At 37.9% G+C, this 144,179-nt stretch overlaps 1 protein-coding gene across 1 annotated transcript; it reads left to right on the forward strand.

The window, feature by feature from the left end:
* The first annotated feature begins 45,055 nt into the window (after positions 1-45,055).
* Positions 45,056-114,735, forward strand: LOC118630594 (testis-specific gene 10 protein). The gene is made up of 16 exons (XM_036262450.1): positions 45,056-45,149; positions 45,434-45,589; positions 50,279-50,449; positions 50,535-50,612; positions 52,037-52,188; positions 73,728-73,843; positions 76,459-76,613; positions 80,397-80,452; positions 81,642-81,810; positions 84,784-84,894; positions 89,018-89,203; positions 96,454-96,459; positions 97,169-97,378; positions 112,315-112,517; positions 114,295-114,399; positions 114,582-114,735. The coding sequence occupies exons 1-16, from the start codon at positions 45,099-45,101 to the stop codon at positions 114,733-114,735; spliced, it is 2,079 nt and encodes a 692-aa protein (XP_036118343.1). The 5' UTR covers positions 45,056-45,098.
* Positions 114,736-144,179: the final 29,444 nt, after the last annotated feature.

Raw genomic sequence — 144,179 nt, forward strand, 5'->3', positions numbered from 1 at the left:
CCCACTCCTGCCCAGTGACAGAGGCAGGGAAAGCAACTGTAGCCGTCAGGGACTTTCTTCAGCCTGGGGCACCAGGGACGTAGCTGAATAACCAGGGAAGTTCTTTCCACCTGCCCCTATTCCCGGAGCCCAGGGATGAGGGGATCCTGGGTCCTCTCCCCAGTCACTCGGATGGCACCTCCTCGGGAAAGCTGCCCTGGGACTTGGACTTGGCGGTCAGCTCGCCGTTTGCCCTCTCCTGGGAGAGCCTGATGGAGGCGTCACAGCACTGAGCTGTGTCTCCGGGATAGACAGTGGGGACCGAGTGGGCGTGGTCCTGTTCATGCCAGGGCCGCTCAGTCTCCATTTGTACAGGGCTATGCTGACACCTCGGGAGGGCTCTGAGAGGCCCTGATGTCTAGATTTCATTTTATTTTTGTTTTACATTAAAACATATTTTTGTAAAGGTGATCATGAACCTCCTTGAGAGTTCAAATTGCACAGAAAACTGCAGAGTAAGAATGAAATCTCCACTTCACCTCTAACCAGCAGCTGCCAGTGTCCCTCCCGGAGGCACTCTGTTACCCCAGCAGATTTAGTAAACCAGAGTTAAAGATCAGAGTTAGTCTAAAAGGGAGCAATGTCAGATTACGTTTCAGTATTTGGAAAGGACACCGAATCGTGCACAAGAGCCTGTAAGTTATTTTTTAAATAAACACGATTTATCACACCTGGAGATGAATATGCACGTGAATGAGTCACCCTGGTTCTGGAATGATACCGACCTCATCACCCCTGGGACTTTAAATAGGGTTCTTGTTGGTTCTGAATGTGCAGGCAAAACAAACCCACAGACCTCACACCTTTCTGATGACGCCACAGCCTTGGTGAGACCAGGCCGGGCAGGTTCACATTGAGGTGGTGAGATTTTTGGTGAACAGGAGATCCCACCATAGCTCAGGGCTTTAGTCAAGTGTCCTCGCAAGAAGTTACCCTGGAAAACTCCAAAGAAAACAATCCCTGCGTCCCCTTGTCATCCAGCCTGCCTGGACCTGTCCTGCCTAGAGCTGTTGCTAGTTGCCACCCTGGAGGGGTCAGCTGTGAGTTAACCCCTGTAGTGCAGTCCCTTTGGCTGGGGAGAAGGGACAGAGGAGGGGAAGATGAGGGGAAGATGGGCACCATCCACAGTGTGGGGCCACCGCATGCTCTCGGCCCCTGTGAGTGCAGCTGGCCCTTCCTGGCCCTCAGCCTGCCCACGCCCTTCTTGTCCCTCTGTTCCTTCAACAGGCAGTCTCTTAGGGCCTGTTTTTGCACAGTTCTGGCTGGTCAGAATGTGAAGATGAATTAGGTGTGGACCTGGCCTCCAAGGGGATGACTGTCAGTTAAGAAGACACCACCGACTGGTAACCAGAGTAAGAGGAGGAAGCGATGGCTGAGTCTGGTGGTCTGGTGGGAGTCAGAGGAGGGTGGTGGGCACCCTTCCTGGCTGTTTCTGTGTGCTCTGCCCTCTGCCAGGGCCTATGGAGGGATCAGAGCCCTGAAGCCTTCTTCCAGGGGGCCCGGTGTAGTGGCCTGAGCAGCATCTGGGTGCTTCTGAAGTCCAGAGGCCTGAGTTTCTGGGGCCTGGTGCTTGTGTACCCTGAGGCCAGTCTCCCTGCCCCACCCCAGTCTCACATGCTGGGGGTACTTGGTATTCACCTCCCAGGGTGATGGTCACCTGAGTTAACTTCCCCAGCAGGTAACTGATGAATGGTGGAGCCTAAATTCTCTGAGTGATGCTCTCTGCCCCCTTGACATGAGGCCACGTGGTAGGTGTACACAGGGTGCGCTTGCCTTGTCCAGTTACCTGCCTTGATGTCTGGACTGGGGTGATGTCTGGCTCTCCCACCCTGCGATCCTGTAAGCTGGGGATAAAGCCTCAAATTTTGTGGTGTGTTAAAAATACACACTGAGTGGTAGGGGTACCTGGGGAAGGGGCTTATAAAACTGGAGTTGGGACAACAGAGTACATTTTGAAGGGGATTACCAAAAAGTCCCAAATTGAGTCTGGATATAAGCCTCCTCTCCTTAGCAACCTGTCCTGACTAACGGTTTTCTTCTCCAGCAAAATTGATTTTATGCCACAGCCGCCTGCACATTGTACAGGCTTTGCCTTCATTGCTCAGGAAATTGTTGCTGGGATTGAGGGTGAAAGTTCTGATCACCTGCCTACTGGTCAGAGCGCACCTGAGACATTGCCCTCTACTACCACAGAGCAGACGAGCGAGGTCCGAGTGGCCTCAGTTCATTTCATGGAGGGTGATGACGAGCTGGGGGAGGGCTGGCTTGGAGAGAACTTGGGGGGTCAGTAGACTGTCCTCAGAGTCATGGCTCCCTGGCAGACCAGAGTTACCCCTCCACCAGAGATGACTGGGTCACCCCTGAGGAAGCCAGGTGTCAGTCCCTCCCTAGAGGTGTCCCGCAGATGCTGCAGAGGCTTTCGTGTCTGGGGTGACTGGACTTCATGGGTCTTTCATTCCTGTTCAGCCCTGTGTTTCTGCAAATTCCACGTGGTGGCTGCTCATACACTTTACAGATGGTGACGGTGAGAATCTAGTGGTAGGAAGCTTCATTGGCCATCCTCTGCTGAATGAAAGGAATGGAAGGCAGAGAATGTCATAAGAACAAAACCAAGTCCTTAACTTCATGGAATTTGTTTGTAGTTCACCTCCCCCGCCCCCAAAAAACCCACATTGTTTATAATTAATTGCTGAAAATCCTTTTTAAAATGACCCAGCAGGTGTGGCTCAGTGGTTGAGCATTGATCCATACACCAATAGTTCGCCAATTAGATTCTTGGTCAGTGCACATGCCCAGGTTGTGGGCCAAATCCCCAGGGGGGGGGCATGCAGGAGGCAGCTGATCGATGTTCTCTCTCATCAGTGTTTCTCTCTCTCTCAAAATCAATAAAGAAAAAAATGTTTTTAATGTGAAAACAAATCATTTCCAGAATCTCAGAACTGTTGATAGTGTGTTGAGTTGGCCTCATTCAGTACCTTGTACCTTCTCACTTGAAATGTTTCTGTGGAGAAATCAGCTGAAAATCTTATGGGAGCTCCCTCATAGGTAACTGTCTTTCTCTTGAGGTTTTTAAGATTCTTTGTGTTTAACTTTTGGCATATTAATTATAATGTGTCTGGTCTGGGCCTCTTTGGGTTCATGTTACTTGGGACTCTCTGTGATTCCTGGACTTGTGTGTCTTTTTTCTTCACCAGGTGAGGGAAGTTTTTAGTCATTATTTCTTCCAATAGGTTCTCAATCCTTTGTTCTTTCTCATCCCTTTATGATGAGGATGTTGTTATGTTTTATGTTGTCCCAAAGGTCCATTAAAGAGTATCCTCGTTTCTTAAAATTCTTTTTTATTTTTGCTGCTCTGATTGGGTGTTTTCTTGCTACCTTGTCTTCCAAAATGCTGATTTGATCCTTTGCTTCATCCAATCATTTATTCCTTCTAGTGTATTCTTCATTTCAGATATTGTATTCTTCATTTGATTGGTTCTTTTTTATGGTTTCTGTTCTTTTTATACTTACTATTTCTTTGTTTAAGTTCTCATTGATTTTATCCATTCTTGCCCTAAGTTCCTTTAGCATCCTTATAACTATTTTTTAAAACTCTATATTTGGTAGATTGCTTGCCTCCACTTCATTTAGCTCTTTTTCTGGAGGTGCATCCTGTTCTTTCATTTGGGGCATGTTTCTTTGTCTCCCCATTCTGGCTGCTTCTATGTGTTTGTTTCTATGTATTAGGTAGATCTGCTATGATTTCTAGTCTTGGTAGGGTGGCCTTATGTAGCAGGTGTCCTGTGGGACCCAGTGGCACAGTCTCCTTGATCACCTAAGCTGGTGCTCCAGGAATGTCCCTTGTGTGGATTATATGGGCCCTCTTATTGTAATTGAGTCTTGATTGCTATTGGCCCATTCATGTGTGGGGTCAACCCTCAGGCTGGCTGACTTTGAGGATCAACCCCAACCATAGTGTACAAGCTGTTGTGCTGGCTGCCCACACGGAGTAGAATTTGCCTCAGCAGGGTCTGGTCCTACTGAGATCTCCCTTTGGATATTCCACTTGTGAAGCTGATTGGATCCTGCTCTGATGTTGTCTGAACCTGTCCACTGGGTGCATTGATTCTGGGGTCTCTTGGGATAAACTCTCATGCTGGCCAATGTCAGATGCTGCCCGTGACTGGCCCTGGGCAATCTGATTGAGACTACAAAGTGATCCACAGTTTGGGCCTGGGTGAGTGTGGAAGGTCCCAGCTGTGCATTAAGTCTAGCGTTTACCAGCACAGGGCCTGGGGAAGGTCAGCAAATATCCCAAGGCATCCCGAGATCTGCTTCTGCCTGTTTCCATTAGGCTCAGTCACTGAAAGAGCCTTTGGCAGTACTCGAGTTGCATGAGGTAGGTTCTCAGTGAGTCACCAGGTAGGGGCAAGTGATGTTCACTAGATTGATACAGGTTCAAATTCAGTGTCAGGGCTGAGTATGAGGCCATTCAGCAAATGTCCCAGGGTATACCAGGTCTAGCTACCACCCTCTGGATGCTTGCACAAATTTATGGTGAGGTGGGGTCTCAGGGAGTCATTTGGGTGAGGCCAAGAGAGTTTGTCAGGCCAAAACAGACCAAGATTTGCACCACTTGGGCATGTGAGGCAAAAATGACCCCCATCCTTAAGTCATACAATTCAGTGTGTCCAAGATTTTGGTGGGAGGCTGAGCTCAGCAGGGCAGGACAGTCTGGAGTCAGGAAGGTGGGACTAGTAGATCTTTGAAGGGGAGGTGCCAGTCAGGCTAGGGGAAGGCAGGGGAGCCTCAGAACCGCACAATTCAGTTTGTTCCTTTTTGCACCTCTGCCCTTCCTGCCAGTCTTGATGTGGCTTCATCTGTAAATCCTTGGTTATAAGACTTCTCTCCAGCTAGTCTTCAGGTGATTATTCAGGTTGCTTGCTCTATATTTTAGATGTAATTCCAGGAGGTTAGTGTAACATCCACCTGCTCTGCCACCATCTTGGATCTCTCACAATGTCTTTCCATTTAAAGAGGAATAATATTCCTTTGTTTGGATGGACCATATTGTGTTTATTCATTTATCAGTGGAACACATGAGTTGCTTCCATGTTTTTGCTATTGTGAATAACAATGCTGTGAGCATGGTTGTGCACATATCTCTTTAAGATTCTCCTTTCAGTTCTTTGAGTAAACATCCAAAAATGGAATTGCTGGATCACATGGTAGTTTAGTGGTTTTGCAGTATTTCATCTTTTCTTTCTTTTTTTTTAATCCTCACCCAAGGACATTTTTGCATTTATCTTCAGATAGAGAGGGAAGGAGAGAGGGAGGAAGAGAGAGAGAGAAACATCGATGTGAGAGAGACACATCAAGTGGTTGCCACCCACACAACCCTAACTGGGGACAGGGACAAACTGCAACCGAGGTACAGGCCCTTAGCGGGAACCAAACCTGGGACTCTCCAGTCCATGGGCTGACGCTCTAGCTGCTGAGCCAAACCAGCCAGGGCTCATCTTTTCTTAAGGCTTGAGATGTGTCTTGAGAGCACAGGTAGGTTTTAGACATATGAAGAGGGTGAGATGTGCTTTAGGTACAGAGAGTGGGCACATGGCCTGCAAGCAGGAGATGTGAAGACCAGAGACCAGAGCATTTGCCCCTCAGAGACCTGTGAGTGAGGGGATAAGGCAGGAAAACAGGAAACCCTCTATGGATGGGACAAGGTAGAGGGAAAAGAGGATCATACATGAATGGGGTAAGGCGGGGGGCAGCAATGGAGACAGGGTATCCTCCATTGAGAAGGTAGATCATGAGGTACAGATGACCCTCCACGGAGAAGGCAGTGCATGGGGAGAAGTGATCATGGGAGGTGGCAGTGTAGGGGAAACAGAGGACACTTCATTAAGGGGTCAGGGCATGGGGTGTGGATGAAAAAGGGGCCACATACTAAACCTGATAAGCTCAGGGAAGGCCTGCATGGCTGGCCTTACAAACTCAGAGGCTGAAAATAACCAAAAATATGGTCTGAAATTAAAAATTACTTTAAAAAAAAAAAAGGAGAGTCATGGCAGATAATGATGTACTAGACTTAATAAATGAATTTGGAAAAGTAGCAGGATACAAAATTAACATCAAGAAATCGATGGCATTCTTATACACCAATGATGAACTCACAGAAAGAGAAACTAAGAAAACAACCCCATTTACCATTGCAGCAAAAAAAAAATTAAGATACCTAGGAATAAACTTAACCAAAGAAATAAAGGACCTCTTCGCAGAAAACTACAGGTCATTGAAAAAAGAAATAGAGGAAGATATAAAAGTGGAAGCACATACCCTGTTCATGGATTGGAAGAATTAACATCATTATAATGTCCATATTACCCAAAGCAATCTATAGATTCAATGCAATCCCCATCAAAACACCAACGGCATACTTAACAGAATTAGAACAAGTACTTCAAAAGTTCATATGGAACCAAAAAAGACCTCGAATAGCCACAGCAATCTTGAAAAAGAATAACAAAGTTGGAGGGATCACATTACCAGATTTCAGGTTTTACTACAAAGTCACTGTAATAAAAACAGCCTGGTACTGGCACAAGAACAGGCAGATAGACCAGTGGAACAGAACAGAGAACCCAGAAATGGACCCAAGGCAATATGCTCCAGTAATATTTGACAAAGGTGGCAAGAGCATACAGTGGAGTAAGGACAGCCTCTTTAATAAATGGTGTTGGGAAAATTGGACAGCTACATGCAGAAAAATGAAACTAGACCATCAACTTACACCCTACACGAGAATAAACTCAAAATGGATAAAAGACTTAAATGTGACTCATGAATCTATAAAAATCCTAGAAAAAACTGTAGGCAACAAAATTTCAGATATCATACGCAGCAGAATTTTCACTGATACATCACCTAAGGCAATAGAACAAAGGAGAAAATGAACACCTGGGCCTACATCAAACTCAAAAGCTTCTGCACAGCAAAAGATACAATCATCAAAACGGAAAGGCTACCCACTGTATGGGAGAGCATCACTGCCAATGATATACCAGATAAGGGGTTAATTTCCAATATATATAGAGTGTTCATACAGCTCAACAAAAGAAAGACAAAGAACCCAATTAAAAAATGGGCAGAGGAACTAAATGGACACCTCTCCAAACAGGACATACAAATGGCTAAGGGTCATATGCAGAAATGCTCAACATCACTAATCATCAGAGAGATGCAAATTAAAACAACAATGAAGTACCACCTCACACCTGTCAGAATGGCCGCCATCAACAAATCATCAAACAAGTGTTGGCAAGGGTGTGGAGAAAAGGGTGACTCTAATACACTGCTGGTGGGAATGCAGACTGGTGCAGCCACTATGGAAAACAATATGGTGTTACCGCAAAAAATGAAAAATTGAACTTCCATTTGACCCAGTGATCCCACTTCTAGGAATACACCCTAAGAAGCCTGAAACACCAATCAGAAAGAATATATGGCCCTGGCCGGTTTGGTTCAGCGGTTAGAGCTTCGGCCTGCGGTCCTGAGAGACCCGGGTTCGGTTCCCGCTAAGGGCGCGTACCTCGGTTGCAGTTTGTCCCCGGCCCTGGTCGGTTGTGCGAGTGGCAGCCACTCGATGTGTTCCTTTCACATCGATGTTTTTCTCTCTCTGTTCCTCTCTCTCCCTCCCACTCTACCTGAACAAAAAATGGAAAAATGTCCTCGGGTGAGGATAAAAAAGAAAGAAAAGAAAAGAAAGAATATATGTACCCCCATGTTTGTAGCAGCACTATTTACAATAGCTAAGATCTGGAAACAGCCCAAGTGTCCATCAGTAGACAAATGGATAAAAAAGCTGTGGTACATATACACAATGGAGTACTATGCAGCTGTAAGAAAGAAAGATCTCTTATCCTTTGAGACGACATGGAGGGACCTGGAAAGTATCATCCTAAGTGAAACAAGCCAAACAGAGAAAGACAAGTGTCATATGATCTCACCTATTGGTGGAATATAATGAACATAACAGTCTGAGGAATGGGGTAGTACAAAAGACGTGGGAGTAGGGTACAGACTGACAATCTCCAGAAGAGGGGGTGGTGGGGAAGAGATAAACCACAGAACTTATATGCAGGTATGCATGAACTATGGACATGGACAACAAAGCTGGGAACAGGGCAGGGAGGGAGGGGGAGGAGGGACTCAGTGGGGGGAAAAGGAGAAACATCTGTAACAAAAATTATTAAAATTAAAAAAAAGAAATCTATTTTATCAGATATGAGTATTGCTACCCCAGCTTTTTTTTCCCTTTCCGTTTGCTTGGAAGATTTTTTCCCATCTCTTCACTTTCAACCTATATGAGTCTTTTATTGTGAGGTTGGTCTCTTGTAAACAACTTATATGTGAGTCATGCTTCTTATCCAGTCAGCTTCTCTGTGTCTTTTTATCAGAGTATTCAAACCATTCACAATTAAGGTGATTACTGATATGTACTTATTTATTGCCATTTTTGTTTAGTGTTGTTCTATTTTTCTTCCTAGTTATTCTACTAATTACAGCAGTCCTTTTAGCATATCTTGCAGTGTTGGTTTGGTGTTAATATATTCCCTTAACCTTTTTTGTCTGGAAAGCTCTTTATTTGACCTTCTATTTTGAATGATAGCCTTGCTGGATAGAGTAGTCTTGGATTCAGATCCTTGTTTTTCATGACCTTGATTACTTCATGCCATTCCCTTCTGGCCTTAGTGTTTCTGTTGAGAAGTCAGCTGAGAGCCTTATGGGGGTTCCTTTGTAGGTGGCCTGTTGCTTATCTCTTGCTGCCTTTAGGATTCTCCCTGTCTTTAATTTTTGGCATTTTAATTACTATGTGTCTTGGTGTGGCCCTGTTTGGGTTCTTCTTACTTGGGGTTCTCTGTGCTTCTTGAACTTGAATGCCTTCTTCCTTCACCAAGCAAGGGAAATTTTCTGTCACTATTTCTTCAAATGTAGTCTCTAAACCTTGCTCATTTTCTTCTTCTTTGGGGACTCCTATGATGCAAGTATTATTATGTATCCAGTTGTCCCAGAGTTCTCTTAAGCTGTCTTCCTGTTTTTAAATTGTTTTTTCCTTTTGGTTTTCTGATTGGTTGATTTTTTTCTACTCTGTCTTCTAATTCACTGATCCGGTCCTCAGCTTCCTCTAGTCTGCTGTTTAGTCCTTCCAATGTGTTCTTTATTTCTGGTATGTCATTCTTCATTTCTTCTTGGTGGTTTTTAATTTCCAATTGGTTGATTTTCAATGTTTCTATGTCTTTACTCATGGTGCTCATGTCCTTACACATGACATGCTGTTTAGCTTCCTCAAGATCATGGCTCTGAATTCTAGCTCTGTTACCTTGCTTAACTGCATTTCATTTATGTCATCTTCAGTAGAGGTCTCTTGTTCTTTCATTTGGGATTTGTTTCTTTGTGTCATCATTTTGGCTATCTCAGTGGGTTTTGGAGCCTGCCAAATTTTTCCTTGGGTGTTGGTGTTCTGCTGTTTGTGGCTCCCTCTACTGGGTTTGGATGAGCGAGGAAGGACCCATGTTAAACACCACTGTCAACCCTTACTTTCCTGGGTAGAGTTGCAAGCCCAGGAAATGTTGTTATCCTCTAGCTTTTTGCCTGGAGGCTAGTAGTCAAGGTTACTGGAAGAGCCTTGCTTTCTCAGGTGAATGAAAAACTCCCTCAGGTGTTCAGAGTAAGGGGATTTCCCAGAGGGTGGGAGCAGATGCTGGTTGTTAATGAGCCTCAATTTGCAGTTCAATGGCCCACAGGGTGTGGTTTAATCTCTGAGGGAGGGGCCACCGCCTCTCCCCAGAGCCCTGGGAAGGAGTAAGATGGCCATAGTCCTGTGTGGCCACCACTCAGCAAAAGCTCTTAGTGCCCTCCAAATCCCGAGTGTCCCCACAGAGTTCCAGTCCAGTCTGCCCTCCCTCTGCCGGAGCCCAAGGTGAGTGGCTGTGGCTATTTTAGCGTATGTCCTGGCTCTGCACTGTGGAGCCACTTGAGAGTGTAACCCGGGGGCGCTGCTCACAGCTAAGACCACTGCTGTTTGTGGGCTCCTAGCCCCCCTCTCATGCCTCCTCCATCCTACCAGGATAGATCTGTGTTCCTGGGTATATGGTCCTCGCATGCTGTTTTTCTGTTGCTTTTTCTCGACGATTTGTCTTTATTTTAGTTGTAATTCCAGTTTGGTCCTGGGAGATGGTCTGTGTAGCTTCCATCTCTCTGCCACCATTTTTCTCAACCAGGGCTCAGGTATTCTTAGGTGACTAAAAATCTTTGTTTAGGTGTCAGAGGATATCTCTCATGACATGTTGGAGTTACATAGGAAATTCCAACTCAACTCTAATTAAATAGTCGACTCATCTGAGTACATGCACATAAAGGTTGGTTACCTAACACCAGAGTCCTCATAGCTGTATTAGACTGTCAGGGAGAGGAACTGAGAAACATAAGAGGGTGAATGTGAGTAAAAAGTTGGCAGTCCCTTGGAGCGCAAGCCATAGGCAGCATACTTCAACCCACTACACAATATCTCTATAAATTTGTTCAGATTCTGAAGATGTAAAAATACAAAATTAACCCGGGAAATCATGTCTCCAAGGTGAGAAGCTCCCAGACCTCAGCCCCCATTAATACTCCTGCAGGTATACAGTAAGTCAGAAGCCTTTACTTGCAAGTACTTACCGAAATTGACAGATTTAACTAGAAATGTTGTCAATTTAAGATGCCAAAATGGAGTTAAGTTATTTTAACACCTGAATTAATTTTTGCATGCATAAATAGAAAATGAGAGAGAAACATTGATTAGTTGCTTCCTGCACGCCCCCTACTGGGGATTGAGCCTGAAACCCGGGCATGTACCCTGACCAGGAACTGATCCAGGACCTCTCAGTCCATGGGAAGATGCTCAATCCACTGAGCCACACCAGCTGTGGGCCCATGTCTGTTTTTTAAAAATCAGAACCTGTTTCCTTCCAACTAGGGAATGTTACAGGACAATAATCTGCTTCAACTCACCTGATAGGTTGAGATTTTCTTGAAACCAATGATGCCCACGTACCTTTTTTTCCAGATGGGTGAAATGTGTTTAGAACTAAATAAATCAGAAACTGAATCAATTGAGAAAATAATGATTTTAAAGGAAGCTCCACAGGAGGAAACTAATCTTGAAATTGACTGATTGTTTGTTACAGGACGTTCCAGCGCAACTTCAGGCCATTTTCAGGTACCAATATATATACTTTATACGTGAGCTGAAATTGAGCCCATTTTACAAGATTACTTTAAAAGGTGGGCCAGTAACTTCCAGTCAAGATGGTGGCATAGGTAAATGCAGTACTCCTCTCCTCCCACAATCACATCAAAATAACTACCAAACGACAGAACAACCATCATTCAGAGCCATATGAAATCTAGCTGAATGAAAATCCTACAACTAGGAATTTTAAAAAGAAGCCACATTGAGACTAGTAAGAGGAGCAGAGATGCGGACCAGGCTGGTCCCATACCTACATGTGCTGGATAAAAATTGGGGTGGGGGGGGTTTCAGGTGTGGAGGTCCCTCCTTAAGAGCAAGAGGTTTCAGCCCCATACCAGGTCCCCAGCCCAGGATTCTAGTACCAGGAAGAGAAGTTATCAAACTTCTGGCTGTAAAAACGAGGGGAGTGTGGCTGAGTGGAACAGAGGCTTCTGGAGTCCCAGGCATTTCTCTTAAAAAGCCTGTGCACAGACTCACTCAAACTCCCTTCCTCTGAGGCTCCAGCACTGGGGCAGCAGCTTGAAAGGCGCCAGAGACATACAGGGAGAAGCTGAATTGCCTGGCGTCAGGGGAGGAGCTGAAGGAGCAACTTGCTGCCAGACACAGGTGCTGACAGAGGCCACTGTTCCTTTGAATAGCCCGTCCCCCACAGAGCCAGCGGGTGGGCACCATATCTGAGTCTCCATCACACTGTTCACCCCACCCTGAGGATTCCCTAGGGCCTGTACCCCACCCAACCTGTGGGCCCACCCAAGCCATTTCCAGTGGCTTTTCCATACAAACTGCCTGTCTGGGCTCTCACAAATTGCAAACAAGCAGCATCTGGCCTTGGTATGCTCCATACCTCTCACTAAGTGGCCCCAGGCCTGGCACTGGTGGTAGCTGGACTTGGTTCACAGCTTGGCCTCTCCTGAATACCTCTAAGCCCAACACAAGTAGCAGCCTCTGGAGATTGCTCTGTAGCCTATGCTGGGTGGCCCCCGGCAAGGCACAGGCAGTGGCTGACACTGTAACTCTTGTGAGGCTTCCTTCTCCATGCAAGGTACCCTGTCTTTCCTGCCCCGCCCCAAGACCATCATTAGCTTCCCAGGAATGGGTGTCATGGGAGAGGACATGACTTGGGGTCCTCTGGGGCCCACAGGAGTATGCACTGCCTGTTAGGTCTCTTGTCTGGGACAATGGGCACCCCATGAGGACACTGCAGCCATCACTGCTGCCCCTTTGTCACTGACCTTCTCAATTAGGAGGAGGGGATGTGACATGTGTGTACCCACATCGGAGAAATGGATACAGAACCTGAGCCCCACTAACACCACTGCTAAAGCCCCTGGTGGCAGCAGCTCACCCAGCTGCCCATGTAAACAGGAAAACATCTTTGTTTGTGGCTTTGCTTTTGGGGGACACAACAAAGGCCACGTAGGGCCTTGCTGTGGCTTTGTCATGTGTGGAGCACTTGCTATTTGAGGGGCATGGAGTACAGCATCATCTTTAATTCCATCACCACAGGTTCAGGTATCACTCAGTCTAAATGAGGTGAAACCCCTGAGGTCTATGCGGAAACTTCTCGAAACAAAGAAAGGGGTTCTGTGTTGGGGAACAGCCTCTGGCTCACTTTGGAATCTCAGGCTCCAGGGGTATTTGTCAGACATGGTCCAAGTTGACACTTTGGTGAACACAACCCTGTTTGTTTGCCTGGCCCACCCCATGTCCAGTGCCTGGCTCTTGGCCGGCCAGCTTGAGTTGGCTGAGGCTCCTAGGGCCTTATTTTTCACTGGATCTGCCTCTCTCTCCTCAAGTACCCATGGCCCCTCTTTACAGGAATTGGCCCCTTTCTTTTCTTTTTTTTTTTATCCTCACCCAAGGATATGTTTATTGACTTGAGAGAGAGAGAGAGGAGACATTGATGTAAGAAACATCGAGTGGTTGCCTTCCTTATGCACCAGATCGAGGATAGAACCTGAAACCTAGGTATGTGCCCTGACCAAGAATTAAACCACAACCTTTTTGTGTATGGACTACTCTCCAACCAACTAAGCCACCTGGCCAGGGCTCAACCCCTTCTTTCCTTTACAGTGGCTTTGCGCATGTGGCTGTGATCTCCTTGAAGGCAGAGAGCACCCACCTTAGAGTCTGCCACAAACAAAATATGCCTGGATTCAGGGACCCAAGTCTGTCACCATGAACAAGAATGTGGAAAGAACAAATGAACTGAATCTATATTAGAAATGTGATGTGGGCGACTTTACTAGCTCTGACTGTCTTTATTCTAAGACATCAACAAAGAAACATCCTCTAAGCAGCAATGATGCTGCAGCACTCTCCCTGGGCTCCTGGGCTCCATGCTGCCTCCCAAGCAAGCAGCCCGGGACTGTGCTGCAAAAGCCCTCAGACTGGAGAATAGGGGTGAAACGGGGTAGGAAGCAGGCATTCTGGTCCCCAGAACCCTGAGCCACTGCTCCTGGCAGCAACCGGGAACACTGCCTTCCCAACACATGCCTGTGGAGCTCAGCTGAGTCCCAGGGAGCTGCACTCAACTCAGGAGAGGCATGTTGTTCAATGTTGTGGACACAGAATGTGTCCATCCATGGGCTTCCTCTCTGAGAGCCTCTGAGAGAAGCCTCTTGCATATGGAGAGCAATTCAGTCGGTTACCATGACTGGACACCATCAGAGGAGCTGCTGCTTGTGGCCACTTGTCTCATCCGGGAGAGGCAAGGCCTTGGCCAGGCTGCACGCACTGTCTCTTCCCTGGGGGACTCTGTCTCTCTTCAGAGTTGACAAAGCGGCTGGGCCCTGAGAGGGTGATAGATGGGCCAGAGTCCCTGGGTTGGGAAGGTGGAGGACACGTGAACACACCCACATTCTCATGTGAATCCTGGGCTACTGATTACCCCCCACCCCCAAATCTGAGAGCTCTTTCCTGTGGTTCCATGTCACAGCTGTGAGGGTGGGTGAAGAGAGAGCTGAGAGGTGGAACCAATCTCGTGCCAGGGCTGCTTGTGAACATGGATGTGAATTCAGTGTTTGAAGCTCAAGACACCAGAATATACTAATGTAAAAAGTTAAAGGGAGGTAGATTTTATTTATTTATTTTTTTATCCTCACCCGAGGACATTTTTCCACTTTTTGTTCAGGTAGAGTGGGAGGGAGAGAGAGGAACAGAGAGAGAGAGAGAAACATCGATGTGTAAGGAACACATCGAGTGGCTGCCACCCGCACAACCAACCAGGGCTGGGGACAAACTGCAACCGAGGTACGCGCCCTTAGCGGGAACCGAACCCGGGTCTCTCAGGACCGCAGGCCGACGCTCTAACCGCTGAGCCAAACCGGCCAGGGCAAGGGAGGTAGATTTTAGCTTAATAAGAAAGCAACCCAACCCTGGCCAGATCGCTCAATTGGTTAGAGCATCCTGGTAAGACAAGAATGCAGTTGGATCCCAGGTCAGGGCACTAACAAGAATCAACCAATAAATGCATAAACAAGTGGAACAACAAATAGATGTTTCTCTCTCTCTCTCTCTCTCTCTCTCTCTCTCTCTCTCTCTCAAATCAATAAAATAAAATAAAATAAAATAAAATAAAATAAAATAAAATAAAAAAGCAACCCACTGGTCCTGAGAGTGATGCTCTATAGGAGGATGCCCTGTGGTGCGTGTGCACATGGACGAACTGTGGGGCTCTGAGCCATGAGTCTGTGTTCCTGTGTGGGGTGGGAGCCCACAGCTCTGGATCTACCACAGCATGGTGGCCAATGGCCTGGTTCCCTCCTGGTGTCACTGATGTTCTCCCCGCATTCTCTGCAATGAACTCATCTGCATTACCTACTCCCCATCCCATTTCTCCTGGGAACGACCTTCTGTGATCAGGACACAGGAGCCTCTGAGTTATGGCCACATGCTGGCAGGCACTCAGGAACTCATGGGCCAGCCCTTCCTGTCACACTGGGGAGGGGACAGAGGTGGTGCGGGTTGTTGGAAGCCAGGGCCCTGCTCCTTGCACCAGAGGCAGAAGAGACTGCATAAGACTGTTCCTGTGGAGACGCCTGTGTCCATGTAGCTTGTGGTCACTATTTCCGACAGGGCAGCTCTAAAGGATCAAATTATTTCCAAGTAAACTCAATGTTAATCAGAACAAAGCCTAAATATATTGAAAGAAAAACAAAAACCTCCCACACCCAACAGTGTAAAATCAGCAATATCTGTAGCCAATGAAAAGTTATGAGCTATGAAAACAGCATAATAATATGGCTCATAAATAGGAGATTAAAAAAAATCAGTTGATGGAAACATATCTGGAAATGACACAAATGATAAAATTAGTATGTACAAATGTTAACAACTATTTTAATATATATTCCATATTTCCAAGAAGGTAGAGCAAAGCATGAGCATGATGAGGTAAGGAATAGAAGATATTTTTAAAAATCAAACTTCCAGAAATGAAAAATACAGTCTTGATGTGAGAAAATCCCACTGTAGATGGGATTAACACCACCAAAGGTAAGAATAGTAAACTTGAAAATATATCATAGAAACTATCCAATTAAAGAAAAATAAATAAAAAGAGCATCAAGCAGTTTAATATATGTGCAACTGGAGCCCCAGATTTTTTTTTTTTTTTTTTTTTTTGATGAGACCAGGGAGGTACTTGGGAAAAACCAGCAAATAGGGGTTTTTCATAGTGAAGCTTGTGAAATGATGGAGACACTAAGGTAACAGAAAACTCAGAATCGTACAGGAGTATATCACAAGGGAGAGCACAGGATACTATGAAAGGTTAGTTGGGGCAGGATGGAGCACTGAATACTCTTTGGGTTTTCACTGAGGGAAGAAAATTTTCACTCTCTTGGGCTGGAGAAGGAAATCAATAGTCGTTGCTATGAAAAAAAAAAAAAAAAAAGGAAAATTTTCATGCCCTGGTTTGGCTGTTAAATGATCTCTCTACGTTACTTCCAAGGAATCTTCAGTAACATCTAGGTGGCATACATAGATGCTTAAATTTTTATTTTTTTCCTTTAAGGGAAGTGTTTTCCTACCTCTTATATTAAAAATCCCCTCATCTCTCCAAATATTCAACTCTGAGAGTTTTGCGGTTTGTATATTATTGCCCTATTTCTTTTAAATAATGCTAGATAATGATAACATTTTATTCAAGATAATCTTAGTATCTGAAGAGAAAATGAGATTACACATTGTTTTTTCTAAAGCAACTTTTCAGGTTGGTCTTTGAGAGCTCATGCTTCTTTGTAACTTATTCTATCAATTAGGTATAATTATATTTCAGAGGAAATGTACCTCTTCGGATCTCTGACTTCTTTATCTAAAATAGCAGCAACACTCAAGTTAATTTTTCAGTATCTAGATATATTTACAAAATATATGATATCTCAAAATAAATACTACAAAATATGAGAAAATGTCATGACATACACAATAATGAAAAGTCAGAGCAGAGAATGAAAAAACATATGGCACTTACAGTCAAACCTTGGTTCTTGACCATCTCCCATCTCAAAAAATTCGCTTCTCAACCTGACAACCCTTTCATCCTAATGCCTATATGATCATTCACATGTCTCTCAGGTGACAAACAAAAGGACTGTGCGTTTATGAGTCAGTTTACTGCTGTTAACATCTCAGGAAATTGTGCTGTGAATGGAAGTCAAGGCCAGAAGAGAATGGCATGAAGTATTCAAAATAATAAAAATTAAGGCACTGAATCCAAGACTACTCTATACAGCAAGACTATCATTTAAAATTGAAGGCAAAATAAATAGTTTCTCAGGCAAAAAAAAAAAAAAAAAAGGCTATAGGAGTACATTACCACCAAACCAGCGTGGAAGGAAATGTTAAAGGGACTGCTTTAAGAAGAAGAAATAGAGAGTGGAACATAGGTATAAAGAAAAAAATGGCAATAAGTAAGTACCTACCAATAATAACCTTAAATGTACATGGATTAAATGATCCAATCAAAAGACCTAGAGTAGCTGAATGGATAAGGACACATGACCCACACATATGCTGTCTGCAAGAAACACACATCAGAACAAAACATTCACACAGACTTAAAGTGAATAGAAGGGAAAAAATTCATGCAAATGGAAACAAACAAACAAAAAGCTGGGGTGATAATACTATCTGACAAAATAGACTTCAAAACGTCATAACAAGAGACAAAGAAGGTCACTACATAATGTTAAAAGGATACATCCGACAAGAGAATATAAACATATATTCTTTGTATATATGTTTGTATATACATATATGCCCCAATATATGCCCTTTGTAAACATATATGCCCCAATAGGGGAGCACCTAAATATTAAAAACAACCCCTCCCCCTAAAAAATAACTTTTGGTGGACTTTACAGGATAGGTCAACAGCAACACAGTCATAGTAAGAGACTTTAACACCTCACTGACATCACTGTATAAACCTTCAAGACAAAAAAAAAAAAAAAAAAATCAACAAGGAAATAGTGACCTACAATGACACACTAGATCATATGGATTTAATTGATATTTACAGAACATTTCATCCCAGAACTACAGAATATACATTCTTCTTAAGTGCACATAGAACATTCTCAAAGATAGACCAAATGTTAGGACAAAGTAAGTCTTAACACATTCAAGAAGAATGAAATCATATCAAGCATCTTCTCAGAACACAATGGCATAAAACTAGAAATGAACCACAGTAAAAAAAAAAAAAAACACTCAAAAACATTCAAACACATGGAGGCTAAATCATATATTATTAAACAATGAATAGCTTACCAGTGAGATTAAGGAAGAAATAAAAACTTCCTCAGAATGTATGAAAATAAACACACAACAACCTAAAATCTATGGGACACAGCAAAAGCAGTCCTGAGAGGGAAGTTGAGCAGTACAGGCCTACCTCAAGAAACAAGAAAAAGCTCAAGTAAACTAACTGTACAACTAAAAGAATTAGAAAGAAAACAATAAAAAAGCCCAGAGCAAGTAGAAGAAAGGAAATAATAAAGATCAGAGATGACTAAAGGACATAGAGATGGGAAAAAACAACAATCAGCAATGAAACCAAGAGCTGATTCTTTGAAAAGATAAACAAGGTGGATGACCCTTTGCCAGACTCATTGAGAAACAAAGAGACAGTACCAAATAAATAAAATCAGAAATGAAAGAGGCGACACAACAACTGACACAGCATAAATGCAAAGGATTATAAGAAAATACTATGAGCAACTATATGCCAACAAATTGGACAACCTAGGCAAAATGGACAAATTTCTAGAAACATACAATCTTCCAAACCTCAATCAGGAAGAATCAGAAAACCTCAATTGCTGATAACAACTAATTAAATTGAAGCACTAATAAAAATAATAATAATTAAAAAAAAAAACTTCCAGTAAAAAAAAGTACTGGACAAGATGGTTTTACAGGCAAGTTTTACCAAACATTCAGAGAAGAACTAACACCTATCTTCCTCAAACTATTCCAAAAAATTCAAGAAGAGGGAAAAAACTTCCAAGCTCTTTTTTAAAAGGCCAGCCTTATCCTAATTCCCAAACCAGACAAATACACTATATATAAAAAAAAAAAAAATTACACATTCTGGCCAGTTTGGCTCAGGGGTTAGAACATCAACCTGTGGATGGAAGGGTTGTGAGTTTCATTCCTGGTCAAGGGCACATACCTGGGTTGCAGGTCCAATTCCCAGTCCCCGGTCAGGGTCATGAGGGAGGCAACTAATCGATGTATCTCTCTCATATCGAAGTTTCTCTCCCTCTTTCCTTCACTGCACCCCGCTTCCACTCTATCTAAAAATCAATGGAAAAATATCCTTGGGTGAGGATTAACCAAAAACAAACAAACAAAAATTACAGGCCAATGTTTCTAATGAACATAGATGCTAAAATCCTTAAGAAAATATTAGCATAGGATTCAGAAATACATGAAAAAGATTATATACCATGACCAAGTGGGATTTATTCTGGGGATGCAAGGCTGGTACAATATTTGCCAATCAATAAATGTGATATACATCACATAAACAAAATGAAAAATAAATATCACATGGTTATATCAATAGATGCAGAAAAGCATCTGATAAAATCCAACACTCATTTTTCATTAAAAACAACTATTAGCAAAGTGGGAATAGAGAGAACACACCTCAATGTAATAAAGGCCACATATGACAAACCCATAGCCTACATAATACTCAGTGGGCAAACACTAAAAGCATGTCCTGTAAGACCAGGAACAAGACAGGGATGTCAGCTTTTATTTAACACTCTTATTTAACACAAGAATAGAAGTCCTAACCACTTCAGACAAGAAGAAAAAATAAAAAGCATCCAAATGGAAAGGAGGAAGTAAAACTATCATTAGTAACAGATTACATGATATTGTACATAGAAAACCCTAAAGACTCCACTGCTAGATTTAATAGATGAATTGGGCAACTAGCAGAATATGATATTAACATCCAGAAATTGATGGCATTTTAATAGATAAAGAATGAACTCTCAGAAAGAGAAACTAAAAAAACCAATCTACTATCATTGCAAATAATAATAATAATAATAATGTACCTAGGAATAAACTTAACCCAGGTGGTAAAAGACCTATACTCAGAAAACATTGAAAGAAGAAATAGAGAAAGATACAAACAAGTGGAAGCATATATCGTTTTCATGGATTGGAAGAATCAACATCATTAAAATGTCCATACTACCTAAAGAAATCTACAGATTCAATGAAATCCCTATTAAAATACCAAGGGCATATATCACAGATCTAGAACAAATATTCCAAAAGTTTATATGGAATAAAAAAAGACCCCAAATAGCCTCAGTGATCCTGAAAAAGAAAAACATAGTTGGAAGTATCACAATACTGGATATAAAACTATATTACAAAGCTATTGTAATCAAAACAGCTGGGCACTGGCACAAGAACTGGCATATATGTCAATGGAACAGAACAGAAAGCCCAGAAATCAACTCATGCCTCTATAGTCAGTTATTATTTGACAAAGGAGGCAAGAGCATACACTAGAGTAAGGACAGTGTCTTCAATAAACGGTGTTAGGAAAACTGGACAGGTACTTGCACAGAAATAAAATTAGACCACCAACTTACACCATATACAAGAATAAACTCAAAATGGATAAAAGACTTAAATGTAACTCCTGAAACCATAAAAATCCTAGAATGAAACATAGGCAGTAATATCTCTCTCACAGGAATATTTTTGCCAATATGTCTCCTCAGGCAAGAGAAACAAAAGAAAAAATAAATAAATGGGACTATATCAAACTGGAAGCTTCTTCACAGCAAAGGAAACCATCAACAAAATGAAAAAAGAACCCACTGTATGGGAGAATATATTTGCCAATCATACATCTCATACGGGTTAATTTCCAAAATATATAAACATCTCATACAACACAACAACAGGAATATAAAGAATCCAATTTAGCCCTGGCCGGTTTGGCTCAGCGGTTAAAGAGTCGGCCTGCGGTCCTGAGAGACCCGGGTTCAGTTCCCGCTAAGGGCATGTACCTCAGTTGCAGTTTGTCCCCGGCTCTGGTCAGTCGTGCGGGTGGCAGCCACTCGATGTGTTCCTTTCACGTCGATGTTTCTCTCTTTCTCTCTGTTCCTCTCTCTCCCTCCCACTCTACCTGAGCAAAAAATGGAAAAATGTCCTCAGGTGAGGATAAAAAAAAAAAAAAGAATCCAATTTAAAAATGGGCAAAGGACCTGAATAAACAATTCTCCAAAGAGGACATACTGACAGCCAACAAACGAAGAAATTTTCAACATCACTAATCATCAGAGAGATGCAAATTAAAACTTCAATGAGGTATCACTTAACACCTGCCAGAATGGCTACTATCAATAAATCAACAAACAAGCGCCAGTGAAGATATGAAGTACAGGGGACCGTAGTACACTGCTGGTGGGAATGTAGAGTGGTGTAGCCACGGTAGAAAATAGATGAAATTTCCTCAAAAAATTAAAAATGAAACTGCCATTTGACCCAGGGATCCCACTTCTGGGAATATATCCTAAGAATCCCTAAACACCAATCAAAAAGAATATATGCACTGCTATGTTCATAGCAGCATTATTTACAATACTTAAGATCTGGAAACAACCCAAGTGCCCATCAGTAAATGAGTGGATAAAAAAGCTGTGGTACATTTTACACAGTGGAATACTATGCTGCTACGGAAAAAAAAAGAAAAAAAGAAAAAGAAAGATCAATCGACCTGGAGATTATTGTGCTAAGTGAAATAAGCCGGTCAGAGAAAAACAACTATCACATAGTCTCACTTATATGTGGAATCTAATGAGCAAAATAAACTGATGAATAGGTCCGGAGGCTTGGATTCAATGAACAGACCGACAAATCTCAGAGGGGAGGGGAGTGTGGAGGTTGGGAAGAGATTAAGCAAAAAACATATATGCATAGCCCTTGGACACAGATTAGAGTATAGGTGGGGCAGGGGCTGTGTGGAACGGGGCACAGGAAGGGGGAAAATGAGGGACATCTGTAATACTGTCAACAATAAATAAATAAAACTTTTAGGGGAAAATGTGGTACATGTTAAATATTAATAAATATTACAAAGATATATATTTTTAATTTTCATTAAAAACTCATTTTTGCCCTGATCGGTTTGGCTCAGCAGTTAGAGCATCCGCCCCCAGACCAGAGAGTCTCGGGTTCGGTTCCCACTAAGGGCACATACCTCAGTTGCAGTTTGTCCCTGGCCTGATTAGGGTCATGTGGGTGGCAACCAGTCCACGTGTCTCTTTCACACCAATGTTTCTCTCCCCACCCCCTCCTTCCTGCTCTATCTGAAGATAATGCAAAAATATCCTCAGGTGAAGATAAAAAAAAAACCAAAAAACTAATTTTCCCACTTTTAGGTAATGTGGTTAATTTTAACATAGATGGGCAGAAATAATGTACCTGTTTAAGTTAAAATAGTGTTCCCTAAATAGAAAACAAGTTTAAATTGTATTGAACAGAAAAACAATCAATACAATATTAAATATCAATTACAGAGTACACCCTTTCCTTTTTTTTGTTCACTGTCACCAGTTTTTCTGGAAAGGGATTGGCTGGTGGAGAAGGAATACCAATCAGGAATCTGCACTTTCATTGTTAGTTCTGCCACTTCCAGATTCAACCCTGGCTAGACCACACAGAGCTGACTGGGGTTTCAGAGCCCCAGGCTCTCCAGACTGCAGGCCGCTGCCGCTCCCAAAACAGGCTCCTGGGTGCTGTGGCAGGACCCGACCTGGGAGGTTCCCCTACACCCTGCTGCGGGAGGAGATCGCGCCAACCTCTCAGCGCCCAAGAGCAGCTCTGGGAAATAGCGAGTTCATTGAACAAGGGTGCAGAACGGTGCCTGATCTCTGGGGAAAGTAATACCAAAGCCTGGGCAGCAAAGCAGCCGGTGTCTCAGAGCTTTGGAAAGGCTGCAGGTCACACAGGCGCATGCGTGTTCCATCCAGGTGTGGCCACAAGCGTCAGGGATTGAGATCTAGAGAAGGCGTAGTAGTTGGTTACTAGGAGACGGGACGCTCCTGTGGAAAGTCTAGGCGCTGCGTGGGTGTGCGCCTGCGCGGTGCGGATGGCCCAAGGAGAGGCTTTTCCTAGGCGTCTGCTAAGGCTGGCAGGTGGACGTGCGCGTCGCTACGTGCTTGTGCGCGCGCGCGCAGGACTTGTAGTCCCCGCGAGAGGGCGGTCGAGCCAGGTACGCGTGCGCACAGAGGCTGCGGGCACGCGAGACGGAAGTGGAGCGAAGGCGCCGGGGAGATGGAGGACAAGCCCCCCTCAGGTACAGAGCGTGAGGGCGGAGCCGAGGGCGGCGCGGGCCGGCGCTAACCGCCCCCGCCTCCTTCCTGCCGGGTTTTGTCTCACTCCGACACCGGGGCGGGGCCAGGTTGACTTGGGCGTGGGAAGGGAGGAGAAAGGGGCGGAGGATGGAGATGGGGTGGGACCTGGATCCCTGGTGGAGAACAAGGTCTGACAGTGGCCGGGTTGAATTCTGAGGCGGTCTGCGGACTAAGAAGTCCTCGGAGGTACTCGGAGGTCCAGGTACAGGCCGCGGTGATGGGCCGGGTTGGGGTAAAGCAGCTTCTCGGCCGGAGAGCCCCGGAGAAGGCAGCTGCAAGAGGCGTGTGTGTCGGGGGTCGGGACTGTGGGGGACTCCCAGGTAGGTTTTCATTGCTTGAACTGCTGTGCGGGGCAGTAGCAGGCAGAGTGGCGGTCCCGGGAAGCCCTCCAGAAGCAAACTTTGCTTCTGTTGCATTACTTAGGAGTTAGGGGTTGAGCCCAGTTCCTATGGAGACCGCTTGGTTGTTGGGGGGACTATTGAGTTTAGAAACACTCTGGAGTGGAGCTGAGGAATTTGGAAGTCAGAGATTTGGGAGTTCAACCTGGCTCGTCCTGACTCCCAACCTCTCACTTCTAAGCCTCTTTACGGATTTGGGGAGGTAGAGGGCCGAGATTACATAGGCATTCCCACGAATATCTCGTAATTTCAGTACACAGGAAAGGCGGGGTAAATTGGCTTTTGTTTGAAAAACTAGTTGAGACAAATTGAATAACTGAGGCCATCATGGACCTAATACCTAAATACACATAGGAATACTTCTTCTTCTTCTTCTTCTTCTTCTTCTTCTTCTTCTTCTCTTCTTCTTCTTCTTCTTCTTATTTCTTCTTCTTCTTTCTTCTTCTTCTTACTTCTTTCTACTTTCTTCTTTCTTCTTTCTTCTATCTTCGTTCTTCTTCTTCTTCTTCCTTTAAAAAAGAGTTAAGGATCGCGGATTTAGGAAACGTTTCCAATATGAAGGTACCCCAGAGGTTTCCTTCTTCCACTACATGTCCTTATGTCTCCGGATATTCGGTGTTTTAAATGCCCTCTATGGGCATTTCAACTACACTTCGTTTGTTTTACTTGTAAGGAAATAAACAGAAAAAAGCCGGTTTTTAAGTAGAAAATAGGTTAGTTATAAATATACAAGGAGAGTGTCACATCATTCAAATCTGCCTCCAGGATAAAACTGATTTTTGTTTATATTTTAATTAATCAATGAACTAATGAACCAAATCAGCCTTAATTAGAAAGGTACATTAATGAAATGTTTATTTTAAATAATAAACTTTGGCGTTATTTAGTGGTTACTTCCCAGATATATCTTATTTTGTTTCTCTTCTGAATAAAATCACTGCTTTAGCCCAGCATATGTTCAGTTGTAGAGATTTTCCAGGCTCACTTCCTGTCTTTTTCAGTAGCTTAGTTTGTTTCAGGATAATTTGCTTTTAAAGTACTCCAGATACTGAGACAGAGCAGGTGTTATTATTTATTCCCTTTTCCCATCACACACCCTTTTTCTCCCCATATGTATCCCCTATAATAAGCCCCACTTCCTTGCTTTTCCTTATAGTTCCTCCATCCTTGAATGTGAATGTGCACATTCTAGTTTGGCTTGTTTGTGAACTTTATATGTGAAATTTTACAAAAGTATTTCTTTGCATTTTGCTTCTTTACTTGACATTATTTTAAGATTTATCCATGTTGTTGCTTATAGTTTGCTGTTTAGTGTTCTAATCTAAGACCATACCACAATTTATCTTCTGTTCTATTGGTGGACATTAGGAATTTTACAGCTTTTGGTAAATGTGAACAACACTGCTGTGAATTTTCTTGTACACGGTAATCTTTTTCCCTCACTTGGTAATCTTTTGAAGTGAGCTAGTTAGTAAGGCAGTTCCATATCTTAGTTATGTTAGTAACATCAGCTTATATATTAAGTTCTTTAAGTTCAGAAAAGCGTCTTGAAAACAGCTATTTAAACCCTTATGTTTCTAAGATAAATGGTACCTGATATTTTGCTCAACACGGATGACACTTTTCAGCACATGATCTTACCTCTTTTTTCACTGAAAAATTAAAATTCACCAGGCAGGAACTTTTTCAGATTTCTACACTTTATCTTAATCTTCATCTGACTTTGCTTTTCTCTTTCTTGTCTCAGAGGAGACAACTTTCTACCCTTTATCTAACTCTTCACCTGACCTTGCTTTTCTCTATCTTGTTTCAGAGGACAGTGCACAGCTTGGTACCTGGGTTTCCTCTTATTAGCCCAGTGGCCTTTCTCCATTAGTTAGTATTAATCCATGTCCTAGAATCTTTATTGTGTTTACACTATAGAGCTTCTTAACCTGAAGTATGAGAACTTAGGGAGTTCTTGATCCCCCTGAAATTGTAAAGTTTTGTATGTGTTTGCATTTAGGAGAGGACCCTGGGCTTTTGTTTAATTCTGGAAGCTTTCCTTGATGTAAAGAGAATTAAGAAACATGTTTTTTTTGTTGTTTGTTGTTGTTTTTTTTGTAACGACCCTTCAACAGCTTTGGTCTTCTTCTAACTTACTCTTTACCTCTGTTCTCACAATCATGTTTCCTAAAAGAAGTCTACATTTTCTATTTCCTTTTTCTTACTACCAATTAATTTATTAGTCTTCATCAAACTTGCTTCTACCCCATCCCTACCATTAAAACTACTTTGTTTCAGTCATCAAAATGGATTATTTTGAAAATGTTTTACTGAGTACCAATTTTGTGCTGTGCATATTTGTAGGCATTAGAAATATAACAGTGACCGGATAAGAGTCTAGATCTTTTGGAGCTTACCTCCTAGTAGGAGGAAGAAATAAATGACATAATTCCAAATAGTGTAAGTGTAAATAACCTAATAAGAGAGTGACTAGAAGAGAGGTTACTTTAGGTTAAGAGGTCAGGGAAGACCCTCTGACATTTAAATCGAAGAGGTGAGCTGAGACTAAGATGGAGCCAACTATGGGCTGGGCCTTAAAATGGAATGAGATTCGCACAGTAGAGGAACAGAAAGAAACTGATAAAGCTGGTATGAATGAACAAAGGAGAGTACTAGGTCTGCTTTGGGAAATTAAGGCAGGGGCCAAATCACATAGGAACCTAAAACACTTGGATTTTATTCTAATTGCAGTGGGAAGCTATTGGAGTGTTTTTGGGTAGGATCTCATAGTTTTAAAGTGATTGTTTTTATTTCAGTTTGGAAAATATTTGTAGGGAGCAACAGTAGAAGCAGAAAGACCAGTTAGGAAACGGTTGCAGTAATCCATTTGGGAGATGCTGGTGAGTTGAACCATGGAGATGGTAATAAAAATGTAGCAAATTGGGCGGATTTGGAGTTAGAACCAACATTGTTGATGGATTTGATGGGAGTCAGAGATAGAGAAAACAAAGACAACTCCTCAGGGTTTTTTTTTTTTTTTTACCTTGGGCACTGCCTAAATGATAGTGCCATTTGACATGGGAAAGACTGGGAAGGAACATAGTGGAGGTGGGGTTGAGAGCAGCTCTACAGGTGGGAGAATTAGAGGTCTGTTTTAGACATGTTGAAGTTGCAATGGCTGTGGCCATCCAGTAAACACAGTATGTGTTATGTGCTCTGATGGGGGTATGTTCATCGTTTTTTGGGAACATGGAAAATATATTCTAAGTCTTTTGGAGGGAAGTAGAACTCAGAAATACTTTTTTTAGTCCTGTTCTCTGTATTCCTTAAGCATCCATGTGCATTCCTCTGATGTACACTAATCATGATGTACTCTGATTTCTGACTTACTTGTTCTGGACATCCCTAGATTTATTGAGGTTTGAAATTTTAGCTTTTTATTTGTTTTCCACCTTTCTATTCCCCAAATCTAGTATTGGTTCACATTATTCTAGGTATTTATAAATTTGTTTGAGAATTGAATAAATGTGACTGTTACAGTCTGATAGTATGAACTGAAACAGGGCATAGGGATGGAAGAAATGTTGAACCCAGCCAGTGTGGCTCAATGGATTGAGTGTCAGCTCATGGACTGAGAGGTCCCAGTTTGATTCCTGGTCAGGGCACATGCCTGTGTTGTGGGCTTGATCCCCAGGCGGAGGTATGCAGGAGGCAGAAGCTTGATGTTTCTCTCTCACATCGATGTTTCTATCTCTTGCTCCCTAAAAAATCAATAAAAACATATTTAAAAAAAATGTATTTGAGAGAGGTTTTAGTGAAAAGATCAGTAGGACTTGATGGCCAATTAGATAAGTTGAGTCAGTGAGAAATATTAGTAATAAAACAGTAATTATAAATAATAATAATAATATATAGCACTTATTTTAGCCAGGCACTTTTTAAAGTGCTTTATGTATATTCATTCTTACAGGAGCTCTTTGTTTTTATTTATTTATTTTTTTATTTAGAGGAACAAATTTATTTTATTTTATTTTATTTTATTTTATTTTATTTTATTTTATCCCACCCGAGGACATTTTCGCTTTTTTTTTTTTTTTTGATTCAAATAGAGTGGGAGGGAAAGAGAGGAAGAGAGAGAGAAATATCAACGTTAAAGGGACACATTGAGTGGCCACCACCCGCACGACCTAATCAGGGCCAGGGACAAACTGCAACCGAGGTATTTGCCCTTAGCAGGAACCGAACCTGGGTCTCTCGGGACCGCAGGCCAACACTCTAACTGCTGAGCCAAACCAGCCAGGGCGGAACAAATTTATTTTAAAGAGAATGTTTCATCTCACAACTGAAAGTAATAATGGGATACGCAGAAGGAGCCGAGCAGTTCTCTGAGACAAGTACTGCAGCTGGGGTTCAGTTTACACACTAAAAATATGTTCTTCATATAGCAAAGATTATTGGAGCTTCTTTGAAATATACTTTATGTCTTGTGTTCATGAGACACTTCTGTGAAAATGGAAAGATGCTCTTGTCATGGCAGTGTTGAAAAGTACATATATGTATATGAAAACAACTGTCATGCAATATAGCAACTTGACATTCAGCATTTAATGGAAACGCTACTGACAGACTAACACTACCAGCTAAATATAACCACTCTTCCTGTTTTGTTTGGTGGGGGAAATTGTAGTCTGATGTTTGATGTATATTTCATGTGTGCATTAGGCTGAGGGAGATCAGTTGGTCACTGAGTTTCGGCTATTCAGGGGTGGAGTAATCTGGGAATGAAAGTGTTACCCTAAAGTAGCTTTGAGCTAATCAAGAACAATTTGGTTAAAGGCTAAATCATTTTATTCCTATTTTTAACTGCTACCCAATACAATAGTTTTCTTTTGAAGTTGATCTTGGTAGAGGTTGAAACATTTCAATGATATAAATTCAAATTATTGCTTCTCATAAATAGAACATTGAGGAAATGATTCCATAGTCCTTCTTAACCCCTAGTATGACCTCTCCCCTGCCAGTTTTCTGTCTTATACATTTGCTATCACAAATTATTTCTCTCCTTATTCTACAAATTCCAAACTTTATATTTTTTCCTCACATCTTTTTCACAACCCTTTACTCTCAACTGAGGACACAGCCTCATACTTTATGAGAGCTCTTTGAAGCATGTACTGTTATCATTCTTATTTTATAGATGAAGCTATGGCCAGAGAAGTAATTTGCCTATAGCCATGCAGCTAAAAGCGGCAGAACATGAGCAGTCTGATGCTAATAGACATGCTCTTAACCACTCTGCCATGTTACTTCTCAATTGAGAATGATTTTGATTCTAGCTTGGATGTTTATGATAACGATTTGCTGCTTGTACAGCACTTTTACTTGCATTTCCTGAGATGTGTACACAAATTCCATTCATAGTTCCATTTAGAGATCATGGGAATGTGGAAGATATTCAGGTGGAAGACTAGGCACGGGCATTTCAGATACATTGATTTCTCTCCATTTTTATTGCCTCCAAAGCTAGTGCAGGGAATGTAGCAGCTTTAATACGATGCTCACAATTGTGAGGTAGTCGGTCGCTTGGCCTCTTCCTCCTCCTAATTTCTAGATTAGTCTGATGGGTAACTTTACAGAATTCCCACTTGACTGTTGATTTTACCAAAGAGTAGAAGGAAAATTCAATTTTATTTGCTTTAGTATACTGCTACTTTATCACCTCTACAAATTTTTATGACACCTTCCAATTATATAGATAACTCTGTGTAGGTTGGGGCAGTACAGAAAACTCTAGGACATTGCTTGTTCTTAACATTCTAATGACCGAGTGAGGAAGATATATATCCAAAAAAAACAAATAGTTACTCACCCAATATATGCAGTAGTCTCATTGAAGAAGTGATCACTGTTTGAGAATATGGAATTCAAGCTGAACCTTAGAAGTGTCTTTAGTTAAATGGAGAAAGGGGTAAGGGCAAAGCTTATGAATAAAAGATACCATGTTTCTGACTGTATAAAGAATGTGTGGAGCCCTGGCCGGTTTGGCTCAGCGGTTAGAGCGTCAGCCTGCAGTCCGGAGAGACCCGGGTTCAGTTTCCGCTAAGGGCACGTACCTCGGTTGCAGTTTGTCCCTGGCCCTGGTTGGGTCGTGTGGGTGGCAACCACTCGTTGTGTCCCTTTCATGTCGATGTTTCTCTCTCTCTCTCCCTCCCACTCTATCTGAACAAAATATCAAAAAATGTCCTCGGGTGAGGATAAAAAAAAAAAAAAAAGAATGTGTGGAGTAGTTTGAAATAATTTATCTTTAATAGAGGGATTCTTGGAGGTGGTAAGTAGGAGATAAATTTGTAGGCATGGAAAGGGACCAAATTGTGAAGAACTCTGAACATTAGGCAGGTTTAGACTTTACTTGATTTCCCTGAATTGATTTGCATGGGGCCTATTTCAGAATAAGAAGATGGAGAATAAATATTAATTCAGTGCTTGTTTTATGGGATTTTTAATGGGTGTAGTCTCTGTACTAGCCAAATAGGGATTACTGAGCTTCTTTATAGAAATGCAGTACTTCAGGCCTATTGTGAATAAAAATCTGCATTTTAACAAGATTCCGAAGTGATTCTTATATTTGCTAAAAATTGAAAAGTGCTGCTATAGTGAGGAGTCATTTGATTCTGTTATTCTAAGTTAAATATTTATAACTAGGAACATATATTTCAACAGAAACTGTAAGAAATGGTAGTTAGGGTTTCAGCCTACCCAATAAAGGCCTAAATGATTCATAATTAGAAATACTCTGTGGGATCTAATGCTGTGTTCCAAGTGAGGCAGTAACTGCTGGAATGAAGAACATAAAAACAGACTCGTGTCTTGTTTAGGGAAAGGGGAAAAAAGAGGATAAATCTGTCATACTGCTTAAGGTCAGTGACTGGGGAATCCTGATCCTATAATTTCCCAAGCATTAGATTTTGGAGAGTAACAGTTTTGTTGCCAGGAGAGATCTAGAATGCTTGTAGCAAATTCTCTCTTCCTTAACATAAAGACAGCCTTGATTCAGGGAAAGAAGAAATGATTTCCCTAAATTAAAAAATTTCTAAGATAAATTGTCAAGTGAAAAAGCACAATGCAGAGTAGTATGTAAAGTATGTTGAAGTGATACATCTTGTTATTTTGCACATGTACAAATGTGTACATGGGGAAAATCCTAGAAACGGAATTATTTGTATAGAAGCTATATGGATTTGTAATGTTGCTAGGTTTTATTTAATGTTCTTCATAAATATTATGCCAGTATACACAGCCATCAGTGATGTATGAGAATGCTAAGTTTATATGTCCAACTATTTTATCTTTGCCAGTGTGACGTTAAAGTATGGTATCCAACGTGTGTAAATTTGTAGCCCTCTAAATGGAGAAATTGAATATCTTTAAATCTATTTAAAAGCCTTGTTTGTTTTATTAATCCTCACCTGTGGATATTTTTCCATTGGTTTTTAGATGGAGTGGAAGGGAGGGAGGTAGAGAGAGAAAGAGAGAGAGAGAGAGAGAAAAACAAACATTGATGTGAAAGAGACATCAGTTGGTTGCCTCCCGCAGGACCTTGACCAGGGCCAAGGATCAAATCTGCAACCCAGGTACATGCTCCTGACTGGGAATCAAACCCATGACCCTTTGGTCCACAGGCCGATGCTCTAACCACTGAGCAAAACTGGCCAGGGCTGAAACATCATATTCTTTGCAAGTTTTTCTAGTAGGGTATTCCTTTTCATTTTTTATTTACAGGAATTATTTATATATTAGAGAAGTCAGCTCTTTATGATATGGGTACGACACCTCTTTGTTAATTTACAAAAGCAACAATAAACGGGTAGCTAGTGGCTACTATATTGGAAAACACAGGTTTAGAGGTAGACTGCTTAATTTGCTGCTGACCCAGTCTTTTCTTAGCACAGTGATTACCAAGGAGATAGGAAGGGGGGATATGTCTTGTTTGAAAATCGTGTTCAGTATTGTAGCTTTATATAAGAAAAACACACAGAAAACATTTTAAAACATAGCATTTTAAAAAAGTAAAGCTTACTGAAATTATCTTTGCTGGTGTGACAAGGTTAAAACCAATTGAAAATGTATCTAAGAATGTTGTTAATTTTCAAAATTAATTAATTGTTGTGAGAAATCACAAAGCTGTTTTAAACTGAATACCTCGATGTTACGGCCATACTTTCCACTAGGTTACCACCAAAGAAGATGATTTTGGTTTAAGGGGCTCCAGTTTCTGAAGCTGGAAAATACCAGAAGACTCTCCAGCTAGAACAAGAAGTGAGAACTCAAGAAATTCATCTCTACACTGAAATTACAGGTTACATTTAATTTATGTATTTATTTCCCTGAATTAATTTTGGCCAGAGCCTATTTATAATAAGATGGAGAATAAATATTAATTCAGTGCTGGTTTTATGGTTTTCATTTTATGGGTCTAAAATCATTTCTTTTTTAAAAAAAATTTACGCTATTTAATGCATTTCTCCTGCCCTCCCTCTCTTCCTTTCTTTCTTTCTTCTGTTAATCCTCACCATAGGATGTTTTTCCATTGATTTTTTTTTTTTTTTTTAAGATAGAGTAGAAGGGAGGCGGGGGAGAGAGAGACAGAGAACCATCAATGTGAGAGAGACACATCAATTGGTTGCCTCCTGCACCGGGATGGGAATCGAACCTAAAACCCAGGTACAAGCCCTTGACTGGGAATTGAACCCACAACCCTTTGGTCTGGCCCCATGCTCTAACCGCTGAGCCAAACCAGGCAGGGCTAAAATCATTTCATTTTTATCTTAACCTTTTTGATATATGTAGATTCAAAGTACTGAGTGCAAACTATTTGCTAAGTGTTGTATTAGGTGCTTTCAAGTACATAATCTTACTTCATCCCAACCTTGTGAAACAGTGATGTTACTTCTATTTTAAAGACATGGAAGCTGAAGTTCCAAGAGGTTAAAGAATTATGATACTGGACTAATGAGTGACAGAGCTAGGATTTCTCTAAACTCCCAAGTTAGCTAGGATTGGAACCCAGTTCTCTAAACTCCACATTCAGTGTTGTTTCTCTTCTCCTAGTGCCTGATCTGTGGTGTAGCTATTCTTAAAGACCATTAAAAGAAACTGCCTCTTCTAGAAAGCAGTAGACTAACTTTTCCCTATTTATCCTACTAAGTACAGGTAAAAACACTGAACATGATGTATAAGACAAACATAGAACAATGGAAGGTGGGAAGAAGAAGGAAGACTGGCTAGGGACCTAATTACACAATGAATGACACATTAGTGAGTTCCTGGATTTTCTTTTTGCTCCATGTATTCCAGACTGGCACTCAGAAACAACAATGGGTACACACCAAAACAGGTTTCAGAAAAGATGTCTCTTTCTAGCCAAAGGACTTGGAAAGAGGCAGCCTACTTTTAGACAAGGCAGACTACTTTTAGACAATAACTGCCTGCTCTAAGCAACACAGTGGAAAAAATTATAGCCCTGTTCCTGCCAACAAAGGCTAAGAACCTAGACTTCTAACCTTGCCAGACTGTAACAAGAAGCCCTAGCCGCACCTCATACCCTCCTTCTGTCCCCCACCAAGCTCTCCATTCCAACAAGGTGGTATCAAAGAAGAATGCTGAGTTGGGAACCAAGACCTTTTGCCCACAAGGCAGTAAGGGAAGTTCCCAATCACATAGTGTGTGTGGAAGCCACGTGGGGAGCCTACAGATCTACTCCTACATGGTAGTAAGAGCGTTCCCTCTTCCTTCTTGCTGGAGTGGTGTCAGAGGAGACATAATACAGAGTTAGGGCTTTTACCATGACCCACCCACAAGTCCACCCACCTACAGTGGTAGTGGAGGACCTGTGAGAGCAGAACAAGGCACCTCTGTTCTTAGCTGTTGTGGTATCAGCAGAGGCCAAGTGAGGAGCCTGACCTTCCATCCCTTCCTAGCAGTAATCAGGAGTGTCACCTTCTCTAGGTGTCTATGGAAGCCTTGGCTAGAAACTGGATTTCCATCCCACCTGGCAGGATTAAGGCAGTGTCCCTCTTTTCTAGCTGGAGCAATGTCACAGAATCCTATGCTTTTTACACAATAAAACAAATTTAAGAACAGAATCAGTGCAACATGAACACATACATTCAAACTGTACAAACAGCACCCGAACAACAAAACAGTAGCAAGCTTTGAAGGTGAGCCAGTAAAGACAATAGAAAACTGCCGAATACCACACTTATCTACAATTCTGTCTGCCAGGATGATGACAGCAGTAGGGGTGACATACATGCAGTACAGCTTTGCAAGTAAATATTTTCAATCTGTCCTTGAGGCTTGTCCTATGCCTTTTTAAACAAAATAAAAACTCAGATTTCAATTAGCCCCACAGAAGTTGGAATTGAAGCCTCACAGTGCCAGCTCGGCACACTGTACACAAGGGGGTGCCCAGGCTCCGAGGTGATCATTCCTGGGCCTCATGTTGTGCCTGTTGGCAGGTATCCAACTGCTGGCACCTGATTTCATGGGCTCCATGGGTGCATCAGCCCTTCCTCAGTAGGGAGGCCCTAGGGTGAACCTGACATGTGGCATCAAGATGAAGAGTCTCCACGGAACAAAGAGAAGTGCCCCACCGAGACCACAGCCTGCCCCGCATGAGCCGTGCCCCAGATGTTCACAGTCACTCCTGGGAAGAACCACCTTAGGGGATGTGCTCCTCCACCAGCTGGCTGCTGTGCTTGGGGGTCCTGGAGAGATTGAGGAGGACCCTCACAGGCCAGAGCGCTTAACTAACAGGCCAGGTGCCATTATCATCAACATACCAACAACAAACTGAACTTTGTTAAGTTAATGGTAGGAGGCTCACATGTATCATAGTGTAAACTTTGTAAGGAATCTGCTTAACATGAACAGCACTCAGCAACTTTACACTTACTGGCTTGTGTATGACTTTTTTTTTAAATCCTCACCCAAGCATATTTTTCCATTTTTCTTCAGATAGAGTGGGAGGGAGGGAGAGAGAGAAAGAAAGAAACATTGATGTGAGGGGGACACATTGAATGGCTGCTTCCTGCATGACTCCAACCAGGGCCGGGGACAAACTGCAACCGAGGTATGTGTCCTTGACCAGGATCGAACCCATGACTCATTGGTCCACGGGCTGACACTCTAACTACTGAGCCAAACCGGCCATTGCAGCCTTTTTAATATATTACTGGATCCGGTTTGCTAATATTTTGTTGAGGAATTTAACATCTATGTTCATCAGGGATATTGGCATATAATTTTCTTTGTATTATCTTTATCTAGTTTTGGAATTAGTATAATGTTGGCCTCGTAAAAAGAGCTTGAGTGTCTTCCCCATTCTTGAATTTTTTGGAATAGTTTGAGAAGGATAGGTGTTAGTTTTTTTTGAATGTTTGGTAAAATCATCTGTGAAGCCATCCGGTCCAGTACTTTTGTTTGCTGAGAGATTTTTTTTTTTTTTTTTATCCTCATCCGAGGACATTTTTCCATTTTTTACTCAGATAGAGTGGGAAGGAGAGAGAGGAAGAGAGAAACATCGATGTGAAAGGGACACATCGAGTGGCCACCACCCACACGACCCAACCAGGGCCGGGGACAAACTGCAGTCAAGGTACGTGCCCTTAGCGGGAACCGAACCCGGGTCTCTGTGGACCGCAGGCTGACGCTCTAACCGCTGAGCCAAACCGGCCAGGGCGAGAGATTTTTTATTACTGCTTCAATTTCATTAGTTATAATTGGTCTATTCAGGTTTTCAGATTCTTCCTAATTCAGTTTTGGAAGACTGTATCTTTCTAGGAATTTATCTATTTCACCCAATTGTCCAATTTGTTGGCATATGGTTATTCATAGTATTTTCTTACAGTCTTTTGTAGTTATGTGATGTCAGTTATTACTTTTTCTCTTTCATTTGTGATTTATTTGGGTCCTCTCTCTTTTTTTCTTGATGAGTCTGGTTAAAGTTTTGTCAATCATGTTTATCTTTTCAAAGAACCAGCTCTTGGTTTCATTGATCTTTTGTATTTTTTTGTCAGTCTCCATGTCATTTATTTCTGCTCTGATCTTTAGTATTGCCTTCCTTGTACTTTGTGGGGTTTTTTGTTGTTCATTTTCCAGCTCTTTTAGGTTAGATTGTTTATTTGAGATTTTTCTTCTTTCTTGAAGTAGGCCTGTAATGCTATGAACTTCTATCTCAGGACTGCTTTTGCTGTGTCCCACAGATTTTGTGTTATATGTTCATTTTAATTTGTTTCCAGGTAATTTTTTTATTTCTTCCTTGATCTCATTGTTAACCCATTTATTTTTTTAATTACATGCTATTTACCCTCTGTGTGTTTAAATGTTTCTCAGTTTTTTAATTGTAGTTGGTTTCTAGTTTCATGCCATTGTAATCTGAGAAGATGCTTGATATGATTCGGTCTTCTTGAATTTGTTAAGACTTATTTTGTGTCCTTACATGGTCTGTCTTTGAGAATGTTCCATGTGCATTTGAGAATAATGTATATTCTGCTGTTTTGGGATAAAATGTTCTGTAAATATCCATTAAATCCATCTGATTCAGTGTAACATTTAAGGTCACTGTTTTCTTGTTAAAATTTTTGTCTAGAAGATCTATCTATTGATAACAATGGGGTGTTAAAATCCCTTACTATGACTGTATTGCTGTCGATCTCTCCCTTAATGTCCATCAAGATTTTCTTTATATATTTAGGTGCTTCTATGTTGAGTACACATATGTTTACAAGAGTTATATCCTCTTATTGGAGTGATTCTTTTAGTATTATGTAGTGACCTTCTTTGTCTCTTGTTATGGCCTTTGTTTGGAAGTCTATTTTGTCAGATGTAAGTATTGCTACACAAGCATCTTTTTTTTCCCCATTGGCATGGATTTTTTTTTTCCATCTCTTCACTTTCAGTCTTTGTGTATCTTTTGTTCTAGTGTGGGTCTCCTGTAGACAGCATATATATGGGTCATGTTTCCTTATCCATTCAGCTACCCATGTCTTTTGATTGGCACATTTAATCCATTTACATTGAAGGTTATTATTGATAGATACTTGTTTATTGCCATTTTATACTGTATGCCTATGTTCTTCTCTTTCTCTGTTTCTTCTTCTTAAAGTAGGCCCTTTAACATTTCTTGCAACACTGGTTTAGGGGTAATGAGTTCCTTTACATTTTTTTATTTTCTTAATCTGGGAACCTCTTTATTTCATCTTCAATTTTATGATAGACTTGCTGGATAGAGTAGATTTTGTTGCAAGTCACTTTTCATCACTTTGAATATTTCATGCTAGTGCCTTTTGGCCTGAATGAAGTGTTTCTGTTGAGAAATCAGCTGACAGCCTTATGGGAACTCCCTTGTAGGTAACTATCTTTCTCTTGTTGCCTTTAAGATTCTCTTTTTATCTTTGCCATTTTAATTATGATGTATCTTGGTTTGGGTCTCTTTGGGTCATCTTGATTGACTTTCTGTGTTTCCTGAACTTGCATGACTCTTCTTCCCGAGGTTAAGGAAGTTTTCAGCCATTATTTCTTCAAACAGGTTCTCTATCCATTGTTCACTCTCTTCTCCCTCTGGTACCCATATGATGTGGATATTGTCACGCTTGACGTTGTCCCAGAAGTCCCTTAGATTTTCCTCATTTTTAAAAAATTCTCTCTCTCTCTCTTTTTTTTTTTTTTTTTTTTTGATGTTCTGCTTGGGTGCTAACTATTACCTTGCCCTCTAAATCATTGATTTAATCCTCTGCTTCATCTAATATGCTGTTAACTCCTTCCAATGTATTCTTCATTTCAAGTATTTTATTATTCATTTCTAACTGGTTCATTTTTATGGTTTCTATGTTCCCTTTAATGCTTACTATCTCTAAGTTCTCACCAAGATCATCCATTCTTCCTCTAAGGTCCTTGTGTATCCTTATAACCATGTTTTAAATTCTGCAACTGGTGTTTTGGTTGCTTCCATTTCATTTGATTCTTCTCTGGTGATTTCTCTTGCTCTTTCATTTGGGGCTTATCTCTTTATCTCTCCTTTTTGTCTTTGTGTATTAGGTAGATCTGCTATGAGTCCTAAACTTGTTATGATGGCTTTATGGTGGTGTCTTGTTGGGCTCATTGCCACACTCTTTCATATCACTTGAGCTCCAGGCTCTAGGTGTGTTTCTTGTGGGTTATGTGCACTCTGCTGTTGTAGTTGAGTCTTGACTATTGTTAGCCCCTTTGTGAGTAGATAACCCTTCTGGCTGGCTGACTATAAGGGTAAACCTCGATCATCTTGTATGAGATGCTGTGCAGGGGTGTACCTCCCAGGGCAGAGTTGTTCCTATCATGGTCTGGTGCCTGCCAGAATCCTGCTTTGTGTGTGCTGCTTGTGTGGCTAGTTGTGTTGAGCTCTTGTGAGGTCTAAAACCCACCACGGGTTGTGTTGGTTCTGGATCCACTTGGGCGGGGTTTAGGTACAGGTCAATGTCAGACATTGGGTATAACTGGCCTTGAGTTACTTGTCTTGAGGTACCATCCTGTTCACTGTTTGTAGCTGCATTACTGGCCCTGGGTGTGCATTTGAGAGGCAATCTGTATGTAAGAGTTGGCTTCCTCTAACTCAAAGCTGGGGGCAGATCTGTAAAAGGCTCAAGGCTTCTTGAAGTCTACCTCAACCTATCAGCTCCTTCCACTCCTCCTGAAGTTGCCTGGTCTTCCCCCAGAGCCATCCAAAGAAAGACTGTAGTGTGGGCCCAGGCAGGCTACAAACCACAGCCCTTCCACAGCTTGCAAGCTTGGTGTGGTGGGACAACTGGAGTCTGGAGGATAGGGCTAGTGGGACCCCTACTTGGGGGTCACATGGTCAGGCACTTAATGAGGGGAAAATGGCCCCTGCTCCAGAGCTAAACCACTCAGTCTCTGCCAGAGTTTTCAACTCTAGTTGCCCAGGAGGGGTACACTGCAGGTTCAGATTGGGTGTAGCAAGCTATCCCGTCTACAGGAGCAAGATCAGCTGCCTTGGGCTCAGGGGGACAGATCAGAAGAGTCTCCCCTTGGGGGTAATGCCAGCACAGACCACAGGATGTGGTTAGCATGTCATCCTGGTCCCAGACAATAGCCTCCAAGGGACTCTCACTTGGAATATCCCAATTCTGAGCTCCTCTCCCTTCCCCGGTGAAACAGACCAGTGGTGGGGTATCCAGAGCTTGGCAGGGCTGATCCAAACAGTCTCCTGTTGGGGCTGGTGTGTGCAGCCTGTAGGAGGATGGGTATTTCTTCCCCTGCTGGGGGTATTGTGGACTGAGCTACAAGTGCCCCCACATTTTGGCAATGTAGTCACACACCCCAGCACCTGCCTGTCTGGTTCCTGGACAAAAGCTTCCCCAGGAACATGTTCTGAAAGTCCCAGCTCTGTGTGGCACTGTGGTTTTCCTGTGCAGGTGAACTCAGCAGGACAGGGCCCGCTGGGTGATTCAACATGGGGGAGGAAGAACACTAGCTATGAGTTTGAGGTGGGGGAGACCAGCCCTCTTTCCAAAGCAGCACATTTTAGTCACTGAGTCTCTGCCAAGAACCTCCCCAGAAAAAGAGGGCCCCAAAATTTACTCTGGAGGACCTGAGTATGGCAGAATGGCCTAGCCCTGGGACCAGGCAGTACACTACCTAGGCTGGTGCTGTAGCAATAGGAGTGCTGGTCCCTGGGAAGGTTGCATCTGGGTCTCCCAGGCAGACTGAATTCCCATTGATTTTCACTACCAGATGCTATCTTGGCTCTTTCTCCCATCTCTGTTGCTCTGGGTTGGGGACCCTTGTGTGGGGTTGAGACCCCATGTTCCTAGGGGGCAGGAGTTTCACAGCTGCAATATTTCCTCTGGCTTCCCAGCCACCACACCTGGGTGTGGAGGCTAGCTCTTTCTGTGTGTCTGCAGTTACCAGTCTCTATGTGGCTTATTCTGTAAATCTTTGGTTATAATATTTTCAGTTCAGCTAGACTTAATTTGGTTATCCAGCCTCTATGATTTAGCTGAAAATCTGGTGTGGGGCTTAGAGCATGTGAGTGTAGCTTACACCTGTTCTGCAGCCATCTTGGAATCTACTTTTAGTCATTTCTTAAAAGTATGCTTTTTATTTTATTTTTTCAAAAGTTTATTTTATTTTATTTTATCTTCTTCCATAATTTATTTCATAAAAATGTTGCCCTGTCTGGTTTGGTTCAGCAGTTAGAGCATTGGCCTGTGGACCAAATGGTCACAGGTTCGATTTCTGGTCAAGGGCATGTACCTGGGTTGCAGGGTCAATCCCTGGCCTCATTTGGGGTCGTGCGGGAGGGAACCATTCAGTGTGTTTCTCTACATTGATGTTTCTCTCTCTCTTCCTTCCTCCCTTCCACTCTATCAAAAAAATCAATGGAAAAATATCTTCGGGTGAGAATTAACAACAGCAACAAAAAATGCTTTGAGTATTTGCTATTATATTATCTATTGTTATGTAACAAATTATCCCTAAACCTTAGTGGCTTTAAATGACAAACATTTAGTCCGGCTGGTGTGGCTGAGCAGTTGAGTGTCGATCCATGCACCAAGAGATTGCTGGTTCAATTCCTGGTCAGGACACATGTCCAGGGCCTGATCCCCAGTGAGCAGCATGCAGGAGGTGGCCAGTTGATGTTCTCTCTCATCGATACTTTTATCTCTCTCTCTCTCTTCTTCTCTTTCTAAAATCAATAAAGGGAAAAAAATTTAGATGACAGACATTTATATCTCACAGTTTTGATTGTAGTTCTGGTTCATAGTTTCTTAGGAATTTTAATCAAGATGGTGGCTAGGCTGCAGTCATTGTTTGGTACTGGAAGATTTGCTTTTAAGATGGCTTACTCAGATGGCTGTTGGCTTTTGGCAGGAAGCCTCAGTTTCTTGCCAGGTGGACCTCTCCCCCATGTTATTTGATACATTCTTTACAGCAGCTGGCTTGTCTCCAAGTCAGTGATTCAAGAAAGAAAGCAAGGAGGAATCTGTAATGCCTGTTATAATACAGTCTCAAAAGTTATATACCACCACATCCTATTCATTAGATATGAGTCATTAAGTGTAGCCCACACTTAAGTAGAGGGTAGTTAAGTTCCATTTTTTGAAGGAAGGAATATCAGAATTTGTGGACATTTTAAAACTGCCACAACTATATGCCTCCTTTTATCTTTTCATTTTGAGTTGTTTATCATTCATGTCTTAAAACAGTGTTTCCCAGATAATTGAACACAATGTTTTGAAATATGAAGAAGCAGAATTGCAATTTCACCTTTACTAGTTTTTTCATATAATTTATATTTTTAATTCACATAGGGGTCATTACTAGACTGGAACTCTGATAACTCCTGTCATTACTGTTACCTTTTTAATGTGAGTCGGTCAATGAAAAATATTTCAAAACCTACCATGTGGAAGACAAAGGTGAAGCTTATTTGAGTTTAAACTCCCTCCCTCCACACACACACATACACATACACATATACACACACTACTTCCTCTCTTTTTTTTCTGCTTTATTTTTCTCTGTAGCACTTTCTTCCTATTTTATCCCTCTCTCAGTATGCTCCAGCCTCACTAGCCTCCTTACTGTTCTTTGGAATTTAGCAGATATCTTTTGCTTTAGGACCTTTGCTTTCGGCAGTATCTTCTGCCTGGAGTGTTTTCCGAGTTTTTTATAAGCTTGACTCCCTTCCTCCTCTAAGTTTTTGCTCAGAGGGCTTCTTTCAATGAGGACTTCCCTAGTCACTCGATTTAAAATTCTAACTTGTTCCTTTATAAACAACCCCAATATTCTTAACAATGCTCTTTTTTCTATTGTACTATATAATTTATTTGTTAGGTTTATTTTTTATTGTCTCCCCAGCTGGAATATAAGATCCACAAAGGCAGGGACCTTGATGTATTTTGTCCACTATTTTTATATATCAAGCGCCTAGAACAAATGTGAGTGCTCAGTACATATTTTTTGAATGACAGAATTACTATCTGACATATATTATACCTAATTTTTTTTGTTTTTCTCTTTTCAACTAGAATGTCAGCTCCATGAGGGCAGAGGTTTTTGTCTGTTTTATTCACTGCTATACCTAGTATATAACACAAAGTTAGGCACATAGTAGGTCCTCACTAAACAATTATCAAATAAATGAATACACTGGGTTAGCATCTTTTCATTTGGGCCAGTTATAATGTTGTTTTTTAAGAGTGGTATCAGCATTATGTTTTTATATGTAAAGTAATATATATCTATTATTAAAAATTTCAGTCTATATAAAATTACATCTACTATAATCATACCTTGCTATAACTAGGCATAATCCATCTCAGGTTATATATTATTAGTTTTCTTCCATCTGCATCTAGGATATATGTATATAAATTTATTTTTTATAAGAATGTGTCATACTAAATAAAATTTTTGACCTTGTGGAGTTTTTATACTAATTTAGTATGGATATCTTTAGACATAATTCAATATATATCCATTTTTTAGTGTCTACATAGTAGTATAAATTAAAGCATTGAAAAACTATCTACCCAAATAACGATATATAAGATTACCCAAACTGTACATAAGTTATGTCTCATCCCATAACACTCCTTAATATTTTATAAAAAGATGACTGCTGCCCTGGCTGGTTTGGCTCAACGGTTAGAGCGTCGGCCTGCAGACCAGTGAGTCACGGGTTCAATTCCGGTCAAGGGCACGTACCTCAGTTGTGCTTCATCCCCATCCCTGGTTGGGTCATGTGGGAGGCAACTAGTCATTGTGGCTCTATCACATTGATGTTTCTCTCTGTCTCTCTCTCTTCCCTCCCACTCTATCTGATGATAAATAGAAAAGTATCCTCAGGTGAGGAATAAAAAAATTAAAAAATAAAAGATGGCTACTAGAGAAATCTTAGAAAGTACTTCAGTCAAAAGAACAAATGAAGTGCAATAATTGTAGAATATATTTAAAATATAGTACATTTTCGTTTAGAATAACAAAGGAGAGGTGTATGAATTGAGAAATAAATTTATTAAATTAACACCAACTTTTAACAAAGAGTTTTACAACTTTTCATAAAAACATAGTCACTGGCCTCTAGGAACATACAATTTAGTCATATACTAAATATATAACTATATGTGTAACTATACTATAAGACTGAGTGTGCTTGATGTCATAAATCTGACATAAATAATTTTTGTGGTTTGGATTGAACTAAACTATTAAAAAGAGTTCAGAGGAAAAAATCAGTTCTGACTATTGCAATTTGGGAAAACTTAAAATCTTAGTCATTTTTTTATTTCTTCCCTGTTATCATCTTCAGGATTATATTTAGATTTTACATTTTTCCCAGTTTGTGGGGAGTAATTTGGTAAAATATAATCAATATTTTATACAAGACATTAGATAATTTAAAGGAACTGTTACGCCCTGGCCGGTTTGGCTTAGCAGTTAGAGCGTCAGCCTGTGGTCCAGAGAGACCCGGGTTCGGTTCCCACTAAGGGCATGTACCTCAGTTGCAGTTTGTCCCCAGCCCTGGTTGGTCGTGCGGGTGGCAGCCACTCGATGTGTCCCTTTCACGTCGATGTTTCTACCCTCCCCCCCATCTGAACAAAAAATGGAAAAATGTCCTCGGGTGAGGATAAAAAAAAAAAAAAGGAACTGTTATATTTCATCCTAGGTTCTTTTACCATCAAAGGTAGGTAAACATAAAGAGGTAGAGTATCTTTTCTTCTCTTTTGTAAAATATCTACTGCCTGCATGCTTGTTTGTTTTTTGTATGTTTTTATTGATTTTTCAGACAGAGAAATATCAGTGTGAGAGAGAAACATCCATTGGTTGCCTCCTGCACGCCCCCTATTGGTGATCAAGCCCACAAATCGGGCATGTGCCCTGACCAGGAATCTAACTGGGACCTCTCAGTGCATGGTACAATATTCAATCCACTGAGCCACAGCGGCCAGGCAGCATGTTTTTATTTTTAAGTGGCTTACATTTTTTTATTCTTTTTCCAGTTAAATCAGTTTAAACATTATAATCTAAATAATTTTTTCCTGGTTTGGTTTTCAGGTTGAACTCGTTTGCCAGCAAAATAATATAATAGTATTGGAAGATACAATAAAAAGACTTATATCTGTAAGTACATTTTTCTTTTTTTTCTTTTTTATTCAAATAGAGTGGGGGGGGAAGGAGAGAGAGAGAGAGACATCAATGTGAAAGGGACACATCGAGTGGCTACCACCCGCACGACCAATCAGAGCCGGGGACAAACTGCAACCGAGGTACATGCCCTTAGTGGGAACCGAACCCGGGTCTCTCTGGACCACAGGCTGACGCTCTGACCACTGAGCCAAATCGGCCAGGGTTGTAAGTACATTTTTCTTAACTATAATGTTAAGGAATAATTTTTATTTTGTTTGTTAATAAAACTATGAAAAATTGTACATATGTTTTGACTCGCATGATTTTGTGAACAATATAAAATGTTTGTGTTCTACAATCAGTCCTCTGCTTGGTGAAGGAGGTGCTCCCATCCATCTTTCTCCATTTCATTACTCCTTTCTCTCGTAGAGGTGGGGAGAGCTTTTGGTTCATTTTATTAATTCCCTTAGCTGTTAATTGATTTAAAATGATAACTTTGAGAACTTTAATTCTCAAAATAGATGTGTTTCTCAACACATTCACTTTTTATTCTTAAAATAAATATCTGTAAGTCAAGTTTTGTTGTTTAATTCCAAGTAGTATGTTTCCTTTATTTAACAATGTGAAATAAAAACTGCTCTGTTTAGACATTTTAATGTTATTATTTAAAATATTTGAAACATCTTCTCTGTAAGTATATCTGTCATTTCCTCCATAGCCCTGGTAAAATAAATGTTGTAAAAGAAATGCTTCTAAATATACTAAAATGAATGGGGATGCCCATGAAAGTTCATATAAGTATGGAATATCCAGGATTTGTTTAATTTATTTATCCCTGTAACAATTATTGAACAAAACTTAGATACTACACAAGTGTTTCTAAGAAAATTACTTTTATTTCTAGGAAACTAGATCTTTGGACATTTCTGGCCTCTCTGAAATTTCTTTACCATTTTTCCATTTTTCCTTCAAAATTATTGGGTAAATTTAGGGATACTTTTAGTTAAATAAAAATATAGTACATTCAGAAATGCTGGGAAAGAAAGATATCTTAACTGCTTTTATTAAGTGTGATTTTTAAAATTTATTTTTAAAACACCACATCTTTTTAAGTATCCTGTTTATGTTCAACGTCATGTAGTAAATGATGCTGTAGTTTAGCTTGAAATAATGGCCTAATTTTTTTCTCCCTGGCAAACGAATTTTAGAGACTGAAAAAGCACAAAATAAATCTCCTTTCAGACTTGATTCCTTTGTCAAGACTTTAGAAGCAGAGATTACTACAAGAGTGAAGCTCAGAACTTGAGAAAGATGATCAGAAGTAGATCTAAAAGTCCAAGACGCCCGTCTCCATCTTCCCGGGTAGGTTTTGGAAAGTTACAAATATTTTGGAGTTTCTTGCTCAAACACTGACTTTATTCTCTGGTTCACCTACTCTGGAAATAATTCGGTTGATAGGCATGAATTGATATATCAAAGAGGCTGGGAGACAGAGGTCGCTTTGATGGACAGTGAATCATTGAAATTGGTTCTTTATTCCCAGAATTAGCCATGGTTGGGAGGTAATCAGACAAATGCAGAGCAATTTGGGATGAAACTGTTTAAGAGAGAGGTGATTTTTAAACTTTTTCCATTAATAATTGTAGGGTACAAACTGTGATATAGAGCTTTTGAAGACAACCAGAGACCGTGAAGAACTTAAATGCATGCTGGAAAAATATGAGCGTCATTTGGCAGAAATTCAGGGTAACGTCAAGGTTCTTACATCTGAGAGAGATAAGACCTTTCTTCTTTATGAACAGGTAAACTTGTTTATAAGGAGACAAATATGTAAATAATAACAGTTGATTCTAGAGATATTACATAATTCTTTAAGTATGCTTAAATCTGCCAATCAATTTAACTACCATTTGGGAATTACCTTTGTTTTTAAAATATTTTTAATGAAATATATTTCCAATACAGTATATGTGTATACATGCACATATGTTATTCCCATACCAATAAAAGAGCATATACATGCATAGACATAGTCTGGTTTTGGGAATAAGAAATGGGAAAATGTTAAATGGATGGGTATAGTTAGTTCAAGGTAAACAAAAATATTTGAATTTTGATGTACTATCAATCACTTTAGAAACTGCCATATAATTTGTTTAATTTCAGAGAATAAAATCAACTGGTAGTTTATCTCTGTTTTTAGCTTAAAATTAATAGCTCTGTTAACTGAATAGTTTCTTTACTCTACAAATATTAAACCCCATTAATTACCCACATAATCTCCTTTAAAAATATCAAAGTTTATTAAGAATTACAGCAACTTTGTGCAGGGTGATGGCCTTACTAGTCTAAGATAAAAAAAATGATAAGATGCAGACACTTTTTTTGTTGTTGAAGATTTAAAATTTACCTTAGTGGATTTTATTTTAGTTTGAAGTCAAGCTTAGTCATCTGTTATTTTTTTGTTTTTTTTTAATCCTCACCCGAGGACACTTTTTTATTCTTTTGTTCAGATAGAGCAGGAGGGAGAGAGAGAGAGAAACATCGATGTGAAAGGGACACATCGAGTGGCTGCCACCCGCACGACCAACCAGGGCCGGGGACAAACTGCAACCAAGGCACGCGCCCCTAGTGGGAACTTAACCCGGGTCTCTCCGGACCACAGGCTGACGCTCTAACCGCTGAGCCAAACCGGCCAGGGCTAGTCATCTGTTTTTAAATAACTAAAGTGCCTTTGGATTCCATGATTATATGGCCTGTTTGCTTCATTTTATATATGAGAAGGCAGGACTGTTAAGATTTAACTAATTTACCCAAGAACAGCAGGATTCAGAGTCCAGATTTTCTAACACCTATTTGAGTCTGCTCTTTGCCATTTAACTAAGCTTGTTTTAGGTGAATTGGCCCATGTGGAAATGGATCAGTTTCAGCATATATCTTAATATAAAATAAATGCCCAGTGTGTACTACATCATAGCATGGAAGACTTTTGGTTAAATCACAGTACTGTTTTCTTTCTCACTCTAATCTCAATTTTGTTAATTTCTTCTCCTCCTTAGCAGTGTTTTAATGAGATTTTATTATACTTAAAAATTTAAACATATTAGCTATTTAATGGATGACACATGTTATTCTCTCTTTTTTTTTTTTAGAAGATTTTTATTTATTTTTTTCTTTTTCAGATAGAGTGTGAGGAAGAGAGAGAGAGAGAAACATCAATGTGAGAGAGACACATAAAGTGGTTGCCACCCACACGACCCCAACCAGAGCTGGGGACAAACTATAACCGAGATACATGCCCTAAGCAGGAACCAAGCCTGGGACTCTCTGGTCCACAGGCCGATGCTCTAACTGCTGAGCCAAACCAGCCAGGACTATTCTCTTCTATAATTAGCTTTCTTATTGTTTTTCTTTTATTGATTTTAGAGAGAGAAGAAGGGAGAGGGAGAGAGAGATAGAAACACCAATGAGAGAGAACATCGATTGGCTGCCTCCTACATGCCCCCTACTGGGGATTGGGCCCCCAACCTGGGCATGTGCCCTGACTGGGAATCAAACTGGCAACCTCTTGATGCATGGGCCGACGCTCAACCACTGAGCCACACCGGCTGGACAGCTTTCTTATTTTTAGTTTGAGCAGTTTAAATAGCAGCTACCACTTCTAAATATGTGGGGTGATTGCTTTGCTTTGATTAGAATTCCCTGGTATCTGTGTTTGTGCCATGAAACCTGAGTCAATGTACATATACATGATTGTAGGACCAGGACTGCTAAGGGGCAGTAAAGTCCTTTAATAACAAAACTATGTGCGTTAGTGTAAAGTATGAGATTATTTTACTGAAACCTCAGCCTTGAAAAATCCTACACCGACTTGCGTATAGTATAAGTTAGTGATTTTCAAATTGTTTCCATATTCCTTCTCTTCAGACGATTTTATATTGAGATTTGAAGTGTAAGACAGTGAGAAGCTGTTGTGATCCACCCCACTGCTTCATTAGGCCACAGAGTGCCATGGAACACAGTTTAAAAACATTTGCAGATAGTATTTTCTATGTTTGCGATCTAGTTGGGGAGATAAAGTATATAGTTTTTGGTTATTCTTTTTGTTATCTTAGCATAAGTAGTCTAGATGATGTTGCAAAAATAAAATAAGTAGGTATTTTTCTTTTTAGCGATCAAGGAAATCTTTGCTAGATGATGTAGAGTTTGTCCTGAGGCATGGATGAATGGGGTTTCTATTATCTTGAAAGGGATAAGAAGGAACATTCCAGACTAAAGGGAATGATGTGAAGCAAAAGATGAAGGCAGGAAAATCAAGAGATAAGTGGATCAGTTAAAGACTGCAATGAAAGTTGTGTGACAGTGGAGGAAGGGGAAGCTGAGGCTTAAGAGGTAGATTGGCCTAGAGCAGGAGTCTGCAAACTTTTCTGTGAAGGCCCAGATAATGAATACCTTGGGCTCCGCAGGCCATGTGATCTCTGTCACAGTGTTTCAGCTCTGTTTTTGTGGTGTGAAAGCATCCATAGACAATATACAAATGCATATGTTTAGTCTGTTACAATACAACTTTATTTATGGACACAAATTTGAATTTCATATTATTTTTCCCGTTATGAAGAATTTTCTTCTTTTGATTTTTTTCAATTATTTAAAAATATAAAAACATTATCCTCTTATAGACCTATAAACCAGGAGACAGGCTGGATTTGGCCTGTGAGCCAGTGTCATTTACCAGCTTCTGGACAATATGTGGAGGCTGTTCACTGGGCCTTACAAAGGGTTTGTAGTTTGCTTTATAAGCAGTGGACAGTTTATTGTTCTTTTAAGCAGAAGAAATATGACCAAAGCCACATTTTTATAATTTTAACCTGGTAACAATTTTATATTATTCTACGTAGTCCTTATATGTTATCTTATATAACCAGAGAACTGGCAGAGGGAAAAACCATGTATTCTTTAGAAGGCTGTTGCAATAGTCCATGCAAGAGGCATTGAGGGACTAAGCTAGGATGCTGTTGAGGAAAACTTGACAAGATTTGATTCGCGCACAAAGGAGGGGTGAATGAACATGTCTGAAGTTCTGTTCTGAATGAGTGAAGAATTGTGGTAACAGAAAAAAAAATAGGAAAGTCATGGCTGATTTGACGGAAAAGATGTGTTTGGTTTCAGACAGATGGAGTGTATTCAGGTAGTAATTGCCAGTAAGAAATGTGGTACTGGAGGGAGAGAAAAGCAAGAGCTGAATACGTAGATTTAGAAGTCATCTGCTTAGAGATGAGTTTTGAGCCTTCAGAGTGGATGAGGGCTCTGAATGAGAAAACTATAAATAGAGCATCTTAGGAAGTTTTATTCAGTTGGTAGTGGAACCTTTGAAAGAGAGAAAGAAGACGGGAAACTAAGGCAGAAAAATGTTATAAGACCAAGGAAGGAAGAAATTTCAAGTAGGGTGTTGAAAACAAGGTCAGATGTTGCCAAAATATCAAGAACAGGAACTGAGAAAAGGCCATTAGATTTGGTGAGGTCATTAGTTGAAGTTCTGCAAAGTGGTTGGTGTGGAAGCCAGGTTACAGTAGGGTGAGAGAATGGGTAGTAAGGAACAGGTCATAGTACAGACACTTAAAACAAATGAGAGAAAGGGAGTCATAGGATGGTAAATGGGCACAACAGGATTATGTGACAGTTTTTCAAAATATGGGAGCCCTGTGCATTGTCGAAGGCAGGGGAGAAAGAGCCAGTGGAGAGAGTGCTATTCAAGGAGAGAGGAAATAATTATAATTGAGACAGAGATATCTTAGAAGAATCTTCAGAAGATGAGGTCCAGGATTCTGGTGAAGGCTTAGCTATGGAAATTGGGAAGTAACATAACTTCCTCTGAGACTTGGAGACTAGCTGAACAGATAGTGATTACAGTTGAGAGGAAGGAAAATACAGGACTTAAGCCACAAAGTAAGCTATGAAATCATCTGCTGTTGTAGAATAGATTTGGAACTAAGGATGGTTGAAGAGTATGCAGAGACTGTTGGGTTGTCAGTAAGGATTAGTGGGCCTTTCTGTCAGGGGAAAGGTAGCTAGGACATGACTCTGGCGTATACATTTATGTAGAGAAAGACTAGAACACTGTGGTAATATTTATTAGACTAGTAGTATTCTATCTGAATTGTACTGAATTCATGTTTATATCACAAAACAGATGGCGTATACCATATATATTTCTTAGTAAATCATTTTCCCCTGCATTGACTGCTTCCAGATTAATTTTAAAAAATTGTAGCAAAGATATTATAAACCAATTTCTAATTGTACACATCTGTTTGCATTTTGGAGGCATCATGTGTGTTTATTTGTTATTTGTATAAAGTCCAAATTATACCATTATACTACTCCATGCATATTGATAACAGGTTTGGATTTTAACTGGCTGGATATAAGATAGCTATATTTATATCTGTTCTAAAGCTTGTTAAATACGAGTCTTTGTATTTAAATAATAGGCGCAGGAAGAGATTGCCCGACTTCGAAGAGAAATGATGAAAAGCTGTAAATCTCCTAAATCAACAACAGCACATGCCATCCTTCGGCGGGTGGAAACTGAAAGAGATGTAGCCTTCACTGATTTACGAAGAATGACCACAGAACGAGATAGCCTGAGGGAAAGGCTTAAGGTTTGAAAGAATTTTACCTATTTGAACATTTGTTAAACACAGCACAGTGACATTGAAAGCACTTTTTGTTTTTGTTTTTTACCAGATTGCCCAAGAGACAGCATTTAATGAGAAGGCTCACTTGGAACAAAGGATAGAGGAGCTGGAGTGTACAGTTCATAACGTAAAGAAAATCACTTTTGCACTTTTGGCTATGAAGTGTCAGTGGCTTTCCCTTTTCCCATGTTCAGAGAAGTTCTTTTATTTTTCTAAAATAGTGTTTGTAATCCTAAAATATTTAAGGTGGTATATATGGTGTAAAATATCAATTCTTCATTGTGTATTCCCTTCTAAAAATGTGAGTAAGCCCTGGCCGGTTTGGCTTAGGGGTTAGAGCGTCGGCCTGTGGTCCAGAGAGACCCGGGTTCGGTTCCTGCTAAGGGCACTTACCTACCTCGGCTGCAGTTTGTCCTCGGCCTTGGTTGGGTCGTGCAGATGGCAGCCACTCAATGTGTCCCTTTCATGCCCATGTTTCTCTTTCTCTCTCTCTCCCTCCCACTCTATCTGAACAAAAAATGTAAAAATATCCTCGGTGAGGATAAAATAAAATAAAAATTTGAGTAAAATCTTTTGTATGTTAGGTTGCAAAGTGTGTTCTTTTTCAAAAACCATTAGGGATATATTCTCAGGGATTTTAGCAAAATTTTAATCTCTGTATTTCATTGAAGATACATTGCCAGATACAGGGAAACTGGATTATTCTACATAAAGTGTAGCTAGGGTAGAGAAAATCATGGTGAAATGAAAATTAATGAGAAAAATTTATGTAAACTGAATTTAAATGTGAAGCGTCACCTTTTTTTTTTTTTTTACTAATTAAGGAGATTGAGATACTATATTTAAGATAAGATATTATGACTATATAAACAGAATTAAGGGAATTTGACTTTCTGTTACCAAATTTAATTGAATGTATTTTTTTTTTTTAATTTATTTTATCCTCATCTGAGGACATTTTTGCATTTATCTTCAGATAGAGCAGGAGGGAGAGAGGGAGGAAGAGAGAGAGAGAGAAACATCGATGTGAGAGAGACACATCGAGTGGTTGCTACCCACACGATCTCAACCAGGGCTGAGGACAAACCGCAGCCAAGGTACATGCCCTTAGTGGGAACCAAACCTAGGTCTCTCTGGTCTGCGGGCCGACACTCTAACTACTGAGTCAAACTGGCCAGGGCTGAATGTACTTATAAATTCATCTGTATTATGTTTTTATAATGAGTTAAAAAAAAGTAGGTAGGGGAAAAACAATTTTGTTTTTCAAAATTTCACTTTATAGATATCATTTGTTAATGTTGAGCAACAAATAAGAAAATTTTTTTGCACATAGAATATGTATGCTAAAGTCAGATTGAACCAGACTGAAAATGCAGATAGCTATACTATTCTTGTTCCTACTCTACAACACCTTGTCTAGACAGCCTTCCACAACATTCAAGCCTCAGATGGTCATCTCGTTGTAAATCTTGTCATATACGGGTTTTTACTTAGGAACATCACTAAGACTTTTTTAGTGGTGGCAGTAACCTTGTCATTCTACTTGTATAGCTTGATGATGAACGTATGGAGCAAATGTCAAATATGACTTTGATGAAGGAAACCATAACCACGGTGGAAAAAGAAATGAAATCACTAGCAAGAAAGGCAATGGATACCGAAAGTGAACTTGGCAGACAGAAAGCAGAGAATAATTCTTTGAGGTAAACCAAATTGCATTTGAACAATAGTTTATCATTAATAACTCTGCTTTTGTGGAGTATTTTATAATGATAATTGTTGACTTTAATTTTGGGGAAGAACATTATGAAGCACACATTAAATGATTTCCCCAAGATCAATCACAGATTGGTAACGCCACACTTAACGAGGACTCAGACTTTTAGTAGCCTCAATCTTACATTTGGAGAAAGCCTCATTGTTTAACTATAGATTTTACAAAGCTATTCTGGGTAGAGAGCGTGTTTGACCTTTGTATTTGATTGTTCATTTAAATTATGTTCCGGGGTCTGAACAGTGTAAGAACACACAAAGCACAGGTTTTACATTAGCTTAGGAAAAGGGTGGTTTAGAATATAATAAAAGTCATAGCAGAGAAATAGGAACATGCAGTGGAACTTATTAACTGAATGTCAAGTACTGTGCTTAGCCCGCCCTTCGTACTGGTACAGTAGGAGAAGAAATTCTGGTAAAGAGCCTACAGGCAATAAGTATAAGGGAATATGTTATTTTTGTTTGTTTCATATACTTAGTATATTTTATGGATTTTAGAAAGGGAGGAGAGAGAGAGACAGAAAGAGAGAGAGTGAGAGAGAAAGAGAGACATTGTTGTGAGAGAGTAACATCCCGCATGTGCCCTGACTGGGGACTGAACCCACAACCTGGGTATGTGCTCTAACCAGGTGTCAAACCCACCACATTTTGATGTACGGGATGATCTCTAACCAGCTGTGCCACACTAGCCAGGGCAGGGAATAAGTTTTTGAAGACCTCCATGCTAGTGGTTTTGTTTTACTTTTAGTATCTGTTAATGTAAAAAATAGAGGTTCTACAGATTCAGTTAAGGTTGAATTTCAGTGACTCTATGAACATTTGAAAAATAGTTCATGTGAATGAGAAACAAATTTCTAAGTTACAGGTAATACTTGGTTCACCTATGAGTTCTCAGAACCTTCTCTTTGATTGTTCAAGGGTCTGTTGTGCATACATTGGAATCACTTGTCAGGATAGATAATTACTCAATTCTTCCCTTCATCAGTGTTTTAATTTCCTGCTTAAAAGGATATTACAATCTCTGGTAAAATAAAAATAATAGATGAAACAACATCAACAAAAAAACCCTTGGAAAGTAGAGAAAAGTAAAAATTTAAATCACCCATGATTTCATAACCCAGGAAAGACTATTATTAATGTAGATCTGTTTCTAAGAAATATTTTCTGTGTGTACATAAGCTTTCTATGTAATTGACATCATCCTATATTAAGTTATATATTCGAGCAGTTTCATGTAATAGTATACCATAAGCATTTTCCCATGTCATTAGAAGTTCTTTGAAAACATTTTAGTAGTTTATTAAAATATTCTGATACATGTATGTAATTGGATATTTTGGGGTATACATTTATTTTAATGGTATTATTGAAGTATAGTTGACAAATATGTCAACTGCACATATTTAAAGTGTTCACTTATGCTCAGCCTGTGTTGTTCAAGAAGTCACCAGTTCAGTTCCTGGTCAGGGCACATGCCCAGGTTGTGGGCCCAATCCCCAGTAGGGAGCATGGCCAGTTGATGTTCTTTTTCATCAATGTTTCTATATCTCTCTCTAAAATCAGTAAAGAAAAAAATTCCCTTCTTCTCTCTCTAGAATCAATAAAGAAAAAAATTTTTAAGTGTTCACTTTGGTCAGTTTTGACATATATTTTTACCTGTAAAACCATTTCCACAATTGGGATATTAGCCCTAAGCATCGCTCCTAAAAGTTTCCTTATGCCCTTCTGTAACTTCTCCCCTACCTTGCTAATTCCTAGGCAACCACTGATTTGTTATCTGTCATAGAAATTTGTTTGTATTTTTAAAAATGTTATATAAATGAAATCATACAGTGTATATTATTTTGTCAGGTTACTTTCACTCACCATAATTGTTAGGAGATTTATTCATGTTTTCACATATAATCAAAGGTTTATTTCTGTTTAATCACTGAGTAGTATTCCATTATATTGGATATACAGCAAAGACATTTTGGTTGTTTGCTGTTTGGGCTAAAACAAATAAAACTTGTGAATGTTCTACCACGAGTCTTTGTATGGACATATGCTTTTATTCTTCTCGGATAAATATCTAAGAGTAGATAGAGTGAGTGAGTCATATGATTCATACATGTTTAACTTCAGAAGAAACCGTAAATTTGCACCCTGGCTGGTTTGGCTCAGTGATAGAGCGTCAGCCCATGGACCAATGAGTCCCAGGTTCGATTCCAGCCAAGGACATGTACCTAGGTTACGGTTCGTTCCCAGCCCTGGTCGGCCTCTTACGGGAGGCAACCAGTAGTGTCCTTCTCATGTCGATATTTCTCTCTCTCTCCCTGAAGAAAAAATAGAAAAATATCCTCAGGTTAGAATAAAAAAAAATAAAAATAAAAAAAGAAACCATAAATTTGCACCACCAGTGTATAAATGTTCCAATTGTTCCATATCCTCAGCAACACTTGGTGTGCGGTATCTTAGTTTTAGTTATTTTTATAGGTATGTATTATGCTTTAATTTGCCTTTCCTAATAACTAATGATTTCAAGCATCTGTTCATGTGCTTATGGACCATACATATATCTTCCTTAGTGTTTGTTCAAATCTTTTGCACACTTTTTTTTTTTATTCTCTCTTGAGGACACTTTTCCATTTTTTGTTCAGATAGAATTGGAGGGAGAGAGAGAAAGAGAGAGAGAGAGAGAAATATCAACGTGAAAGAGACACATTGAGTGGCTGCCACCCACACAACCCAACCAGGGCCGGGTACAAACTGCAACCGAAGTACGTGCCCTTAGTGGGAATCGAACCCGGGTCTCTCTGGACCGCAGGCTGATGCTCTAATCGCTGAGCCAAACCGGCCAGGGCTGCACGCTTTTATTGAGTTGTTTATACTCTTATTAAATCATAAAAGTTTTTCTGTATTTTAGATATAAGTCCTTTTTCAGGTATGTGTTTTGCAAATATTTTCTCCCTGTCTGTGGCTTGCCTTTTTATTTTTAAGGAGCATATGTTCTTGATTTTGATTTAGTGAAATTTATTGATTTTAAGAAATTCATATCCAGCTTTTTGTATTCTTTTAAAGAAATCCTTAAGCGTAAGGTAACTGAAATTTTTCTCCCATATTTTCTTCTAGCAGTTTTATAGTTTTAGTTCTTACATTTAAATCTGTGCTCCATTTCAAGTTAATTTTTGTATATGGTACTAAATAAAGATCAAAGTTTACTTTTTTTGCATATAGATATCCTATTATTCCAGCACCATTTGTTGAAAAACTATCCTGTCTGTACGGAATTGTTTTCCACCTTATAGAAAGTTAGTTGTCCATATATGTGTAGGTTTGTTTCTTGGTTATCTGTTTTGTTTGATGGAACTATTTATATAACTTGATGCCAAATACAATACTCCTGATTATTTTGTTTTAAGTCTTCAAGTTAGGTAGTGCTAGTCCTCCAACTTAGTTTTTCTCAAAGTTCTTTTGGCTATTCTAGTTCCTTTGCATTTTAATTTTAGAAGTAGCTTTGTAAGTGTACAAACAAGCCTGATTGGGAATTTGATTGAAATTGAGGGAAAAGGACATCTAAAGAATATCAAGTGTTCCCACTCATGAACACAGTATGTCTCTCCATTTTCTTAGATCTTTAATTTCCTGTAGGATATTTTATAATTTTTATGTACAGGTTTTATGCTTCTTTTGTCAAATTTATCCCTAAGTATTTCCTATTTTTTGATGTTGTTGTAAATGGAATTTTAAAATTTCACTTTCTGATTATTTATTGCTTGAATATTAAAATACAGTTGTTTTTTAAATAAACTTTGTATATTACAACACTTTGGATTTACAGAAAAATTGTGAAGATACACAGTTTCTACATTCCTCATACCCAATTTCCTGTTATTAACATCTATTATAGTACAAGTATTGTTACAAGTATTGAATAAATATTGATACATTATTATTAACTAAAGTCCATACCTTATTCAAATTTCCTTCGTTTTTTCCTAATGTCCTTTTTCTGTTCCAGGATCCTATCCAGGAAACCATATTACATTTAGTTATCATGTCTCCTTAGGCTTCTCTTGGCTATGACCGTCTCAGACTTTCCTTATTTTTGATGACCTTGACAGTTTTGAGGAGTACTGATCAGGTATTTGGTAGAATGTCTCTCAATTGGGGTTTGTCTGGTGTTTCTCTCATGATTAGACTGGGTAATATCTTTTTGAGAGAAAGATCACAGAAATAAAGTGCCATTTTAGGGTACATTTATTTCCAGGGTATCATAAATACATACTATCAATATGATTTATCACTGTTGACTTTGACCTTGATAGCCTGGCTGAGGTAATGTTTGCCTTTCCAGAATGTCATATAATTTAAATCATACACTATATAGCCTTTTCAAGCTGGCTTTTTTCACTTAGCAATGTGTATTTAAGGTTCATCCATGTCTTTTAATACTTTAATAGCTCAGTTCTTCCTAGCATTGAGTAATATTCTATCATTTGTTTGTACCACTGTTTGTTTATTCATACACCTTTGAAGGACATCTTGGTTACTTCCAGTTTTTGGCAATTATGAAAAAAGGTGCTGTAAACTTTCTTGTGCTGGTCTTTGTATGAATCAGTTCAGTAAATATCTTGGAGCACAATTGCTGAATCATATAATAAAACTATATTTAGCTTTATAAGAAACTGCCAACTTCTTTTCCAAAGTGACTGTGCCATTTTGCATTTCCACCAGCAATGAATGAGTTTTTCTTGCTCCACATCCTTATTAACATTAAGTATTGTTATATTTTTGTATTTTAGCCATTATAATAGGTGTATAGTGATAACTCATTGTTTAAATTTGCAATTCTCCAATAACAAATGGTGTGGAACATCTTTTTCATATGTTTTTTGCCATCTAGATATCTTCTTTGGTGAGGTGTCTATTCAGATCTTTTGCCTATTTCTTAATTTTTTTTTTTTTACTTATTGTTGACTTTTATGAATTTTTTTTGTATATTTTGGATACAGGTTCTTGTCAGATAGAATATGTTTTGTGAATATATTCTCCCAATCTGAGCTTTGTATTTTCATTCTTTATCAGTGTATTTTGCAGAGCAGATATATTAAGTTTTGATAAAGTTTAGCTTGTCATCGTATTCTTTCATGGATTGTGTTTTTGGTGTTATACTTAAAAACTCATCACTAAACCCAAGGGCACATATTTTTCTTCTCTGTTTTCTTCTAGAAGTTGAATAGTTTTGCATTTTATACTTAAGGTCAGTGATCTATGTTGTTAATTTTTGTGAAAGATGTGAAATCTGTATTTAGGTTCACTTAATCTGCGTATGGACATCCTAAAATTGTTCCAGCACCATTTGTTGAAAGATTGCCCTTTCTTATCTTTGCTTCTTTATCAAAGATCTGTTGCCTATATTTGTGTGCGCCTGTTTCTGGGCTCTTCTTTCTGTTCCATTGACCTATTTTGTTAATTCTTTTGCCAAATTGTGCTGTGTGAAAGAGCTGCTATTACCTTACAGTGAACATTGTCTTCCTCAATAATGTGCTGGCTATTCTGGGCCTTTTGCCTTTCCATATAAACTGTAGAATTAATTTATTGATTGTTATAAAATAGATTTCTAGGATTTTAATTGGGCTTACGTTGAATTTTAGATCATGTTGGGAAGAATTGACATCAATGAGTGTTTCAGTCCATGAACATGGAATATTTCTTCACTTATTTAGATCTTTGATTTCTTTTCATCAGTGTTTTGCAGTTCTCTGCATATAGATTAGGAGAGTTCTAGGCCATTACTTCACATGTTTCTTATGCTCTTTCTTCTTTTTGTTCTTTCTGGTATTTCATTTATACCATGCCTCTTGGCTTTTTTTTTGGTTCTCTTTTCTTTTTTTTTTTTCCTCTCTCTCTTTGTATTTCAGTTTGGGAAAATTCTTTTTGACCTGTCTTCAAGCTCAATGATTTCTCCTTGACTGTGTCCAGTCTACTAATGAGCCCATCAAGGGCACTTTTCATTTTTGTCACAGTGTTTTGTTTTCTAGCATTTTCTTTTGAATTTCTGAGACTTTCATTCTCTCTGCTTACATTTTACACCTGTTACTGCATGTTATCTACTTTTTCCATTAGGGCCCTTAAACAGTTCATCATAATTATTTAAATTTTTCTGTTGGATAATTCCCATGTCTGCAATATCTGAGTCTGATTCTGATACTTTAGGCTCTGTTTTTGCTTGATTTTTGGCATGTCTTGTAATTTTTTTGTTAAGAGTAAGACAGATTGTATTGGGTTTTAGTTAACTGAGGTAAATAGGCCTGTAATGTGAATTTTTATGTTACTCTGGTTGTAGGAGTTGAACTGTGTTCATTGTTTGTTATAGATGCTAGAGGCTTCCAGTTCCTCGATTGTCCTGATTTGTATATCTCCTCTTGACTGTGGCTCCCTATGGACCCTTCCTCAGTGAGAGTCTGCAGCCTGCAACTTTTCCCTTTGTAATTCATTGTGATTATCCTGGACCCCTGTTAGTGTGCTAGTTAGGAGAGGAAGGAGCATGTTCTATGGTCATGTACTTAAATCTCAGTTTTTTAGTGTATCTGTATCTTTGGGCTCTGATGTTTACTCATGTTTTCCAGTGGTATAACTGATTTTTTTATCCACTGATGTGAAACAGGAAAGCTAGTCGAGGGGGTAAAGTGGGAATAATGCCTTTCTCCAGCTGATGAAGAGTAAGCCTTAGTATGGAGAATGCTTTGGGCATATTTTACAATAATTACTCTTTCCCTGTCAGAGCCACAAGGGAACCTTTCTCAGATCTTTCACTGTGAGAACCTAGTGGGGTTTCTGGAGGTAAACACACTGAACTATAAGGGCCCCTCCAAGACTGTAGCCCTTAGCAGCTTCTCACTGTCATGTTAATGTATACTGAGCCTCCAGCAATGCATCAAAATTATCATTAAAATGTTCTTAATCATTTATGATTTCAGAGGCTTCTTCTGAGCATACCTAAGTTGTGATTCTCTGCATTTGCTTTCTCATGTTTTAGGGTGCCAGTATACTCTGCACCTCACTACCCTGTCCATTATTTTGACAAAAAGTCTTTGATTTTTAGTTGAATCATCTTTTTCTTGTTGTAAAAATGAGAATTATGTATTCTAAGTTCTTTACATGCCAGGTCTGAAACCAGAAGTTTTACAGTTTATTTTTATATATTTATCTGGTATATTTATATGCAACCTTGTTAAATTTACCTTTTAGTTCTAGTAGCCTTTTTGTAGATTCTATTTAATTTTCTACATAAACAGGTCTTCTGCAAATAAAGACAGCTATACTTGTTCAGTCTGCATGCTTTTTGTTCTTTTTCTTACATGTTGCGTTGGCTAGAACATCAAGTACAGTGTTGAATAGAAATGGTGAAGTGGACATTCTTGACTTTTTTCACATCTAAGGGGGAAGCATCAGACTCTTAGTAGTTAGTATGATGTTAGCTGTACAGTTTTCAAAGATGTCTTTTATCAGGTTGAAAAAGTTTCCTTCTATTCCTAGATTACTAATAATTTTTCCCCCTAGGAATGGTTGTGCTTTATTAAATCAGTTAAGATATATTGTAATTTTTATAGTTTTTTTTAATCTCAGTTAATTGATATTTTGTTTAAGATATTTACATCTATTTTTATAATTGAGATTGGCCAACAGTTTGCCTTATTGGGGCTTTTTAAAATCAGATTTGGTATCAAGTAATGTAAACCTTATGATAATCTTTCTAATTCAATGTATCTTCTTGCAGTACCTGGAACAATTTGTATAATAATGGAGTTTTAGTAATTATAGTGGAGCCATTTGGGTCTGAACTTTTCTTTGAGGGAAGATTTTACTTATTTAATAGATAAAGGAACAATTAGAAATTTCTTCTTACGCCATTCGTATCAGTTTTTTGAGTCATGTGTCCATTTTCTCTAAATTAAAAAACATTTTTAGAATAATGCTGTTTACAATATCCTTTCAACATTCTAATGTCCACAGAATTTAGTGATTTCTTCCTTTTCTAGTCTGTTGTTTTTAATAGATTTCAACGGATGAACTTTTTGCTTTGGTGATCCTCCCTGTTGTTTGTTTTATTATTTCATTAACTTTTGTTCATGATTATTTCCTTCTATTTTCTTATTTTTTCAAATGAATGCTTACATTATTACTTTTCAGGCTTTTTTTCCCCTCTCATATACATATTTAAGGCTATAAAATTTCCTTAGAATACTTCTTTTAATACATCCTACATATTTTATGTACTTCTTTCTTTATATAATATTTTCTAATTTCAATTATGACTTCTTATTTGATCTATTGGTTATATGTGTTTGACTTTAAATATTCAAAAACATAATGAATTTGTAGCTTTGTGATTGATTTCTTGTTTAACTACATTGTTCTTCAGAACATATTGTTAGATTTCTAATTTCTGAAATTTATTGTTATCTACTTTTATGGTCAATTTTTAGTAATGCTCTGTGGAAATTATTTCCAATATTTTGGAAATTATAAATCAGGAAATAGTTGGGTACAGTGTTTTATGTTTATCCCTTAGTTCAGATTTGAATCATGTTATTCAAATATTTGTACTAAATTTTGTGTCTCATGTACAGGAATTTCATGGAATGAGTTGTCTAAACTTCTGGCTCCAATGTGTCACTTTTTGTTCACTCTTGAACCTACTGTAATCTGCCTTCTTCCCACCATTGTATCAAAACTTTTTTGGAAGGTAATATTTACTTTCATGTTGCTCAGTTCAGTGGTCGATCCTCAGTCTTCATTTTATTTGACCTATTAGTGATATTTGACAGAGTTGATCAGTTGTGCTCTCTCTACTGATTCAAACCACTTTTTATTTGGGTTCTTACATATCATGCTCATTTGATATTTTTGTTTATAATCTCTTTGGCTGTCCTACCTCAGTCTCTTCTGCTATTTTCTACTCATGTCCATAACCTCCAAATCTTAGAGTGTCCCTTAGCTTAGTTCTCTTTTTCTCTTTTCCGTTGTATCTATACTCATCCAGCCTCATGTATTTATTCTTGACTCCCATAGCCTAGAATTCTCTTTGAACTTCAAATTTGAATGTCCAACCATCTCCTTTTCATCTTCACTATGATGTCTAATAGACATCTCAAACTTAACATTTCCAAACTTTCTGCTCTCTACTACCCTTTTCCTTCTGTTGCACACAAATCTGCAGTCTTTCAGTCTTCCCATCTCAGTAAATGGGAACTCCGTTCATATAATTCTTGGCCTGAAACCTGTATTTTTATATACCCATATCCAATCCAGTTGATCCTGTTTTCAAAATATATCCAGAGCCGAGCATTTTTACAGCATTGTTGCAACCTTGCTGATATTGAAGGATATTTTGGTAGGTAGAGAATTCTAAAGGTTGGGAATTATTTTTATTTTAACACTTTGATAATACTTTTCCACTGTCTTCTTCCTTTTATTATTTCTGCTGAGAAGTTAGCTGTTAATTTATTTTTCAAAGATCAATATCTTATACTTGATAATGCACTCACATGTATCATAGGTTCCTGTTTATGTATACAAAAGACAGAGAATTGCAAAGAACCTACTGAGGAGTCGCATAATTCAATTACATTCAATATAGTTAAAATACCATTGTCCCTGTTCTCCATTTTGTCACTTGAGAAAATTATGTTTGATTCCATGTGTAAACTCTAATTATTAGAAGTTGAGTCCTCAGTACAGTTTAACACATGTCTAGATTTCAGTATCTCTAAATTGAGTACAATGTTCCAGGCCCAATCAGCCAAAATGAAAAGTATCCATTTCTGTTTGACTTTTACTGATGATAAAGAACAAAATTCCCAGGGTTTCAAAACTAATACTCATTATCTACTTCTATACTGTTTAAATAAACTTTCTAAATAGGTATAGTATTTAAGTAGCAGAATTTTTCTTTTTAGGTTTCCATGTCACATGTATTGACGCTTGTAAAAAGCTGGCATGTTTTCAGCATACTTCATAGAAGCAGATTAAAAAACAAACAAAAGCCCTGGCCGGTTTGGCTCAGCGGTTAGAGCGTCGGCCTGGGGACCAGAGAGTCCCAGGTTTGGTTCCCATTGGGGACATGTACCTTGGTTGTAGTTTGTCCCCAGCCCCAGTGAGATCATGTGGTTGGCAACCTGTCGATGTGTCTCTCTCACATCGATGTTTCTCCCTCTCTCTTCCTTCCTCCCTCCCTCCTGCTCTTCTGAAGATAAATGCAAAACTGTCTTCAGATGAGAACAAAAAAACCCCCAAAAAACAAAAAATGGTTCATGTGCCTGTGTCTGCATCAAACATGTCGAGGTTCAAGAAGTTAGAATTTCCTGTACAGTTGAATGATTGATAAAGCTGTCTGTTCATAAAAAGTTAGTTCGGGTCTCTGTGTTCAGTGATTCCAAGACAAGTTTAATTTGAGTTTTGAGTATTTGAGCCTAAAAATACTTCAATATTAAAATCTATTCCAAATGACATGATAGTTTGTGTAGAAAATCCAAAAGAATTGACAAAGAATCTGGAACTAATAAACAGTAATAGCAGGGTTATAGGCTGCAAGGTTAATATACAAGGTCAGTTGCTTTCCTATACTAGCTATGAAGAAGTGGAATTTGAAATTTAAAACAATACTATTTATATTAGCACTCCCCAAAAAAGAAATAATTAAGTATAAATCTACCAAACTATGTATAAGATCTATATGGGTAAAACTCTGGTGAATAAAATCAAAGAATAACTAAATAAAAAGATATTCCATGTTTATCGATAGGGAAACAGTATTGTGAAAATGTCTGTTTATCCCAGCTTGATCTACAGATTCAATGCAATGCTAATCAACATCACAGCAAGTTATTTTGTGGATATCAACAAGTGGATTCTAAACTTTATATGGAGAGACAAAAGAATCACCAACAAAATACTGAAGAAAAACAGAATCAAAGGATTGACACTATCCATCTTCAAGGTCTACTGTAAAGCTACAGCAATCAAGAACATGTGGTATTGGAAAAAAACATTTATAAGAAAAAAATAAGTGGAACAGAATAGAGAGCCCAGAAATAAACCCACATAAATGTAGTCAATTGATCTTTAACAAAGGCACAAAGGCAGTACAATAGAGCGAAAACAGTCTTTAACAAATGACTGGAACAATTAGACATCCACATGCAAAAATAATCTTAGACACAGTCATGACACCCTTCATATTAATTCAAAATGCATCATAGACCTAAATGAAATGCAAAACTCTAAAACCTTTAGAAGATAACAGGAGAAAACCTAGATAACCTTGAGTATGGTAATGACTCTAGATATAACACCAAAGACACAATTCATGAAAAAGAATACACTGATAAACTGTACTTTATTAAAATTAACAACTTCTGCCCTGGCTGGTTTGGCTCAGCAGTTAGAGTGTCGGCCTGCGGTCCTGAGAGACCAGGGTTTGGTTCCCGCGAAGGGCATGTACCTCGGTTGCAGTTTGTCCCCGGCCCTGGTTGGTTGTGCGGGTGGCAGCCACTCGATGTGTTCCTTTCACGTCGATGTTTCTCTCTCTCTCTCTCTCTTCCTCTCTCTCCCTCCTACTCTATCTGCACAAAAAATGGAAAAATGTCCTCGGGTGAGGATAAAATAAATAAATAAATAAAATAAATAAATAAAATCAACAACTTCTGCTCTGCAAATGACAATATCAAGAAAACAAGAAGATACACCACAGGCTGGGAGAAGACACTTGCAAAAAACATCTGATAAAGGACTGTTATCTAAAATATTTTTAAAAAAGAAAAAACTTTAAAAACATGAATAAGAAAACCCAATTAAAAAATGTCCCAGCATAGCTGGTGTGGCTAAGTGGTCGGCACATACCAAGAGGTCATTGGTTTTATTTCTGGTCAGGGCCCAAACCCTAGTGGGGGAGCATGCAGGAGGTGGCCAATCAATGTTCTCTCTCATCGATGTTTCTAGCTCTCTCTCCCTCTCCCTTCCACACTCTCTAAAATCAATAAAGGGGGTATTATCCTAAGCGAAACAAGCCAAGCAGAAAAAGACAAATACCACATGATCTCACTTATTTGTGGAATATAATGAACATAACAATCTGAGTAATAGGGTAGACCCAGAGACGTGGAAGTAGGGTACAGACTGACAACCCTCAGAAGAGGGGATGGTGGGGGGAGGGAAGAGATAAACTACAGAACTTATATGCATGTATGCCTAACCAATGGACACGGACAACAAAGCCGGGGACAGGGCGGTGGGGGATGGGGAGGAGGGTGTCAATGGGGAAAAAAAAGGAGAAATATCTGTAACAAAAATAAAATTAAATAAAAAATAAAGGGAGTCCTTGCTGGTTTGGCTCAGCGGTTGGAGCGTCGGCCCGCGGACCAGAGAGTCCCGGATTCGCTTCCCATTAAGGACATGTTCCTCAGTTGGGGTTGTGTGGGTGGTGACAACTCGATGTGTCTCTCTCATATCGATGTTTCTCTCTCTTTTCCTTCCTTTCTCCCTCCCACTCTATCTGAAGATAAATACGAAAGTGTCCTCAGGTGAGGCTAAAAAAAAATCAATAAAGGGGAAAAAATATTTTTTAAAAAATGTATGGTAAATGGAAAATAAAAATCCATCACCATACGTTATAGCTTGGTTTATCAGTGCTTCATCTGCAGAATTTTGTATTTCATTGGTTTAAGTTTCTCTGGAGTTTCCACCTGACTGTAAACAATGATCTGTGAAAGCATTAATTTGGGTGTCTCTGAATGAAGCTCTCTTAGAACTGGGCAAAAGAAATGAAAACATCTGAGCATTAATGGAAAGTGTAACTTGAGAACCAAATGACAATTTGATTTGAGATTAAGACCATATGAAGGAATCGGGAATCCCGGAGTGCCGAAGGTATAAAGTTTTGTAAGATACAAGATGTACCTGTATAAGGAATGAAGAAACATTATTCTTTTGACTATTTTTCCTAATTTAAAAACATTAAGTGGACTTTTACCCCTGTCAACTTGTACATCTGTACTAAATAGCTCAAAAGCATTAGAATTTTCAAGTTTTGAAAGAGGTTGGCTCTTTTTTATTTTTTAATAGATTTTCTTTATTGATTTTAGAGAAAGAGGAGGGGAGAGGGAGAGGGAGAGAGATAGAGACATCGATGAGAGAGAACATCAATTGGCCGCCTCCTGCATGCCCCCTACTAGGGATTGGGCCCACAACCTGGGCATGTGCCCTGACCAGGAATCAAACTGGCGAGCCACATTGGCTAGGTGAGGTTGACTCTTAAAAGAGAAAGCATCTTAACCTAGCCAGGGAACACAGTTGCTATTGACGAAGAAATTAAACGGACTTTTCAGAACACTGATTAAAAAAAATTTTTTTTTAATCCTCACCCAAGGATATTTTTCCATTTATCATCAGATAAAATGGGAGAGAGGGAGGGAGGGAGGGAGGGGGGGGGAGAGAGAGAGAGAGAGAGAGAGAGAGACTGGCTGCCTCTCCTGCACGCACGACCCCAACCGGGGCCAGGGACTGAACCACAACTGAGGCACACACCCTTGACCAGAATCAAACCTAAGACTCTGGTCCTCAGACTGATGCTCTAACCACTTAACAGAACCAGCCGGGGCCAGAACCCTGATTTTTAATACCTCCTACTAAATTTTCTCAGAGGAGTTGATTGAAAGCCCCAAAATGGGCATCTGAAAAATACCCTATTATATAGTGAAAGCCTTAATATGTCTTGGAGGAGTCGTAGAAGTTTCTTTTCTGACATGGGAGTTACTAGAATCTGGTTCAGCTTTATTTCTGAACTTTCTCTCACCTGACTGATGTGGCTCAGTGGATTGAACGTCATCCCGGTCAGGGCACATGCCCAGGTTTGGGCTCCATCCCCAGTGTGGGGCATGTAGGAGACAGCCAATCTGTGTTTCTATCTCTCCCTTCCTCTCTCTCTCAGAAATCAATAAAAACATAAAATGAAGTTCTTATCTCTTGAATGTCTGTTTTAGGTGTGGAGTTTAAAGGTCAGTGATTTAAAGGTCTGATTTGAAAACTTCTGATTATGCATGTAGTTTTCCATTTTCCCTTTTCTTATTAGATGGATTCTTTGTAGTGGAGGAGTCTTATGGTTATTTTGCAAAGTATGTGGCTGCAATGCAGTTTAACAACATAAGGGTGGCCGCAATGTGTACTGGAAGGTTTTTATTTATTTATTTAGTTAATCCTCACCTGAGGATAGTTTTTCCATTGATTTAAAAAAATTTTTTTTCCTTTATTGATTTTAGAGAGGGAGAGAGAGAGAGAGAAACATTGATGAGAGTGAACATCCATTGGCTGCCTCCTGCATGTCCTTCTGGAGATTGGGCCCACCACCTGGGCATGTGTCCTGACCGGGAATTGAACCAGTGACCTCTTGGTGCATGGGTCAATGCTCTACCACTCAGCCACACCAGCCAGGCTTTTTTTTTTTTTTCTCCCAAAGGAAGAAGAAGGGAAGAGAGAGAGAAAGACAAACATCAATGATCCCATTATTACTATAATGAATATGTCTCTTATTTACAAAAGTTTCATTTGTAATCCTTCCCTCATGCTGTCTGCTTCCTGCCATCCCATACTTAGGCAACCACTGATCTGCTTTCTGCCATTTTTTGTTCAGGTTTTCTAGATTTTATCTAAATGGAACTGAACACCGTATACTATTCTATTGAGCTACTTTCATTGAAAATAATTATCTTGAGCCTGGCCGGTGTGGCTCAGTGGTTGAGCCTCAGCCCACGCACCAAGAGGTCGCCAGTTCAATTCCTGGTCAGGGCACATGCCCAGTTTGGGGCCTGATCCCCAGTGCGGGGCATGCAGGAGGTGACCAATCAATGTTTCTCACATTGATGTTTCTATCTCTCTCTCCCTCTCCCTCTCTCTAAAATCAATAAAGAAAAAGAAAAAAAAATTATCTTAAGATTGATTAATCAATGCTGTTGTGTGTATCAGTAGTTGATTTATTTTTTGAGTAGTATTGCGTTACATTGATATACCAAAAGGACACTTGGTTTGTTTTCAGTTTTTGGCTAGACCAATGCAAATACAAGTCTATGTGTACATATATGCTTTCACTTCTTTTGGGTAAATACCAGACTTAGAGTGGTTGATTCATATGTTGGATCTATGTTTAACTTTTGAAGAAACTGTAAAACTGTTTTTCAAAATGGTCTGGCCATTTTACATTCCCACCAGCAGTGCATTAGAGTTCCATTTGCTTTATATCCTTGTCAACACTTGGTATTGTCTTTTTAATTTTAGTAATGCTAGAATGAAAGTGTGTGTGTAGTATCATAATGTGGTTTTAATTTGCTTTTTCCTAGTGATCAGTGATGTTGATCATGCCTTCATTTACTTATTTACCATCTATGTATCTACTTTTGTGAAGTGTCTGTTCAAATATTGCCCATTTTTATTGGTTTTATTTTTTATCATTAACTTATAAAAGTTCTTTATATGATCTAGTTAAAAATTCTTTGTCAGATATATGTTTTGAAAATATCTTCACAGTGTATGCTTGCCTGTCTTTTTTTAAATCCTCACCAAAGGATATTTCTCGATTTATTTTCAGACAGAGTGGGAGGGAGGGAGAGAGAGAGAGAAAGAGAAACATTGATGTGAGAGAGACACACTGACTGGTCTTTTTAAAAATTATTTTTTAATCCTCACCCAAGGATATTTTTTCTTTTTATCTGCAGATAGAGTGTGTGTGTGTGTGCGGGGGCGGGGGGGGGCAGATAGAGGGAGAAGGAGAGAGAGAGAAACATCAACTGGTTACTTCCCGCACAGCCCCGACCCGGGCTGGGGATGAACCGCAACTGAGGTAGGTGCCTTTGCCCAGAGTCAGACCTGCGACTCATTGATCGCGGGTTGATGCTCTACCGCTGAGCCAAGCTGACCAGGGCTCAACTGGTCTTTTGATGAACAAAGATTTTTAATTTTGATGAGGTACAATTTGTTGAAATTATTTTTATTTATATCATGCTTTTCATGTTCTATTTAAGAACTCTTTGCCAAATCTAATTTCACTAAAATTTTTTGCTGTTTTGTTCTAATAGTTTTATAGTTTCAACTTTTACATTTAGGTGTATGATCCTTTTTGGAAGTAATTTTTGTGTAAGGTATGGAATTAAAAGTGTAGAGTTTTATTTTTGTATTTGCGTATCCATTGCTTCTTCTTTTTAAGATTATCTATTCATACCCATTAATTGCTTTGGCATCTTAGTGAAAAATTAATTGACCATATATGTGTGAATCTATTTCTGATTCTGTTTTGTTCAGTTGATCTATTTTTTCATCTTTATGCTGGTATTACTCTGTTTTGATCATTGAAGTTTCATAATAAGTCTTGAAATCAGGTATTGTAAGTCTTCCAACTTTATTCCATTTTGAAGTTGTTTTGGCTGTCCTAGGTCTTTCACATTTCCATATTAATTTTAGAATCATCTTTATTAGAATTATTTATCTACAGTATGTTTATTGGGATTTTTATTAGAATTATGTTGAATCCATAGATCAATTTTGGAAGAATTGTTGATGAACATATTGAGCCTTTTGATCCATAACACAGAATCCCTCTCCATTTATTTCAGTCTTTAGAATTTTCTCTCAGTAGTGTTTTATAAATTTTCAGTATATAAATATTGCATACTCTTTGTTATATTTATACCTAATATTTCATATTTTAATACTATTATAAATGTTTTTTAAATTTTCAGTTTCCTATTACTCTTTACTAATATATAGAAGCAAAATTTACTTTTGTACATTGCTGTTATATTTTCTAGTTTTGCTAAACTCACGTATTAAGATAGGGTTTGTTTTTGTAGATGCAATAGGATTTTGTACATAGATTATCATGTTGTCTGTGAATAAAGAGAATTTTACTTCTTCATTTCCAATTTGAATGTCTGTTGTTCCTTTTTCTTGCCTTATTGCAGTGGCTAGAATTTCTGGTATAATGTTGAATAGAAGTATGAAAACACTGATTCTGGTTTTGTTCTTGATCTTAGGAGGAAAGCATTCAACCTTTCAATAATGCGATCTTACTTTGTAGTTGCCTATTATCAGGTTGAAAATGTTCTCTTCTATTCCTAATTTGCTGACATTTCTTATGAAGAGTGGATATTGGATTTTGACAAATGTCTGTTCTGAATCTATTAATCTGATGATACATTTTTACTCTTTTTCAGTCGGTTAATATGGTAAAGTACATTAATTTTAGATTGTAAACCAATCTTGCATTCCTAAGTTAACTCCACATGGTTATTATGCATTATAATTTTTATATATTTCTTGGATTAGATTTGCTAAAATTGGTTAAAACTTTTTACATTTGTGTTTATGATTTATCCACATGACAGTCCAGTTGTTTCAGTACTGATTGTTTTCTTTCCTCATTAGCTTGCTTTCACATATTTATTGAGTATTAATTGACTATATCTATCTATCTATCTATCTATCTATCTATCTATCTATCTATCTATCTATAAAACCATATATGTATGTGTGTGTATGTGTATTCTGATATTTACATCATGTATTTTTTTTATTTCAACTACTACATTTCTCATACTTGATATATTTGTTTTTTCCCTTGGTTCTTTGTCCATGTTACTAATATCTTCCTCTTTCTTTATTTCTTTAACAATTTTTCTTTATTGATTTGAGAGAGAAGAAGAAGGGAGAGGAAGAGAGATGGAGGCATCAATAAAAGAGAACATCGATTGGCCGCCACCTGCATGCCCCCCACTAGGGTTTGGGCCCACGACCTGGGCATGTGTCCTGACCAGGATTCAAACTGGCGACCTCTTGGCGCATGGATCGATGCTCAACCACTGAGCCACACCAGCCAGGCTTCCTCTTTCTTTTAATATGTTTAATAGTGTAATTAATTTTATTTATTCTAATATATCTGTTACTGTTGGATTCTGTAATTAGTGTATGGTTTTTAAAATTTTTATATATGACTGGCTTTTTCAAATGTCTTGTGATCTTAGCCTGTTTACACAATTTTTTCTCTTGGAGATATAAGATAGTATGTCAAACAATGCTTTGGGGGTAACCATGGTGTCAGCTACATTAAATTCAGAGAATAGGGGACTGAAGAGTCCCAAGATGGGCCAGACACCATAAAATTGCAGTCACTCTTTGTTTCACGTAAGACCTGCTTTGTCAATTTTTTGCTTGTAGCCCCACTATGTTCAGCAGAATTAGAAGGCACTTCTTAACAGCCTTGGCTGCACATTGGAATCAAATGAGGAGCTTTAAAAAATAATGATTCCTTATTCCTGTCCCAAGGTTTTTATTAATCTGGTTTAGTTGTTCAGCCTGTATTTAGGAATTTGTTTTACTTCTTAAATTTAAAATAATTATAGATTCACAGGAAGTTACAGAAATATAGAAAGAGGTTTCATATACCCTTCTTCCAGTTTCCTCCAATTAAATTTTGCATAACTATAGTACAATAACAAAAGCAGTAAATTGACATTGGTACATTATGTGTATATAGTATTATGTTATTTTATCACATGTATAGGTCATGTAATCACTGCCACATTTAAGATACAGAATTATTTTACCGACACAAAGATATTTCTTGTTCTACACCTTTATAGTCATACTTTTTCTTCCTTCTCCCAACCATCCCTGACTTCTGGCACTCACTAATCTGTTTCTCAACTCTACAATTTTGTTATTTCAAGAACGTCATGTAAATGGAATCACATAGCTGTGACTTTTGAGATACACGTTTTCACACAGTGGTTCTCAACCTGTGGGTCGCGACCCCTTTGAGGGTCGGACGACGCTTTCACAGGGATCACCTAAGACATAACAGTAGCAAAATTACAGTTATGAAGTAGCAATGAAAATAATTATATGGTTGGTGGTCAACACAGCATGAGGAACTGTATTAAAGGGTCATGGCACCAGGAAGGTGAGCACCACTGAATCCATCCAAGTTGTTGCAGGTATCAATAATTTCTGCTTTTTATTATTGCTGAGCAGTATTCTATGGTATAAATGTACCACAGTTTTTATTGTTTCCAGTTTTTGGCTATTACAAATAAGGTAGACCTTATTTATGAATTTAATGTAATTATTGGTATGACAGAGCTCAAATCTTCTATGTTATTTATTTATTTCTGGTTTTCCACCTTTGTTTTTATTATCTTTGTTTTCTGTTTTTGCCTTTCTGGGATTACTTGAACATTTTTTACAATTCTATTTGATTTATCTGTAATATATTTGAGTATCTCTATAGATGTTTTCAGTGGTTATTCTAGGTATTACATTATACATACAGAACTTTTCACTGTCTATTGGTATCACATTTTATCAGTTTAAGTGTAGATATAGTATCTTCCTTTAAAACTTTCTACCCTCCCTCATTGTCCCAATAGATACATATTTGATATTCTGCTCAGGACTTAAATTCCCTTAATGTTAGTGTTCAGGTTTTTCATTGATGCTTGTTTAGTTTAAGATTTTATATTTTATGTTAGCTATTATTTCTTTGAATATTGTGTTTGCTCTCTCCTTCTCGAATTTTGATTAGGTGAATATTGGGCCTTCTCATTATGTTCTTTATGTCCTTTAACCTCTCTCTCTCTTGTTTTTCTGTGCTCTATTATAGATAATTTCCACAGATTTGCTTTTTTCCACTTACCAATTGTCTCTTCTGCTGTGTCTGTTGTGTTCTTAAATTTGTCTCTTTATTTTAAAAATTATTTCAATTATTTTAGTTTAATATTTTGAAGTTCTCTTTTATTCTTTTAAAGCTGAGGGTTCTTTTTTCTTTTTATTGTGTATTCTATTATTTCATGTCTTACTATTTAAACACAGTTATTCTTTTTTAAAAATCCTTACTTAAGGGCATATTCATTGATATTTAGAGTGAGGGGAAGGGGAGAGAGAGGGAGAGGGAGAGAGAGAGAGAGAAACATCCAGTGTGGGAGAGAAATGTTGATCGGTTGCCCCCTGTATACACCCCACTGGGGATTGAACCCATAACCTCAGTATATACCCTGACCAGAATTGAACCTACAACCTTTTGGTGCACAGGGCAACCCTCAAGCGACACTGGCCAGAGTAACACAACTATTCTTAAGTTTCTATTTGAAATACTCCAATCTGAAGATCTTGGGGATCTAATTTAGTTTGTGTGTCTTTTGACTTCCACTAAATTTTGGTTATTACTTAAAGGGTTTTTAAATTTTGAATTGTGAACTAATTTTCAATAAGATAAATTTAACCTTTATCTGAGGTTAAATTCTTTGCCTGGATTGAAGGTATGTCCCTCCAGAGAAGTTTTGTGTTTATTTCTAAGTGTTCTAGATTATATAACTATCCTAGATCCAGATTTTATTTTTATTTCTTATTTTGAGATTAAGAATTCCCAAGGAAGACTTTTAGTTATTATTATTACCTTGAGCCCAGCAGTGGTTTATTGACAAGCTGATATTGTCTTGTCTGATATTTTCACTTATGTTATAGTCCTCAGTGGCTTTATGTGGGGGGCCTGAGTTCTAAGACATGTGTTATAGACATCTCTATGGCCTCATCTTTTGTTTCTGAGTTAAGACACAAGACCCTAGACTTCTGAGACAGGCAAACCCCAACCATATCTAACAAAGCATTAGTTCATAGTCTTATTGATCTAATTTGATTCCCTTACAAATTCTTACAAATTTTATTATGCACTTAAAAGAATGCTTCTTTATATTTTAGGATGCTTCTTTATATTTCAGATTATCTACTTTCCATATGCCATAAATTATAGTCTGCTTACTTGTTATTGACTGTGAACTCTGTGAGGACAGGGCCATTGTCCAACTAGTTCACTACAGGTTCCTCAACACCTAGTGCCTGGTACATACTAATACTCAATAAATGTGGAATGAATAAAATGCTGTTCATTACAGATTTATTTGTAATAGTGAAAAACTGAAATGAACTTAAATATCTAATAATACAATACTGAAGTAAATGTTTATATTTACTTAAAAGTACATAGCTGCTGCACATATATTTTTCAGCCAGAAAATTATGATTTGGAGGATTGTATTTTAGACTGAAAATTATTAAAAATTAAGTGTAGGTGAAAAATATCAGGATTCAATTTTGAATGTATCGTATGGCAACTTTATAATATATAATGTATAACACTGAACATGAAAAAATATGAAAAAACACTGAATAGTGAACACCAAAATAGTGAACACCTACACATTTATGTTGGAGTGGTAGATTGAGGATCCCTTTTTACCCTTTATTCTGTAAACTTCCCATAATGTGGTTTTAGGAAAATACTAAGAAGAAAAATGTTTATTAGTATTCTTAAAAGTCTTTAGACTTAAATACACCAAGATAAAACATAAAAATTTCAGAATTAGTTTTATTATTATAATGTTTACAGACTTTTATATGAAAATACAGAAAAAGATCTTTCTGATACTCAGCGACACCTTGCTAAGAAAAAATATGAGCTACAGCTTACTCAGGAGAAAATTATGTGCTTGGATGAAAAAATTGGTGAGTTATTTTTCTCTTGATATTACACTTTCTTTAAGTCTGATAGAAAAATGTTTTCTTCTCTCAGTTATAACATAGATAAACTTAGAGATAGGCCCTTAAATTAAAAGTTTATAATTCAATCATGGAAAAATATGTTTTTCATTGATAGTAAACATTTTTTGTTTGTTTTTTTATCCTCACTCGAGGACATTTTTTCATTTTTTGTTCAGATAGAATAGGGAGGGAGAGATAGAATGGGAGGGAGAGAGAGGAAGAGAGAGAGAGAGAAACATCAACGTGAAAGGGACACATCGAGTGGCTGCCACCTGCACGACCAACCAGGGCTGGGGACAAACTGCAACCGAGGTACGTGCCCTTAGCGGGAATCGAACCCGGGTCTTTCTGGACCGCAGGCCGATGCTCTAACCGCTGAGCCAAACTGGCCAGGGTGATAGTGAACATTTTTAACTTAGATTTGGGACCATAAATATTTAGACATGGATTCAAATTTTTTGATGAAGAAACAGCTAAACAAAAGCAGCAATACTTCATAATTTATGATGGTCACTTTTAAATTTACAAGTTTTTGTGTGAAATTGTGGCATGTTCATAGCTGTTGTAATGAAACAGAATACACATTATATATTACTTTTGGTGGAAAGTGTACAGATATGTGCCTATATCAATGATATTACTTGGGTTATAAAGTCTTCTATTTATGTTTCTTACCAGTGATCTCTATGAGAATAGAATATGGTCATAATTTACTCTTTTTATAACTATAAAGTAAAATTTTTATTAGCACTATGACGGAGCCCATTTTAAGACAGAGGGAATATTTTTAACATTTGCTATAATGTAGTTCAAAACTGTCTGGCATAACCAATTGAGTGGGCGAAGGTGCTTTTTATTGAGATAGGAAATATTAAAGGATAAATATAAGGGAAATATTGAAGAACTAATTTTTGGATATTTTAAGTCCAAGTAAAAATGTAAGGTAAGCAGTTAAATAGATAAGTTTTTATATCAGGAGGGAAACCTAAGCTAAAAGTATACTTTTGGGACACATCAGCATATAAAGGATATTTTAAAACCATCAGATCACCTAGAGAAAATATAGAGAATGAGGAGAAGAGGGTCCAGGACTGAGTAAGAAGAAGCCAAAGAAGTAGGAACAAAACTTGTGAGTGTTATCTGGAGAGGCAAGAGAGCAAAATGTTTTTAAAAGGAGGGTAGCGTCAATTGTCAGATACTTTCGAGAAGCAAAAGAAGATGAGGATGAAACATGTTGATTGGATTTGGCACTTTGGAGGTTTGCTAATACTGACAAAATTTGGATAGAGTGTTGGATGTAGAAAATGGAATAGATTGAAGAATAACTGGGAAGTGAGGAAGTAGAGACAGGAGTGAATAGAAGTCTTAAGAAGTTTGGCTACTAAGAGTAGCAGAAAAATGGGGTGGTGGTTTGAGTGGAATGTGAGGTTGAGGATATTTTTTAAAGCTAGGGGCTTCTAGACTTGTTTCAGAGCTTTCATTTCTTTATTATTTTATGCCAATGGGATTGAACTCAGATATCAGAACACCCAAAGCATGTGGCTTGACTGAAAGTACTGCCCGGAAAAGGGAATTGATGTATTCTCAAGTACTGTATAGATCATCCTCTTGGCATGTGGTACTGCCTCTCAGTGCTGCACTGGAGGGCCACTGTCAGGGATTAATCTAGAGGTCTAGTCTAGCAGAGCTTCCCTAGTACAGCTCTAGACCAGTGGTTCTCAAACTTTGGGGTGTCTCAAAATCAGCTGGAGAGCTAGTAAAGATCCCTGGGGCCAGGCTCCTTGGAGGAGGATATGGCCAAGACTTTGGTGTCTTTACCAGTTTCCTCAAGGGGTTCTCAGGCTGTGTTGTGTATTAGAATCATGTGGGAAGGGTGCTTGTTAAAACATAATTGCTGTGCCAACTCAGAGTATCTGATTTAGTAGGACTGGGGTTCCTAGGTGATGCTGATGGTACTGGTTGAGAAACCACAATTTGAAAACCACTATTGTATACTTTCCTTTAGGCCTTCAGCATTGACATTGGCTTGCTAGTGTTTTCACAAATCAAATCAGACATCGTGGGATGAATTTTTTCTAGGTATTTTTAGGAAAATTATAGAAATATCAGAATGTTAGAAGACATTTTACTCTGAAGATGATGTAATAGAATATTTAATTAATTAATATTTTATAATCACTTACATACAACAGTGATTCTAATCTAGAGGGAGGGGAAGTTAGGGGGAAATGGTTGTTTTAGTATTCTATCCAACTTATTCACCTACACTCTCCTTCCTACTATGCATGTAAATCTACTTTGAGAACTTGTAATATAAAGATTTCCTTTGCTGTTCTTATTCAAATGTGTAAATTACGCTTATACATTTATGAGTCATTTTGAATTTTATGATCCATCTTACGCTGTTTTTAATCATTAACAACAGCAACCATGGTTTTATGTGGGATATAGTACTTATTTTTAGTCATTGAATATAATATAGGTGAACTTACTTTGAAAAGTATTTCAATCTGCTTGAACTGCAAAAAAAAAAAAAAAATTATCTTGATTAAAAAATGCCTATGTGATTACATATTTAGATAATTTTACAAGGCAAAGTATTGCCCAGCGAGAAGAAATCAGCATTCTTGGTGCAACCCTCAACGATCTGGCTAAGGAAAAGGAATGCCTACAAGCATGCTTGGATAAAAAATCTGAGAATATTGCATCTCTTGGAGAGAGTTTGGCAATGAAAGTATGTTCTGAGAACTGTGGTTTAAAAGAAATGTTTACACTTGAATCTGAATAAAATAAAATTCTCTCAAATGTTTTTCTAGAGAGCTGAAGCTTTAAAATCTGATTTTGAAGTATTTTAGGATAGTCTTAAGAAATATGAGTTCTTTCTCTTATCAATTTATAATTAACATGCGCTGACAGTAACTAATTCACATGTCAAAATGTGAAGCATGTGAGACTGATTTCTTTTTAAAAGCATACCAGAACTTATATTTTCAGGTAGCCACCCTGGGATGGAATATGTTTATTCCATTAAAAGTGCCTTTGTAATTGTGTTCAGAACTAGATGCACATTTTTACATCGTTCTTAGCCATTGAGACTAGACCATAGGGAGGTGGCAAATAAAGCTGAATAAAAATCTCCATCCCTCAGTTTTTGTTGTTCAAACTACATAAAAGGCCAAAAAGCCAGGGAAATATTCATACCCTTTTCTTGCTCAAAGTGATTCTGAAGGCAATTCCAAAACTGTTTTCCACAAATGTCTTAAGCAAAGGCAACATCATTGGAATAAGGCCTTGCCCCTCTCTAAGGGAACTAATGTGTTCATTTATCCATCCACCCATTCAACAAATGTTTATCGACATGTTCCAGGTATATTATGTTAGAAACAGAGGAGGAGTGGGCATGCCTTCCGAAGCCTGTAGTATAATTGGGAGAAAGATAAATAAAGGTGCTTTAAGGTAGAGTGTGCCGAGTGCCATAATGATGTCTGCACAGGGTGCAGTTGGAGTTTGGCAGGAACACCTGGGGTTGGATTAGGTGAGGAGGAAGATCTAGAAAGCTTTCCAGGAGGTGATGGGGCTTGGACGGCCCTGAAGATTGACCAGGACTTAGCCAGGAAGAGATTTGGAGAAAGGGTACAGTAAGAGAAAGGGTGATTGAGACAGGCAGAATACCTTTTGTAGAAAGGGGAATTCAGACAGGTAGAGCAACTTACATGAAAACTCAGTGGGTTTCATAAGAAAATGTCATGACATTCTTGATAGTTTAGCATGTCCAGAGAATAGATTGCAAAGAGGCAAGTGTGGGGTGGGGATAGGGAGCAAAAGATGAGACGGGATAGATAAGCAACAAATTATAAAAATATATGGAATGTTCAATTTTGACTATCATCATCAATATAGTGAATCTATGAAATAATGTAAAGGAAATATTAAAATAAGATCTTTATTTTAAAAGAAATATTCTGGTACTTGGTAATCCATGTAAAAGATGGATTATAGGGAAATGAGGATAGTGACAAGGACACGAGTCAGGAGGAGAGCAGGAAGAACTGTGTTAGGACAGGGCCTTGTCCGTGAGAGAAGTCGGTCTGTTAAGGGAGTAAGACTGACAAGAAGTGCTTTCCGCCTGAGGGACCACGTGAAGAGTTGCCATGCGTGAAGCAGGACACACGGGAAACAGAACAGGCTCGAGTGAAGACTATTGACATGGCTTTGGGACATGTTGTTGAAATAGTCATAGGCTCTTGGGATTTAGGTTTGGAGAGAAAATTGAATCGAGGTTGATAGATTTGGGAATCGTGAACCTAACTGAAACCATCAAAGTGCAGAGGTAGTAAATTTTCTTTTTCCTGTTTAAAGGCTGACTCATTACTTTGTGTATACCTTAATATTTTTGAAAATTTTATGATTTTTGGGGTTGAGTTTTGTTTCTCATATTTAAACCACATTTTGAATAGTTATCATGATTTTCCATAAAAACACTAACACTTAGAAACAAATTATTCAAATCTTTCTGAATCTCATTTTCCTTGGCTCTATCCATATTTCACATTTCATCCATTCTGCTACCAACACTATCTTTTCATTCACAAGGAATGTTGGAGTTGTAAGTCCATTTCAAATCAAGAACTTTGTATAAAATCATGAACATAAACACATCCATCCTCTGAAGGAAAAAAATGTTTCAAAGCAGTGTTAGACATTCAAAGAGGAAATGTTTTCTAATTTTAATGCTCAATTTACTAGTACCCTACAGTGAAAAGCAGTAATTTTACAGTCTGATCTGGAGATTAAAGAAATAAATTCCTATGGAAAAGTCTATACTGTAACGAATAAGGGGAAGTGTTTTTACCTTTGTGGTTAAAAATGATATCGTACTACTTACTACTGGTTAAAGTTAGAAAACTCATTAGCAAGTTCACAGATTTTTGAGTGATAAAAGCCAGAATTATTTGTGTACTATTTTAGTTTGTTTTTTCTCTAAGTGATTTATGAGCATCTTGTCCAGATTGAATTTTTAACCATTAACTTGAATCTATGTCTCTGGTTGGACAAACATATTGAGGTTGTACAGAAATATTAAATTGATAATGATGACATAGATTTTAACAGTTTGAGAAATGTGGTAGTAGGGCAATATGAAGAGAAAATAGTGCTATTAGAATGTATTATTGGATTCTACCCAATAATTTTGTTGCCCTGGATACTTTATAATGTTCTTAGATAATCGTACTTTCAAGATGAATTTCTATTGATAAAGTCCTTTTTAGGCTTATAAACCATGTTTTAGCCTAACAAAGTAATGACTTTCAGGAAAATGAGAAGTTCAATTAGCTTTTCTGAATTTAATTAGAAATGTATTAAATTATATTCAAAAGCGTGTTTAAATATTCCATTTTAAGCGTATTTTCTCTTTGAGTTTTTCCTCCATTGGCTTGTACTTCTTAAAGGGGTTTAACTGCTGTGCTAATGGACACGTTCACCATATTCCAGTGTCCGTTACTGCCAGGTGTGGAATCTGCACCATTCTACCAGAAAGCAGATTGGGAAACCAGAGCTAAAACTACCCTGGAGAGGAGCACACGAATAAAGGAACACACACACACACACACACACACACACCTCTAAACTGTCTCTTATAAACAGGAACAACTAGTTGAAACACAGGTTTAGTTTTTCATTTTGTTTTCTTGATTACTAAGGATTTCAAAATTTAAAGGGCAAAGTGAAATCTTGTTATTTAGTAAAAGAACAGGGCTAATGTTAGCCTAAGTATCTGTGAATAGTATCTGTGACTAGTTCACCATCAACAAGAATTTTCAAAGGAGGAGGTATGGTATTGGAATGAAGACAATCACACTCATTTCATCCTTGACTGACTCCATTAATCTACTCCCTCACCAGACCCTTGAAAAGTTTCTTTTATTTATTTTTTGCTCTAGGCCTAATGCTTACCTCCTTATTTAACTCATACCTAAACTTAATAATATACTTTTATAAGTCCATTTTAGTAGCTTTTGGAAGATGCTATTGATGACTAATATAAACAATGTAATTGATCAAAGTTATTATTCTTAGAACCAAATTTAGTTTTACATGATTCACTTTCCTGGGTTTATAACATGACATGAGGCAGTGAATCGGTTCTATTCCCCATGGAGAACCCCTAATGCACCGCTGGTCTGCCTCCTACTACAGAGTGCTCATGAGGTTTTTGTGCCTCTGGGTGACTGCACAAAAGTTTCACAGAGTGTTGGATACATTGATCTCATGTCAGTGCACCTAATTGTAGTCTTTACTTTAATGAGCACAATCTATTGTTTTTATCTTGTCAAAATATTCACACTGACATATTAGGCTTTAGTTTTCAAGTGTAAAAAAGATGAATAGAGCAAAATGTTTAAACCCAAGTGGAAATAAAAAAGGGTGGGGGAAATTTCTTTTTGTTCATTCAGCTTTAACAGAACTAATAGTTTAAGTTAATTTTTTTTATGTCATACTTATATTACTTTTCAAGGAAAAGACCATTTCAGGCATGAAGAATATCATTGCTGAGATGGAACAGGCATCAAGGTAAAGCATTCATTCAAGAATTAGAGTATTTATTAGGGGCAAAGTATGTTAGATACAAAGATAGTAAGAAACGGGGGGCTTAATGTTACATATAAGGTTATAATTTTCTAATGTTGGAAGGAGGCTTAAGTCTTTGTAGGGGAGTAAAAGAGTTATGTGGTGTTTGCGGGGGGCTTAATGTTACATATAAGGTTATAATTTTCTAATGTTGGAAGGAGGCTTAAGTCTTTGTAGGGGAGTAAAAGAGTTATGTGGTGTTTGCCAAGGAAAGGAACTGGCATTCAAGGTAGAAAGGATAGCAAAGAACCACAGATAATGTTCAAGAGCCTCTTGAATGACAAGCAGGTGAGTGTTGGAACCTGAAGTGTGAGAGGAGATGTGAAGGGAAGAAAGGCCAAACAAGAGGCCTGTGTGACAGACACATGAGTCTTGATTTTATCCTTCGGGAAATAAGAAATTTTGAGGAGATTTTTGCAGGAGATTATCCAGGCTGAGGAGTGGGGTTCGGGAGTGGGGGACAGGGATGGAGTGCTTATAAGGAGCACAATCTAGGAAAATGCCAGGTGTATGGTTGGGGATGAATACTGGACATGTAGAAGGTGTGGAAAAAGATGATTTCCTCTGAACTGGAAATGCCTTTGAGAACTTCTTGTAGATATGTCTTATAAGCAGTTAAATATGAGTCTGGAGTGTAAGGAAGAGGCCAAGGCTGGAGGTAATGGTTTCGGAATCATCTGGGTATAGGTGGGGTGGGGAGCCATGGATATGAATAGTATTTGTCTGAGCAAAGGTGGGTAGTAAGAAGAAATCAGGAAGCCAAGAGTTAAGCCCTCAGAACCATTACGTACTAAGGGGCAGAAGAAGAGGAACCTGCCACGGAGACTAAGCCATGGCAGCTGGAGGTAGGATGAAAGCTTTCTTCTATTTGAATGTCAGAAGTCTTGAAATACTTAGCTACTCATTGACTATTATGTATATTTAGCATCATTGTTTTTCATAGTGAAATATTGGCAACATAGAGAAACTCCAATGAACTGTTTTTGCAGTATATATTCCCATAAATTTAAATGTGTTTAAAACTTCTTCAAATGTTCTCATGCTAACTAACTGTCCATCTTCTCTCTTGTGAGAAAATTGTTATTTGATTTTGGTAAAATGTTTCTTATGTACTATTTGATTTGTGGAATAGACAGTCTACTGAAGCGCTAATTATGTGTGAACAAGACATTTCCAGAATGCGTCGGCAATTGGATGAAACAAATGATGAACTGGCTCAAATTGCCAGGGAAAGAGATATCTTGGCTCATGAGAATGACAATCTCCAAGAACAGTTTTCTAAAGCTAAACAAGAAAACCAGGTATCTTTTTCTCCAAGAAAAATATATATTTCTTGTGAGGCTCAGTTCTTTCATTTAAAATGTAGAAAAGCTCTGGCGTTGGAACCAGCCATTTCTACCTTTGTTACACAATAAGCCATATAATTTCTAAATGAAATTCTCAGACAAAAGTGTTACATATTAAGGAAGGAGAGAACAAGGGATATAATATATTCGTATTCAACCTTAGAAGTAGCCAAAGAATGAAGATAAAACTTTCAGAAACTTATAAGAAAATGGTAGATTTATTCGATGGACTATTATTCTGTTTAAGTATTAAGTGTATGAACTATGCCACATTTTCTCTTTAGCACTGTAATTCTTTATAGGAAAATTTATTTTATAATTATTTCCTCTCTAAGCCTTATCCACAGTTCTCATTTCCAATATTATAATTTTAATTGACCACTAAAAAATTTTACTTGGAAGTTTTCTTCCCCACTGAAAATTGTTCAGTCCAAATGATTTCCCCCACTTTGCTGTCACTCTCCGTATCTTTAGTTTGCATCATAAAAGTCTATTTTTTAACTGTTAAATATTTTAAATTTATATAAGTAAATATAAAGATGCAACATTTTGTTAGTTATAAAAAAAATTGCCTGAGATGTTAAAATACTGTGTTCAAAAGTTAGTGAATAATGGGATCCTGGAACAGAAAAGTGACAGGACATAAAAATGAAAGAACTCAGGGCCCTAGCCAGGTAACTCAGTTGGTTAGCGCATCGGCCTGATGTGTCAAGGTTGTGGGTTTGATTCCTGGTCAGGGCATATATAAGAATCAGCCAATGAATACATAAATAAGTGGAACAACAAATCTCTCTCTCTCTCTCTCTTTTCTCCTCATCTCCCTTCTTCCCTCCCCACTCTTCCTCCCTTTCTTCTCTCTCTCTCTCAAAATATCAATACATAGTCCTGGCCAGTGTGGCTTAGTTGGTTGGGCATTGTCCTCTACACCAAAAGGTTGCTGGTTTGATCCCCAGTCAGGGCACATGCCCAGGTTGCAGGCTCAATCCCTGATAGGGGATGTGCAGGAAACAGCCGATTGGTGTTTCGCTTTCACATCAGTGTTTCTCTCCCTCTACCTTCCTCTCTCTCTAAAAAAAAAAAAAAAAAAAAAAAATCAATAAAAAAATCTTTTTAAATTCAATAAATTAAAAAATGAAAGAAATCTAAATAAAATGGGGACTTTAAAAATGTATCAATATTGGTTCATTAATTGTGATAAGTATACTAATGTAAGATGTTAATAAAAGAGGAAACTGAATATAGGGTATATGTGGCTCTATACTACTTTCACAACTTTTCTGAAAATCAAACTATACTAAAATAAAGTTTATTTTTGAAAGTTAATGAATAGCAATAAAAACAAAGATGTGAATTTATAATTTTTTATATTCTGTAGCTAGAGCAAATAGGCTAAAGGTAAATATATCCTATATTTATGTAAAGCTAGATTAAAAACTTTCATTTTTACCACCTAGAGGTAGCCACTGTTAACATATTTTTTTAGTGATTTTCAATGTACTTAAAAAAATTTATTCTTTTACATGAACTTCTTATGTAGCTGGGATAAAACCACATACCCCTTTATATCATGGTTTTTCTACATGAGAGGGCACTAGAGTGAAACGTTTAAGACTCATGAGTCTGACTCCCCTGGCTGTGTGATAATATCACTTAACTTCTCTGAATCTCAGTTCGTCATCTGTAAAAATGGAGAGTAAACGGGAATATGCCTGAAAGCACTTGTCAGAGAGTCCAGCATAAGCACTTGGTAAATATTTTGTAGGGACATTATAACCACTTTCCTGCTTTGTTAAAATTTTGTAAACATTTTTATAATCAGAAGAAAATTGGTATCATAACAATTTTCATATGTTCGAGAGTAGTTTTTTCCTTCATTTGGGTCATAGACCCAAGGGTAGAAGATAGATTCCTCTGTGGACTGAAAATTAAGAATCCATATCACAGAAGATTTGGAAAGCAGAAACCTTAAAAAAAATTTTCACCCTCAGTACCACAATTTTTAACAAATTGGGATGAGGTATTTTTAGTGTTTTATCCTGATTTTTTTCACTATTAGATGGAAATTTTTTTTGTTACTAGTGGGAAGGAGAGTGTCAAGGGGGAAAATTGGGACATCTGTAATACTTTCAACAATAAAATAAATAAATAAAAATTACCCAAACATTTCTCATAGAGGCATAATGTTCTATGTGGTTATACCATTATGTAGTTGCTATTTACTGTATCATTCACTTAGTGTGAATAAATATTATTATAACAAATAAATGCCTTAATGAACATTCCTTTTCATTAAATTTTCTTTGATCTCATTTCGAATTGAATCAAAGCTTATGAAATGTTTATATTTTTATTTTTTTATTTTTTGTGGTACATGCCCCATGCGGAAACCGAACCCAGGACTCTCTGGTCCGCAGGCCGACGCTCAACCGCTGAGCCAAACTGGCCAGGGCAAAGCTTATGAAATTTAAAAAAACTAGATGGACGTTTTCAAATATAGTGAATATGCATGTATCCATCTCCCATCTTCAACAAAAAGAAACATAATTGATACATCACCAGATAGCAGATCATAGATTTGCTTTTTGCAAATTTACGTTTACTCCAATGATACATGGAAATGCCCATTTCTTGGCACAATAGAATAGTTTTAAATCCTTGCTAATTTTATAGGCAAAATAGTATTTCATTGTCTTAATTTGCATTTCTTTGATTGCTAGTACATTTTTAACTGTTTAAAGTATTATCCACCTGTGTTTCCTTTTTGTGAATGATCTGTTTGGACTCATATCTTTCTCACTGTTTTTATAGGAGCTTTATATATTAGGTACATTGACTTTTTATCATAATAAATATTTTAAAATTTATTTATGGTAGTTTTGACAATAGACCATTTAAAAAATTGTAGTCAAATCTATCTTTTTCTCATAGGTGCTGTCTAAACAATTAAATGATACTCATAATGAACTTAATGATATAAAACAGAAGGTCCAAGATACTAATTTGGAGGTTAACAAGCTGAAGAATATATTAAAGTCTGAAGTATGTATATATTTTTTCCCTCCTTGCTCATGATACCTAAGAGTTTTCACTAAAGTTACTGATCAGTTACCCTCAAGGGGAGAGCTGAATCAAGCCTTCCTTTAATGCATAGCATATTTTAATGTTGACAATGATAAGTTAACTATATATTTAGAACATCACCAATGTCCAGAAAGGTAACTCAGAAATAAGTCCCTTTTAGTTTGCTACTCAGCCATTCTAGATATGTAGACTCCTCCTAACTAGAGAAAGGACAGGGGGCCAGAATCCACTTGGGCTCATACATATTTGAAAATGGTAGAGATTTCAAGAACAAACCTTTGACAAAAGAGGCTCCACTTGATTGTGTAGCAGATCAGAATCGATGACTCTGTCATGGGGCCATTTGTTTCTTAGGACCAGAAGGCAGATGGCTCTTCTGCAGTTCTGTTAGTAACCATTTGACTAGGTGCATGGGTGTGACATCAGATGATTAAAGTAAATTTGGTTGCATGTGTGGTAGTCCTAGAATAAATAGAGAGCTTGACCAGTGATGTTCAATATGTCCATTTAGTAGAATATTACCTAAAATAGTATAGTTGAGCCCGGCTGATATGGCTCAGTGGTTGAACATTGACACATGCACCAAGAGGTCGCCAGTTTGATTCCTGGTCAGGGCACATGCCCAGGTTATGGGCCCCATCCCCAGTGGGGGACATGCAGGAGGCAGCCAATCGATGTTTTCTCTCATCAATGTTTCTGTCTCTCTCCTTCTCCCTTCCTTTCTCTCTCAAATCAATAATGAAAAAAAAATTTTTAATAAAATAGTTGAATTGATTAAAAAGCATAATTGGATTATAATAGGTGTAGTGTTATTTGCATACCACTGAAACCCGTTAATAGGAAACCCCCCCAAAAAAAACTATTCTTATTTTATTTCACATATTATTTAATATCAGTCCACAACATATCTTGAGCATTTATTTGTGGTGTTCATTAGATTGTTTAGGATGTTGAGAGACAGAGTCTAAGGACTCCTAAATTGCAGTCCTTGCTTTCAGGCAGTGAAAGTAGCAGACAAAGCAGGCATTTTCCTACACTTCCTGATTTTAAGATGCAGCAATGTAACATCATGAATGGACAGAAGCTCTGGAGTCAGATAGGTCTGACTCCTCCCTAATGACCTGGACTTAGGTCCAGGTTTGTATTCCCTCTGTAATTGGGAAGAACACCCAGGTAAGTCAGATAGATCTAGCACTGATCCATTTAAGTCTATTCTAGAATAGGGCAGAACATAAATAAGTGAATATCTGAGCAACATTGAATACAGTAAATTTAGAATTAGTGTTAAACAGTTCCCCTTTTCTTCCTAGCCTGTCACATTACCTGAAATTTTACCATTAAGGATAGGGGCTTTTAGATTCTGGAGTTGTGTTTTCAGACATCACACATCAAGCTTCTCTTAGCTTTTAGCATCCTAGTATGAGTTCTTTCATGAAATTTCATTTTACAACATAGCTGGATGGATCCAGGCACCCTTTGCCCCAGAGAGAACAAACCACAGATGGTCCAATAAGAACTGTTGAGTGGATTCTTCATTCACTCATTCATTCAACAAACAGTATGCTTGGTGCTGAGGTGCCAGAGATGAAAAACTGAAAGGAAGCAAAATGGGCCTGGCAGATGTGGCTCAGTGGTTGAGTGTCAACCCATACACCAAGAGGTTGCTGGTTTGATTCCCAGTCAGGGCACATTCCCAGGTTGTGGGCCTGATCTCCAGTGTGGTGTGTGCAGGAAGCGGTCAATCGATGTTCTCTCTCATCGATGTTTCTATCTCTTCCTCTCTCTAAAATCAATAAAGAAAAGTTATTGAGAGGAAGCAGAATGGCACGCAGGCAGCAGGGAGACCGTAAGCACAGGTGTTAGGGGGATACAGTAGGTCCTGCAGCTAGAGTGGAGTGTATAGGTGGGTGATAATAGATAAGAAGGATTTGTTGGAATGCTATTTTCCAGAAGCTTTTGTTACAACAGAAGCACAGAAGTTATTTGAAGAATTGCCTTTTAGAAAGACTATTCTGGAGATGTCGGGAAGATTAAATCAGAAGGGTAAGACAATCAGAAGGAGAGAGAGGCTGTATACATAATTTAATCAACAAGAGCAAAAGATTCCAGCTGAGGCCTCAAACTGTGGTGGTGGAGTGTTGTAAAGAGCCAGTGGACCACCAGAGGGAGCTGTGGAATACAGGGGTGGGATTAGCTCTAGAAAGAGGTACAGTCCTCCTCGCCACTTCATGCTTTGACTTTCCAGGCTTCACTCTATTGCGTTTTTTTCAAATATAGTATAGTATTTGAAAAAGCCGATAGAGTGAAGCCATGAAAGTGGAAGCATGAAGTGGCGAGGGATGACTGTGTATAAATAAAGAATCCTACTTCGCGGAAATTCATCCTGGTAGTCTGGAACTGATTAAGTGTGATAAAGCAGGGCTGACTGTAAAGTCATCTTGAAAGAGAATTGGGGAATACCAAGGAGCAGTTGCACTTTCTTTATGTTACTGCCTATCTTTTGCCCACACTCCTCTAACTTCTTTGGACAGATACAAAAAAGGGTAAAATATGGCTTCTTGGTTGCCACAAGGAAGGGTCCTAGAGGGCAGGAGAGACATTTTATGGCAATTCTTTTTCACCCCTTAAACTTTGAACATGTATTACTTACTCATAAAACTAAATTTAATATAAAGAATGGTTCTTATCTTTGAGGAATCCAAGGTATTATTGGGGATATTGTACATCCACACTTAATTACATAAAGCTGTAAGGCATTTTTAAGAGGATGACATACACAGTAAGTGCTACAGAAAGTTAAAAACTGTAAAGATTGATATGGGTAAAATTTAGTTTATGTATATTGTACCATGTATCTCCCAAGTACATACTGTGTATATAACTATTGTTTTTAGTACAATAATGGAAAATAGACATCAGATCCCTCCTGACACATTTGGAATATCTGAATCTTGAAAGTCAGACCAGTAGTTTGGCTTGTGAACTTGTTAACTAACACTCAGCCAAGGTCTTTCACATTAGTCAAGGTACCTTCAGGCCACAAGATGGCGATATTAACCGAGTTGTAACCAGACTTGTGCTTAATCATATTTGTGAGAATTTAAATCTGATTTGAAAGACAGATGAGATGTTGTTTCTTGCAATTTGGCCATTTTATTTAGTCCAGTGTTTCTGATAGAGAAATGAACTGTTTATTAACAGGTAAGAGAAAGAGATTTAGTGCCCCCTAAATTAATTACCAAAATTATTAATTTTTTTTTTTAGAATTAGTTGGCCAAACCATACTACTAAAATGTTTTTAAGTATAGTCTCAAAATGATGACTAAATATAGTATATTATTTGTGGAGTTGATTGTTTTCCTCTAGAAATAAGATCCAGCTTTAGTAAATCTGGCATGATAGACCTTTTAAGTTTTTAAAAATGTGATTCTATAATATATGCCCTATATATGCCGGGATGTATATTTATGAATAGTGTTTATTGGCATAGGTTTGATATTTACTTCTGAGCTATTTCAGGGAAGTTATTAGAATAGTGAACAAAAGTGGATCATAGAATAGCCCATGATGGAGAAAAATAAGGCTGGGGTTCCAAATGAAAAGCAGAAATCAGAGGGGAAATGTGCCCAGCCAAGAGAATTGTCAGAAGTTGATGCTTAAGATATGGCAGCAGTCAGAAGCTCTGTGGCCAGTACAACTCAGAAAAGTGGGCAGAAGCTCCGAAACCAGGCCAGCAACTAGTCAATTAGCAGATACATGGGAACGGGAAGCAATGAAAGATTTTGTTTGAATAAAATCAAATATAAGAACATATTCATCCAGGTCCTGGAGATAAGAGTAAGCAACTTCACTTTTCAAGATGGGTAAATGTGACTCAGGAACCAAGGCAGATCCTGGTCCCACTCCCTTTAGTTAACTACAGGATGACAGTTTCTAAACTGAGAGTGTAGATGGGATTCCTCAAGGTTATGTTACAAATGATCCCGTGGCAAGTAAATTCCAAATGACCTGGCAAATAATGTTTAATTATATGTTGAACATTTTACATCTTTTAAAGTGCTACCTAAGATTTGCTTTTCAGGAATCTGAGAATCGACAAATGATGGACCAACTCCGAAAAGCCAATGAAGATGCTGAAAACTGGGAAAATAAGGCTCGGCAAGCAGAGGCAGATAACAATACCCTCAAATTAGAACTTATCACTGCTGAGGCAGAGGGTAACCGATTAAAAGAAAAGGTAGATGCCCTCAGTAGAGAGGTCGAGCAGGTGAGTTTTGGAAATTGTGCTTGTCATATGTCCTGCATCATATTTAAGAGTTTTGTTTGGCCCTGGCCGGTTTGGCTCAGCAGTTAGAGCATCAGCCTGCGGTCCCAAGAGACCCGGGTTCGGTTCCCGCTAAGGGCATGTACCTTGGTTGCAGTTTGTCCCTGGCCCTGGTCGGTCATGCGGGTGGCAGCCACTCGATGTGATGTTTCTCTCTCTCTCTCTCTTCCTCTCTCTCTCTCTCTCTCCCTCCCATTCTACCTGAACAAAAAATGTCCTCGGGTGAGGATAAAAAAAAAAAAAAAGAGTTTTGTTTGGCTTTCCATAGATTAAATATATAAACAAACACTTAAAATGATTTAAATATACTGTGAATGTTCTCCTTCTCCTTCTACCCATTCTGGTTCCCCTCTCTGTTACTTGTACTACAACTAGAACAATCTTTAGCATTTTTAAACATTTGGAATTATTTCAAACATACCCCCAAAAAAGTACAAAAAAACAAGTAATATAAAGGACATGCTTATCCACCCCCCTCAGGTTTAAGGATGCTAACATTTAGTCATATTTGCTACAAGTATTTTCTTTATTTTATTATTATTATTATTATTATTATTATTTTATCCTCACCCAGGGACATTTTTTGATATTTTGTTCAGATAGATTGGGAGGGAGGGAGAGAGAGAAACATCGACATGAAAGGGACACATCGAGTGGTTGCCACCCACATGACCCAACCAGGGCCGGGGACAAACTGCAACCGAGGTATGCGCCCTTAGCGGGAACCAAACCCCGGTCTCTCCGGACTGCAGGCCAACGCTCTGCATGTCCTTAGGACCATTTTCAGAGACTATTTAAAGACCATTTAAGGTTGCTTTTTTCTAATTTTTACCAGCTTCACTAGGGAGTGGTTCTGTGGAGCTTGTCACGTGGCCATGCCAGAAGTGGAACTTGATCCCACACAGTTAGGTGATGTTCTCACTATGTTATGCCAAAATACTTTCAAATTACCCTTATGTTAATTTGTAGTATTGTTCAGTATTTGAAGATCTTTCTGGTTATTGATTTTTTTAGTTTTTTACATTTATTGAGACTGTGTTATAGCCCCATAGTGTCACCTTGCTGGATGTTTCATATATACTTAAAATAGAATGTGCATTCTTTTGTTGTTGAGTGAAATGTTGTATAGATGTCTAATGGGTCAAGTTCATCAGTGTTTTTCAGGTCCTATTTCTACTGAGTCTCTGTTTACTTGTTCTATCAGTTATTGAGAGAAAAGTGTTGAAATCGCCAACTATATTTGTGCATTTGTGTATTTTTTTCTTTTACTTATGTCATGTTACTTCATGTACTTAAAGCTGTATTTTTTAGATACATATAGGTTTAGGTTCTTTATTACTTCTTGATAAATTCATCTCTGAATCCATTGTAATGTGTCTTATCCTGTAGCATACTTTGTGAGATATTAATATAACCACTTCAGCCTTCTTGGGATTATTATTTGTATGTCATATCTTTTTCCAGGCTTTTGCTTTTAATCTTTACATCTTTATGATTAAAATGGTATTCTTTTAGTCCTGGCCAGTTTGGGTCAGTGGTTAGAGCGTAGGCCCATGGACTGAAGGGTTGCGGGTTTGATTCTGGTCAAGGGCACATACCTGGGTTGCAGGTTCAATCAGCCAGCTCTGGTTGGGGTCCTGCAGGAGGCAACCAATTGATGTGTCTCCCTCCCTCCTTTCCACTCTCTCTAAAAATCAATGGAAAAATATTCTCAGGTGAGAATATTTTAGACAGGTTAAATCTTGTATTTTTAAAATTCAATATTACAATATCTTTGAGTTGTAGTGTAAGGTCATTTACATTTTTAAAAAATCCTCATCCCAGGATATTTTTTCCATTGATTTTTAGAAAAAGTGGATGGGAGGGAGAGAGAGAAAGAGAGCGAGAGAGAGAGACACCTATGTAAAAAAGACACATCAATTGGGTGCCTTTCACAGGTGCCCCGACCAGGGCCAGGGATTGAACCTGCAATCCACATACATGCCCTTAACTTGGAATGGAACCTGTGATGCCTAGGTGCACAGGGTGACGCTCTAACCACTGAGCACACCTGCCAGAGCTAAGGTTCTTTATATTTAATACTGTGTAAATCTGTCATGTTGTTACTTGTTTTGTATTTGTCCCATTTATTCTTTATATGTTTATTACTCTTTTCCTGCCTTATCTCATCAGTTTTATTGAGAAATAATTGACACACATCACTGTATAAGTTTAACATGTGCAGCATGATGGTTTGATTTACAAATACTGTGAAATGATTACTACAGAGCATTCAGCTGACGTCTGTCTTCTCATACATATACAATAAAAACAAAAGAAAGGAAAAAGGACAAAATATTCTCCTTGAGATGAGTAACTCTTAGGGTTTGCTCTCTTAACTTTCCTATATATTATATAGTAGCTTTAGCTATAGTCATCCTATTGTACATTACATACCTAGTTCTTATTTTCATATACCAGGATGTTTGCACCTTTGCGCCACCTTCCTCTAATTCCCTCTCCATCACGCTCTGCCTCAGGTAATTACACTCTGTTCTCTTTTTCTGTGAGTTTTTTTTTTTTTTTTTGGGGGGGGGGTGTTTGTTTTATTTTTAGATTCCATGGATAAGTGAAATCATAAGGTATGTGTCTTTCTCTGTCTGATTTATTTCACTTAAGATAATACCTTCATGGTTCATCCATGTTGTTGGAAATTATAGGATTCCCTCATTTTAAAAAATATTTATTTTAATGTGGAGAGTATTACAGATGTCTCCCATTTTTCCCCACTTGCCCCCCTCCACTCATCTCCCACCCTACCCCAGGTCTTCACCTGTATATTGTCTGTGTCCATGGGCTATGCATATATGCATGTAAGTTCTTGTATCAACCTCTATCCGCCCTCCCTCCCACCTTCAGATCTGAGATCTGTCAGTCTGTTCTGTGCTTCCATGTCTGTGGTCCTATTTTGTTCGTCAGTTTATTTTGTTCATTGCATTCCACATATAAGTGAGATAATGTGATACTTGTCTTTCTTTGATTGGCTTATTTTATTTAACATAATGATCTCCAAGTCCATCAACGCTGTTGCAATGGGTAAAAGATCCTTCTTTTTTATAGCTGCATATTATTCCATTGTGTAAATGTACCACAGCTTTTTAACCTACTCATCTATTGATGGGAACTTGGGTTGTTTCTAGATCTTAGCTTTTGTGTTAATGCTATTATGAACATAGTGGTGTAGTCTTTCTGATTAGTATTTAGGGATTCTTAGGATATATTCCTAGAAATGGGATCACTGGGTTTAATGGCAATTCCAGTTTTAATTTTTTGAGGACACTCCAAACTGTTTTTCATAGTGGCTGCACCAGTCTGTATTCCCACCAGCAGGTTACTAGGGTTCCCTTTTATTCATATCCTCACCAGCACTTGTTATTTTTTGATTTGTTGATGATGGCCATTCTGGCAAGTGTGGGGTGATACCTCATGGTGGTTTTAATATGCATCTCTCTGATGATTAGTGATGTTGAGCATTTTTCATATGTCTATTGGCCATCTGTCCTCTTTGGAGAAGTGTCTATTCAGGTCCTTTGCCCATTTTTTATTGGATTGTTTGTCTTCTTCCTGTTGAATTGTATAAGTTCTTTATATATTTTGGAGATTAACCCCTTATCAGATGTATCAGTGTCAAATATGTTCTCCCATACCATGGGTTCCTTTTGCATTTTGATGCTTGTTTTTTTTTTTTTGATGTGCAGAAGCTTTTTAGTTTTATGTAGTCCTATTTGTTTATTTATTTTTTCTTTGTTTCTCTTACCCTAGGTGATGTATCAACAAAAATTCTTCTGTTTGAGATGTCTAAGATTTTACTGCCTATGTTTTCTTCTAGGAGTTTTATGGTTTTGCGACTTACATTTAAGTCTTTTATCCATTTTGAGTTTATTCTTGTGTATTGTATAAGTTGGTCTAGTTTCTTTCTTTTTTTTTTTAACACGTATCTGTCCAATTATTGTCTTTACTCCATGTATTCTCTTGCCTCCTTTGCCAAATAGTAATTGAGCATATTGTCTTGGGTAAATTTCTGGGTTCTCTGTTCTATTTCATTGATCTATATACCTGTTCTTGTGCCAGTATCAGGCTGTTTTGATTACAGTGGCTCTGTAGTATAGTTTGATATTGAATATTGTGAGCCCTCCAACTTTGTTATTCTTTCTCAAGATTGCTGAGCTATTCAGGGTCTTTTTTGGTTTGTATAAAGTTTTGGAATATTTGTTCCAGATCTGTAAAATATGCTGTTGGTATTTTAATAACCTATATGTTTTCAAAATTCTTTATTCATCATTGCTTCTTACATTCTATTTTTTTCTTCTAAGTTCAGTTTTCTTTCTTGAAACTTACTTTCTTTGATCTGAGTTCAGTTTTTCAGTCTTTGTCTGAAAATGGCTTTATTTTTTCCTCATTTTTGTATATAAGTTTAGCAGAATATAGAATTTGAGGTTGAGCATTTATTCCCTTGATAATGTTAAAAATAATTGTCTTCTTTTGTTGAGAAGTCTGTTCTCATTGTAACTGTCATTCTTCACAAGTCTGTCTTTTCTAATTGGTTCCTTTTAAAGTATTCTCTTTTTCTCTGTGCGCAGTCTCACTATTATATGTCAAGCTATGGATTTATTTGAGGGGGGGTGGTCTTTGGTTTTGTTGCACTTTTTCAGTTAGAGTATTCATTCCTTTTATTAAATCTTGAAAATTCTCAGATGTTATTTATTTTAATATTACTGCCTCCAAATTTACTCTGCTGTCTCCTTTAACTTTTTTTAATATGCTTTTTGGATCTTATAGCCCAAGTGTTTATTAATATTTAAAAATTTTTTTCTTTATTGATTTTAAAGAGAGAGGAAAGGAGAAGTAGGGAGAGAGAGAAACATCGATGAGAGAGAACATCGATTGGCCACCTCCTGCATGTCCCCTACTGGGGATCGAGCCCACAACCTGGGCTTGTGCCCTGACAGAGAATCGAACAGGAGACCTCTTGGTGAACAGGTCGACGCTCAACCACTGAGCCACACCTGCTGGGCAATATTAATATTTTTAATCATAGTTTCCCTATGTTTATCTCTCTGTGCTGTGATCTGTCTTCTAGTTTATTCTTTCCTCCTAAGCTGTACCTGTCTATTCTTTGATGTATTCCTTAATTTTTTTATTTTTGTGACTACTTCTTCTCTTTCTAGAAGTTCAATTGATTCTTCTTGGTATCTGTTTTGTTTTTAATTTTTCTTTAATGTCTTTAAAACTTTTAAGCATATTTTCCCATGCCTTCTAAAACATTTTGTTCAATAATTTGAAGTTCTTGAAGTCTGGTCCTGCTATGTGTTATGTTACTCTGACTCTCACTATTTGACTGTAAGTTCCTCTTAAGAAGGACTTTTTTCTCCTATAGAACCTTGTGTGGCCAGAGATATGAGTGGGCTTCTCCAGAGGGACAATTATGTTCAAGTTTAGAATTTGGGATGCGTAGTATAAAGTCTGACTTCAAAATTGAGTGAAGTCAGACCTATGTTTTCAATTTCTTACAGAAGGCTTTTTTCTCTGTGTGGAGACTAGGTCAAGTATCTCTGTGAGGTTGAGTGGATTTTTCCCTCTGGAGCTTCCTCTCAAGGGTCCCAGATTTTTTAGAGGTCTCAGTTCCAACTCTCCATCATTCCTACAGTCTTGTCTCCTGTTCTTTTTTTTTTTTTTTTCATCCTCACCCGAGGACATTTCTTGATATTTTGTTCAGATAGAGTGGGAGGGAGAGAGAGAGAGAGAAACATCGACGTGAAAGGGACACATCGAGTGGTCGCCACCCACATGACCCAATCAGGGCCAGGGACAAACTGCAACCGAGGTACGTGCCCTTAGCGGGAGCGGGAACCAAACCCAGGTCTCTCCAGACCGCAGGTCAACGCTCTAACCGCTTAGCCAAACCAGCCAGGGCTTGTCTCCTGTTCTTGCTTGAATGTTGAAAGTAAACTATTTACTGTTAGTGGCTCTTTTACCCCCAACTCTTAACTTGAGGCTGTTTATTTGCTTCCTGCTCAGGCTTTATTTTTTTTTGTTTTTGGCATGTGAGAAGTTTCCTTTCTTCTTTGAAAGTTCATCTATGAATTACAAAAATAACTTTTTGTTCTATTTTATCTTAGCTTTTAAGAGATGGTTTTCCTCTAAATCAACTATCTTAACTAGAACCTGAAACATATGGAATGATCTTTTTAAACCACAAAACTGACTGCATCACCTCTCTCTCTTTAGAACTTTCAGTGGATATAGACCTAATTTTTAACCCACTGACTAGGCTCTCTGTCTTGTAAGTTTTGTATACCTTTTCAATTGCATCCCCTATCACTCTTCCCTGTGGTCTCCATGATAGCTTTCTCTCTCTTCGTGGAGCATGTCATTTTCCCTTCCTTCACACACTCCCTCCAAAGCTTGCACTTAGCTTTCCTGACTTGAAAAGATGCTCTCCCCATCACACACTGTATATATCAACTCACCTTTCAGATCTCATTCAGCTCAACTGTCATTTATTCAGGAAAGCCTTTCCTGACTCTCTCAATTTAGGTCACTCTCCTTTTTTATACACATTTGTCTCTAGCAGTATTTGCTTAATATGTATTAATATATTCATATGGATGATTATTTGGTTGATGCACAACTCCCCTGTAGTCTGAAAGTTTCATGAGAGCAGAGACCATTTTATATTGTATATGCATCTTAAACACATTGACTGAAACATAGAATATACTGAATAAATAGAGAAGGGAAATATAGGAGGGATGGATAGATGGGTAAATAGATGGATAGATTATTTAAATAATGGGTGATAATGTGTGAGGAAGGAAGGGAGGGAGGAAGGTAGGAGTGAATTGTGACCAAATAATTTATTCCAGGAGCAATTTGTATGTGTGCGCTTTGTACTAGTAAAAGAAGCTGTAAAAGCAGAAAAGCATCTTTATTTGCCTCTCAGTTCCGTTGTCTTCACATAATAGCAAATACTACTGTGTAGGTGGCAGTGTATTTAGGACATTTTTTTTCCTGTAAAAAGGGGAGATTATCTTGAATGTTTGAAAGGGTTTATATACTTGAATCTCATATTACCATTTTTAAAACATGCTCTTATTTCTCATAATTTGGATGTATTCTTAATTTGTTCTTGCCCGGAGTCTTTTTTCCCTCAGGTATTAGTAAGTGCTGGAGTCATTAGTCCTCATTTTATGATAATATGGTCAATATCAACATGCCTTTCAATAATTAGAAAATGGATATTGTGAGTGAAATAGTGGTTAATGTTTTGTCACTTTGTTGTTAAAGACAACAATAAAATTTATATTATAGGATAATTGAAACTGTGACAAATATAGACACAACATGTATGCATCACTACCTGCTTTGAGGCTCAGACTTTTTTTTAATCCTCACTCAAGGATATTTTTTCATCCATTTTCAGATAGAGTGGGAGGGGGAGAGAGAGAGAGAGAAACATCAATGTGAGAGAGACACGCAGACTGGTTGCCTCCTGCACGACCCCGACCAGAGCTGGGGACCAAACCGCAACCCAGATATGTGCCCTGGACCGGAATCGATCCCGTGACTGGTCTACAGGCCAACGCTCTAACTGCTAAGCCAAACTGGCCAGGGTGAGGCTCAGACTTTTAAGGGGGAAAAGTTGTTTCTAAGTATGACTGGTTGACCACCTTCCTCATGGGCTTTATGTATAGAAATCTGAAACCCGAATTTATGTTTCCCAGAGTGGTTTGAACATATATTACTACCTATAGCATCTACAGTTCCTTATAATGTAACTGGACTATCGTTAAAGATTTATCCCCATTTTGTGTTCAATGACATCGTTTTTTTAACAAGTTAAAAATAATAATAATTTTGTTTTTGCAGCACTTAAATGCAGAAAGATCTTACAAGTCCCAGATCTGTACCTTACATAAATCTCTTGTGAAGATGGAAGAGGAGCTTCAGAAGGTTCAGTTTGAAAAGGTGTCTGCCCTTGCAGACTTGTCTTCCACAAGGGAACTTTGTATTAAACTTGACTCAAGCAAAGAACTTCTTAATCGGCAGCTGGTTGCTAAAGATCAAGAAATTGAAATGGTATGTAATGCTTTTAAGCATGTTTTGTTTTCCATGTTTCTATTATGTAAAAGTATGACAAGATTAGAAAAACAAGTTCTTTTTATTAATATTACATCAAGCCCTGTCTTTCATCTTTAGATTTTATTTTTTAAGTCCAAGAGATTAATTTGACAGCTGTATTCTAACAATTCAAGTAAGTAACAGAAATCTTCCTTTGAGTATCTAATTTATTTTTACTTTTGGCCAGAAGAATTGTAAAACACATTTACATACCAATCTGCAAAGAACCAAGAAGTTGAGGCTTATCCAGCTAAATTATAACTTTAATGAAATTCTTTTAAGCTAAGTTTATTTACTAATTGGGTTCTTTCAAACTGTAATTCTGCTGATTATATCTACCATGTGCCTGACATTGTGCTTGCCAATGTGAATAATATTGTGAAAGTAGGGACAGGAACGGGATCAGGGAGGAGGGTGTCAATGGGAGAAAAGGAGGGACATCTGTAACAAAACTAAATAAAAAAAAAAAATACAGGCCCCTGTCCTCAAGGACCTTTCAGTATTGACATACAAATAATTTGAGATGAATGTTATAGTAATAAGAAATACTCACAGTTTTAGAGAAGGAGTTTCTATTCAGCCTGTGGGTGTCATGGAGGAGCTCACAAGGCCATACTAATGAACACAGAAAAGATGAGGCTTTTCAGAGGGAACAACAACATAGGGAATGTATGGGGGTAAAAATGATTGCTTGAGTGAACAGTAATTTTCGATGGCCAGTGTAGCATGCATGGGTGAAAATGGCTGGAGAGATAGATGGAGTTCAGCTCCTAAAGGGATATATATACAAGTTGCATAGTGTAACTGAAGTATCAACAAATTGCAGTCATGTTTACATTTCTGTTATTATCAAATCCTATTGAAATTTTAGTTTCGTTAGTCTACTGTTTGTTAGGAGGATATGTTGCATTTGAGAATCATGTAGCTAGCTGGTTTCTGTAATAAATATACTTTATTTCTTACAGAAATATATTTTATTAATGAAGTATATGCCAGTATTGCCAGACTTTTCCTTAAATTATTTTTATTTCAGCAAGAACATTTTAATGATGAAAGTAACTCATGAATAGATACTCACTAAAAATTCAAGTAATATATCCTTAATTTTTTCTTCAAAAACACTTTATTTTTATCTTTTTTCAAATTGTAAAAGTAATGCATGTTGTAATTCATGATGTAATAACTAAAACACTTGTTATTTTTAGATTTTAAATTGGTGACATTGAACATCTTTTCATGTCTATTGGCCATTTGTATATCCTCTTTGGAAAAGTGTCATTCCAGGCCTTTTGCCCATTTTTTTAGTTGGATTGTTTATTTTTTTGGTGTTCTTCTATCAGTTCTTTATAAATTTTGGTTATTAGTCTCTTATCAGATGTATTGGCAAACATATTCATTCCTTTAGTGGGTTGGCTTTTCATTTTGTTGATGATTTCTTTTGCTGTGCAAAAACTTTTAGTTTGATGAAATCTCATTTGTTTATTTTTGTTTGTTTGTTTCCCTTGCCTGAGGAGATATATCAGAAAAAATATTGCTTTGAGAGATGCTAGAGATTTTACTGCTTATGTTTTCTTCTAGGATTTTTTTTTTATTTTGAGTCTAACATTTAAGTTTTTAATTTATTCTTGTGTATGGTGTAAGAAGGTGGTCTTATTTCATTTTTTTGCACTTATCTATCCAATAATCCCAACATCATTTATTGAATACACTATCTTTACCCCATTGTATATTTTCGCCTCTTTTGTCAAATATTAATACACTATACAGGTGGGGGTTTATTTCTGGGCTCTCTATTCTGTTCCAGTGATCTATGTGTCTGTTTTTATGCCATTATCTTGCTGTTTTGACTATATGGCTTTGTACTATAATTTGATATCAGGTAGTGTGATTCCTCAAACTTTGTTTTTCTTTCTCAGGATTGCTGTTGCCGTTTGAGGTCTTTTGTGGTTCCATATAAACTTTTGGAATATTTGTTCTATATCTGTGAAATACACTATTGGTATCTTGATTAGGAATTTCATTGATTCTATAGATTGCTTTGGGTAATATGGATATTTTAATGAAAACTCCATATGCTTATACTTATTTGTATTTTCTTCCATTTATTCAGTGTTTTATAATTTTTCAAGTACAGGTCTTTTACCTCCTTGGTTAAATTTATTGCTAGGTATTTTATTCTTTTTAAAGCAGTTGTGAATGGGATTTTTTTCTTAGTTTCCCTTTCTGATAGTTCATTATTGGTGTATAAAAATGCATCTGATTTCTGAATATATATTTTGTATCCTGCTACTCTACTGAATTCATTACTCAGTTCTAGTAGTTTTTTGGTGAAATCTTTAGTGTCCTCTATTTACATTATCATGTCATCTGCAAAGAAGGACAGTTTTTACTTTTTCCTTTTCAATTTGGATGCCTTTTTCCCTTCTTTCTTGTCTGATTGCTATTCCTAGGATTTTCAGTACCATGTTGAATAAGAGCAGTGAAAGCAGATATCCCTGTCTTGTTCCCAATCTTAAGGAAAATGCTTCTAGTTTTTGCCCATTGAGTATAATGTTGGATGTGGGTTTGTCGTATGTGGCCTTTATTATGTTGAGGTATGATCCCTCTATTCCCACTTCACTGAGAGATTTTATCATAAATGGGTGCCAGATTTTATTAAATGCTTTTTCTGCATCTATTGATATGATCATGTGGTTTTTATCCTTCTTTGGTTATGTGGTATATCACGTTTATTGATTTGCAAATATTGTAACTTTGTATCCCCAGGATAAATCCACTTGATCATAGTGTGTGATCTTTTCAGTGTATGACTGGGTCCAGTTTGCTAATATTTTGTTGAGACTTTTAACATCTCTGTTCATCGGGGATATTGGCCTACAATTTTTTTTCTTTGTAGTTTCTTTATCTTATTTTGGAATTAGGATAATGCCAGCCTAATAAAATGAGCTTGGGCGCCTTTCCTTTTCTTGAATGTTTTGGAATAGTTTGAGAAGGATGGGTGTTAGTTTTTCTTTGAATGTTTGGTAAAATTTACCTGTGAAAACTATCTAGTTCACGACTTCTGTTGGGAGTTTTATTATTATTATTATTATTATTATTATTACTGCTTTACTTTAATTAGTTGTAATCTGTCTGTTCATATTCTCTGATTTTTTCTGATTCAGTTTTAGAAGATTTTATGTTTTTAGGAGTTTATCCATTTCATCCAGATTGTCCAAATTGTTGGCATATATAATTGTATGTAATATTTTCTTACAATTTTTTTTTTATTTCTTTGGTGTCAGTTGTTACTTCTTTTATTTTGTATTTTATTTATTTGGGTCTTCTCTCTTTTCTTTTTGATGAGTCTTGTTAAAGGTTTGTCAATTTTATTTATCTTTTCAAAAAACCAGCTCTTCGTTTCATTGATACTCTTTTTCCTTTATTTCTTCTCTGATCTTTATTACTTCCTTTCCTTCCCTCACTTTGGGCTGTGTTTGTTGTTCTTTTTCAAGTTCCTTGAAGTGTAAAGTTGGTTTATTTGATATTTTTCTTGTTTCTTGAGATAGGCCTACTATGCTATGAACTTCCTTGTTAGGACTGCTTTCACTGTGTCCTATGGATTTGAGTTTGTTGTGTTCTCATTTTTATTTGTTACAAGGTATCTTTTGATTTCTCTTTTGACCTCATTGTTAATCAATTCATTGTTTAGTAATGCATTATATAGCCTCAGTGTCTTAGTGTGTTTCTCAGTATTTTTCTTGTGATTGCTTTCTAGTTTCATAGCTTTATGGTCAGAGAAGATGCTTGATATGACTTCAGTCTTCTTAAATTTATTGAGACTTGTTTTGTGTCCCAATATGTGGTCTATCCTAGAAAATGTTCTCTGTGCCTTTGAAAAGAATGTATATTCTGCTGCATTGGGGTGAAATGCTCTGAAGTTATCAATTAATTCCATCTGATCTTGTGTGTCACTTAAGGCCACTGTTTTTGTGTTGATTTTTTTATCTGAAAGATCTATCCATTGATGTTAGTGGGGTTTTAAAATCCCCTACTATAACTGTATTACCATCAATTTCTCCCTTTATTTCCATCAATATTTGTTTTACATATTTAAGTGCTCCTATGTTGGGTGTGTGTTTACAAGGGTTATATCTTCTTGTTGGATTGCTCATTTTATCATTATGTGGTATGCTCTTTGTCTCTTACTGTATCTTTTGTTTTAAAGTCTATTTTGTCAGATGTATATATTGCTTTCCCAGGTTTTTTTATTTTTTCATTTGTATAAAATATCTTTTTCCATTCCTTTACTTTTAGGCAGCGTGTCTCTTCTGTTTTAAGGTAGGTCTCTTGTAGACAGCATATGTATTGGTCTTGTTTTCTTATCCATTCAGCTACCATGTCTCTTGATTGGAGCTTTTAATCCATTTACATTTAAAGTGATTTTTGATAGGTACATATTTATTGTCATTTTATTCTTTATAACTTTGTTTTACCTCCTCCTTCTTATTCCTCCTCCTCCTCCCCTTCTTCTCCTTCATCTCCTCCTCCTCCTCCTCCTTTCTTCTCCTTCTTTCTTTCTTCTTCACCCTTTAACTTTCTTCACCCTTTAACATTTGTTTGGCGGTAACAAACTCTTTTAGCTTTTCCTTGTCTGAGAACCTCTTTATATGTCCTTCAATTTTATTTTGATCATTAATATTATTTTTATTGTTGTTGTTATTAATCCTTGCCTGAGGATATTTTTTCATTGATTTTTAGATAGAGTGGAAGGAATGGCAGGAGAGAAAGAAACATCGATGTGAGAGAGATTCATCAACTGGTTGCCTACCACATGACCCTGACAGGGACCAGGGATCAAACCTGCAACCCAGATATGTGCCCTTGACTGGGAAACGAACCCACGACCCTTCATTCCTGAGGTTGAAGCTCTAACCTGTGAGCCAAATCACCAGGGTTATCTCTTTCAATTTTAAGTGATAGCCTTGCTTGATAAAGTAGTCCTCAGTGTACATCCTTGCTTTTCATCACTTTGATTATGCCAATCCCTTCTGGTCTGAAATGTTTCTATTGAGAAATGAGCTGTCAGTCTTATAGGAGCTCCCTTGTCCATAACTAACTGTTTTCTTCTACGGCTTTTAAGATTTTCTCTTTGTCTTTAACCTTTGCCATTTTAATTATGATGTGTCTTGGTGTGGATTTGTTTGGGTACATGTTATTTGACTCTCTGTTCTTCCTAGATATGTGTCCTTTTCCTTCACCATATTAGGGAAGTTTTTAGTCATTATTTCTTCTAATAAATTCTCAATCCCTTGCTCTCACCTTTCCCCATCAGGTACCCCTATGATGCAGATATTGTTACATTTCATATTGTCCCAAAGGTCCTTTAAACTATCCTCATGTTTTCTTTTTGCTGCTTTGATTGGGTGTTTTTTCTACCTTGTCTTCTAAATCGCCTATTCAATCCTCTGCTTTAGCCAACTAACTGTTCATTCTTTCCCATGTATTCTTCATTTCAGATATTGTATTCTTCATTTGTGATAGATCTTTTTTTATGGTTTCTATGCCTTTTTTCATGCTGTTGAGCATCCTTATAACCATTACTTTGAACTCTGTCTGATAAATTACTTGCCTCCATTTCATTTAGCTTTTTTTCTGAAGATTTCTTCTGTTCTTTCATTTGGGGCATGTTTCTTTGTCTCCCCATTTTGGCTGCTTCTTTGTGTTTGTGTCTATGTATTAGATAGATCATCTGTGTCTCTCAGTTTTCTTGGGTAGCCTTATATAGTATGTATCCTCTGGAGTTCAGTGGTGCAGTTTCCTTGATCATCTGAGTTGTGTGTTCCAGGAATGTCCCTTGTGTGATTATGTGCCCCTACTGTTATAATTGAGTATTCATTGTTATTGGCCTGTTTTATGTGTGGGATTGACCCTCAGGCTGGCTGACTGTGGGGATCAACTCTACCATAGTGTGTGAGCTGTTGTGCAGGTGCAGACCAAATGATGTGGAATTTGCCTCAGCAGGGTTTGGTGCCTGCCGAGATCTTTGTTTAGATATGCTGTTTATGAAGCTTATTTCACTGATGTTGTGTAAAGCTGGCCACTTGGGTGTGCTGGTTCTGGGCCTCTTGGGAGGTACTCTATTGCAGGCCAATGTCAGATGTGCCTGTGATTGTCCTATGGCAACCTGTTTGTAGCTACAAGTGTTTCACAGTTTGTGGCTTCCTCTGCTACACCATCAAATCTGGCTTTTACTAGCACTTGGTGCCCAGGGGCAGGTCAATAAGTCTCAAGGCACCCTTACAAGATCTGCCTCCACCTGCCTCTGCCTGCTGGCTTCCTGTTAGGCTTAGTCATTGAAAGAGCCTCTGTCTGTACTCCTCAGCAGGGCATAAGCTCCAGTGATGGGACTATTGCTTTCCCCTAGTCTGATACCACACGATGGAAGTGAACCATCCAAGAAAGATTGCATCTGCAGTATGGGAGAATGACTCAGCACAGGGATCCTGGCCACTGTCCCTTTAGCTCCCTCTCCAGAAGCACAAACCCCAGACTCTACTCATGTGACTCTAGTCCACTCCATCTTCCCTCTGCAGAAGCACAGGGTGAGTGACTGTGAATGAAATTTTGTGTACTGGCACTTTAAGAAGGTCTCTGTAGCAGACTTGCACCTTCACAATGGCAGACAGAAATCCTGCTGCTTTTCACAGCCAGATGTTATGTGAGCTCTACATTTTGGCTCTGGTGCTCTAGGCTGGGGAGCCTAGCTTAGGGTTTAAACACCACACTTCTCAGAGGAAACCCTCGCCCATAGGAGTGGAGCCAGCCCTTCTTGCATCTCCACCCTTCCTACTAGTCTTGATGTGGCTTCTTCTGTAAATACTTTGTTATAAGACTTCTCTTCAGCTAGTCTAAAGTTGGTTATTCAGGATGATTGTCTTATAATTTAGTTGTACTTTAAGATTTGATCCTGGGAGGAGGTGAGTGTAGCATCCACCTACACTACCATCATTTTGGATATACAGCCTTAATTTTAAAAAAATATGATTGGCGGGATATAATTCATATTTCATTTAACTATGGTTTAACCAATTTAACTTGGTCTTAGTTTTTCTTCCTTCCAAATAAATAAAGTAAATTTGTCTACTTTTCATAAGGAAAGAAAACTGCTAATGAATTTAGATAAAGAAATGTTCAAGAAAATACTAGAAAATGGAATCCAACAATATATAAAATGAATTTTATATCATAATCAAGCAGATTTATCTCAGGAATGCAAGGTTGTTTTAATACCTGAAAATCAATTAATGAACTATATCAATACAATAAAGATAAAACACCAATGATAAAACACCAATAGATGCAGAAAAAAGCATTTGACAAAATTCAACACTATTTTATGATTACAAAAAACTATAAACTAATAATAGAAGAGAACTTAACCTGATAAAGAGCATCTGCAAAAAATTCACAGTTAACATCACACTGAATGGTGACAGAGTGAATGCTTTTACTCTTTTTGCCAGTAACAAGGCAAAAATGCCCTCCTCACCTCTTCTAATCAACATTGTACTGGAGCTTCTAGCCTGAGAAATAAGGCAAGAAAAAGAAATAAAAGGCATCCAGATTGGTATGAAGTAAAACTATCTCTATTTACAGATGATATGTGTTAGATATAGAAAATCCTAAAATCTACTAAAAAACAGTTAAAACTAATAAATGCATTTATCAAGTTTGCAGGATACTAGATCAATATGCAATAACCAATTACATTTCTATATGAGCAATGAACAATCCAAAAATAAAGATAAGAAAACAAATACATCAAATGAAATTACACAAAAAGGGATAGTATCAAGAGAGGATAAACTACTTAGGAATAAATTTAACAAAGAAGTGCAAAACTTGTACTTTACAAAACTTAAAATCATTGTTAAAAGTAGTTAAAGAAGGCCCTGGCCGGTTTGGCTCAGTGGTTGGAGCGTCGGCCTGCGGTCCAGAGAGACCCGGGTTCGGTTCCCGCTAAGGGCACGTACCTTGGTTGCAGTTTGTCCCCAGCCCTGGTTGGTCGTGCGGGTGGCAGCCACTCGATGTGTCCCTTTCACGTCAATGTTTCTCTCTCTCTCTTCCTCTTTTCCTCCCACTCTATCTGAACAAAAAATGGAAAAATGTCCTCAGGTGAGGATTAAAAAAAAAAAAAGTAGTTAAAGAAGACCAAAGTAAATGGAGATATTTCATATTAATTGATCAGAAGATTTAACATTGTAAAAATGGCAATACTACCCCAAATCAATCTACAAATTCAATACAATGCCTATTAGAAACTCAGCTGGGCCCTGGTCGGTTTGGCTCAGCGGTTGGAGCGTTGGCCTGCGGTCCGGAGAGACCCGGGTTCGGTTCCCGCTAAGGGCACGTACCTCGGTTGCAGTTTGTCCCCGGCCCTGGTTGGGTTGTGTGGGTGGCAACCACTCGACGTGTCCCTTTCACGTCGATGTTTCTCTCTCTCTCTCTCTCTCTCTCTCTCTCTCTCTCCCTCCCACACTCTATCTGAACAAAAAAAAAAGAAACTCAGCTGGTTTCCTTGTAGAAATTGACAAGGTGATAAAAAGTTAATGTGCCAGTGCAAGTGGCTGAGAAAAGCCAAAGCAATGTTGAAAAAGAAGAACAAAATCAGAGGACTAATAAGTCCCAATTTTAAAACTTACTACAAAACTATAGTAATCCACATAATATAGTAATAACATAGGAAAAGACATAGAGGTCAATGGAATAGAATTGAGAGTCCAGAAATAAACTCTTAAATTTGTGGACAAATGACATTCAAAATATTGGTGCCTATACTGGAGAAAGAACAGTTTTTTCAACAAAGAATACTGGGATATTGAACATCCACATGGAAAAGAATGAAGATGCAAATATTATCATATGCAATTATTAACTTAGATTACAAGTCTGAATGTAAGAGTTAAAATTATAAATCTCTTAGGAAGAAAACATACAAGTAAATCTTTGTGACCTTGGGTTAGGTTATGCTTTCTTAGATACATATAGAAAGCATAGCAATGAAAGAAAAAAATGAAAAGGACTTCACCAAAATAAACTTTTGTGTTGCAAATGATATTATCAATAAAGTAAAAAGAATGGGAATGCACAGAATGGGAAAAAACATTTTCAAATCATATATCCTGTAAGAGAATTATATTCAGAATATGTATAAACAACTCTTATAACTTAATAATTAATAACCCAACTGAAAAAAGGCAAAATATCTTGAGATATTTCTCTATAGAAGATACATAAATGTCCAATAAGCACATGAAAAGATGCTCAACATTTTTAACAATCAGAGAAATGCAAATCAAAACTATACTATTTCAAAGCTCTAGGCTGGCTACCATTAAAAAGACAACAGACAGCCCTGGCCGGTTTAGCTCAGGGGTTAAAGCTTTGGCACGCTGACCAGAGAGTCCTGGGTTCAGTTCCCGATTAAGGCACGTGCTTCGGTTGCAGTTTGTCCCCAGTCCCAGTTGGAGTCGTGTGGGTGGTAACCACTCAATGTGTCTCTCTCACATCGATGTTTCTCTCTCTCACTTACTCCTTCTCTCCCTCCCATTCTATCTGAAGATAAATGCAAAAAAAAAAAAAAAAGTGTTCTCCTTGGGTGAGGATAAAAAGATAAATAAATAAATAAAAAGACAACAGACAGCCCAGCCATGGTGGCTCAGTGGACTGAGTGCCATCCCATGGATTGCGAAGTCCTGGTTCGATTCCTGGTCAGGGCACTTGCCCCAGTTGGGGGCTTGATCCCCAGTTGGGGGCGTGCAGGAGGCAGCCAGTTGATGTTTCCCTCTCACATTGATGTTTCTATCTCTCCCTCTCTCTAAAAAAATCAATAAAAACAGGTTAAAAAAAACAGAGAGTGACAAGTGTTGGTGAAGATGTAGAGAATTTGGAAACTTCAGACATTGCTGGTGGGAATGTAAGATAGTGAGGCCACTTTGGAAAACATTGTGGCAGTTCTTCAAACTGTTAAAAAATAGAATTACCATGAAGCCCAGAAATTCCACTTTTATCTATTTTATTTTTATTTATTTATTTATTTATTTTTTCAATCTTTATTGTTGGATGTAAAATGTATTACAGATGTTCCACATTTTTCCCCCATTGGCCCCCTCCTCCCCACTCCCGTCCCACTCCCACCTTTTCCCACACTATTGTCTGTGTCCATTGGTTATGCATATAAGTTCTTTGGTTTATTTCTTCCCACCCCACCCCCCAACCCCTTTCCCTTTGAGGTTTGTCAGTCTAGCAATGAATTTGTGCTTCTTAATCACTTCACCTTTTTCACCCATTCCCCTAACCCCCCTCCCAACTGGCAACCAACAAAATGTTCTCTGTATCTATGAGAATGTTTCTGTTCTACCTGTTCATTTTGTTTGTAGATTCCATTGTTGATAGATATGTATTCATTGCCATTTTGTTAGTTCATACATTTTATCTTTTTCTTCAAAAGACCATCATTTCATATAATAACGGTTTGGTAGTGATGAACTCCTTTAATTTTTTCTTGTCTGGGAAAGTTTTTATATATCCATCGATTCTAAATGACAGCTTTGCAGGATAGAGTAATTTTGGTTGTAGGTTCTTGGTTTTCATCACTCCGAATATTTCTTGCCACTCCCTTCTGGCCTGCAAAGTTTCTTTTGAGAAATCAGCTGACAGCCTAATGGGAACTCCCTTGTAGGTAACTAGCTGCCTTTCTCTTGCTGCTTTTAAGATTCTCTCTTTGTCTTGAACCTTTTGCATTTTGATGATGATGTGTCTTGGTGTGGGCCTCTTGGGGTTCATCTTGTTTGGGACGCTCTGTGCTTCCTGGACTTGTATGTCTGTTTCCTTCACCAAGTTAGGAAAGTTTTCTGCCATTATTGTTTCAAACAGGTTTTCGATTTCTTGTTCTCTCTCTTCTCCTTCCGGCACCCCCAAGATGCGAATGTTGGCACACTTGAAGTTGTCCCAGAGGCTCCTTACACTATCCTCATTTTTTTGGATTCTTTTTTCTTTTTGCTGTTCTGATTGGGCATTTTTTGCTTCCTTATATTCCAAATCAATGGTTTGCTCCTTGGAGTTACATACTCTATTATTGAAGCTGTGTAAATTATTCTTTATTTCAGTTAATGCCTCCTTCAATTCTAACTGTGTATCCATGATTTCTAACTGGTCCTTTTTTTATGCTCTTGAGGCCCTCCCTAAGTTCACTGAGGTTCTCACTAAGTTCATTGAGCATCCTTATAAGCAGTATTTTGAACTCAGTATCTGTTAGGTTGCTTATCTCCCTTTCGCTTAGTTCTTTTATTGGGGTTTTGTTCTGTTCTTTCATTTGGGTCCTGTTTCTTTGTCTCCTCATTTTGGCTGCCTCCCTGTGTTTGTTTCAGTGTATTACTTAATGAGAGGTATGGGGCTCGCTGAGACCCAATGCTGCTTGTTTGAAAGAATTTAGGAAAAACCTGAAGCAGGATCCAAGACTGGCCAATCCTATGGTTAAGCAAGTGGCAACAGCTTGGGTTGGTTGAAAGTTGGGTGGGGCGGGGCGGGGCTTCAGGGAGTCAGCAGGGCGGGGCTACCAGTGTGAGCCAGGTTGCTGGAGTCCCAGATATGACTGCTGTCTGCCGCCCTAGGGAAGGGCTCACCAAAGGAACAAAGGCCTCTTACAGCACGTTTGTCCCTGAGAAAGCCCCCTCTCCAGCCCTCGCTCCAGTGCCAAACAGCTCAGTTCTTCCCTGTATGTCTCTGGCGCCCCTCGAGCTGCCTCCCCTCCAAGCTTAGAGGGAGAGAGTCCGATAAGTCTGTGCGCAGGCCCTTTAGGGAGCTGCCTGGGGCTCCAGCCGCTTCAGCCTCCCTGAGCCTCAGTTTCCGCTGGTTTTTCCAGCCAGAAGTTATGGGGACTTCTCTTCCTGGCACTGGAACCCTGAGTAGGGCACCTGGTGTGGGACGGGGACCCCTCAGTGCTCAGGAAGGACCTTCCCAGCCACAGGAGCCTCCTGATTTTAATCCGCCACACGTGGGTGTGGGACCAGCCTGTCCGCCTCCGCCCCTCCTACCAGTCTGGATGTGGCTGATTTAATTGCTGATTTAATTCCGCAGTTGTAGGACTTCCATTCAGCTTGATTTCAGGTGGTTTTGAATGATGGTTGTTCTGTAGTTTAGTTGTAACTTTGATGTGGTTGTGGGAGGACGCGATACCGCATTTACCTACGCCACCATCTTGACCGGAAGTCTCCAGTTTTATCTATTTTAAAGGAATGAAAACACAGATCCACGCAAAAACTTGTGCACAAGTGTTCTTAGCAGCATTATTTATAAATAGCCAGAAATGTAAATAACTCAAATGTCCCTATGTCTATGCAGGGGAATATTTATTTGACAATAAAAGTAGTGAAGTACTGATACCTGCTAAAACATGGATGCCTCTTAAATCCATTAGGCTTAGTGAAGGAAGCCAGTCACAATAGACCACACACACAGTGTATGATTCCATTTATATGAAATGTCCAGAATAAGGCAGATCGTAGGAACAGAAGGTAGATTAGGGATTGCTTCGAGCTGATGCTGGGGTGGTGGACAGGGTGGAGGGGCAGGGAGACTGCTAAGGAGTACTAGGTTTTATTTTTGGATGATTACAAATTCTAACACTAGATTGTGAGATTGTGGTATGATTGCACAACTCTTAATATAATTAAAAAATGAATTGTACCTTTTAAATGGGTGAGTTGTGTGATATGTAAATTATATTCCAATACAGCTGTTACCAAAAAAGAAAAAAAAGTAATGTTCCACTTTGTATTCTGGCCAGAATGTGCATGAAATTACCATTACCCGTTTTAATGTTAATCGACACACACTAAGAAATTTTCCAGTTTGTTAAATTGGAACAGTGGTTCAACTAAAAGAGATTTTGCTCCCCAGTAGATATCGAGCAATGTCTGGAGACATTTTTGACTGTCACCACTGGGGAGAGGGGATGCTACTGCTCTCTAGTGAGTAGAGACCAGGGATGCTGCTAAGCATATTATAAGGGCCAGCTCTTATGCCAAATAATTATCCAACCCAAAATATCAATAGATAATCAAGGTTAAGAAACCCTGGACTAGAAATAACATCTTATTTTAATTTATATTTCTTCGATTATTTGTAAGGGTCAATTTTTTTCTATATGTTTACTAATTAGTTATAGTTTATAAATTTTCTGTTCACATTTCTCATCAATTTCTGAGTTTTTTTTTTTTTATCCTCACGTGAGGACATTTTTCCATTTCTTGTTCAGATACAGTGGGAGGGAGAGAGAGGAAGTGAGAGAGAGAGAGAAACATCGACATGAAAAGGACACATCCAGTGGCTGCCATCTGCACGACCAACCAGGGCCGGGGGCAAACTGCAACCAAGGTACATGCCCTTAGCGGGAACTGAACCCGGGTCTCTCTGGACCACAGGCCGACGCTCTAACCGCTGAGCCAAATCGGCCAGGGCTGTATGAGTTCTTTATATTAGTAAGATATTAACTCTTTATTTTATATACTTAATTTATTTTCTCTCAGTTTTCTTGTAAATTTTAAGTTTATATTGATTATCAATGTGTTTTTACGTGATCAGACATCACTTTTTAATTGTATCCAGTCTAGGAATTTCTTCCTCTATCTGCCTACCCCTCCCTGAATAAGTTTGTTTTTATTAAACTTTTTTTTTTTCTCTTTGCAAATTAAAGCCCATAGTTTATTCAGATTTTCTTAGTTTTTCCCTAATGTCTTATGCTAGGTCTGCCCTCTAACACCACATTCCATTAGTTGTCATGGCTCTTTAGGGGCTCCCCTTGGCCATGACAGTTTCAAAATGTTCTTCTTTTTGTTTGTTTTTCAGGTTCTTTTTGGTGAAAATTTCTCCCTCTAGAAATTGTTTTTAAAAATAACAAAACAAATGACAAAAGAATGTCCTTAGTTTTGATTCCCCTTTAGTTTTTTGTTTTTTTTTTATCTTTATTGTTGAATATTAAACTTTTTCTTGGAGTTTTGTCTTTTCACCTTTAGCTTATTTAAATGCATATATAATTTATTATTTTGTGTATTATGAGGTAATTTTAGGAATAAGTTTTTTCTAAATAGTAATGTCTGGTTTTCTTCCTTTTGAAGAAACATTTGGCTTATACAGTGTATTTCAGGTCCAAGATAACTTTCAAAAAATGAAGCTTTCTAAGGGTTTATGTAAAAGAGGGAATGTGTAATCACTGCTTATCTTCCTTAACACTGGAATTCAGTGACATTCCAAAAGGTAATTAGGTGTTTTTAACTCACCTCAGTAAAAGCAGTAGTCACAGAGATCGCCATGTAAGACTTGCAGAAATATGTAAATAAATATCAAAGCTGGAAATGGAAATTGTTTGCAGTTTGGGATTAATAACTCATTATTAATGAATTTTCTGATATGATCAAAGAGTTGGGGAAAGTGATATTGTGTGTGTTTGTGTGTGTGTGGTGTATTTGGTAAGAAGGAGAACAATATTTCTAATCAAGAAATTAACAGGGCCCTGGCCGGGTGGCTCAGTTGGTTGGAACATTGTCCTGTACACCAAAAGGTTGCGGGTTCGATTCCCAGTTAGTGCACATACCTATGTTGCAGGTTTTATAACCTGTGGGGGTGCATATAGGAGGTAACTGATCAATGTTTCTCTCTCTCTCCCTCCTTTCCTCTCTCTCTAAAATAAATTTTTTAAAATCCCTGTTTGAGGATTTTAAAACAAAGAAAGAAAGACATTAAAAGGGGTTATTAGTTTATTACATAAAACAGAAATTTTATGAGTCTCTGATAATCTATCAGTTAAGTAAATGAATGGGAATAAGTATAGATATCTTCCTATTATTGTACAGATGGAGAATGAGTTAGATTCTGCTCGTTCTGAAATAGAACTCCTCAGGAGTCAGATGACAAATGAGAGAATCTCCATGCAGAATCTAGAAGCTTTGCTTGTGGCCAATCGGGACAAAGAATATCAGTCTCAGATAGCGCTTCAAGAAAAAGAATCTGAAATTCAGCTTCTTAAAGAACACCTTTGTTTGGCAGAAAATAAAATGTGAGTTTTTGATAATTCATAGGTTAATAGAATTTTAAAGCTGGAATTTATGTAATTTAAATATCCATAATTAGCCATTAATTAAACTAAGGACCAGAATATTGTGATTTGCTTAAAATGTAGTATTTATTTCAATTATATGTTTAGAATGTTGATCTCTGTTGATTGTTTCCAGTAGAGCTTTGGGAATAATAGAATGTCTGATCTAAAATATTGCCTTTAGGAAATATATAACCAGATTAGAAAACAAAACAAAACACTTCTGAAACCAGAAGAATTTTTCTATTTATGGACCCACCTTGTATTGCTACCTAACCTTTCCATTTGTTACACAGTTTCCTCATGTACTATTAATTGTACATATTAGATACCTGGAAGAACTACTGCATTCACAGAACACTGAAGATTTCCCTGCAGGGGTAGGGAACGTCCAGCCTGAGGACCATAGAAGGCCTGAAAAATCAATACCTGCTAACATCACACACCTCATCAAATTAGCCTGACCAAATACAGCAGGCTAATTTTTAAGTTGATAATTGTTTATGTCCCACGAGTGATGTTATAAATACCCAAATGGCCCTTGACAGAAAAAAAGGTTCCCCACCCCTGCTTTAGAACATTGATTTGGCTTCTTTTAGAATCCTCAGCACCATTAGCAGCTTATTACATGTCCCTGGCTGGAAGGCTGGGTATGCCTCCCTGGGTAGTAAATGCTCTATTGTTAAACTTGGTCACCTCTCACAAAAACCTTATGGGTACCCTTAGTTTCTGTTCCTATCTATCTCACCTAGAACACTTTTCATCCAGCCTCAACTCTGCCCTCCTGTCTGAACGTGGGACCTGGGGAAGGATAGGAATCATGATCTCAGAAATCAGCCACTCATAGGAGCTCCTGACTAAGCAACTCTGCAAAGACAAAGCCAGCTTCCTTCAGAAACTGTTTTCAGGTTATGGCAGCTGTCACTGAGTCATTCTTTTTAGTCACCACAGCTGGGCTGTTGTGACACCTTCAACTAGTTCTGCAAGATCACTTTCTCAAGCTGGCTGGTATAAATCTGCCATAGTGAAGTATGCCAAAACCCCCCTACCTAAAAAGGCTACATTCTGTTTCAGACTGGCTGATAAGTACTATCGAACCATTAAACATGATCAACTTTTGTGCTCCTAGTCTTTGAGTTTAGATTTCAGCAGTCTGTAATGCAGTCCTGGAAGCAAGCAAAGAGGTGTTCTGTACACGCAGCATTCATCTCCGTCATTATCTTCCTTATGATAGTGTGCCCTGTTGCAGGGGTTTTGTGGCATGGTTCAGCCCTAAGGAAGATCCTGTGAAATAAAATTTAATTATGCGTATACATAAAGCGTTCGGTTGATTTAATATATATTAACAGACCATATTAATTATGGTGTTAACGAATTCTAGTTTTGATTATTCAGTTATACTATCACTTCACATATAATACTTGAAAATACTTTTATAAAATTATTTGCAGTAAATAGGTAACATAGATGGATAATAGATAATATTACTCCATGTAAACACCAGGAAACTGACACAGAGCAGGTTTAAATAATTGAATGTGACTGGCACTGCTTAAACTTTTTAAGTAGGCTACTTGGTATATTTGTTTCATCTAAAATGGTCATATGCATCCATAAAAATCACAATTTGGCTTAGGTCCAGTGGAGAAAACATTACCAACATGGTTCTGTGTATCCTAGGAGTCCTAGACTTTTTTTAAGTGTAATCAACTGTCGCTCTTGTATTCTTTTTACACAGGGCCATCCAGAGTAGAGATGTGGCCCAGTTCAGGAATGTTGTTACACAACTGGAAGCTGATTTAGACATTACCAAAAGACAACTAGGGACTGAGCGCTTTGAAAGGTAAATTGATCTCTATGCAGTATTTAGCCTGGGAAGCATTGCTTCTTAGATAACAACAGATTTTGGTTATTCCATGACGGTTAGGTTTTAAAGTATGAATTGAACTTTAGTTTTACCACAGTATTAATAACATCACTGGATATAAGGTTAAAAAATTTCTATTTTATACATTTTCGCTTTAGGGAGAGGGCTGTGCAAGAACTTCGACGCCAGAATTACTCAAGTAATGCTTATCATTTGAGTTCTACAATAAAGCCAAATACAAAATGTCATTCACCAGAACGTGCTCACCATCGATCTCCTGACCGAGGCCTAGATAGATCACTAGAAGAGTGAGTGGCTTAAGGATCCATTCTGTGGGGAACATATAGCAATATATACAATGAATATTGAGGATGTAAGGAAACTCAATAATGGTCTATCATTAATAGTGCTATTTAAGCACGACTACAAATGTTTACATAAAAATATTTTGATAATTTTATATAAACATTCTAAAGTGAAAGATTTCTATTTTATCTGTTTATATAAATTATACTTTTAAAATCTGATTTTATTTCTACATCAATTTTATTAATTTTAAATTACTTAACTTGATTTAACTTTAATAAAATATTGGTTAATTTTTATAGCATCCAAAAATACATATGCTGTAGGAAAATGATAAGCTAACTTTCCAGAGGCAATACTTTAGATTAATTCCAAATGTCACAAATTTTATTAAAACTTTTTTTTTTATCCTCACCCGAGGACATTTTTCCATCTTTTGTTCAGGTAGAGTGGGAGGGAGAGAGAGGAACAGAGAGAGAAAGAGAAACATCAACATGAAAGGGACACATTGAGTGGCTGCCACCCACACGACCAACCAGGGCCAGGGACAAATGGCAACCGAAATATGTGCCCTTAGTGGGAACCGAACCCCGGTCTCTCTGGACCGCTGGCTGACGCCCTAACCACTGAGCCAAACCGACCAGGGCTATAAAAACATTTTTATTTGGAAATAATTTCAAGCTTACAAGAAGTAACAAAAATAAAACAATACAGAAGACATCTGTATACCTTTTACCCATACTCACCATTGTTAAAAGTTTACCCCATTTACTTTTTATATGTTTGAGACAAAACATGTGCTGTCTCACACACACACACACTCTTGCACATGCTCCCTCTCTCTCCCTCTCTACTTTTTTATTTGTATGTCCTTTCTTCTACAGTGGGAACCCTGGCTCAACATCAACACATTTTACTCATCATCAGCATAGTTACTCATTTGTTCAATCCCAGAATGCATCAAAAATATTTCAAAATTTCGTACCTATGGCACTACAATAAGCAGATCAACTTTTTTAAAAAGTTCAGGTCGTGTTTGCAACTCTTCTTTCCTATTCCCATATGCCTTAAGGCCCAAATGTTGTGGGCATATGGTTAAATATTGTGTTCACAAATTACTTGGATTAATTTTTTTATTTCGCTGGGGTTATTGTATGTATATTTGAAATACCATTCCAATTTTTAGTGTTCTTGCATTGTGATGAGAGAATATAGTTTATAATATTTCTATTTTATGGAAACTACTGATGTGTTCTTTGTACTTTACTACATGATCAATTTTTGTGAACAGTTTATGTGCACTTAAGATGATAAATTCTTCTCAGGCTATAGTGTATATATATATATAAAATATTTACCTTTTAAATTTGATTTAGCTCTTTTGTATTGTTGCTTAATTTTTGTCCATTTGACCTATTTTACAAAGAATGGTGTTTTAAAATCTACCATTAGTATATTTTTGTTTCTTCTTGTAGCTCCTATAAACTTCATATTATATAGGCGATTTGTGGTTTTATTTGTTGCATAGATATTCTGAACTATCATATCTTCATTGTGGAATGTGGTCCTTTTATGAAGTATCCTCTTCTAACACATTTAGCTTTTTTGGAGGGGGTAGAGGCTTGGCACCGACTTTGTCTGTTATTAGAGTTACAGTTCCTGTTTCCTTATTGTCTTCGTTTGCTTGGTATATTTTTGTTGAACTCTTTATTTTTTTAGCTTTTTTTATTTTATTTTATTTTATTTTTATTTTTATTTTTTTGTATCCTCACCCGAGGATATTTTTCCATTTTTTGTACAGATAGAGTGGGAGGGAGAGAGAGGAAGGGAGAGAGAGAGAGAAACATCGATGTGAAGGGACACATCGAGTGGCTGCCACCCGCACGACCAACCAGGGCCGGGGACAAAGTGCAACCGAAGTACGTGCCCTTAGCGGGAACCGAACCCGGGTCTCTCCGGACCGCAGGCCGACGCTCTAACCACTGAGCAAAACCGGCCAGGGCTTTAGCTTTTTTTAATCACTGCATTTTAAGTATCTATCTTACATATAGTATGGGTTTGAGTTTTGTTTTATGAGCCATTTAGAAATTCATTTTTAAAAAAACAGATGAGTTAAGCTTCTTCACATTATTGAGATGACTGTTAAATTTGGTTTTAACTCTGTGATATTATCTTATGATAATTCTGTTTATTATGTGACATTTACTGTATTTCTTCTCAATTTGTTTATTCTTCTTTGCTTTCAAACATTTCTTTTGATATTCAGGAAGGAATGTGTTTTAATATAGTGGTTACCTTTTATTTTTTCAGTTTTATTTATTTGTTCATTTATTTTTATTATTTTTAATTGAATATATAGTGGTGACATTTGTTCACAAAACCATACAAAGGTTAAGTGTACAACTCAATAAAACATCATTGGCATACTGCTTTGTGCACCAGTTCCCCACGCAAAGTCTCTTTTCATCCCGTTTCTTACCCTTGTCCATCCCTACCTACCCCCAAACCCTTCACCTTCTTTCACCCAGTCCCCCAACTCCCCTCCCCTCTCACAGGTGTCAGTCTGTTTCTTTTGTCCATGCCTCCATTTCTGTTTTGTTCGTCAATTTATTTTTGTTTATTATATTCCACATATAAGTGAGATCATGTGGTATTTGTCTTTCTCTGGCTGGCTTATTTCACTTCGTGTAATTAGGTCCAAGTCCATTTTACTTTTTTTTTTGTATAGCTGTGTAGTATTCTATTGTGTAAATGTACTACAGCTTTTTATCCAATCAGATACTAATGGGTACTTGGGTTGTTTTCTGATGCTGGATATTGTAGATAACACTGCAATGAATATAAGGGTGCATATATTCTTTTGAATTAATGTTTCTGGATTCTTAGGATATATTCCCAGAAGTGAAATGGAAGTTCCATTTTTAATTTTTTGAGGAAACTTCATACTGTTTTCCATGGTGGCTGCACCAGTCTGCATTCCACCAACAGTGTACTACAGTTCTCTTTGCTACACAGTCTCGCCAGCACTTATTTGTTGATTTACTGATGGTAGCCATTCTGGCAGGTGTGAGGTGATTTCTTATTGTAATTTTAATTTGTATCTCTCTGATGATTGGTGATGGTGAGCATTTTTCATATGTCTATTGGCCATCTATATGCCCTCTTTGGAGAAGTGTCTATTCAGATCCTTTGCCCGTTTTTTAAATGGGTTGTCTTTTTGGTGTTCAGTTGTATAAGTTCTTCATATATTTTAGAAATTAACCCCTTATCATATGTATCATTGGAAAACATGTTCTCCCATACAGTGGGTTCCCTTTTCATTTTATTGCTTGTTCCTTTTGCTGTGCAGAAGCTTTTTAGTTTGATGTAGTCCTATTGTTTGTTTGTTTGTTTCTGTGTTTCCCTTGCCCTAGGAACAAGGGAAAAATATTGGCAGAATTATTGCTTTGAGAGATTGGGGGGGGGGGGGGGCTATTTTTTTTTTTTTGCAGGATTTTAATGGTTCTGTAACTTACATTTAAGTCTTTTATCCATTTTGAGTTTATTCTTGTGTATGGTATAAGGTGGTGGTCTAATTTCATTTTTTTTGCATTTACCTGTCCAATTTTACCAGCACCATTTATTGAAGGCATTGTCTTTACTCCATTGTATGCTCTTGCCTCCTTTGTCAAATATTAATTGAGCATAGAGGTGTGGGTTGATTTCTGGGCTCTCTGTTCTGTTCCATTGATCTATATACTGTTCTTATTTCAGTGCCAGGCTGTTTTTATTACAATGGCTTTGTAGTATAATTTGATATCAGGTGTTGTGATCCCTCCAACTTCTTCTTTCTCAAGATTGCTGAGGCTACTGGGAGTCTTTTTTGGTCCCATATAAATTTTTGGAATATTTGTTCTAGATCTGTGAAATATACCATTGGTATTTTAATAGGAAGTGCATTGAATTTGTAGGCTGCTTTAGGTAGTATGGACATTTTAATTATGTGTATTCTTCCACTTAATAAAAACAGCATATACTTCCACTTATTTGAATCTTCATCAATTTCTTTCTTCAGGATTCTACAGTGTTCCGAATACAGGTCTTCTACTTCCTTGGTTATATTTATACCTAGATACCTTTTGTTGTTGTCATTGCAATAGTAAATGGGATTGTTTTCTTAGTTTCCCTTTTTGGTAGTTCATTATTGGTGTATAAAAATGTATCTAATTTCTGGATATTTATTTTGCATCCTGCTACTCTCCTGAATTCATTTCTCAGTTTTAGTTGTTTTTTGGTGGAATCTTTAGGGTTCTCTATGTACAGTATCATGTCATCTGCAAATAATGACAGTTTTACTTCTTTCCAATTTGGTTGCCTTTTATTTCTTCTTCTCTGATTGCTGTGGCTAGAACTTTCAGTACTATGTTAAATAAGAATGGTGAAAGCAGACATCTTTTTTTTTTTTTTTTTAATCCTCACCCGAGGATATTTTTCCATTTTTTGTACAGATAGAATGGGAGGGAGAGAGAGGAAGGGAGAGAGAGTGAGAAACATCGACGTGAAGGGACACATCAAGTGGCTGCCACCCGCACGACCAACCAGGGCCGGGGACAAATTGCAACCGAAGTACGTGCCCTTAGCGGGAACCGAACCCGGGTCTCTCCGGACCGCAGGCCAACGCTCTAACCGCTGAGCCAAACTGGCCAGGGCGTGAAAGCAGACATCTTTGACTTGTTCCTCATCGTAAGGGAAGTGCTTTTAGTTTTTGCCCATTAATATGGTATTGGCTGTGCATATTTGATATGTGGCCTATATTATGTTGAGATATGATCTGTCTATTCCCACTTTTCTGAGTTTTTATCATAAATGGGTACTGGGTTTTATCATATGTTTTCCTGCAACTATTGATATAATTATGTGATTTTGAATCATTCATTTTGTTTATGTGAAGTATCACATTTATTGATTTGCAAATATTGTACAAACATTATGTCCTCAGAATAAATCTCACTTGATCATGGTGTATGATCTTTTAAATGTATTTCTGGATTCAGTTTACAAATATTTTGAGCATTTTAGTATATCTATGTTCATCAGGGATATTGGCCTATAGTTTTCTTTCTTTGTAGTGTCTTTGGAATTAGGATAATGCTGACCTTGTAAAAAGAGGTTGGAAGTCTTCCCTCTTTAATTTTTTAGAATAGTTTGAGAAGGATAGCTGTTCTTCTTTGAATGTTTGATAAAATTCACCTGTGAAGCCATCTGGTCCAGCACTTTGTTAGCTGGAAGTTTTTGTTTGTTTTTTTAAATATGTTTTTATTGACATTTTTATAGAGAGAGGAAGGGAGAGAGAGATAGAAATATCAATGTGAGAGAGAAACATTGATTGGCTGCCTCCTGCATGCCCCCTACTGGGGATCAAGCCCACAAACCAGGTATGTGCCCTGACTGGGAATTGAACCTGAGCCTCTCAGTCCATGGGATGATGCTCAATCCACTGAGCCACACCGGCCAGGCTAGAAGTTTTATTTTATTTTATTTTATTTTATTTTATTTTATTTTATATTTTATTTTATTTTATTTTATTATTTTATTTTATTTTATTTTATTTATTTCTATTTTAATTTCATTAGTTGTAATCAATCTATTCAGGTTTTCTGATTCTTCCTGATTCAGTTTTAGAAGATTGTATGTTCCTAGGAATTTATCCATTTCTCCTAGGTGTCCAATTTGTTGGCACATAGTTGTTCATAGTATTTTCCTAAAGTCCTTTGTATTTTTGTGGTGTCAGTAGTTACTTCTTCTTTTTCATTTCTGATTTTGTTTATTTGGGTCCTCTCTCTTTTCCTTGATTAGTTTGATTAAAGGTTTGTCGATCTTGTTTATCTTTTCAAATAAAGCTCTTGATTTCATCGATCTTTTGTATTGTTTTTTAGTCTCTATGTCATTTATTTCCACTCTGATCTTTATTATTTCTTTCCTTCTACTTACTCTGGGCTTTGTTGGTTGTTCCTTTTCTAGTTCTTTTAGGTGTATAGTTGACTTTTTTTTTTTTTTTTTTTTTTTTTAGTTTTGTTTGTTTCTTGAGGTAGGCCTGTAATGCTATGAGCTTTACTATTAGGACTGCTTTTGCTGTGTACCATAGATTTGGAGTTATTGTGTATTTCTTTTTATTTCTTTCCAAGTAACTTATATTTCTTCCTTGATTTAATTGTTAACCCATTTATTTAAAAAAAAATGGCAAAGGTTAAAGACAAATAGATAATCTTTTTTTTTAATCCTCACCCGAGGACATTTTTCCATTTTTTGTTCAGATAGAGTGGGAGGAAGAGAGAGGAAGAGAGAGAGAGAAACATCGACGTGAAAGGGACACACTGAGTGGCTGCCACCTGCATGACCAACCAGGGCTTGAGACAAACTGCAACGGAAGTACATGCCCTTAGTGGGAACCGAACCCAGGTCTCTCTGGACCGCAGGCCAACACTCGCCAAACCAGCCAGGGCTAACCTTTGCCATTTTTATTGTGATCTGTTTTGGCATGGGTTTCTCTGGCTTCATCTTAACTGGGAATCTCTGTGCTTCCTGCATTTGTGGGACTTTTACCTTTACCAGGTTAGGGAAGTTTTCAGCCATTTCTTATTTAGACAGTTTGTCTATCCTTTGCTTACTCTCATGTCCTGCTGGTAGTCCTATGATATGGATGCTGTTATGCTTGGTGTTGTCCCAGAGGCTCCTTAGACTTTCCTCATTTTTTAAAATTCTCTTTTTGCCCTGGCCAGTTTGGCTCAGCAGTTAGAGCATCAGTCCGCATACCAAAGAGTCGCGGGTTTGGATGTGAGGTCGATCTGACTGAGACATCTGTCACCCCACTGATCACCAGGCTTGATTCAGCTGATCTGGCTGGTTAGGCAGGTGTCCCCCTCCTCCTTCATCAATCCATGTGCATCCCTCCCAAAGCTGCACTCATTCGAAGAGGACGATCTTACACCCAGAGGAGAGGACCAGTCTTCGGTCAAGGGTATGCAAGTAGCTGTGCTCCCCTGCTAGAACCTCCAAACAAGCTCTCAAAGAGTCATGGCTTTGATTCTGGTCAAGGGCATGTACCTTGGTTGCTGTTCGGTCCCTTGTCCTGGTTGGGGTCATGCAGGATGTAACCAATTCATGTGTCTCTCTCACATTGATGTCTCTCTCTCTCTCCCCCCCTCTCCCTCCCTCCCTCCTTGCCTCCCACTCTGTCTGAAAATAAATGGGAAAAATATCCTCAGGTGAGGATTTAAAAAAAGGATATTAAAATTCTCTTTTCTTTTTGATGCTTTGCTTGGGTGCTTACTGTTATCTTATTGTCTAAATCGCTGATTTGATCCTCTACTTTATCAAACCTGCTGTTGATTTCTTTTTTTATTTTTATTTTTATTATTATTTTTATTTATTCATTCATTTATTTATTTATTTTTGTTACAGATGTTTCTCCTTTTTCCCTCATTGACACCTTCCTCCCCCTCCCTTCCCGCCCTGTCCCCCGCTTTGTTGTCCATGTCCATTGGTTATGCATACATGCATATCAGTTCTGTGGTTTATCTCCCCCCACACCCTCCTCTTCTGGGCATTGTCATTCTGTACCCTACCTCCATGTCTCTAGGACTACCCTGCTCTTCAGACTGTTATGTTCATTATATTCCACAAATAAGTGAGATCATATGATACTTGTCTTTTCTCTGTTTGTCTTATTTCGCTTAGAATAATACTTTCCAGGTCTCTCCATGTTGTCTCAAAGGATAAGAGCTCTTTCTTTCTTACAGCTGCATAGTACTCCATTGTGTATATGTATCACAACTTTTTTATCCATTTGTCTACTAATGGACATTTGGACTGTTTCCAGATCTTAGCTATTGTAAATAGTGCTGTTATGAACATGGGGGAACATATATTCTTTCTGATTGGTGTTTCAGGCTTCTTAGGGTATATTCCTAGAAGTGGGATCACGGGGTCAAATGGAAGTTCAATTTTTAATTTTTTGAGGTAACACCATAGTGTTTTTTATAGTGGCTGCACCAGTCTGCATTCCCACCAGCAGTGTACTAGAGTCCCCTTTTCTCCACACCCTCACCAACACTTGTTGTTTGATGATTTATTGATGGCGGCCATTCTGGCAGATGTGAGGTGATACCTCACTGTTGTTTTAATTTGCATCTCTCTGATGATTAGTGATGCTGAACATACTTTTATATGTCTCTTAGCCATTTGTATGTCTGGTTTGGAGAGGTGTCTATTTAGTTCCTCTGCCCATTTTTTAAATTGGGTTCTTTGTCTTCCTTCTGTTGAGCTGTATGAGCACTCTATATATTTTGGAAAATAACCCCTTATCTGATGTATCATTGGCAATTATGCTCTCACATAGAGTAGGTTGCCTTTCCATTTTGGTGGTTGTTTCTTTTGCTGTGCAGAAGCTTTTGAGTTTGATGTAGTCCCATGGTTCATTTTCTCCTTTGTTTCTGTTGACTTGGGTGATATATCAGTGAAAATTCAGCTGCGTATGATATCTGAAATTTTGTTGCCTACATTTTCTTCTAGGATTTTTATGGATTCATGAGTCACATTTAAGTCTTTTATCCATTTTGAGTTTATTCTTGTGTATGGTGGAAGTTGGTGGTCTAGTTTCATTTTTTCATGTAGCTGTCCAATTTTTCCAACACCATTTATTAAAGATTATTCATTGTATGCTGTCTTTACTCCATTTATGCACTTGCCACCTTTGTCAAATATTAATTGAGCATAATGTTTTGGGTCCATTTCTGGGTTCTCTGTTCTATTCCATTGATCTATGTGCCTGTTCTTGTGCCAGTGCCAGGCTGTTTTGATTACAGTAGCTTTGTAGTGTAACCTGATATCTAGTATTGTGATCCCGCCTATTTTTTCCTTCTTTTTCAAGATTGCTGTGACTATTCGAGGTCTTTATTGGTTCCATATGAACTTTTGAAGTATTTGTTCTAGTTCTGTGAAGTATGTCATTGGTATTTTGATGGGGATTGCATTGAATCTATAGATTGCTTTGGGTAGTATGGACATTTTAATGATGGTATTTCTTCCAATCCATGAACAGAGTATGTGCTTCCACTTTTTTATATTTTCCTCTATTTTTTTTTCAATGTCCTGTAGTTTTTTGTGAATAGGTCCTTTATTTCTTTGGTTAAGTTTATTCTAGTTATCTTAATTATTTTTGCTGTGATGGTAAATGGGATTGCCTTTTTAGTTTCTCTTTCTGTGAGTTCATCATTGGTATATAAGAATGCCGTTGATTTCTTGACGTTAATTTTGTATCCTGCTGCTTTTCCAAATTCATTTATTAAGTCTAGTAGATTTGTGTTGGAGTCTTTGGGGTTTTCTACGTATGATATCATGTCATCTGCGAATAATGACAGTTTTAATTCCTCCTTTCCAATTTGGATTCCTTTTATTTTTTCTTCATGTCGGATTGCTGTGGCTAAGACTTCTAGTACTATGTTAAATAAGAGTAGAGAAAGTGGGCATCCTTGTCTTGTTCCTGTTCTTAAGGGAAATGCTTTTAATTTTTGCCCATTGAGTATGATGTTGGCTGTAGATCTTTCATATATGGCCTTTATTATGTCGAGATATCCCTCTATTCCCAAATTGCTGGGCGTTTTTTATCAGAAATGGGTGCTTGATTTTGTCAAATGCTTTTTCAGTGTCTATTGATATGATCATATGAATTTTATCTTTCATTTTGTTTATGTGGTGTATTACATTTATTGATTTGTGAATATTGTACCAGCCTTGCATCCCTGGGATGAATCCCACTTGGTCATGGTGAATAATTTTTTTGATGTATTGCTGGATTTGATTTGCTAGTATTTTGTTCAGGATTTTGGTATCTATGTTCATCAAGGATATTGGCCTATAGTTTTCTTTCTTTGTTGTGTCTTTTTTTGGTTTTGGGATTTGAATTATGCTGGCTTCATAAAACGAGTTTGGAAGTCTTCCTTCTTCTTGACTTTTTAAATAGTTTGAGGAGAAATGGGTATTAGTTCTTTTTTGAATGTTCGGTAAAACTCCCCCGTGAAGCCATCCAAGCCTGGGCTTTTGTTTGCTGGGAGAGTCTTGATTACCTCTTCAATTTCCTTAGTTGTTATTGGTCTGTTCAGGTTTTCTATCTCTTCCCCTTTCAGTTTTGGGAGACTATGTGTTTCTAGAAATTTGTCCATTTTACTAAGATTATCAAATTTGTTGTTATATAATTGTTCATAATATTTGTTAACAATCCTTTGTATTTCTGTGGTGTCAGTTATTATTTCTCCTCTTTCATTTCTGATTGTGTGTATTTGGGTTCTCTCTCTTTGTTTCTTGGTGAGTCTACGTAAGGGTCCATCAATCTTGTTTATTTTTTCAAAGAACCAGCTCTTTATTTCATTGATCCTTTGAATTGTTTTTTTGGTCTCCATGTCATTTATTTCTGCTCTGATCTTTACTGTTTCCTTCTTTCTACTTGCTCTGGGGTTTTTCTTTTGTTTTCTTTCTAGTTCTTTAAGTTGTGAGGTTAGATAATCTATTAGAAATTTTTCTTGTTTCTTCAGGTAGGCCTGTAGTGCTAGGAACTTCCCTCTCAGAACTGCTTTCACTGCATCCCATAGATTTTGTGTTGTGTGTTCATTTTCATTGGTTTCCAGGAAGTTTTTAATTTCTTCCTTGAACTCCATGGTAATCCATTCATTGTTCAATAACATGCTATTTAGCTTCATGTTTTTATTTATTTTTTATTTTTTTATCCTCACCCAAGGACATCCCTCCATTTTTTGTACAGGTAGAGTGGGAGGGAGAGAGAGGAAGAGAGAGAGAGAGAAACATCGATGTGAAAGGACACATCGAGTGGCTGCCACCCGCACGACCAACCAGGGCCGGGGACAAACTGCAACCGAAGTACATGCCCTTAGCGGGAACCGAACCCAGGTCTCTCCGGACCGCAGGCCGACGCTCTAACCACTGAGCCAAACTGGCCAGGGCTAGCCTTCATGTTTTTAAATGTCTTTGCATGTTCTTGTTGCAATTAATTTCTAATTTCATGCCATTGTGATCTGAGAAGATGCTTGATATGATTTCAGTCTTCTTGAAGTTGTAGAGACTTAGTTTGTGCCCTAACATGTGGTCTGTCTTTGAGAATGTCCCATGTGCACTTGAGAAGAATGTGAATTCTGCAGTTTTGGGGTGTAATTCTCTGTAGATATCTATTAAATCCATTTGGTCTAGTGCTTCTTTTAGAATCTCTGTCTCTTTGTTATTTTTTTGTCTAGGTGATTTATCTAGTGATGTCAGCGGGTTGTTGAAGTCCCCTGCTATGATTGTATTGCAGTCGATTTCTCCTTTGAAGTTCTCCAGAAGATTTTTAATATATTTTGGTGCTCCTATATGGGATGCATATATGTTTACCAAGGTTATATCTTCCTGTTGGATAGATCCTTTTAATATTATGTAGTGGCTTTCTTTGTCTCTAGTTATGGCCTTCATTTTGAAATCTACTTTATCAGATATGAGTATTGCTACCCCAGCTTTTTTTCCTTTTCCGTTTGCTTGAAAGTATTTGGAGGTCCAGGTTAGTGCACTCCCGTAGTTGATGCTGAAAGAATAGGAGTGCCCTACCCTGGAAGATGGTGCCTGAGGGTGGTGTGGGATGTTGACTCAGGACTGGGACCTCCTGATCTCACTCCAGAGCCACACCACCCAGATCTTCTCTTTATGGCTTCAGTATGCCCTGAGTCTCTTTCCTTCTACCAGAGCCTGGGTGAGTGCCCTAGAGTGAGCTCCTGTGCATTAGGCCTTTAGCAGAGCACCTGGGATTCTAGCAGACTCACTCTTTCCAGCGGACAGAGTCCCTGCTGGTTTCTTGCTGCCAGATACTGCAGGCTCCTCTTCCCACCTCTAGTGCTCTGGTTTGGGGGTCTCTGGCATGGGGTTGAGATCTCACTCTCCTCAGGGGGAACTTCTGCAGCTGAGATGTCTTTTCAGCTTCTAAGCTGCAGCACCTGGGTCCAGGGATCAGCCCTCTCCTCATCTCAACCCTTCTTACCAGTCTCTGTGTAGCTTCTTCTATAAATCCGTGGATATAATACTCCTGTTCACCTTTCCTTCAGTTGGTAATTCAGGTTGATTGCTCTATATTTTAGCTGTAAATTGGTTTGGTGCCGGAAGGTGGTGTGCATAGTTTCTATGTGTTCTGCATCCATCTTGGATCCAAGATACATTATAAAAAGTAGTTAACTTTCTATTAGTACTTCCATTAGTGCTCTTAATCTTCTTTTTCACTTTTTTTATTGATTTTATTGGGGTGACATTGGTTAATAAAATTATACAGGTTTCAGGTGTACAATTAATATAATACATTATCTTTATACTGAATTGTGTGTTCACCACCCCAAGTCATTTCCTTCCATTACCATTTATCCCTCCATACCCGCTTCTATCTCCCAACCCCCCTTTTTCTCTCTTAATCGCCATATCACCATACTGTTGCCTGTATCTGTGAGTTTTTTGTTTTGTCCCTTCATCTTTTTTACCCAGCCCTGCAACCCCTCCTCCCTCTGATAGCTGTCATTCTGTTCTCTATGAGTCTGTTTCTATTTTGTTTGTTAGTTTATTTTGTTTATTAGATTCAACATACGATTAAAATTATATGGTACTTTTCTTTCTCTGACTAGCTTATTTTACTTAGCATAATCATCTCCAGATCCATCCTTGCTACCACAAAAGATAAAGATTTCTTTTTTTTTTACAACTGAGTATTGTTCCACTGTGTAAATGTACCATGGCTTTTTTATCCACTCAGCCACTGGGGGACATTGGGGCTGCTTCCAAATCTTGGCTATTGTAAATAATGCTGCAGTGAACATAGGGGAACATATATTCTTTCAAGTGAGGAGACACACACACACACACACACATATCTATTTAGATATATATAGATTTTTTTCAGAAGTGGAATAGCTAGGTCATAAGGCAGTTCCATTTTTAATTTTTTGAGGAAAGTTCATAATGTTTTCCTCAGTGGTTGCACCAATCTTCATTACCACCAACAGTGCACAAGGGTTCCCTTTTCTCCACATCCTCTCCAACCTTGTTTTTTGTTACTTTATTGATGATAGCCATTCTGACAGGTGTGAGTTGATATCTCATTGTGGTTTTAATTTCCATTTCTCCATGGTTAGTGACATTGAGCATGTTTTCATATATCTATTAGCCACCTGTGTGTCCTCTTTGGAGAAGTGTCTATTCAGATCCTTTGCCCATTTATTAATTGGATTGTTTTTTATTTTTTATTTTGGATATTAACCCATTATCAGAATTATCATTGGTGAATATGTTCTTCCATTCAGTGGGTTGTCACTTCATTTGATGCCTTCCTTTGCTGTGCAAAGTCTTTTTAGTTTGATGTAGTCCCATTTGTTTATTTTTTTTTTCTCTTACCCAAGGAGATATATCACAAAAAATATTGCTATGAGAAATATTTTTGATTTTACAACCTATGTTTTCTTCTAGGATTTTTATGGTTTTGAGTCTTACATTTAAGTGTTTATTTCATTTTGAGTTTATTATTGTGCATGGTGTAAAAAGGTAGTCAAGTTTTATTTTTATTGCACATATCTTTTCAATTTTTCCAACACCATTTATTAAATAGACTGTCTTTACCCCATTGTATGTTCTTGCCTTCTATGTCAAATATTAATTGACCATAAAGGTATGGCTTTATTTCTAGACTCTCTGTTTTATTCTATATATATCTATTTTTATGTCAATATCATGCTGTTTCTAGTATTATGGCCTTGTAGTATAGTTTGATATCTGGTAGGATTATTTCTCCAAATTTGTTCTTTCTCAGAATTGTTATGCTATATGGGGTCTTTTGTAGTTCCATGTTCATTTTTTGAATATTTGTTCTAGATCTTTGAAACATGCCATTGGCATCTTAATAGGAACTACATTGAATCTATAGATTGCTTTGCATAGTATGGATGTTTTATGGTGTTAATTTTTCCTACCCATGAACATGATATATTCTTCTACTTATTTGTATCTTCATCAATTTCTTTCTTCAGTTTCTTTTAATATTCCAGATACATGTCTTTTATATCCTTGGTTAAATTTATTAGGAGGTATATATATATTTTTTGATACAATTTTCTTAGTGTCCCTTTCTAATAGTTGATTACTGATATATAAAAATGCATCTGATTTCTGGATATTTATTTTCTATTCTGCTATTTTACTGAATTAATTGATCAGTTCTAGTAATTTTTTGGTGGACTCTTTAAGGTTCTCTATATACAGCATCATGTCATCAATAAAGAATGGTAGTTTTACTTTTTTTCAAATTAAAATGCCTTTAATTTTTTTCTTCCTGCCTGATTGCTGTTGCTAGGACTTCCATACTATGTTCAATGAGAGTGGTGAAAGGAGACATCCCTGTCTAGTTCCTGATCTTACAAGTGGGCTTTTAGTTTTTGCCCACTGAATATGATATTGTCTGTGGACTTGTCATATATAGCCTCTATAATGTTGAGGTATAATTTCTGTATTCCCACACTACAGATAGTTTTTTCATAAATCAGTGCTAGATTATATGAAATACTTTTCTGCATGTATTGATATGATATGATCATGTGATTTTTATCCTTTGTTTATTTAATGTGGTGTATCAAGTTTATTGATGCAGATAAAGTACCAACCTTGCATCCCCGGATTAAATCCCACTTTATCATAGTGTATGATCTTTTTAATGTATTGCTGGATCCAGTTTGCTAATATTTTGTTGAAGATTTTAGCATCTATGTTCATCAGGAATATTGGCTTATAACTTTCTTTTTTTGGTAACGTTTTGTCTGGTTTTAGAATTATGATAATACTGGCCTCATAAAATGAGCTTGGGAGTTTTCATGCCTCTTGAATTTTTTAGAATAGTTTATTAAGGATAAGAGTTAATTCTTTTTTGAATGTTTGGTAAAGTTCATCTGTGAAGCCCTCTGGTCCAGGACTTGTTTTCTGGAAGTTTTTAAAATTACTGCTTCAGTTGCATTAGTTGTAATCTGTCTATTCAGATTCTCTGATCCTTCCTGATTCAATTTTGGAAGATTGTATGTTTTTAGGAATTGATCCACTTTGTCTAGATTGTCCAATTTATTGACATATAGTTGTTTGTAATATTTTCTTTAAATGTTTTGTATTTCTTTGGTGTCAGTTGTTATTTCTCTTTCATTTCTGGTTTCACTTATTTTGGTCCTCTCTTTTTTTTTATCTTGATAAGTCTTGTGAAGGGTTCCTCAATCTTGTTTATCTTTTCAAAGAACCAGGTCTTAATTTCATTGATCTTTTGGGGTTTTTGTTTTTGTTTTTGTTTTTGTTTTTGTTTTTAACTCTATTTTGTTTATCACTGCTCTGATCTTCATTCCTTTCTTTACACTCACTTTGGACTTTGTTTGTTGTTCTTTTTCAAGTTTTTTAAAAGTGTAAAGTTATATTATTTTATATTTTTCTTGTTTCTTAAGATAGGCATGTAATGCTATGCATTTCCCTCTTTAAATCACTTTTGCTGTGTCCCATAGACTTTGGGTTGTTGATTTTCACTTTATTTTGTTTCAAGGTATCTTTTGAATATTCCTTGATTTTATTTTAACCCATTCTTATTTAGTAACATATTATTTACCATACATGTCTGTGTACGTTTTTCAGTGGTGTTTTTCTTGTGATTGACTTTTAGTTTTATAGCATTATGATCAGAGAAGATGCTTGATATGATTTCAGTCTTCTTGAATTTATTGAGACTTGTTTTGTGTCCTATCATGTGGTCTTTTCTAGAAAATGTTCCATGTGCCCTTGAAAAGAATGTATATTCTGCTGTTTTGCAGTGAAGTGCTCTGAAGATATCAATGAAACCTATCTGGTCTAGTGTGTCATGTAAGGCTGCCGTTTCCGTGTTGATTTTCTTTCCAGAAGATGAATACATTGATGTAATTGGGGTATTAAAATCTGTATAACCGTATTACTGTCAATATCTCCTTTTATGTCCCTCAAGATTTGCTTTATATATTTAGGTGCTTCTGTGTTGGGTGTATAAATGTTTACAGCATATATATAGGCCTCATTTTCTTATCCATTCAACTATCCAATGTCTTTAGATTGGAACATTTAAGCCATTTACATTTAAAGTGATTATTGTAAGGTACAAGTTTATTGTCATTTTATTCTTTACAACTATACTCCTCCCCTCCTCCTCCTCCTCCTCTTCCTCTTCTTCAAGAAGACCCTTTTACATTTCTTATATTGGTTTAGTGGTAATGAACTGCTTTCACTTTTTCTTGCTTAGGAAGCTACTTTTTCTCCTTCAGTTTTAAATGATAGCCTTGCTGGATAAAGTAGTCTTGAGTATAGGTCCTTCCTTTTTATTACACTGAATATTTCATACCAATCCCTTTTGGCCTGAAATGTTTCGGTTGAGAAATGAGCTGCCAGACTTATGGGAGCTACCTTATAAGTAACTAATTCTCTTTCTTCTATGGCTTTTAAGATTTTCTCTTTGTCTTTAATTTTGCCATTTCAATTATGATGTGTATTGGTGTGGGCCTCTTTGGGTTCGTCTTTTTTGGGACTATCTGTGTTTCATGGACTTGTGTCTCTTGTCATAATTGAGTATTAAGTTTGCTGTTGGCCTGTTCACGTGTGAGTTTGACCCTCAGGCTGGCTGACTGCGAGGACTGACCCCGACCACAGTGTACATGCAGCTGTGCAGGTGCTGACCACATGAAGCAGAATTTGCCTCAGCAGGTTTTGGTGCCTGCTGAGATCTCCCTTTGGATATGCCACTTGTGAAGCTACTTGGATTCTGCTCTGCTGTTGTCTGAAGCTGGCCACTGGGTGTGACTATTTTGAGGCCTTTTGGGAGGGACTCTGGTACAGGTCAGTGTCACCTGCTGCCTCTGACTTTCCCTGGGCAACCTGTTTGGAGCTACAAAGCAATCCACAATTTGTGGCTGCCTCTGCTGGGCCTTGGTGTGCATGGGATGGACCAAGATGTATACCAAGGCCTACTTTTGCCAGCAATGAGTCTAAGGCCACATCAGCAAATGGCACATGGTACCTGGAGGTCCACCTCTGCCTGCATCCACCTGCCAGCTGCCTGTAAGCTTCAGCCACTGAAAGAGCGAGCCTCTGGTGGTACTAGAATTGCATGAGGTGTGTTCTCAGGTAGGGTAAGTGGTGTTTATCAGATTGATACAGTTTCAAAGTCGTGTCAATGCTGGGTCTGAGGCCACTCAGCAAAAGTCCCAGAGTACACCAAGTCTAGCTACCCCGCACTGGGTGGCCGCAGACCTTTGTGATGGGGCACCATTTCAGGGAGTTGTTAGGGTGAGGCCAGAAGGTTTTATCAGGCATAAATAGACCAAGATTTGGCTGTTTGAAGAGAAGGCTCTACACTGGTTAGGGCAAAATGCCCCGTTCTGTGTGAGGGACAAAATGCCCCTGTTCTAGTATCACACAACTCTATCTGTCCCAGATTCTGCCCAGACCTCCTGAGCAGGGCAGGACTGCCAGGAGTGTGGGGGCGTGGGGGGTGTCACTGGGAGCCCAGAGGCTGGGCTAGTGTGTCTGCCTTGAGAGGAGGAATTGGTCAGGTTCACAGGAAAGTGGGAGAATGGCCCCGCCCTAAAGCCACACAACTCAGTCACTGACACCCCCTGAGTCAGCTCAGACCTCTACACCCTGGCCCAGACAGATGAATCCTCAGCAGGATATAAGCTCTGCAGTATAAGGCAACAGGAAATCCAGAGGTTGGTGCTATTGTATTCTCCCAGGCTGATTCCATAAGGAGGGGTGTGCACTACCCAAGAAAGATGGCATCTGCAGTGTGAGAAAGGGACTCAGCACAGGGATCCTGGAGGCTGTCCCTTCAGCTCCCTCCCCAGAACCACAAATGCCAATCTCTTTTCACGGGACTATTGTCTGCTTCGCCCTCCTCTGCTGGAGCCCAGGGTGAGTGGTTGCAAACAAAATTTTGTGCATTGGCCCTTTAAGTGTGTGCCTGAATCTCTAATAGAATCCCGTCTCTCCCTGAAGGACATAATTCTCAATGATTTTCATAGTCCGATGTTATGTGGGCCCCTCTCCCTAGCTCTGGTGCTCTGGGTCGGGGAGCCTGGTGTGGGGTTGAGACCCCATGCTTCTCAGGGGGAACCTTTGCAGCTGAGATATCCCTCTGGATCATCAGCTGCTGCCTGTGGAAGTGGGGCCAGACCTTTTCATGTCTCGACACTCTACCTGTCTCAATGTGGCTTCTTCCGTAAATCCTTGGTTATAAGACTTATGTTCAGCTAGTCTTCAGTTGGTTATTCAGGGTGATTGTTCTATATTTAATTGCAATTCCAGTTTGTTCCTTGCTGAAGGTGCGCATAGCTTCCACCTACTCTGCCGCCATCTTGGATCTCCTTACTTAATTTTTGCTGTTAGTTTTAAATGGTATCCTTTGATGGCCACTGATTATTTAGGCAACAGTAAGTGTACTTACTTTTCTCTCCTCCAACTACTGGTCTGTTTCTTGTCCCTATAGTTTTGCCTTTTCCATGCTGTCCTATAAATTGAATCATATTGTATGTAGCCTCTAGTGACTGACTTTCACTCAGCATAATACATTTGAGATTTTTCTAGGTTATTGTATGCATCAGATGTTGTTGCAGATTCCTTTTAACTGCTGACTAGTATTCCATTGTATGGGTGTACCAGTTTTGTTTTATTTTCCTTTATATTTGGAAAGAATTACAGTTTTACCGGGAGTTACAAAAAGAGTTACAGAGAATTCCCCTTAGCCTTCCCCCAGTTTACCAATGACAATATCTTTCAAACCAAAAAATTAACATAGGTACAGTACAGTTAATTGTTGGCCTTATTCAGTTTTCACTAGTTTTTGCATGCAATCATTTGTGCGTATGCAGTTTTTTCTACACATCACCTGTAATTTACCACCATAATCAAGACATTGAATTGTTCCATTAACACTGAGGAACTCACTCTCTTGTGATACCCATTTATAGTCCAACCCCTACCTGGAAAAAACTAAGTTCTTCTCCATCTCTATAATTTTGTCATTTTGAGAATGTCATATAAATGGAATCATAAACGCTATGTAACTTTTTGATATTGACTATTTTCATTTAACGCAATGTCCCTGAGATCCATTGAAGTTGTATGTAATAATAGTCCATCCCTTTTTATTATTGAATATTATTCCAAGATATGTATCTATCACAGTTGGTAAACACTGAGCAAAAACAAAAATACATTGTATCTGTTTTTCTTCACAGAAGCTGAGAAAAAAATCTTAAGTATTGCCAAAGTAACATTATAATATATTTTTATACATGGTGAAATAGTTGAATTAAAAATATTAATTTGCACTTTTCTCTCTCTCTCATAGGAATCTTTGCTATAGAGATTTCTGAAACATGAAAAGATTCTTCACATCCATGGGAAAGGTCAAAATTACAAACTGATTTTTTTTGCTATATGATGGCATTTATCTTTTGAATCCTTGACAATGATAAATGTATTTATTAACTTTGTGCCTCTGAATCTCTGTTCTCATGTGCCATACTGAAATGATGGGAGATGACTTATAAAAACAAAAATGCATGTGGCTCTTTCTCTCCATATGGTAATAGTGAGTGTAAAATCTGCTTACTTCACTATTGAACACTGTTATGTTAACTATCTGGAGTAAATAAAGAAGCTTATAAAAAGAGGGAAAAGTGTTTTTTACAAAGCTGATTTCCTTTCCTTTCTTGGTACCTCAAATAATTGGTTGCTTAAATTTTTTTCATGTGATTTATGCTTTCTTGGCTGGAGAAGTTATGCCAAAATAGGCATAGTTTACTGATACTGGCCTGGGACCCAATATTCCATTTGGGAACCAACCTGACATATATTCCAGGCCATAATCTGACTTCAAAGCAGTGAATAGTAGAAGTGTGTCAGGATTTTTAAATCCACAGTATTGTACTCCTAATTAACATACATTTTCTACGATTGTGTTTACCTCTACTATTTTTTGAATGGTAGGTAATGCTTTATCTGTCAAGAATGTATGATTTTTAAAAATCTGTATTTTTAATACGTTCTCTTTAAAACATTAAAGTACTACAATCAACTTAATTGCCATTTTAATTTTTATTTTTTTGCCTGTGGCAGCTGTTTGTTAGAGAACAAGTCCAGTGATGTTTCGTTATTTCCCCTAATATCTCCTAAATCTCTTACCTTTTCTGTCCATTGGCTTTGAGTTAAGAGCTGGAACACTACTGCATTTTACTGATATCAGCTCTTTGTAATCTTGTCATTTTAATAATAAAAAAAAAGTTCTGTCATTAAATAGTATTCACTGATATAGACAATTTCTCATTCTACACAATCACTATTCAGTATGGTGACATTAATGTAGGACTCTGCCCTGATTTAGGTCTTATTTAATCATTAGCTCTTTGAATTTTTACCATAAATCCATGCTACATATTCACTTTAGTTTGATGTTTTAAAACCTTGAGGTTACACATTCACTTTTGTTTGATTTTTTAAATCCTTGAGGTTTATTCATCTAATTCAAGACACTCATTACAAATTGGTTTAAAAACTGAATAATTTAAAATATGTTGTCCTTTTATAAACATTGTAGACAATAATATATAAAAAGTTGTTCATGCTAATGTTAAATAGTATATTGATAAATATGCAAAATTAGCCCTGTGAGGTGATGCAGTGACCTAAGCACTAGGTCATCACAAGGTTCATTTTAATCTGTCCACCTCCTGGATGAGCTGACAAGGAGCTGAGTGTCACCTGTCACATGCACTTAACATGTGCTGAATGCGAAGGGCAGTATGTTGAGAGGGGCATGAGAAAAATAAGAATGACGTATGTAAGCAAATATTTCCAGTCTCGACTAAAAGTATACTGTACTTGACTTGTGCCATTAATTACAGAATGTTTAAAAGGAAAATTATTTGGTAAGTATAAAGGGGTCAACATTATCTAAAAGTAGAGAAACCTCAATTGTATTCTATGTTAAAACTCAAAGACTTTTTTCTTATGGTAATATTTGAGAATATTGCTTTAAATTACAATATAATCACTTGATATAAATATGTACGAGCCCATTCATACAGTAGACATCACTTAATGCAGTAAATTGAACAATACAAAAACTATACCAAACATATTCTTTCTTTGATGACAAAGAAATCTGAAAAGAGCTCTCAGCTTTGAAATGTCATGTTTAATACAAAACATCCACTCTTGCTGAAGTAAGAGTGTTTTGAAAAAGAATTGTTAACCTTCTTAGTTAAATATCTCATAGGCACTAAGTCTCAATATATCTAAACTAAATTAATGTCTCCTGTTTGTATTCTCTGCCCTTGTTTCCCTCACAGAGTATCACCTGCTACTAGGTCAGACGCCTTAACCCTTGGCCCAGATGCCTTCACAGGTCACTCCCTTCTCTTCTCACTGCAAAGTTTAGTCAACCTAAATGTCACTTCCTACTACATATTGAAGAAATTAAAGAAGACCTAAATATGAGGAAAGACACCATGTGTTCATGGATTGGAAGGCTAAATTGTTTTATTATTTTTATTATTATTATTATTATTATTATTATTAATTTTTTAGGGAGAAAGAGAGAGAAACATAGATGTGAGAGAGAAACATCAATCAGCTGCCTCCTGCATGCCCCCTACTGGGGATTGAGCCTGAAATCTGGGCATGTGCCCTAACCAGGAATCGAACTTGGACCTCCCAGTCCATAGTATGACACTCAATCCACTGAGCCACACTGGCCAGGCAGAAGGCTAAAATTTTTTTCTCCCATTTTTATTTTTCTTTATTAATTTTTGTTATAGATGTTTCTCCTTTTTCCCCCACTGATTCCCCTTCCACTCCCTTCCCGCCCTGTCCCCAGTTTGTTGTCCATGTCCACTGTTCATGCATATATGCATATAAGTTCTGTAGTTTATCTCTCCCCCACAAACCCCTCTTCTGGGGATTGTCAGTCTGTACCCCACCTCCATGTCTCTGGGACTACCCCATTCCTCAGACTGTTATGTTCATTATATTCCACAAATAAGTGAGATCATATGATACTTGTCCTTCTCTGTTTGGCATGCCTCACTCAGGATGATACTCTCCAGGTCCCTCCATCTAGTCTCAAAGGACAAGAGATCTTTCTTTCTTACAGCTGCGTAGTACTCCATTGTGTATATGTACCACAGATTTTTTATCCATTTGTCTACTGATGGACACTTGGGCCGTTTCCAGATCTTAGTTATTGTAAATAGTGCTGCTACAAACATAGAGGTACATATATTCTTTCTGATTGGTGTTTCAGGCTTCTTAGGGTATATTCCTAGAAGTGGGATCACGGGGTCAAATGGAAGTTCAATTTTTAATTTTTTGAGGTAACACCATATTGTTTTTCATAGTGGCTGCACCAGTCTGCATTCCCACCAGCAGTGTACTAGAGTCCCCTTTTCTCCACACCCTCGCCAACACTTGTTGTTGGATGATTTGTTGATGGCGGCCATTCTGACAGGTGTGAGGTGGTACCTCATTGTTGTTTTAATTTGCATCTCTCTGATGATTAGTGATGATGAGCATTTCTTCATATGTCTCTTAGCCACTTGTATGTCCTCTTTGGAGAGGTGTCTATTTAGTTTCTCTGCCCATTTTTTAATTGGGTTCTTTGTCTTCCTTTTGTGGAGTTGTATGAGCACTCTATATATATTGGAAATTAACCCCTTATCTGATATATCATTGGCAATTATGCTCTCCCATACAGTGGGTAGCCTTTCCGTTTTGCTGATTGTATCTTTCGCTGTGCAGAAGCTTTTGAGTTTGATGTAGTCCCATGTGTTCATTTTCTCCTTTGTTTCTATTGCCTTAGGTGATGTATCAGTGAAAATTCAGCTGCGTATGATGTCTGAAATTTTGTTGCCTACAGTTTCTTCTAGGATTTTTATGGATCCATGAGTCACATTTAAGTCTTTTATCCATTTTGAGTTTATTCTTGTGTAGGGTGTAAGTTGATGATCTAGTTTCATTTTTCTGCATGTAGCTGTCCAATTTTCCCAGCACCATTTATTAAAGAGGCTGTCCTTACTCCACTGTATGCTCTTGCAGAAGGCTAAAATTGTTAAGATGGCGATATTCCCCCAAAGCATCTTCAGATGAAATACAATCCTTATTGAAATCCCAATAGAGTCTTTTTTTTTTTTTTTTTTTGAGAAATGGAAAGGCCAATCCTAACATTCATATGGAATTGCAAGAGACACAGAATAGCTCAAATAATCATGAAACAAATAATCATGAAACAGAAAAGCAAAGTTGGAAGATCCGCATTTCCCAATTTCAAAAATTTACTACTAAGCTGCAGTAACTAAAACAATGTAGTAGTAGCATAAGGATAAATGGATCAATGGGATGGAATTGAGAGTCCAGAAATAAACCCACACTGCTGTGGTCGACTGATGTCAACAAGGGTGCCCAGGCCATTCAATGGGGAAAGAGAACGGTCTCTTTAACAAGTGGTGCTGGAACAACTGGAAAACCACATGCGAAGAACAAAGCTGGACCCTTACCACACACCATGTATAAAAATCAACCCATAATGGAGCAAATACTGAAATTTAAGTGCCAGAACTATAAAACTCTTCAAAGAAAACATAGAGGCAAATCTTCATGACCTTGGATTTCACAATTGTTTCTTAAATATGACTTAAATGACAAACAACAACAAAAATAGATAACAAAATTGGCCTTTATCAGCATTAAAAATCTGTGCATCAAAGGACACTACTAAGAAAGTGAAGGACAACACAAATATTGGAGAAAATATTTGCAAATCACATATCTGATAATGGTGTAGTATCCAGAATATATAAAGAATTTTTATAACCCAACCATAAAAAGTAACTCAATTTAAAAATGGACGAAGGACTTGTATAGACATTCTCCAAAGATATACTAACTGTCAATAAGCACATGAAAAGATGCTCAATGTCATAGCCATTAGGGCAGTGGAGATCAAAGCTGTAAAAACATACCACCTCACACGCACTAAAATGGCTGTAATGAAAAAGATGCCAATGGCAAGTATCAATGAGGATGTGGAGAAATGGGAACCCTCATACATTGCTGGTGGAAGTCTGTGGTCAGCCACTGTGGAAAATGGTTTGGCAGTTCCTTAATAAGCTAAACAGAGTTAGCATGTGACCCAGCAATTTAACTCCTAGGTATATACCCAAGAGAACTGAAATGTGTTCAAACAAAAACTTGTACATGACTGCCTATATTAGCTCTAATTGGAAACCACCCAAATGTCCAACTGTTGATGAATGGATAAACAATATGTGTTACATCTCTACAATGGAATATCAGTCATAAATATGAATGAAGTATTGCTACAGGGTACAACATGGATAGCCCATGAATACATTGTGCTAAGTTAAAGAATCCATACACAAAACCCACGTATTTTGTGACTGCATTCATAGAAAATCTTCAAATCCATAGAAACAATGCAGATTAGTGGTCTCCAGGGAACAGTGGGAAGGGACTGCTTAGTGGGTTTCTGTTTAGGGTGATGAATACGTTCTGAAACTAGATAAAGGTAATGGTTGTACCACATTGTAAATATAATCAATGTTACTAAATTGTACAATTTTAAATTATTAAAATGGTAAATTTTATGTGTTTTACTACAGTTTTTTTTTTTTAAACTACTTTCTTAAAGTTTCTCTGATTCCTAGTATTGGCCTGATTGGGTCAGATTCTCCTGTAGAAGCATCCAGTATTTCTCCTTTGAAGGACTTATCACAGTTGTAATGGATTATTTGTTTACTATCTGTCTTTCCTTCTATACTATAAAATCCACTAGGGCAAGGGATCATATCTATCTTCATCATTGTATCTCCCAGGGGTAGCACAATGCTTGACACATAGTAGGTACTCTATATTTACGGAACAAATAAAGGAATAAATTACCCCCAATTCCTGACAATTATACTATCTCCTAAATACCTTAGAAATAATCCACTTATCTCTATTCTCACTATAATCCAGACCATTGTAACCTCTTAATCTAGAATAATGGGATAGCCTCCTATTCACTCTCTTTTTCAGTCATCCTTCCATCTAGTTTGTTCTCCACAAAAGTGGTAGTTTTAAAACACTAATATGATCACATCTCTATCTGCACATGTACCCTGTCAGTACCAAATTTACCATTAGACTAAAGTCCATACCTTAACATTGTCTTCACCTCTCTGATATGGTTCTTTATTTTTATTTATTTATTTATTTTTTATCCTCACCCGAGGATATTTTTCCATTTTTTGTACAGATAGAGTGGGAGGGAGAGAGAGACAGAAACATCGACGTGAAGGGACACATCGAGTGGCTGCCACCCGCACAACCAACCAGGGCCGGGGACAAACTGCAACCGAAGTACGTGCCCTTAGCGGGAACCGAACCCGGGTCTCTCCGGACCGCAGGCCGACGCTCTAACCGCTGAGCCAAACTGGCCAGGGCTATGGTTCTTTATTTTTTAAATGTTTTTAGCTTCATACCTCTCCTCCCACTTTACAATTACGAATTCTAGTTATTAATTGTTTTCAATACGTGGAACAGTTTATACTCGTGGATCTCTCGACTTCTGCACATGCTCTTTCCTCTGCCTGGGTCACTCATTTTTCTCCTTCCCAGTCTCCCTTCCAGCCTGGAAATTCTTGTTCAGCTTAACATTATGTCATCAGCACCTAGCACAGTGCTTGACACATAGTGTATGCTCAATAAATATTTGTTTTTTAAAAAATGAAAATCTTATTTCTTGTCTAATTTCTATGTAGTCTTCTGTGTTACAACTTCACTTACCCTGTGTGCTTCACTGCAGTCTTACTGCCTGGTCTCGTTTGTGAGTCACGCTTGCTAGACTGTGAGCCTCACGGCGGCAAGGGGAATGGTCTGATTATTTATCATGGTACAGACCATGCCAGACTCATGGTGGCTTCCAGTGACATATATTCATTGAAAGAGTATAGAGTATAGATGGCGAAGACCATAGGCCCTTGAGTCCCGCTGCGTGACTTTACATCATGTCTTTATACTTACTAGCTGTGTACTTCAGCAAGTTAGCACTGAAGCTTTCTGAACATAACTTTCTTCATCTGTTTAAGGTATACGTATAATAGTACCCAACTTAAAATAGCACCCAACATGTGGATTAACAGATAATATATCTATAGTACTTAGTCTCAGCGCAGTGCCAGATATATAACAGGTAGTCAGTAGATGTTTCTATTATTTGTGAAACTAATAAGAAATCTATAGGTTTGAGACTCAAGAGGTAAAACTTGGCTGGAGAAAAGTTTCGGTAGCCCTCAGCAGGTATTGGTTAGAAGGTCGAATAAATAAAAAACAAGATAGGGAAAACAGAAAGCAGTTTTAGGAGGGAAAAGATTAATCATGGTTTACTGGATGGCTCAATTGCAAATAGTACTTCAGAGTCTTAATAAAAATGTAAGCACTGGATATGCATCTGAGCAAAATTAATTAATGAGAGGATGAAGGAATGGGAAAGAAGCAATATGTCATAAAGGACTGGGGAGGAGATAAAGCTAAATTCTTTTCTTTCATAATGGGAAGTCAACAGATAATGCCTAAAATGAAAAAATCAAGATTAATAGTGATATAACTGTGTTATTTAAAGAGAAGGATACCAAAACAATTAGGTAAAACTAGTTACCTCTGGGAGGGGGAGATATATGGGTTGGAAGGAGGCTTACTGGAAAAACTTGTTTTAATTACCTTGTGAAACTATTTGAATCTTTGGTAATTTTAATAAAGTTAAAACAAAATGTATAAATATTAAGTTTGTGTTTTAAGAGAGAAAGTGAGAAACAGGTCAATAGCTAGAAAATTTTTGTCTTCTCTGACCCATCAGCTCTAGGTTAATTTACCCTTCTCTGACTTTACATTAAAATATTTACCTTTTTAGGCATTTATCACATAATTCCTTGTATTTCACCTATTTGCGTATGCACTTTTATTTTCTAATAGACTTGGAATGTTTTGAGGTGAAGGAACATAGTTTTATCCATTTTTATCTTTATCCTCAGCCTTTACTCAAAACTGCTTTATACGTGGCCGGTAATGTTTAAATACATGCTGCGTGGGTACCTTCGTATTTAACTAGGTCCCCACTTCATGTGTTTTTGCTTTGTTTCATGAGATATAATACAGGGACCCAGTTTTTAAAGTTTTCCCACCTCTTGCCATGCTGCAAATGAAAGTAGATGCTTAGTAAATGCTAGGATGATACAGACGTGCAGTATCAGATGTCCAAATTTTGAACAAGATAACCAGATTCATCAGTATACCAAACATTTTCCCAAACAAGCTACAGTGTTCTAATGTTCTAGAGCTATAAAGTGGAACACATTTATGTCCACCTTTTATACCTCTGCAGCACGCTAATTACCCTTGTTTACTTAATAAATGTTCTTTCCCTTATTTGTACACATCAGGGTCTATTTGTGGTGTTCTCTGGTACTAAGAATATACATACTTTGTTCCTGTCCTTCAAATCATTTCCTTTGAGTCAAAACTCTAGTTCCTCCCTCCCTCAATTCCTCTTCCTTTCCTTTCAATAGCTTTATTAAGATATAATTCATATACCATATAATTCATCTATATAAAGTATAGAATTCAATGGGTTTTAGTATAATCACAGAGTTGTGCAACCATCACCACAACCTAATTTTAGAACATTTTGTCACCCCAAAAGAAACATCAGGCCCATTAGCAATCATTCACTCCCATTGTCCTCCACATTCTTAACCCTCTGCCCTAGGCAACCACTCATCAACTCTCTGTTTCTGTGATTTGCCTATTCTGGATATTTCACATAAAAGCAACCATACAGTATGTGGTCTTTTGTGCTGCTCTTTTCATGTAGCATACTGTTGAGGGCTTTCTATATTATAGCAGGTTTTGGTACTTCATTTTTTTAATTGCCAAATTATATGCCATTGTGTGGACATAATGTGTCTTGTTTACCTATTCATGAGTTGATAAGCATCTGATTTTTTCTACCTTTTGACTGTTATGAATAATGTGCAGAGCATTCATGTACAAGTCTTTGTGTGAACACGTTTTCTATCCTCGTGGGTATATATATATACCTAGGAATGAACTTCCTGGGTTATGTAGTAATAGTTTTAGGAATGTCCAATCACGTTTCCAAGCAGCTGTATGTACTATTTTATATCAGCAATGTAGGGGATTTCAATTTCTCTGTATCTGGGCAACACTTGTTATCTATTTACCTAGTGAGAGCAAAGTGGTATTGTTTTGATTTGCATTTTTCTAGTAATAATTGATCTTAAATATCTTTTCATGTGCTTATTTGCCATTTGCATGTCTTCTTTGGAAAACTGTCTATTCAAATCACTGCCCGTTATATATTAATTGGGTTAATTGTTTTTTGTTTTTTGAGTTGTAAGTTTTCTTTATATATTCTGGATACTGGACCCTTATCAGAAATAGGATTTTCAAAATGTTATCTTATTCTGTATGTTGTCTTTTCACTTTCTTGATGGTATTCACTTGTAGTACATAGTTTTTTGTTTGTTTTATTAATCTTTGACCAAAGATATTTTTCCATTTATCTTCAGATACAGCAGGAGGGAGACAGAGAGAGAGAGAGAGAGAGAGAGAGAGAGAGAGATCGATTGGTTGCTTCCCCCAGACCCTGAACAGGGCAGGGGACCAAATTGCAACCGAGGTATGCGCCCTTGACCAGAATAGAATCCGAGACTCTTTGGTCCACGGGCTGACGCTCAAACCACTGAGCCAAACTGGCCAGGGCTATAATATATAGTTTTTCATTGGTTAAGTCCAATTTGTGTATGGTTCCCTTTTGTTACTTGTACTTTTGGTGTTGTATCAAGAAATCTTTGCCTAACTCCAGGTCATAAATATTGATTCTTTTGTTTTCTTCTGAGAATTTTATAGCTTTATTTCTTACGCTTAGGTCTATGATCCACACTAAGTAATTTTTATGTACAATGTGAGAAAAGTTTAGATTCATTCTTTTGCATGTGGATATCCAGTTGTCTGAGCATCATTTGTTGCAAAGGCTATTTCCCCCCATCAAATTGTCTTGGCATCCTTTATGAAAATAAATTGACCAGCTACCCAGGGAAGTAAGACTCGACAGTGGTGTTTAATGTGGGTCCTCCCACACTCATCCCAACCCAATAGAGGGAGCCACAACCAGTGGAACACCTACACCCACAGAGAAAATTGGGCAGGCTCCAAAACCCACTGAGACAGCCAAAATGGTGAAACAAAGAAACAAATTCCAAATGAAAAAACAAGAT

The sequence above is a fragment of the Molossus molossus genome, unplaced genomic scaffold (assembly GCF_014108415.1).
Source record: "Molossus molossus isolate mMolMol1 unplaced genomic scaffold, mMolMol1.p scaffold_m16_p_15, whole genome shotgun sequence".
Taxonomy (NCBI): Eukaryota; Metazoa; Chordata; class Mammalia; order Chiroptera; family Molossidae; genus Molossus; species Molossus molossus.

Bases quoted from the DNA above. Each gene is read 5' to 3' on its own strand.
- LOC118630594 (XM_036262450.1), top strand. From the start codon at position 45,099: ATGATCAGAAGTAGATCTAAAAGTCCAAGACGCCCGTCTCCATCTTCC. The intron at 45,590-50,278 runs GTAAACTTGTTT...TTTAAATAATAG, and splicing joins CCTTTCTTCTTTATGAACAG to GCGCAGGAAGAGATTGCCCG. The intron at 50,613-52,036 runs GTAAAGAAAATC...CTACTTGTATAG, and splicing joins TGGAGTGTACAGTTCATAAC to CTTGATGATGAACGTATGGA.